A 144179-nucleotide genomic window follows, 5' to 3' on the forward strand; every position below is an offset into this window, starting at 1 on the left:
TGAAGAGGAGGAGCCAGGAGTGTTGGTGGGGCACCCCAGAAGAGGAGAATCGGGGATGCTCTGTGCAAAACCCCTTGCACAGAGCATGCAAGTATAACATGTCTGTTATTTGAAAAAAAATTTTGAGCCTTTACAATCATTTTTAAGAATTAAAACTGCTCTAAAATTTTAGGCCTTTGCTCTACTTTGCAACTTTTCAACTAAATTAGTAATTAAAGTAGAATTTTTGCAACCTGTAACATACTGGGGAGATTTCCTTTCACTTTCTGTCCCATAGCGAAAATTGGAGGAAATTCCTCCAAAATGAAAGAATTCATGGTTGTCACTAGGGTCACCAGAACCAGTGTCTCCATTGCAAGATATCCTCCCTGAAAACATGGCCTGTTTAGGGAACTTAAAGCAGTGGTGCACCCGAATAAATTTTTATTTTTAAAAGCTAGCAGCTACTAATAGTGCAGCTGCTGACTTTTAAAAAATGGACACTTACCTGTCCAGCGCGCCCGAGATGTCGGCACGCTGGACAGGTATATATACAGTGTGTGTGTGTATATATATATATATATATATATATATATATATATAGTGTACATCTCTGCATAATATGCACATTGTCCCATGATTTATCCCATTATACAGGTTGCAAATACAGATGTTGAAAACAATAATATACTGTATTCTTTCCTACGTCTTCTTTTGACATGGCAACACAGTGGGGTTGATTTACTAAAACTGAAAAGTGTCACATCTGGTGCAGCTGAGCATGGTAGCCAATTAGCATCTAACTTCAAAAAAAATTGTTTGGATCTAATGCGCTACTGTGAGTATACAAATGTGATAAATAAAATGAGCATAAGTGTAGTCCAAGGCAGCTGTATCTAAACGTGTTCACAATACACAACTAAAAATAGGAATAAAAAGTGATAAGCGCTTCAGATAACAATATGCAATGGGTGACCACAACAAAAATAAATTAATGAAAATGAAATTATTACATAACGAACAGTGGGGTGTCGAGACCACGTGATACCCGCACAAGCCGGAGGCCAGCAGACGTAAGACGGCGCTATACTCGCTGCGTCCTGTTACATTCATTTTTTGCACTTGTTTATTTTATTTATGTAAGAGTCCATTTTTTAATACAAAAAAGTACCCCCTTTTTATACGTACTTCACTATTGGAGGCATCCGCTCTCTCCATTCTACCACTTGCTCCTATGGTCCGTTGAGCACCTATTAGGTCCTATATATGCAGTTGGAATGGGAATCCGCAGCAACAAGGAACACCATTGGAAAGGAGTGAGGTCCACACCCTGGAGACGCAGGAACACATACTATATGCATATATATAGCACCTTTGCGGTAAGGGCACTATGAGACCGTTTTTGGATGCCATCACCAATATCAGTCATTAATGAGAAGATCCCACCCATTCATCATTACCTTCTCAACGCCCAACTATAGACATTTATTTATTTACTATTCACATTGCTCTTTAAAGGCATTTTTGTTCATTGGAGATATTGACACTTTGTCACTTTAGGTTTTGCACCCAGTTGCACTCCACGTTAGCAACTTTATGCCACTGTTCGTTATGTAATAATTTCATTTTCATAATTTTTTTTTGTTGTGGTCACCCATTGCATATTGTTATCTGAAGCGCTTATCACTTTTTATTCCTATTTTTAGCATCTAACTTCAGCTTGTTCACTTAAGCTTTGACAATAAAAGCTGGAAGCTGATAGGTTTCTATGCAGAGCTGAACCAGTAATACATCCCCAGTGTATTTATATGTCTGCATTTTAAAGCATGTACTGTCAGCCCTGCCTACTTAATTTCTGATGCATTACAGGGCCAGATCCACAAAAGGGATACGCAGGCGTATCTGCTGATACGCCGTCGTATCCCTGTTTCTATCTATGCGGCTGATTCATAGAATCAGTTACGCATAGATATCCCTAAGATTCGACATGTGTAATTGTTTTACACTGTCGGATCTTAGGATACAGTACCGCGCCCGCCGCTGGGGGCATTTCTCGTCGTAATCCAGCGTTGGGTATGCAAATTAGCACTTACGGAGATCCACAAAGGTTTTTCCCTTCGTGAAGTCGCCGTAAGTGTTAGTTTGCCGTCGCAAAGATAGGGCTGCTTTTACAAAGTGTAAAGTTAGTACACCATGTAAAATTATACCCGTCTTTCCCGCGTCGCTGTCAATTTTTTTTTTTTATTATTTTTTTCCCGCCGCATCTCTTTTTTACCCGTCGCGATTCACAAAACTCGGCGCAACGTAACGTAAGGCAAAGCACGTCGGGAAAATAGCGTCGGGAGCATGCGCAGTACTTCCGGCGCGGGAGCGCGCCTAATTTAAATGGGACTCGCCCCATTTGAATTTGCCCGCCTTGCGCCGGACTGATTTAGGATACACCGCCGCAAATTTCCAGGTAAGTGCTTTGTGGATCGGGCACTAACTTGTACAATTTGCGGCGGTGTAACTTAAATCACAAAAGTTGCGCTGCGCCCGCTGGTTGTGGATCTGGCCCACAGATCTCTGCTTATCTCCTTCCTCCTCCTCATCTCCATAACCCCTCCTTGTGCACAGGCTGAGAGCACAAGAAGTTATCAGCTCACAAGATTTCTGGCAAAATGAACAGGTATTTTCTTGCACTTATCAAACAGGAACACTTTCAATGCAGACCAAATAAGAGAAATTAATTGTTAGGGTATACATACAATTTAACTTCACTACTTCTGCAGGGTTTTGTTTCCTGAAGTTCTTTGAAGTGTCCTTATTTTACTACTGAAAGAAGTTAGTAGGTACACCTGTGTTTTATAGCCAAATATTCGTATCTCCCACTGAAACTGCTAATAGAAAAGTATGTCAGAACAAGAAATACTGTATCTGTTTACATACACAAATATATTTTTTAGATTCTGTCAATTCATTTTCCTATACACTCCATAAAACGTACACAATAGGTTTCAGTTACAGGGCACACCCCGACTGGGTGACACTCCTAACTACTCTACCAGCTCTGCATGCCGGTGTATTACCTACCACACCCAGCCCTGCCCATTGGAGCACCTTCCGGGCTTATTTCAAATGTAATTGAAATGCCATTTTGTTATTTTTAGGAAAGCAATTGGGTGAAAATCAGCTGCCTCCAGTTACTCCACACATCATCCAAGAAAAATAATCTTACATATGTAAATTCGATAGCCAATCATGACGGATTAAACAAGCACACCACAAAGTTTACAGCTTCAATGGCTAAGGCAAATCACATTTCTGCCAAAATTCCACTTTCACCTGATCAGAAACATGACCATACATGTTGCAATAATAGAACTACTGGATTGCAAGAAAAAAAAATCAAAGAGAATGGGAAATCTTACAAAAAAAAAAACTGTACAAAAAAATAATAATAATTGTAAAGCCTCGTACACACGACCGAGGAACTCGACGGGCGAAACACATCGTTTTCCTCATCGAGTTCCTTGTTAGGCTGTCGAGGAACTCGACAAGGCAAGTTTCTCCATTCCCGTAGAGGAAATAGAGAACTTGCTCTCTTTTTGGCTTCTCGAGTTTCTCGACAGTTTCCTGGACGAAAATGTACACACGACCGGTTTCCTCGGCAAAAAAATATCTCCCAGCAAGTTTCTTGCTGGTTTTTGCCGAGAAACTCGGTCGTGTGTCCGAGGCCTAACAGTTTTGGGTACTTTTAAGCCAATAGCCCTGTGCTGCCATCTGTACAATGCTGCTCTCAGTGCATTCCTTCCCCAAGTCAATCTGATTATATATATATACATGGGATTACGAGAAACTACAACCTGACAATTTTTTAAATATACAATTATTTATATCAGAACAAATGGGTAATTTTGGGTATGGGTACTTTTTGTTTATTCTTTGCCATTTTGAAGTACTAATTTTAAAATGTACACGTGGGAGTGTCTTACTTTAATAGTAAATGACTATTTTAGTATTGCACATGTACAAGAGCTTTCAGGTATTTTCCATGGTTGGTAAGTGCTTGTACTCTTCTCTGCACATTGGACACGTACCATTGCAAAAGTGGAAATTCCCTTAATTTATTGTGTTGTTTTTGGTTGTGTAAAGCTGATAAGGCACATCTAGAGAAGAATACACGTGTCCTCGTTGTTCCGTTGTACTCATCCTATTACAGTACTACACAGGTTATATCTGCAGACATAAACATGATGTAAACAAGCCAGTTTCTCAGCAGTGTTTGACCAGACTTCCCATCTGCTTACAGAAAGTCCTGATAGAGATAGTCCTTGCATCTTGTAAGATATGGTGCAGAGTCCTCCAGTGGTTCAACATCGGAACTGATTGCAATACGCTGATGAGTCTCACCTCATGATGATACCCCTGTTCCTGTCACGAGGTAACACCAAGTTGCGGAAGAAGATAAGGATCTGTAACCAAACTTGGTTTCCGTTTTGCTGAATCTGCAGTGAAATAAGACAATGATAACATTTAAAAATTGCAGAGGTTCAGTGCAGGTAAAAGCCAGCCTTTGTTAACCTGAACTACATAGTTGTTGGTAAAAGGAAATTGTACAGTTGTTTTGGTGTGTGGTCAGTTTGAAAAATATTCCCACCATGCAACTTCCAGCCAAACTGCAGTTTAAGAGACTTCCCCATGACTTTGCTGGACCTAAAACAAAGATTAATTTACTCCATAATGACAATGCAATGCCAGTTTGCACAAACATAAGATATACCTAAGAAAAGTGCACATAAGATAAACCTGGGAAAGATGAAGATGTCTGCATCAGCATTGTACGGTACTCTGGTTTAATGAACACCTTGGTTTGTGCAAGTTCGGGGTTCATGGCAAATCCCCAGGATTTGCAAAGAGGCGACTCATGAACATTTAGCTGAAAAGTCTGCAAGTTTGACTCCATTAAAAACGAAACAACCTGTAATGTAGCGCATAGCCTTTTCCCTGGTCAGAGGAGTCATGATAGATAAATATTTGAATGGATAACCCATTTCTATAAAGGAGTAGGCTCATAGCTGTCATATTTTCAGTATGTGTTGGAGTTGTTAAGAAGAGCTGACAATTCTGCGTTGGGAGAGATTGTTTTTTCAATTCTCTTTTAATCCTGGGATTGGTACATGTTTGCCATGGTAGTACCCAGCATCCCTCGTCTTCTGTTTGACAATAGTTTGCTTATTAGACCTACAAATGTCCAGAATTTAATAACATCATACACCCTCCCCTCATATAGCTAGATTCAGATAGACTGGCATATCTTTGCGGCGGCGTAGCGTATCGCATATACGCTACACCGCCGTAAGTCAGAGAGGCAAGTGCTGTATTCACAAAGCACTTGCCTCCTAAGTTACGGTGGTGTAGCGTAAATGGGCCGGCCTAAGCGCGCCTAATTCAAATGTGGAACAGGGGGGCGTGTTTTATGTTAATGACTGGTGACCCAACATGATTGACGGTTTTTACGAACGGCGCATGCGCCGTCCGTGGACATATCCCAGTGTGCATTGCTCCAAAGTACGCCGCAAGGACGTATTGGTTTCGACGTGGACGTAAATTACATCCAGCCCCATTCACAGACGACATACGCAAACAACGTAACATTTTCAAATTTCAACGCGGGAACGACGGCCATACTTAACATTGGCTAGGCCAGCTATTTGTTCGCCTAACTTTACGCTGGGAATCGCCTTACGTAAACGGCATATCTTTACTGCGACGGGCAAGCGTACGTTCGTGAATCGGCGTATCTCGCTGATTTACGCATTCTAGGCGTAAATCAGCGTTCACGCCCCTAGCGGCCGGCGGAACTAGACAGCTAAGATACGACGGCGCAGGCCGTCGTATCTTAGCTAGGTTTAAGTGTATCTCAGTTTGAGAATACACTTAAACATACGACGGCTTAGATTCCGAGTTACGATGGCATATCTACTGATACGCCGGTGTAACTCTTTGTGAATCTAGCTAATAGCCTTCAATAGGGTTCCCAAAGTTTGGGCAAGATTCACTGAACTGTTCTCGCAAACTGATCCCAGGCAGGTTTGCTCATTCCTAGTCCAGACTTGACAGTAGTCAAGTTAGTGACTCTCTGCTTCAGCTCTGGTTATGTTGGAGTGAGTACACCTGGACAGCTTGGCATGTCTGCCATGGTGGGAAAGAACACAATGACCCTTACATACCTGAGGGCACAAATGACCTCTGTGTGTGCATACTAGGAGAAGCAGCAGGAGGCAAGGGGACACAGGAACACAGAATAAAGCTGCAGAGACCCAAAAGAAGGATGCACTGCCTGAAACAACGAACCTGTGCCCAACAATCATGCCATGACAACCTAAGCTCGCCATAGTTGTCATGGTGGGGATGGGCACAAATGCAGCATAACTTAAACTGCTTTCCAATTAACTTACAGTGGAACTACAATCAAAATAAGATCCAATAATTCTGAACACCATGCTTCTTAAATATTAAATATCATCAATAGGTCAGTGCAGTACAGAAGTTATATGTTAGTTACAGGCATACCTTGGTGGGTAGTGTATGCAGAAAATACGCTAGGGTTCGGTTTAACCTCCCCTTTACACCACTCCTAACGTACACCATGGCAGGCTAAAAGCGCTACATAATTCCTTTACTCAGTGAGCTCAGGGTTGCCCCAGGTCCTCCCGCCACAATCCTAGCACCGCCGTGTACCATCAAGCCAAAATGATCACGTGGTCCCCGGCTACTACAAGCCTTACTAGATGCTTCGTGACATCAAGATTATTTATAGTTTCAGAGTTCTAGCTCAGAGACTTTAGAGGGCAGCTAGACCCGCAGGGAGATACAGGACCCTACAGAGGATTTTGTCGCTAATGCCAAGGGGGTGTTTGAAGGGTGTTGGAAAAGTGCACTTGTCCTTTAAAAAAGTAGATAGAGACAGACAAGAAACTACTCTTTGGGCCAGATTCACGTAGCGCAGCGGATCTATAGATCCGCTCGATCTATAGATCCGCTCAATCTACGTGAATTAAGATCCGCTCCCGCAAGTTTAGGAGGCAAGTGGCTAATTCACAAACCACTTACCTCCAAACTTGCGATGGCGGATCCTAAATCCCCCGGCGGAATTCAAATTCCGCGGCTAGGGGAGTGTACTATTTAAATCAGGCGCGTTCCCGCGCCGATTTAAATGCGCATGCGCCGTCCGGGGAATTTCCCGGCGTGCATTGCTCCCACTGACGTCACTAGGACGTCAGTGGTTTCGACGTGAGCGGGACTTGCGACGCGCGTGTTCGTGAATCGGCGTACGCAAACGACGTTGGAAAATTCAAATTCGACGCAGGAACGCCAGCTATACTTAACAATGGCTGCGCCTGATGAAAGCAGGGGTAAGTATACGACGGGAAAACCGCTACGGAAACGACGTAAGAACACTGCGACGGGTCCGCGTACGTTCGTGAACTTGCGTATCTCGCTGATTTACATGTTATTTATCGTAAATCAGCGGGAACGCCCCCGGCGCCATTTTTAAATTGAAAAAAAGATCCGACAGTGTAACACAGTGTAACACTGTCAGATCTTAGTCCTATCTATGCGTATCTGATTCTATGAATCAGGCGCATAGATAGGACCAGTGTAAGTCAGAGATACGATGGTGTATCTGTAGATACACCGTCGTATCTCTTTGTGAATCTGGCCCTTTGTGTCCTCACAGCATCAGAGACAAACGCATTAGCTCATGCCAGAAAGAAACAATAGACACGAAGACATATCATCAGTGGGTAGGATTAGCAGTCTTTAAAAATATATTTCTAATGACCACATGGGAGATTTTAGTGTACATAGTCAATGCATTACAGAGACAGTTTTACACAGTCAGCAGAATTATAGCATTTGTAATGTGGGGACTGATGGTAATTTATTAGATCACTATAGAATATGCTGTACACAGCTGCACTCTGGTCTGGGGAAACAGTAGTTAGTAAGTGGCCTAAACTCCCAAAAACATACTTAAAGCTGAACTTCCAACATGTATACAAATGTTATCATGTATTCATTTAAACCATATTATTTATGTTTACAAAATTATTGTAAGTACCTCAATCCGACTTGATATCAGCATTGTATAATTTGTGAAATTAGTTAGAATGCAAAATGCAATAAGGTCAACACTTTTAGAAAGTCAGGACTTTATTGTTAACAGTATTTGCATTTGGAGGAGGACTGAACCCCAGAATAGGCAAATTTAAAGTGGTTTTAAAGCCTGAATGTTTTTTACCTTCATGCAGTCTATTGTAAAAAACCTTCAGTGTGCAGATTCCCCTCCCTATACTCACCTGAGCCCAATACATATCCAGCAATATGCATGAGAGCAGAAGCTCCCCCAGGTCTCTGTCTCTTCATTGGATGAGACACAGCAGTGGGAGCCATTGGCTCTCGCTGTTGTCAATCACAGCCAGTGAGGAGGGAGCGGGTGGCAAGGCGGGGCCGAGCCGCGCTCTGTATGTTTCATAGACACACAAAGGTTGGCGTAGGAGCGTGCGTGCTGCTTGCTCTGAGGGCACTCAGCAGGGGGGAGGGTCCTGGAGCACCAGTGGGAGACCTCAGAAGTAGAAATTGGCTGCTCTGTGCAAAACAACTGCACAGAGCAGGTATGACACGTTTGTTATGAAAAAAAAAATCTGAAAAAAAAGCAGAAGATTTAATAGATGGAAAGTTAAAAAAAAACATTTGCAATTATTGGCCAGTATCTCTTTGAAATGAAAGTACTATAGGCAAACTATTTTTTCCTCAGGCTTTTTGTCTTTTGCCATCTGTGTCCATTAGGGACATAGTTACATAGTTAGTCAGGTTGAAAAAGACACAAGTCCATCCAGTTCAACCACAAAAAAATAAACAAACAAAATAAAAAACACAGTACAATCCCATACACCCAACTCCATACCCACAGTTGATCCAGAGGAAGGCAAAAATCCCCAGCAGAGCATGATCCAATTTGCTACAGCAGGGGAAAAAATTCCTTCCTGATCCCCCGAGAGGCAATCGGATTTACCCTGGATCAACTTTACCTACAAATCTTAGTACTCAGTTATATTATGTACATTTAGGAAAGTATCCAGGCCTTTCTTAAAGCAATCTACTGAGCTGGCCAGAACCACCTCTGGAGGGAGTCTGTTCCACATTTTTTACAGCTCTTACTGTGAAAAAACCTTTCCGTATTTGGAGGTGGAATCTCTTTTCCTCTAGACGTAAAGAGTGCCCCCTTGTCCTCAGGGTTGACCGTAAAGTGAATAACTCAACACCAAGTTCACTGTATGGACCTCTTATATATTTGTACATGTAGATCATATCCCCCCTTATTCTCCTCTTCTCAAGAGTGAAAAAATTCAGTTCCTCTAATCTTTCCTCATAGCTGAGCTCCTCCATGCCTCTTATCAGTTTGGTTGCCCTTCTCTGCACTTTCTCCAGTCTCCAGACATTTCACTTCCTATTCCATAGCCAACAGGAAGTGAGAAGAAATCCCTGCAAATTAAGGAATTCCCTCAGGTCACCATTTGAAGATTTCCCTTTTATTACTTTTATGGAGACAAGCCAAAATTTGGGATTTTCTTTTACTTTCAATGATAATGGTAAACAGGACAAATAGAGCAAATAGAGACTAATGGGGAAACTTGTTCTGATCCATCTCCACTCAAAACGAAATATAAAATTTTACCGGTAGTTATACTTTAATGCTAGCATTCCAGCTCTGAGGAAAGAGAGGGGGTGGACTAATTCAAGGTTTGGTGGCACAATCGTCCATCTTTTGCTTAGAGAGAACATGCAGGGCCGGCCTTAGGTGTTCAGGCGCCCTGTGCAAGCTAACCCTGTGGCGCCCCCCCCATCTTCACCCCTCACCCCCTGGTCACCTAAACATACACAAAGAGGAGAAAAAATATTTGTAACAAATAATTTGTTTTAATTTAACTTTACATTACACAGCACCCTGAATTTCTGGACCCCTTTACATTACACAGCCCCCTGCACCACTTTATATTACACAGCACCCTGCATCTCTGGACCCCTTTACATTACACAGCACCCTGCAGCCCTTTACATTACACAGCACCCTGTGCCTCTGGACCCCTTTACATTACACAGCACCCTCCCCCCTTTGGACCCCTTTACATTACACAGCACCCTGCATCTCTGGACCCCTTTACATTACACAGCTCCCTGCATCTCTGGACCCCTTTACATTACACAGCCCCCTGCACCCCTTTACATTACACAGAACCCTGCAGCTCTGGACCCCCTGCATGTTACACAGACCCCCCTTTAATGCAGACCCCCAATTCAGTGCAGCCCCCCCATTCAGTGTAGCCCCCTCGTTCAGTGTAGCCCCTCCTTCAGTGTAGCCCCCTTGTTCCGTGTAGCCCCCCCTGGTCAGTGCAGTCCCCCCTTCAGTACCTCAGATCAGCGCGGTGGCACATGCACAGCAGGTCCCCTCCCCCTGTTTACACATAAACAGAGAGGAGGGGGAGGCGGCTTCTTTCGGCTGTGCCTGATTGCACAGACAGGATCGCACAGACTGGCAGCCTGTGACCGCAAGAGGAGGGAATGGTAGGTGCAGCGGTGTCACCCTGGTCCCTGCACCCCTCCCGGACACCCCTATGCCTTGCCGTTGTAGCTAGCTCGCCTCTCCCTGCCTGTGCCAGTGTGCCGCTTCCTAAACCCGCGGCGCTGCCACCACGGGTGTAATACAATCGCAGAGGGGGATGCCGGTCTGACACCCCCCCAATGTGTGGTATCTGGGGGCGACACGCCCCCCTTTAGTACGCCTCTGGATGGCCGCATGGAACCCCTGTTGCCCACACAGCTCGCACACCCCAAAGGCCAGCCTTGAGAACATGCTTACAGGAAAGGGATAACACAGTGAAGATCTCATCCTTATAATGCTGCTTCTTCATTTTACAATCACAGACAGGAGTGGGTCCTAGGATCAGGTTACACTGCCTAAAGAGGAACTTTAAGGACAAAAGACTGTAATGCCATCAGAAATGTCTATGGTATTCCTTCCGCTTTAATGAATAACCAAGTCTTGTTTACTACTTTTTCTCTGTGTGGCGGTGGTCATCTTGGTAGAGGCAGAGCTTTGCTTCCAGGTAGGAAAACAATAAGAAAAACACTCATCCAGACATCCAGGGAACCACGCATTCATCTAAGGCTCGCCAGTTCTTAAATGTCCTGCCGGACAATTTTTATGGGTCAGATGGTAGATGCACCAACTAGAAATAAATCGTTACTGGATCTACTGATTACCAACACTACAGACCTGATCATGGATGTGATAATACGGGGCAATTTAGGTACTGTACCTGTTGCCGAGAATGCGTTTCCAGCACGACAGCATCGCGCTGATTTTCGGCGACAGGGTGCCGATATCTCGCACTCGCTGAAATAGACAAAGCTAGGGTATAAAAAAATATCCCAAGCTTTCTCACATGGCTGTCCACCTAAACTGACAGGCCGAGCAAGGAGAGCATTAATCAGAAAACAGGTCCATGGTAACTGGAGGAACTGCAGAGATCAACTGCAGAAGCCGGTATTGCCCTCTTTAGCAGAAACTGCTTCTTATATTTTGTACAACTCAGTAGCGGCCTGTAACGCAGGGCGCACAGGTGCCACCCCTCCTATCCATGTATCCTGCCCCCTCTACATGAAGCACGTGATTAAAACCAAAGGCTCTAATAAGCTTAAAAAAAGGGTAAGGGTAAGTTATCTAGGTCATTTGCATATTCGACACGTAAATCTACAGAAGCGCCCCTTGCGGCCAGCGTAAATATGCACCCAAGATACGACGGCGTAGGAGACTTACGTCGGTCGTATCTTGGCAAATTTCAGGCGTATCTAGTTTTAAGAATACGCGTATAGATACGACGGCGCACATTTGGACTTGTGACGGCGTATCTGGAGATACGTCGTCGTAAGTCCTTTCTGAATCCCGGCCCTAGTGTCTGGGGGTTCGGAATAATTTTCTAGCAAAAAAAATATGATTTTTGCATGTAGGAGAGGAGTGCCAGAATAGGACCGGTAAGGAAGTGGTTAAATAATGTAAATAAGTTGTGATTTTTTAAAGTCCCTATTAAATTTATAATGTATGTGACCATTCTTTGACAAGCGTCTTCTGCCTTGTTCCATGAACTTGTCTTATAAGGATTGAACTGGATCCATGAACCTATGTACATTTATGCTCGGTGATGAACCTTTTCTGTGTAAAACTCTGCTGTCTACACTGAAACACTTAATTAGATAAATCACTGAACTTGTCAGAGCCACAGCTGCATACACAACAAAACCATTTTCAGCACCGGTCTTTATCCCTCATTGCATAGTTCCAAACCGTCTTTATAATCCCAGGGCGAGGGGTTTCAGAGTGAGCAATGATCCATCTGTAAGTGATTTCACACTGAGCGGGTTGCAAGGTTAATCTTCAAATTAAACCGCACTGCTGAGACAGCAAAACATTTTTATACAGTACAAAACACGACTATCCTCCCTCTTCATTGCTATCGCCCTGATAATACAACTCCTTTTACATTTTGCTTTGGAATTAGAAACATAAATTATGATCTATGTGGGATTTCTCTAAATTCCAAATCTACGATTTCAAGACATAGAAAACAGTAAAAGCCTGTTACTAAATGATCGGTTACATCATTCTAACAGAATAATGTTTAATTGATGTTATTTTTCTTAGGGTCCCACTGCTAGTATACATCAGGAACTGTCCATTTCAGCTTTATGGCAGATCCTTCAGATTTTTTAAAGAAGGATTCCAGTTATGGTATATATTTACATTGGTCCGCAATTTCTCCGGGAGTAGAAAGACCTTTGCTTCCGAGGAGTCCAGAATCAACCCCAGATATTCCAAATGCTGAGTCGGAACCAGGACCGACTTCTGAACGTTCAACACCCACCCAAATTCTTGGAGGTTCTGGCTGGCTATAGACACATCCTCCTCTAATTCTGATTCAGAAGCTGCTCTCAGAAGAAGATCGTCTAAGTAGTCCACGATGGCAATGTGTAACAGTTGCTGTTACTCCGCCTGTCTTAGTGAAACAGGCGCCGTATTGCCAGCTCTCTTTTGTGAATAGGCGCTCTCTGCGCCGTATTGCGTTCCATGCTGGAACGCATACGGCGCATGCGCAATGACGTCATCGTCTGTCGCCGTGATGCGTTCCAGCCTGGAACGCGGAAGTGCGCCGCACGCAGCGCTTGTTTGAATCAGTGCTATGCACTGCACCTGTTTCTATGCCTATAAAGGCATACATTTGATAAAGGAACTTCGTTCTATTATTGCCAGCCTTATGCCAGCCGTATCCCAGCCATATCCAGCCGTAGAGCAGTGCTAGTTTGAGCTACAGCTTTTCAGCATGGAGGCCCTTTTATACCAGCATGGAGGCCCTTGTCAGCATGGAGGCCCTTTTTCCTCAGCTCCCTATGCTGCAACACCGTTCCTGGAATCCACTACTCCTTTGCTGCTGATGTCTTTTCTGCAATACAGCTCTCTGCAAGGCAACGACAGGGCTTTTGGCAACCATCCTCCTCCATGAGAACTTTGTCTCCAATCTATAGAAGCTACAAACGGATAAGTAACATTTGCTACATTTATAGTCCTATAGAAGATCTACTATTAATGTTTCAACTGCTACCATAATGTTACTACATATGCCGTCTGCTTATCAACATGTTATATGGGAGATACTACTTTGCTAAATCCTGCTTGCTAAATACTAACTAGAAGGCTCAGCAACCTACAACATACCAATGCTATGTCTTTCTAATATATGCAGCTATAAATACCTCATCTATGCATAATACATACCTGAGCTATACAACCTCTCTCATAAAACTAATAATGAGCTATACTGCCTCTCTCAAGCTTTACTAAATGTTCAATAGGAATTACTACAAGTATGCTACTGTAATTACCTAATCTACTTCCTTACGTATACGCAGGTGCTACTACGCTACTATAGTACGTGCAATATACAAGTACCCAGTTGTTACAACACTCAATATAGGATCTTGGCATAAGTACAAATGTCTTATAGGCTTCGGCCTAATAGTTCGAACTTGTTCTCTTTAAAACTTTTCTTGGCTAAGCGTCAATGCAATTTCCTGGCATCACCCTTAGTAATCTAATACATCCCTGCATGCTGCGGGTGATATGATGTAGTGAACCACCAAACTCCTGTTGCTGGGAGCGACGCCTGGGGTTCCCTACTGGTAATCACGCGCATAAAGAGGTGTATTTGAAATAATCCTTGAAGCTAAAATATGTTTAAATCTCTAAGGTCTGGTCGCATGTTGCAATGCTTCCATTCTTAGTAAATCAACGCCCTTCTATATGTGACAGGAAGATGATGTAGAGAACCCCCCAAACTCCTGTTGCTAGGAGTGACGCCTGGGGCTAATACTGAGTTGTCGCATACAGAAGCGTATTGAGGTCCTTGCATCTGCAGTTGTGATTCACTCCCGAGTCTCCAGTGCTGTTACACAATGCCTCGCTGTCTCAGCAAAGCTAGGATCGGTGCGAGCACCTTGGTGAAAACTCTTGGTGCTGACACCAGGCCAAAAGGGAGGGCCACAAACGGATAGTGGTCCTCCCCGATCGCAAAGCTCAGAAACCTCTGGTGACTTGCGCATATTGGGACATGCAAGTATGCGTCTTTGATGTCCAAGGATGCCCTAAAGTCCCCCAGGTGGAGCGCAGGGGACCACCGACCACCATGCGGAACTTCCTTACTTTCACAAAGGCATTTAGGGCCTTGAGGTCCAGGATTGAATTTGGACCCCGTCCTTCTTCGGGACCACAAACAGATTAGAATAAAATCCCTGAAACCTCTCGTCCTGCGGAACGGGTAAAATTACCCTGCAACTTAGCAAGTCCTGTACTTCCCCCCAACAGGGCAGCACGACGAGCCGGGAGGAGAGGGAGACTTGAGGGAAAGAATCTGTTTGGGGATAGGAAAGAAACTCTATCTTGTACCCTGAAGAGACCACCTCGCAGACCCATTGGTCGGAGAGCAGAGAGGTCCACCGAGTCGTGAACCTGCGAAGCCATCCCCCCACCCATGAGTCAGGCGGGGGTAGGCCTTCATGCAGTGGCGGGCTTGGGTGCCGGCTTGGTCTGCTTACGCACCCAGGGACGTTTCTGTCCCCCAGCTGAGCCTTTGTCGGCCTGAGAGGGTTTACCCACTGACCCTGACTGACGAAAATACCGCTTCTGTGCAAGAAAGACCCGGCTTACGTGCTCTTCCCTCCTTTGACATCCTTGATAATGTCGTCCAGCGAGGTCCCAAAAAGCCTCCACCTTTGAAGGGCAAATCAGCCAGGGCTTTTTTAGAGGCCTGGTCAGCAGACCAGCATTTCAACCAAAGAAGGTGGCGTAAAACTACCGCCGAAACAGAAGCCCTGGATATCAAGGGTGCTGCATCTAGTGTAGCATCACAGACATATATCAGGCCCTGGACCAGCTAGTCTGCCAGCCTAATAATTTCGGGCGGGAGTTGGTGCTCCTCCGCAGTCTGGCGCAACATTTTTGCCCATTCAGTGAGTGTCTGAGACACCAGGGTAGTGGTCACAATAGGCTGCAAGGCAGACCCCAGCATGGTAAACATGGAACGGGTCAATGCTTCGGATCTCCTATCAGTCTGATCCTTAAAAGCAGGGGTTCCCTCTATAGGGAGAGTGGTCACCTTATTTGAACCGGGCAACCGGAGGGTCCACCACTGGAGGAGAAGCCCACCTTTTTAAAAGGCTCTCCTCAAAGGGGTACCGAACCGCCAGGCGGTGAGGGACTACAAAATCCTTCTGCGGCTTTTCACATTCCGCATCAATGAATTTATCAAAGAAGGGCACATAAGGAAAAACCTTCACAGAACGGTCCGATTTGTGTGACCCAAAAAAGACAGAGCCCACAGCGGAAGCCTCTGCTGCACTATTTAGCTTAAGGGAGTTCCTTACAGCATTGATAAGCTCACTGACCAGTGCCTTGTCATGCACCGACCCATGTAAGGGGTCTTCCTCACAAGGAAGGTCCTGGTCCACATCTTCAGATAAAACAGAAATAGGAACCTGAGCCACAGCCAGGTCCTGGTCTGAATCAGAGCATTCCCCAGGGGATAGCAGTGGGGGGAGGGGGCGCTTTTTACCCCCCTTGCGTCCACACGCTGCTTCCACCCTGGCAACAAATGTTTCCAGGACTACCGACAAAGTGTCTATAGCAGGGGTCGGCAACCCGCGGCTCCGGAGCCGCATGCGGCTCTTTTAAACCTTTGCCGCGGCTCCGGGACACCTTTTGCGGCCAGCGGAGGACTTTACACAGCGATCCCGGAGTTAACAGTTCGGGCGCGCTGTGACAAATGTCCCGCCCTCCTCCTCCTAGAAGACTAGCTCGTGTGATAGAGCCAGTGTGCTGTCTGTCACACAAGCTGGTCTAGAGGAGGAGGGCGGGACATTTATCAGCGCGCCAGTGTGGGGGAGCATCGTGACAGCCGGACCGTGACACAGCACAGAACAGTAAGGCTGTGAGGGGCTTACAATGAGGGGGCAGGCTTGCGATGGTGACAGGAGCTAATTATTTTTTAATGATAATGATGGGGGGGGGGGCTGCCTTGCGATGGTGACGGGAGCTAATTTTTTTTAATGATGATGATGGTGAGGGGAGCTGATGATTTTTTAATGATGAATCATCATTAAGAAATCATCAGCTCCCCTCACCATCGCAAGCCAGCCCCCTCCCCCCCTCCCACCATCATCATTAAAAAGTCATCAGCTCCCGTCACCATCGCAAGCCAGCCCCCCCCCCCACCATCATCATTGATGATGATGGTGGGGGGGGGGGGGCGGGGGCTGGCCTGCGATGGTGAGGGGAGCTGATGATTTTTTAATGATGATGATGATGGTGGGGGCTGGCATGATTTTTTAATGATGATGATGATGGTGGGGGCTGGCATGATTTTTTAATGATGATGATGATGGTGGGGGCTGGCATGATTTTTTAATGATGATGATGATGGTGGGGGCTTGCATGATTTTTTTATGATGATGATGATGGTGGGGGCTGGCATGATTTTTTTATGATGATGATGATGGTGGGGGCTGGCATGATTTTTTAATGATGATGATGATGGTGGGGGCTGGCATGATTTTTTAATGATGATGGTGGGGGCTGGCATGATTTTTTTATGATGATGATGATGATGGTGGCGGCTGGCTTGCGATGGTGAGGGGAGCTGATGATTTTTTTATGATGATGGTGGGGGGGGGGGGCTGATGATGATGATGGTGAGGGGGGATGATGATTTTGTAATGATGATGGTGGGGGCTGATGATGATGATGGTGAGGGGGGGGGGCTGATGGTGATGTAATTAATGATGGTGGGGCTGATGATTTTGTAATGATGATGGTGGAGGGCTGATGATGGTGAGGGGGGGGGGGGTGATGATTTTGTAATGATGATGGTGAGGGGGGCTGATGATTTTGTAATGATGATGGTGGGGGGGGCTGATGATGATGATGGTGATGTAATTAATGATGGTGGGGCTGATGATTTTGTAATGATGATGGTGGAGGGCTGATGATGGTGGGGGGGGGGGTGATGATTTTGTAATGATGATGGTGAGGGGGGATGATGATTTTGTAATGATGATGGTGGGGGGGGGCTGATGATGATGATGGTGAGGGGGGGGGGGCTGATGGTGATGTAATTAATGATGGTGGGGCTGATGATTTTGTAATGATGATGGTGGAGGGCTGATGATGGTGAGGGGGGGGGGTGATGATTTTGTAATGATGATGGTGAGGGGGGCTGATGATTTTGTAATGATGATGGTGGGGGGGGGGCTGATGATGATGATGGTGATGTAATGAATGATGGTGGGGCTGATGATTTTGTAATGATGATGGTGGAGGGCTGATGATGGTGGGGGGGGGGGTGATGATTTTGTAATGATGATGGTGAGGGGGGATGATGATTTTGTAATGATGATGGTGGGGGGGGGGGGGGGCTGATGATGATGATGGTGAGGGGGGGGGGGTGATGGTGATGTAATTAATGATGGTGGGGCTGATGATTTTGTAATGATGATGATGATTGCATTTGCTGGGCATGTGGAGGTGGAATCTTGACAATATCAGATAAGATTCCACCTCCACATGCCCAGCAAATGCAATACTGTACAATATCAATTAGCAGTGTTATATTTGTTTTAAATGTCGCAATGGTTTTGCGGCTCCCAGTTTTTTTTTTCATTCGGAAACGGGTCCAAGTGGCTCTTTATGTCTTAAAGGTTGCAGACCCCTGGTCTATAGGAACCGCAGGTGCAGAAGCACCAGCTGCCACCTCTGTCATGTTTGGGGAAGAAGAACCAGGTACTGACTCCATTACATTAGCTCCCAGGGCCCTGTTCAGACTTGTACAAAAAAAAACACCCTCCTGCTGCGCTGACCGGAGGGTTTACCCAGGGGACTCACCACCACAGGAGGAGACTGCACAGCGCCGCTGCCCGCCCTCAGTACACAGCGTGTGTGGGAGGAAGAAAACCGTGAGGTAATTCGTGAGGAGACCTGTGCTGCGCGCCGTAGGAACCAGCACTGGAGGCCAAAGACTCAGCCAAGATGGTCGCCGAACGCTGCATATAGAGCCTAACGCGGCCACAGGAAAATGGCCGACCGCAATAGTAATCTGCGCCATAGCGCGACAAAATGGCCGCAGGGCCTACAGGGGCAGAAATTTACAATGGGATTTTCAATGGAAGTTGAAAATCACCCAAAAAATTGCGCCGGTGCTGCCAAAATGGCAGTGAAACGCAGCATTTTAAACAGTGAAAGCCTAAAGAGGCTAAACAGTGTCCAAACTCCTCTTTGAAAAAGCATTAAAAAACGCAGGCCAGACGTACCACAGTCCCCTCAGTAAGGCGCCCCCCCCTGTGAGACAGACGCTCCCGACAGCAGTAATATAATGCAGCAGAGGGAAAAGGAGCAGGGAAGGGAGGATAGGATAGGAGGGCCCCCAAACCCCAGGAATGCTCAGCCGTACCAACCCACCTACGCGGGAGGGACTGTACTTACCCGTCCACGCTAGGACTCACTGACGCATTCCAGACAGGCATACAACCACGTTAGAGGTAGCTGTCAGCCCGGTCCACTGTGAATGAGACAAAACCACAGCCCAGTCATATGTGAACCTCGGAGCGGAAAGCTCACCGGCCACCCCAGGAGTCATGGGGTACGTTGTGGCAGACCCAGCCTCTTTGCAAAGGTGTGCTCACGCTCGCTGGCCAAACTGAGAAGACTACAAGGATCTATAATATCCAGCCTGTCTCTCAGCCGACAGTTGATAGAAGATTCAAAAAAGCAAATAAATAAAAGAAAATAAAAGAAAATCTTTTCATCAGGGCACTGGGCCCAAAAGGGAGCCATTCGTCCTTCTCCTTTGCTAGGCAGAACGAAACTGAGGCTGCATTCTGCAGGTAGGTGGGTTATGTCCCTGGGCGGGGCTGTTCAACTCTGTTAAAATAACAAGTATCTGAATATCTAACATGTTTCTGCCTAGTGCTCTCCTGTAAACAGGAACATAACCCACTTGTCAAGACTTGAAGAGGCTGTGTCCGTCCAAGGACGATAAGAGAAAAGAAGTTTAAAACAAGTAAATAGAATATACCTTCCTATCTATTTACTAATGCTAAGAGCATAGGGATTAATTATATGTAATTTCCCTTGCTGATATGTAGATACTAGACATGACTAATATAGTCTAATGTAGTAATAGTACTGTATGTCTAATATCTACATACCAGTAGGGATATGGCGAACATTCCCCCGGTTCAGAGTTTTTTCAATTTTTTGGGTCCGTTTGGGCGGCGTGATTGAAAATGGATGGACATCGCGGGACACTTTTTTTTTCTTTTTTAATAAAGGAATTGTCAAAAACGGTGTCCCATGATGTCCATCCATCTTCAACGGACCCAAAAAATAGAAAAAACTCCACTTCCATGGGAGGCCTCCCAGCGACTGCAGTCTTCTCGTTTTGACAGCTCTTATATAGACAAGTGTGGGGCCACCCGCTGACATAACCGTATGGCCCGCCCCCTCTGACAACGCATGGCGTCACATGACATTAGAAGAAGGCGTGGTCACTCGGTTACATCATGGGGCGGCCCCACCCTTGCCTATATAATAGCTGTCAAAGCCAAGAGACAGCAGTCACCGGGAGGCCTCCCATTGCAGATGGATGGACATCACGGGCCACTTTTTTTTTTTTTTTTTTTTAATAAAGCAATTGTCAAAAACTGTCTGTTGTGGTTTTTATTTTTTGGACACTTTTTTTGGTGAATGGGTAGGGGTACAATTTACCCATACCCATTCACATAGGGGGAGGGCAGGATATGGGGGCCCTCTTGTTAAAGGGGGCTTCCAGATTCCAGTAAGCCCCTCTGCCCCCAGCAACCACCGTCCAGGGCTGTCGGTAAGAGGCTCTCCCATCAACATGGGGACAAGGTGCTTTGGTGGGGGAACCCAAAGCACCCTCCCCATGTTGGGGGCAAGTGACCTGGTATGGTTCAGGAGAGGGGGAGACGAGCGAGTGGCTTCTCAGGCTGTCTGCTTGGATAAGGGTCTGGTACGGATTTTGGGGCAGACCGTACGCCAATTTTCTTTTACATTTTGGCGTGGAGTTCCCCTTAAAATCCATACCAGGCCCAAAGGATATGGATTTTAAGGGGAACTCCTAATGTTTATATATTATTATTAATATTTAAGGGGAACTCTTGGTATTCTTAGTTCTGTCATAGGGTTCCCCTTAACCACTTCAATACACTGTATTATATACTCTGCACTGCACTATATACCCTGAACTGTATTATATATACTACACTGACAGCACTATATACTCTGCAATGTATTATATATACTACACCGATGGCACCATATAGGCATGTATATCCTTATAGATAACCACTATGGCAGTAGTTTGGAAAGGGTGAGAGTGGGTTTACATCCACTTTAGGCTTTGTTATAGGCTTACCGATAGGTAAAAGTGGTGTGTAAGGGTTTACAACCACTTTAAAGCCTAACTCCGTGTTTACTGTCACTTTAAATAATAGCTAGTTTGGGCCAAGCTGGCCCAAGCAAACTCTTTCCTTTACTAACTGATGTGGCTGCTGTATGCGCTGTATAAAATTTATGTAGCATCAGCTACATACAGTATGCAGCACTGTGCTATGGCAATGGTACGGGGCAGAGATTTATAGGTGTGCAGCTCAAAAACAGAGCAAAAGAGGCTATGGGGTATGCACATGCCACAGCTGTGATGCTATGCCATGGCAGACATTTTAGAGAGCAAAGCAATATTTTTTTGAATGTAGATTTATTTATTTTGGATTATTATTTATATTTTACATTTTGCCTTGTTGTTGTCTCACATTTAAGACTGAGCCTCACCTGCACATATGAATGATTAGGAAGCACTTACATGCTTCCCATTCATTCGCAAAGTGGAAGCATAGTAAACACTGTTTACTATGCTGCAGTAATTCAGAACAGTGTTCATTCAGAACAGGAAGAAATTACATATTTACCAGCCCCTTCCCCCCTGTAGCTCAGCTGGAGGGAGGAAGATGGGGAGATGCTAGCAGTGCTGCAGGGGGAGGAACAAGAGGATTGGTGTCTGCAATAAGGCAGTACAGCCGGTCCTCCTGCTCGGCAGGTTTCCGATCTCTCCTTTTAAACTGATAGGACCCAGGCCAGGCCAGGACAGGACAGGAGAGCCGGCTGTACTGCCGTTTCAGTGGTCCTGGCGCACGGGTTTATTAGGGTGTGCCTGCGTCACCCCTATGCAGAGATTTGATTGGTTGAAGTGGAAAGGCGGGCGGAAGACATCACGATCAGAGGAAGCCTTGTATTCATTGATAAACAACAAGGCTTTACTGTGAATAGCCTGACTCAATTTTGATCCGGTAACAGAAGGGATATCCTGATACTGGTGTTGGAACACAGAACTGTATACTGTATTTAGCTAATGCAAGTTAAAGTAAACCTGGAGTTCGGCTTTAAGAGACAGAGCACATTGGCCAACAGGGCTAAAATCCAGACAGTGACAGTTACTAATTAAAGCAATAATCGACTTACTGTAAAGCCAGAACTAGTTGTCCTAATTTTGGGTAGAGTATTGTATATTATTTTTTAAATTGTATCAAAGTTCAAAGCAAACCTGCTGTGTCACAGTTGTTCTAGACAGGAAGTTCATCCAGTTTCTTGGCAACCTGATTAAGCAAGACTAAAGGCCAGACACACAAACTTCTAGAACTTTTCTTATGCAACACCAGTTAGACACTACCTATTAATTATTATCTTACGGCAACAAGCTGTACCAAACACTATCCCGTGCTTTCCCCAGCCTGCTCCCCACATGATATTCAGACCTTCATTTCTCTTCCACAATGCTATTAGAGTCCTAACAGAGACATCATATTTAAATCAACATCAACACACTCATAGTGCTGGGGGTGCTTCTGCCGACGGCAAACTTTAAGAGCAACTAAAATGAAGCTGACCTGTTCTTATGCCGCGTACACACGACCGTTATTAATTTCATGAAAAAAATTACGTTTTTCTCGACGTGATTTGTCGCGATTCCTCTCAAGCCTGCCTTGCATACACACGTTCGTGAAAAAAAATGCTCGAGCAAAGCGCGGTACGTACAACATGTACGACGGCACTAGGCTAGGTTCACACTTCTGCAAATTCAAAATCGCGCTATTTTACCGCGATTTCGCCACGATATCGCACACGGATCAAACTCGCACAGGACCCTTTTTTCCCCGAAGCTTATATTCGCAATGCATTGATGTGAACGGCACTAATGTTAAACGATATTATTTAAATGACTTGCGAATTTGAGAAATCCCAAAGGCTCAAATTCGCAATAGAATTTGCAGCAGTGTGAACCTAGCCTTAGGAAGGGGAAGTTCCATTTGAATGGCGCCACCGTTTGGACTGCTTTTGCTAATTTCCCCGTCTCATAACTTGCTTCTGAGCATGTGCATTTTTTTCCCCTCATTAAAGCGTACACACGACCGTTTTTCACGACGTGAAAAACAACAACAATAAATAGAGCATGTTCTAAATTTTTAACGCCCATTTTTAACGACCAATGTAAAAAATTGAATTTTTCTTGTCATGAAAAACGCTTGTGTGTACGCAGCATAAGACGTTTCTAAACCTGGCCACAGATTGTTCAAAATTTGGACTCTCCTCCTGTCAGCTGCCACCTGTTCAACATCCCTTGATTGAAAAATGTAAGGCCAAACAGAGCCTCACCCTGCATCCAATCAGATGCAGATGCTGTTTGGGTATTCTGACAGTTGGCAGGACCAGCTCTCAAAATACAATATCCACAGTGGGAGATTTGCATATCCATGCTGGGTAGCATAAATGGAAGTTTCTGTTACAATCAGTATGGCCAGCTTTAGGCCCGCCTGTTGTCTTTTAACTGTCATATGCCTAAGGCCGGCCATACATGGTTCAAATCTCGGCCAGTTCAGCAGGACCAAGCCGAGATTCAAACCGTTAATGGGCAGGCTGAATGTACCAAGTTGATCGATCAGGTTGGGTACAACCAGTTTGCCGGATTCCCTCGTGATTATCAGTAGCGGCTGCTATAGTTGTGGGCAATAATCACTGGCTACTCTCGGCGGAAATCGTGAGAAATTTGCACTGTGTATGGCCAACCTTATGCCTCGTACACATGACCATTTTTCTCGACGTGATTCCTCTCCAGCCTGACTTGCATACACACGTTCATGCAAAAAAGGTCCGACCGAAGCACGGTGACGTACAACGGGACTATAAAGGGGAAGTTCCTTTCAAATGGCGCCACCCTTTGGGCTGCTTTTGGGCTGCATACTTGATTCTGAGCTTGCACATTTTTTTTTTTTCCCTCGGAAAAGCATAGACGCGACGTTTTCGCAACGAGAAAAAGACTGACGGGAAACACGATGAGAAAAAAGATAGCTGGTTTCAATTTTTCTGAGCCCAGTTTTTTCGCCGAGAAAACTGCTATGGAGCATACACAGCCCGGTTTTCACGACCAATATAAAAAATGGCAGTTTTCTCATCGTGAAAAACGGTTGTGTGTACAAGGCATTAGTCTCTACCACCCAGGGATTTGCCAGCATTTTATAGCCGCGTACACACGATCAATCCATCCGATGAGAACGGACCGATGGACCGTTTTCATTGGTTAACCGATGAAGCTGACTGATGGTCCGTCGCGCCTACACACCATTGGTTAAAAAAACGATCGTGTCAGAACGGGGTGACGTAAAACACAACGACGTGCTGAAAAAAACGAAGTTCAATGCTTCCAAACATGTGTCGACTTGATTCTGAGCATGCGTGGATTTTTAACCGATGGTCGTGCCTACTAACGATTGGTTTTGTCCTATCGGTTATGAATCCATCGGTTAAATTTAAAGCAAGTTGGCTTTTTTTTAACCGATGGCACCCACACACGATCGGTTTTGACAGATGAAAACGGTCCATCAGACCATTCTCATCGGTTTAACCGATCGTGTGTACGCGGCATTAGTGTTGGGAAAAGCAAAGCTCAAATTCAGCCTGTACAAAAGTCATGTATTTAATGGGCATTAGGAACACAGGGCTGCGTTATAAAGGTTTCGGGGCTGGTTGGTTTTATATTAAGAGGAGTCTCATAAGCAAAGAATTGGGCGTGGGCAAGTTCCCATGATGGACACGCTGTTGGCTGCTCTGGCATGCGCCTGTGTGTTCCTGTGCGTGCTGGTGTGTGGCTCCCTGTGTCCCTTGCTCTCGTATCTGCTCTGAACTTTGACCTCCTGACAACCTTGGATTCTCCTTAGTCTTCTGCCTGCACCTGACCTTGGCTTGCCTTGACCATGAACCTGCCTGTTCCTCTGTACCTCGTTGCCTGACCGTTGCCAACCCTGTCTGTGACCTGACCAATTTGCTCTGCTCCTGCTCAGCATCACTCACCGTTATACCTGTCTGCCTGCTGCCAAGTGGGTCATCATCCCCTCTGCACCCGGATCCATAGCCGCTTCCCCTGTAAATACAGGCTCTCTTACCACTCCACACTCCCATGCCTCCTGTCTACCCTACCAGGGGCTGCGATTCGGACACGTACAGGAAACCTTCCTCTGCTCCATTGGGCTCGTCGGTCAGGTACGTGCAAGTCTGACACTAAGGCTGGGTTCACACTCGCTGCGGCCTCGGCTCACAGCAGGGGGTCCGATGCCTCCCTGTACACTAATTCAGGTGCGAATCAGGTCTGAATTTCTGCCTGAACTCAAACCCGAAATGGAGCCAAAGATGCACAGGACCATTTCTTTCAGTCAAGGTGGCTCATCATCACCAGATGTGGGCCTTACCACAGATTCCTGTTTTTGGAAAGCTATGTATGGCACCCTGCTGGCCCCTCCCACCAGCCTGCACTGCATAGAGAAGCATGGGTTTAATTTAACATTTTATTAGCATGTTGATGGGGGGGGGGGGGACTAGGGAAGACTAAATATAGTACAGGCAGAATAAACCTCAGCTTTAAATAATTGGTAGGGCATATGAATATGCTAGTGCCGTTCTGTGTAGAATTGCATGCATATTTCTAAGCACTCTACAGGCTTTGAATATGTTGAGAATGTTGAGAACAGACAATTCTAGCAAAAAGAAGACAAAAAAAATCAGCTAAAATCAGTCTACACTGGACAATAGGTTTTACAAGATGTATAGAATAACTAAAATGCTGTATCTACAAGTCACTGAATCTTCATGAAGTTAAATGCTTCTGAGCATGCGTCGACTTGATTCTGAGCATGCGTGTTTTTTTCTTCCACACAGACGATCAGAATTTCCATCGGAAAAAAACAAAACATGTTCTATTTCTAAACTCAGACAGAAAAAAGGCAGATGGGGCCCACACACGGTCGAAATATCCGATGAAAAAATTCCGTTTAACTTTTTTCATCGGAAATTCAGATCGTGTGTACAAGGCATAAGATATTTGCTGGCTTGTGTACAGCTGCTCCTGTCATCTGATTTTTCTTTAGTAAGACTATACTTTAAGATAAGGAAGCAAGTTACCCCACTGGGCTTCAGATTATGTAACAATGTTACCAAGTCGAGCTGGAAAGTAAGAGGAAGCAAATTGTGATAAACAAGAATGAACAGTTAAAGAAGTGAAGTACACCACCTCCCATTTTTATAGGTTTAAAAGGCAAAACGTACCTCTATTTTAAAATTATACAAAGACCCACCCTACTTTGTCACATTACTGATTGTGAAAGAGTTGCCTCAAGGATGGATTTGTGATCATAACATTATCTGGTAATAGAGCTTTCTATCTTGAAAAACATAGAATGTTAATGGAGTGGATTTAATTAAAGGTAAATAGACTGTGCACTTTATAAGTGTAATTGCAATCATTTTCCCCAGAGCTTAGTGAATGTAGGATGCACCCTCTGTGGTCTCCATTTTTTCCCCCTGGTGACTAGTTGTTGATGCTCCTACTGCATGATCTCCATTGCAAGTGTCTGTAGTATAGTCTAGTAAGCTGGGAGGTACTACAGCCGGTGCTTCAGCTTAATATTGCAACAAAGGTAAGACACGTGGCAAATGGTAAAGCTTTTAAGGAGGGGGAGAAGATGAGGGCAGTGGGGGGAGGGGTTGTATGCAGAGGTAAGAGCTACTATTTGATGCCATTTGATGCCATTTGGCAGGTATGTGTGTGTGGCAGGCATGGTTGATTTCCTGTACCTATTCTCTCAGAAAAAAAGCCCTGGCCATTAGTAAATCCACCCCACAGACGCCGGCCCTTGCCGGAAAGAGGTCTTTCGTACGCGTTCACGGGAATCGCGGCTCCAGCCACTTAAAGCTTAGACGTAACTCGCATTCGGCGCTCTATAAGTATTTATTCCAATCCAATCCAATCCAAAAGCAGGGTTCTGGGCACCATTTTTTTTTGCAAGCTAAAATTAATCACATTAAATAGTCCCTAAAACATATTAACCACTTCCAGACCGCCACATGTATATGTACGTCGGCAGAATGGCACGTACAGGCACATTGGCGTACCTGTACGTCCCTGCCTAGACGTGGGTCGGGGGTCCGATCGGGACCCCCCCCGCTACATGCGGCGGTCGGATTCCCGCGGGGAGCGATCCGGGGTGACAGCGTGGCTATTCGTTTATAGCCGCCCCATCGCGATCGCTCCCCGGAACTGAAGAACGGGGAGAGCCGTATGTAAACACGGCTTCCCCGTGCTTCACTGTGGCGGCTGCATCGATCGAGTGATCCCTTTTATAGGGAGACTCGATCGATGACGTCACTCCTACAGCCACACCCCCCTACAGTTGTAAACACACACTAGGTGAACCCTAACTCCTACAGCGCCCCCTGTGGTTAACTCCCAAACTGCAACTGTCATTTTCACAATAAACAATGCAATTTAAATGCATTTTTTGCTGTGAAAATGACAATGGTCCCAAAAATGTGTCAAAATTGTCCGAAGTGTCCGCCATAATGTCGCAGTCACGAAAAAAATCACTGATCGCCGCCATTAGTAGTAAAAAATAAATAAATAATAAAACTATCCCCTATTTTGTAAACGCTATAAATGTTGCGCAAACTAATCGATAAAGGCTTATTGCGATTTTTTTTACCAAAAATAGGTAGAAGAATACGTATCGGCCTAAACTGAGGAAAAACATTTTTTTATATATGTTTTTGGGGGATATTTATTATAACAAAAAGTAAAAAATATTGATTTTTTTTCAAAATTGACGCTTTATTTTTGTTTATAGCGCAAAAAATAAAAACCGCAGAGGTGATCAAATACCACCAAAAGAAAGCTCTATTTGTGGGGGAAAAAGGACGCCAATTTTGTTTGGGAGCCACGTCGCACGACCGCGCAATTGTCTGTTAAAGCGACGCAGTGCCGAATTGTAAAAACCCCTTGGGTCATTTAGCAGCATATTGGTACGGTCCTTAAGTGGTTAATAGCTCCCCAATCATTCCAGAAATCATTGCAAACACTTGCCTTATATCCTCCATTCATGTTGTGGCCGTACCCATCATATGTTTGGGCATTTGAAGCCCAGTTCCTTTTTCTTCCTGGTTTTCAGGGAGAGGTGCATGCTGGGCGATTTTTAGGCACAGTAATGCCCAGGGACTCCTGGGAAATGAGTGTCATCATTTCCCACAGGAGGCAATGGGGTCTTAGGACAGGAAGTTGAACCACCTAGGACCAGGAACCAGGCAGATTACGGAGGTAGAAGTGAGTTAAAAAAAATAAAATAATTTAATTTCTTTACATTAAAGGCAAGTTGTTAATAGAAAGCTAATTTTTAGGGTGGAACTCCGCTTTAATTTGAAGACCACATTATAGTGTATGGTCCCCCTACACATGAAAATGGCCTTAATCATACTGTATAAAGTAATGCCGCGTACACACCATCACTTTATTTGATGAAAAAAAAAAGACATTTTCTGTGAAGTAAAAAACAACGTTTTTGAAACTTCAATTTTCAAAAACGACGTTGCCTACACACCATCGTTTTTCTCACAATGCTCTAGCAAAGCGAGGTTACGTTCACCACTTTTTTCCATTGAAGCTCGCTTCATAACTAGCTTCTGGGCATGCACGGGTTTAAAAACGTCGTTTTAAACGTCGTTTTTTGCTACACACGGTCAATTTCTGTGAAGTAAAAAACGATGTTTTGAAAAACGACACATAAAATTGAAGCATGCTTCAATTTTTTTTTTGTCGTTTTTCACAAGACATAAAAACAACGTTTTCCCCCACACACGGTCATTTAAATTGACGTTTTTAAAAACGTCATCACATAAAGTGATGGTGTGTACGCGGCATAATAGTTGCAGTCATAGACACTTTCGTAAATACTATGCTTGGCCCTTAAGAGATTTGTTTCAGAGTTTAGAATTGTTATTCATAGAGATACTGTGTTTACTTCTCATAGCGTTAGAAAGACTTAGCTCATAAAATTACTATGAAACCAATTCAGTATCCTCAGGGTAATCTTTAAACTCAGTTTGCTGGGAAGATGAAAAAAAAGCAGTAGTCAGGTGCTGGTAGTGCATTGTGGGTAGTAAAATATCTTCTGACTCAGAAGCTAAATATAGAAAGCGATATAAACAGGGAGGAGACTCCAACCACAAAACACACACACGGCCATGCTGTCCCTTGTTTCACTCACGCGATGCCTCCCCCTTCCTCCCCTCACTTTCCACAACCATGCTTATTTTCTCTCACCCTGTTCAACCCTTACAGCTTTTTAAAAAGGAAAAGCTGCAAAACGGTTATGCTTGTGGTGACTGCTCAGGCAAAACGCCTCACTAACTGCTCAAAGTTCACCAAGTCTTCCGTAGACATTAGATATAGTGTTCAGGCTTGTAAGCAACACAATCATTCCATTAACATTAATGCTTGTTTTTGCCGGCTGGGCTTGTTTATTGGTAAGGGTAGCAGGAAAGAAGCCAGACAACCCTGTCATCTGTCTAATCTCAGGGGAGACAACAGGGACAGGTCAAAGATCTAATGCAGAGAAATGCTTCTCCTCATAATGAGGATCAGCTGGGACTGTCTGCTACAACCCACAGACAAGGCTGTAATCACCCAGTATAAACATTATCAACTAGATCGGGGCACAATGTTCTAATATCTAACACCTGCTTTGCCTATGTTTGTTTTAAGACCATTAAACTGAAATAGGTAGGACGCAGGGGCTGTCAGGATGCAATTCTGAAACTACAACCTCTGCGGCGTCTGACCGTGGCTCTTCTCGTTGTGCCACCGGTGATGCTGGACAGCTCCCTGCCTGATTCTGTGGACAACCTTGCTTTGCGTCTTGTCTCTAGAGAACTTTGAATTCTTTGCTCCTCCCATGAACTTCCTGGTTTAAAACGTGTCTCTACATTTCTTGTTTGCCAGATTATTGTGCTCTCTCCAGTTGATACCTTGCTCCTTGCAAACCTGCTGCTGCCCTTGTCTTTGCTACCACTCGTTATCGGCCCTTGGCTTGTTAATTGACTACACTTTTGTCTGATCTCATCCAGCTACTACTTGTTACTGACTTTTGGCTTTGTTTATAGACTGCACTTCTGCTTGATCCCTACCTGCTACATTTGTTACATGACCCCAACTTTCTCACCTCTTGGTGGGGTGATCGTGAGGACCGTGACCTTGTACTAACACAGAGCAAAACCCATCTCCAACATCAGGAGCCCTGGAGAATACCGGCTAGTACCTACACCAGTGTTTCTCAACCTTTTTTCAGTCAAGACACTTTAAAATGATGCATATACTCAAGGTACCCCATTCTAAAATGTAAAAACATAAACTAATGCCCCGTACACATGGTCAGAATTTCCAACAACAAATGTTCGATGTGAGCTTGTTGTCGGAAAATTCGACCGTGTGTAGGCTCCATCAGACATTTGATGTCAGAGTTTTCAACAACAAAAATTGGAGCGCTGGTTCTCAATTTTTCCGACAACAAAAGTTCTTGTCGGAAATTCCGACCGTGTGTACACAAATCAACGCACAAAAATCCTACGCATGCTCAGAATCAATTTGATGCATGCTCGGAATCATTGAACTTCATTTTTCTCGGCTCGTTGTAGAGTTGTACGTCACTGCGTTCTTGATGTTCTGAATTTCCGACAACATTTGTGTGACCGTGTGTATGCAAGACAAGTTTGAGACACCTGTCTCTATAAGGTCCCACATAGAGCTGCAAGATTAATCGTTAAGAATCGAGATTCTTAACGATTACTCCATTCTTTCCCCTTCGCGATCTTAACCCTCCTAGCGGTATTCCCGAGTCTGACTCAGGGTGAGATTTTTATACCAAAAGCGGTAACCCCGAGTCACACTCGGGCTTGCCTCGCTGCAGCAGCAGACAAAGTTACTTACCTTGTCCCTGGATGCCACCGCGCTGTGTGAGCGAGCGGGACCTCGCTCGATTCACACAGTGTCCTCCTGTGTCGCCGATCTCCGTTCCCTGCGACGTTATGACGCACGGGAGCAGAGAACGGCGCCAAATTCAAAAACGTAAACAAACACATTACATACAGTATACTGTAATCTTATAGATTACAGTACTGTATGTAAAAAATACACCCCCCCCTGTGTCCCTAGTGGTCTGCCCAGTGTCCTACATGTCCTTTTATATAATAAAAACTGTTCTTTCTGCCTGCAAACTGTAGATTGTACATAGCAACCAAAAGTGTCCCTTTATGTCAAAAATGGTTTTAGAGCAGCTAGAAAACAGCGATAATAAATTATAATCACTTGCAGAATTGTGCGATAGCGATTTGTTGGGAAATTCGTCATAAAAAAATAAAAGTAATGACAGCGACAATTCTGCTACTGAGCAAATTTCAGTGATTTTGAGTTGATTACATTATTGAATAATTTTTATCATAATTATATTATTACTTGTTATAATTATTTATAATTATTTATTATATTATAATTTATAATTTTGTTTTTAAAAAAATGTCATACCCGGGATGCCTACTAAGTCTATTGTTTGGTCAGATTTAAGTGAGTTATTCCTAAGAATTACAGGCCTACAGTATAAAACGCCAAATTTCCTTGCAAATAATGGTACCGCTTTCAGCATCTTTTTTTCTGAAATAATCAGACCGCCAGAGAGGTTAACAAAGCATTTTCCAGATTCTATGCAGAGTTCTCTGCTCAAGCCAAAAAGCTGTCAAACAAAACAAACAGGCAGTCTGCCAAGTATCACAACATTTCTAATGAGGGGAGGTGGAACCATAGCACTGGGGTCTTTGAGACCTGCTGCACATCCAAAGCAGCAAGGGAGTAAAGCTCCCACTATACTTCCTCTAGTATTTAAACTAAGTGATTTGTAGAAGACAGAAGTATGCTTGCATGACAGCAAGGGCCTCCTGAGGAACAATGTTTGTGAAATCTGTAAAGGTAATTGTGCTTGAAGATGGGCTTCAATAGCCACTTCCTGTCTACATGCACACCTTCCAGTGAGAGCTGCACATCATTTCTCAGGGTGGGTTTGCATAGGTGCAGAGGCGGCTCTTTAATTAGAGCCTAAGGCCTCACACTCACAGGGGCCTCGTGGCCGCCTAAGGCCTCACACTCACAGGGGCTTAGCAGCCACTTAATTTGCCTGTGATTAATCACCAGGATGGCGTGCCACCACCTCCAGTGCTGCCCTGTGTTTTTTGTTCCCTACTGTCACCTTGCTAGGTCCCAGATGTTATATTGGCTGCATATGTCTGATGGGTGAGGAGGGTGCCCTAGAAGTGGTGCTGATCACCTGTGTGCTAGATCCGTGCATCTTTCTGCGGCCATTTTTCTTGCTTGAATTTTTTTACATTTTGGGGATGCGAGTGGGGCCTTGTGTCTAAATTTTACCTAAGGCCTCACAAAGCCTAGAGCTGCCTTTGCATAGGTGACACCAGTAGCCCATGCCTAGGCAAGTAAATATGACAAGTTTTTTATTTTAGGAAAAAAAATATAACTTTACATCCGCTTTAACTTTCTTTTTGCTAACTTGAACCAGATTAAAACAAAATCTTGTATGAAAGCAGCAACTGTTCTGCAAAGTCCTTTTACATCACATGAGAAGGACGGAGCCAACTGGTACACATTCATTGGTGCTCTACCCTCCCCCCATATCACTCCATTACATACAATATATCACGCAGCTTTGCTTGTTCTGCTCAAAAGGCAGAATTTAAAGAAATCTGTTTATTTTTCAGCACACACAAGGTTCCTCTTAAATTTTATAAAACGGGAAGAAACATATTGAAAGAGGAAGTTCACTCAGTTTTGTCTGGATGTGTCTTAATTATGACAATGTTTTCATTTCTGGGTACACAGCTAAAGGCAAAGTCCGTAAATTGTGTTGTAAGATTCACATGCCTGCTGAGTATATTATAAGCACCTTTCTTCATCACCCTGCTGGAGTTTTTCCTTTTTTTTATTGCACATCATGGAAATTGCTACAGAAATAGTAAATGGGATTCCTTGGTGAAGGAGACAGCGGATTTAGCAACTCCGCCTGGGGGATCTTATTATGGGAGTCTCCAAGGTATATGGGAAGTTAGGTTGGGTTCATAGTGTTGTGTGGAGCGGCTCGCAGCAGGGGGTCCGATGCGTCTCTGTTCTCAGTTTCAGGGGTGGATTCGGTCTGAATTTTTGCCTGAATTTGGACCTGAAACCGAGCCAAAGACGTACAGGACCCTTCTGTTGTGCGCTCCATAGCTGCCCCGGAGATGTGTGAACCAGCTCCATTGACAGGCAGTCTTACTCCCCTGTAATGCGAATTGGATGCAGCGAAACAACTGCCTCTCATTCTCTCTCATCAGGAGTAGGTTGGGACTAGGACAAAAAACAATCTGGTTTATGTATGTACATTCAAAAACATAGTGGAACAATTGTGTTCCCAGCAGAAGTTCATTCCGCTGCCCACAACTTCCAGCTGTGTAGCCATAAGGAGTCATATTCGGCTTCCCATAGTAAACATGGAGACTCAGGGAACCCGCACACCGGCAAAGAACTGGCCCAGGTGAGGATAGTGCTGGACCCCCGGACAGGTAATTGTCTTTTTTTTTAAAAAGTCAGCAGCTACAGTTCGTGTATTTTTTTAGACTGAAGAACCTCTTTAAAGATAGCTAAAAAGATCATTGCTGATTGATGTAAACAATTACCGTATTTTTCGCCGTATAAGACGCACTTTTTCCCCCCAGAAATATGGGGGAAAAGTCCCTGCGTCGGTATGACACTGCCCCACGCCGCCGCTGGCTCCGCCCCCTGTCACCGCTCGCATCTCCTCCCGCCGGAACCTCTGGAAGAGAGGCAGGAGAGCTGGGACAGACTTTCCAAACCCCCTGTTCGCCGGGCGATCTCCTGGCTGGCTGGCTCGGGCTGCTCTGTCTTCTGCTAGGTGGTATGACACTGCCCCACGCCGCCGCTGGCTCCACCCCTGCCACCGATCGCATCTCCTCCCGCCGCAACCTCTGGAAAAGAGGCAAGAGAGCGGGGGACAAACTTTCCAAACCCCCCTGTTCGCCGGGCGATCTTCCGGCTGGCTGGCTCGGGCTGCTCTGTCTTCTGCTAGGTGGAAGAGCAACGTAAGGTAAGGCTGCATTTGTGGCATCTCTCACTCTGCATTCACTATGGTCACTCTGCATTCACTATGGTCACTCTGCATTCACTATGGGCAATGGTCACTCTGCATGTACTATGGGCAATGGTCACTCTGCATGTACTATGGGCAATGGTCACTCTGCATTTACTATGGGCAATGGTCACTCTGCATTTACTATGGGCAATGGTCACTCTGCATTTACTATGGTCAATGGTCACTCTGCATTTACTATGGTCAATGGTCACTATGCATGTACTATGGGCAATGGTCAGACTGCATTCCATGGGCACTGGAAAATATTTGACTACAGTATTTGGTTCAGAATCTTTTTTTTCTAGATTTTACTCCTTTAAAATTGGGTGCGTCTTATACGGCGGAAAATACGGTACATATCTGACACGCAGAAATTGTTCATTTGTCAGGGAACGCCTTGCAACCACTGGAGGAACCCTAAGGTTCCACGCAACTATGATTGAGTAAGGCTACTCTAAAGTTAAGCTGTGCTTTTACAGACACCTATAGGCAGATTCAAATCCAATTAGCATTAATGCTGGCCAAATTCAGGGTCAATGCTAAGTAACTGCAACCATTTTCAACAAGCTATACATTATAGAAATGACTGAACAACTCCACAAAACCTCAGATCAACAGTTTCTTTTTTCAAGTTATGCACTTGGGGGCTAGAAACATGCACCAATCATACATACTAGGAGGAGTACAACTGTACAAATTATTAGTAAGACCTCATATGGAACATGCAGTTCAGTTTTGGGCACCAGTTCTCAAAAAGGATATCAGGAAACTGGAGAAAGTGCAGAGAAGGGCAACCAAACTGCTAAGAGGCATGGAGGAGCTCAGTTATGAGGAAAGATTAGAGGAACTGAATGTATTCACTCTTGAGAAGAGGAGATTAAGGGGGGATATGATCAACATGTATAAATAAATAAGTGGTCAATATAGTGAACTTTGTGTTGAGTTTAAGGTCATTACAGAGGACAAGGCACGCTTTACGTCTGGAGGAAACAGATTTCATCTCCAAATATGGAAAGGCTTCTTCACAGTTATGCCGCGTACACATGCTCAGAATTTCAGACAACAAATGTTCGATGGGAGCTTGTTGTCGAAAATTCTGACTGTGTGTAGTCCTCATTGGACATTTTCTGTCGGAATTTCAGACAACAAAAATTTGAGAGCTTGTTCTCAAATTTTCCGACAACAAAATCTGTTCTCGTAAATTCCGATCGTGTGTAGACAATCCTGACGCACAAAATTCCACCCATCCTCTGAATCAAGTACAAGACGGAAGCGCTCGGTCTGGTAAAACTAGCGTTCGTAATGGAGATAGCACATTCGTCACGCTGTAACGGACTGAAAAGCACAAGGCTGAAAAGCGCGAATCGTCGCTCAACAAACTTCTGCTAATACGACTGGTATCGAACTTCCCTTTAATAGTGCCGTAGTATGCGTTGTACGTGACCGCGTTCTTGGCGATCTGAATTTCCTACAACATTTGTGGGGGGGTTTTGCCTTCCTCTAGATCAGGGGTCTCCAAACTGCGGCCCGAGGGCCAGATATGGCCCTTCGCTAGCCTTCAACTGGCCCTTGGGGCACAATTCCTCCCACTGACACAAACAATAAGACACTACATCTTCCACCGATACCAATGATGGGATACTATTCCTCCTACTAATAAGGGGAATACACCTCCTATTGACCACCAACCCTGAGGCCATATTCATTCTCAAGCCTCGTACACACGCTCGGTTTTCTCGGCAAGAACCAGCAAGAAAACTGCTGGCAGAGCTTTCTTGCCGAGTAAACCGAGTATGTGTACGAGGCTTTCAGGTTTCCCGTCTGGAAATCTGGCCAAAATCTCAACGAGAAAAATAGAGATCATGCTCTCTATTTTCTCGTCAAGATTTTTGTCGGCCTGTTTCCCGACGAGAAACCCGAGAGTGTGTATACTTACCTGTCGCCGTGGAAACCCACGCATGCGCGAAATGACTTTGACGCATGCGCGGTAGCTTCCACGGCATAGGTAGGGTGAAGCAAGATGGCAGCGACGGCATCAAATGTGACAAACGCATGCTCGTCGTACACAGTGACGTCACTGCGTTCTTGCCTTTCAAGAGAACCCCGGTTCTTTTGAAAGGTCTGTGTGTACACTCGGGCGGCAAGAGAATCTTGCCAAGAATCTCGTCGGGAAAAACAACGTTTTTTTCCTGACGAGATTCTTGTCCGTGTGTACGAGGCCTAACTGATGCTGGGGCCCGTGACATTTCTGCCCCTGCTGGCCACAATCCGGCCCTTTCTAAAGTCTGAAGGACAATAACGTGGTCCTTTGTTTGAAAAGTTTGGAGACCCCTGCTCTAGATCAACTTTGATTATAGGATTGTGTATATAGGATTGTATCATTTTTTTCCGCTTCTATTGGTTGAACTGGATGGACTTGTGTCTTTTTTCAACCAGAATATGTAACTTTGAAAAAATTTGAACTGATAGTAAAGGTTGGTTCGCACCACAATTTCTGCATTTTGGATGCGTTTCTGCATGTGCGTCCCAGAGTGTTTTTCTCCTCTTTTTTTTCATTATCTCAATTAAGGAAATGTGTGTTCCAGTCTGTTTTTGATGCGTTTTGTGCCATGTTTCAAATGTGTCCTAGAGGGGAAAAAATGCAACATGTCCTACCCGTGTTGACTGCACTGGAGTGCACTTCACTGATGTGAACTAGGGGCGTTGGAATCCTTGTTAAACACCGTCCAATGCGTTTCTGATGCAGAATAAAAACGTAATTCTGCAATTTTGTTCATTTTGCAATCAACACCTAGGGCCAGATTCTCGTACATCCGCGCAATTTTGTGCGGGCGTAACGTATCTGATTTAAGTTACGCCTCCGCAACTTATACGGGCAAGTGCTGTATTCTCAAAGCACTTGCTCCGTAAGTTGCGGCGGCGTAGCGTAAATCGTCCGGCGTAAGCCCACCTAATTCAAATTTGGATCAGGGGGGCGTGTTTTATGTAAATCTACTGTGACCCGACGTGATTGACGTTTTTCACGAACAACGCGGGAACAACGGCCATACTTAACATTGATGCGCCGCCTCATATAGCAGGGGCAACTATACGCCGGGAAAAGCCTAACGTAAACGTTGTAACTTTACTGAGTCGGTCGGGCGTACGTTCGTGAATTTGCGTATCTAGCTGATTTACATATTTCGACGCATAAATCAGCTTACACGCCCCTATCAGTCAGTGGAAAAATGCAGTTACGATCCGACGGCGTAAGAGACTTACGCCTGTCGGATCTAATGGATATCTATGCGTAACTGATTCTGATGCCGCGTACACACCATCACTTTATGTGATGAAAAAAAACTATGTTTTGAAAAACGTCAATTAAAATGACCGTGTGTGGGGGAAAACGTTGTTTTTTGTGTCAATTAAAATGATAGTGTGTGGGCAAAACAATGTTTAAAACAACGTTTTTAAACCCACGCATGCTCAGAAGCAAGTTATGAAGCTAGCTTCAATGGAAAAGAGTGCTGAACGTAACCGCGCTTTGAGAGAGCATTTTGAAAAAACGATGGTGTGTAGGAAACGTCGTTTTTGAAAATGAAGTTTCAAAAACGTTGTTTTATTTCATGATTTAAAACGTCGGTTTTTTTCATCACATAAAGTGATGGCGTGTACGCGGCATAAGAATCAGGCACATAGATACGACGGCTCTGATTAGGACTTACCACGGCGTACATGGCGCTGCGCCGTCGTAAGTCCTTTCAGAATCTGGCCCTATGTTGCTAAAATTGCCTGAAAACTGCTATGTGTATGGCCAATGTACAAGTAACGTGAGGCTATCTGTGAACATTTATTTCTGGAATCTCCAGTCAATCACAGGTTAGATCAGTAAAGTAAATATAGGAGTTTAATGTTCAGTTATAAAGCAAGGTCATGGTTTTCCTTGTCAGTTGGTAACAGAGTCACACAGCTAGCTACATCAACATGCCCTCCAGTTACATTTACTCACAGAGAGCAAGCTTTAACCCCAGCCAGAATATACAGAACAAGGAGTGCATTTCATTTTACCTTCCCTGTGTGTTTTTTTATTGTTAAAACATTGGACGTGCTCCATTATTTATAACCCCCTCCCTCTCCCCCTCCCAGCCCTTTTCTTTCCTAACAAAAAGTGACAGGTATAAAACATTGCGTAATGACAGAAAAGAGTCAGATTTCTGTAAAACCGGTTCTGCAGCTGCCGGGTTTTTGAGTAGAGTAAAGAAAAGTACCATTCTGCAGCCGACAAAAAAGGAGTGTGAAGCTATAACTTTACATTTGCAATTTACCTACTATATAAAAACATGTCATTCACTGTATACTCTACTATGCCGGGGTGAGGAAAACTTCTGAATCTCAACACAGTGGCCCAGATTCAGAAAGGAGTTACGTCGGCGTATCTATTCATACGCCGCGTAAATTCTAATCTGCGCCGGCGTATCTTTTTTCTGTATTCAGAAAACAAGATACGCCGGAATTTGGCTAAGAACCGACTGGCGCAAGTCTCTTACCCCGTCGTATATTAGTTGCATATTTACGCTGGCCGCTAGGTGGCGCTTCCGTAGATTTACGCGAGGAATATGTAAATTAGGTAGATATGCCGATTCAGAAACGTACGTCGTTTACGTTAGGCTTTTTCCGGCGTAAAGTTACCCCTGCTATATGAGGGATATCCTATGTTAAGTATGGACGTTGTTCCCGCGTCGAATTTTGAAAATTTTACGTCGTTTGCATAAGTCGTTCGCGAATAGGGCTGTACGTAAGTTACGTTCACGTCTAAAGCAATGACGGTTTGCGGCATAATTTCGAACATGCGCACTGGGATTCTTTCACGAACGGCACATGCGCCATTCGAAAAAAACGTCAAATACGCGGGGTCACATGTAATTTAAATAAAACACGCCCACATCATCCACATTTGAATTAGGAGCGGCTTACGCCGGACAACATACGTTACGCCACCGTAACTTAGGGCGTAAGTTCTTTCAGAATACGGAACTTGCGCCCTAAATGCGCCCTAATTTACGGCGGCGTAACATATCTGAGATACGTTACGCCCGCCAAAGGATACACGATTGTATCTGAATCCGGCCCAGTATATTTAGTGGAGGGTCAGCATTACACTTGTTGCCGGAAATAGTTTACACTGTATTACAGTCAACATATTTCACAAAGTTGTTGGTTTATTGTAATTTTTTTTATTATTTATGTATTCAGCCAATCTGTTCTTACATTTAAACAAGCCTAAAGTAATGTGTGAAACACTGTCCCACTGCCAGTACTAAAGGTTATTCACAAACATTAAACTCTGTCCCTCTCAAGCGCCTTATACCTAGGGTATACACAAGTAGATTGTAGAGTTTGCATTGAATGCTGGTTCCCCAGAATACACAGAAACATCGAACAAATAAGGAGCAATAGAACACACTGTCCCATGCCCTTTAAGAGGGGGCCATCTGAGAAAAGTCTCATGCCTCGTATACACGACCGATTTTTCTGGCAGGAAAACTGCCATGAGAGCTTTTGGCAAGGAATCCCGACCGCGTGTATGCTTCATCGCAGTTTTCCTGTTGGGAATCCCGGCGGGAAAAAAGAGAACCCAGCATTTTTTAAGCCGTCAGTTTCCCTATGGGGAAAACCTGCGTTGGAGCATACACACGGCCGGGTTTCCCGACCAAAGCACTCATGGCAGTTTTCCTGTGGGGAAACCCGGCCGTGTGTAGGGGGGAAAAGCTACCGAGCAGGTTCTCGGTTTTCCCGGCTGACTTTTTACCGCCGGGAAAACCGATTGTGTGTACAAGGCATAAGCCAAAATGGTTCTGACTTTCCCCCACTCTAGTCCTTTAAATAAGGCACCACCAAAGTCACTGCAAAAGCTCTAATAATTTCTTACATTGGTGACAGTAACTCAGGGGGTCTCCAAAATTTCTAAACAAAGGGCCAGTTTACTGTCCTTCAGACTTTAGGGGGGCTGGACCATGGTCAGTGGGAGTAGGATCCTGGCATCAATGGGAGTAAACAATGTCCCTTCTTTGGTATTGGGAGAATTATTAGTGCCCCATCATTAATATCAGTGGAAGGAATAGTGCCCCATCGTTGGTGTCAGTGGCAGGAATAGTGCCCCATAATTGGTATCAGCGGGGGGAATAGCGCCCCATCATTGGTGTCAGTGGTAGATCAAGTCTTTGGTATCAGTGGTAAGAATAGTCCCCCATCATTGGTATTAGTGGGAGGAATAGTCCCCCGTCATTGGAATCAGTGGGAGGAATCATGCCCCATTGTTGGTGTCAGTACAGAAATGACTGCCTCATCGTTGGTATCAGTGGGATTCCATCTTCACTCTCAGTCTTCCCTTAGGGTTAACAGGCTCCGGCCATTTGAATGGCTGAGCCACAATGACATCACTCCCGCTCATGCACGCTGAAGTCTCCATCTGGCCACAGCACTCTCAATACAAGGCACACTAGAGTGTGCCCTCCATTCAGAGTGCAGTGCCCATGCTCCGGTGACATCACCGACTGCTATACATTTGACTATTTCCCAAACGGTGCACATGTAGATATTAACTTGGCTTACCTGTAGGTAGAAGTTAAAAATCAGACTTTACCACTGCCTAGATTTCTAAAATGTGAATCTCCAGCTGCAGGCATCATTCAGATATCACCGCACAAATTCAAGGACGTAATTTGACGTTGGGCGGTTGTAAAGTAGTAGTAAAGTAGTTAAAGGGAAGCAAAATCCTCCTGCCTCTTATCTGCCAAGGATGGTGCCATCGTAGCCTCTATGCACTTCCCATGGTGCTGTACATGTAACCAAGCGTTGACACCCGCCATCTAAGCACTTCAACATAACATATGCACGGTTAAAACCAGAGCAATGCTTTGATTTTTAGCATATACTGCACATGGACAAGTAGATAGAATGTAAATGAAAACACCGTAGAAAACAACATTGGTATGCTTGATTAAACATTTAGAATATTTGCTGAACATTTCTAATTCAAGCTTTCTTTTGAGAAACCGTTAAACAGTGGATTTAGCTCAACTTTAAAATAGTAGAACATTAAAAATCTAAGAAAATGTAAACAGTTTAAAACAGAGATGCATATGGCTAGTAAAACAATCATAAAAAGGAAAAATGTACCCTTTGTAAGTGAAGTCTATGGAACTGATCTCCAATACACTGTAACTTCCGAGCAATTCGCCTTTCAGCACTCTGCTCCAGTCTCCGGTGTTGTGTCTCCTCTCCTATTTGCATAGCTAAGTCTATCGGCTGATGTAAAAGGTAACCGGCATTTCCTGCAACACACATAGAAGTAATTATTATTGCTTCTATATTTATATATATATATATATATATATATATATATATATATATATATATATATATATATATATATACACACACACACACACACACACAGTATCACACAAAGTGTACTCCTCTCACATTTTTGTAAATATTTTATTCTATTTTTTCATGCGCCAACACTAAAGAAATTACACTTTGCTACAATGTAAAGTAGTGAGTGTACAGTACAAATTAGCTGTCCCCTCAAAATAGCTCACAGCCATTAATGTATAAACCACTGGCAACAAAAGTGAGTTCACCCCTAAGTGAAAATGTCCAAATTGGGCTCAATTAGCCATTTTCCCCTCAGTGGTGTTATGTGACTCATTAGCGATACAAGGTCTCAGGTGTGTTAAATTTGGTCTCAGGTGTGTTACATTTGGTGTTAATAAGTAGAGAATACTAATGCGCAAACCAGAGGGTAAAAATATATGAACCTAGCCGAGTAGCTGCCAACATACAGTAAAAGATGTTCTCACACCAAAAATAATTCACAATAAAGGGAATGTGACGCTTACTACAAAATCCAAATAAATAGAGAAAATTAAAAAAATTCATAAAATATTAAATAATCAACATTAAATTGCATAACATGAATAGAATAAATACCGCCAATAATCCTCCAAAAAAAAATGCAGGTGCTTACTACAAAATCCAAATAGAGAAAATGTAAAAAATTCATAAAATATTAAATCTACATTAAATTGCATAACATGTCTAGAATAAATACCACCAATAATCCTTCCAAAAAAGTGCAGAGAATATGGAGTAATGTGCAAATAAGCTGAAATAAATCACAATAGCAGCAATAAATTCTTTTCAAAAATGTGCAAACATTAACATAAAACTTGCAAAAAGGCAATCCAAAAGATCCACAAAAAGTGAAAAAAAAGTGCAAAAAAAGTAGTCCCATGAAAGTGCAAATAAGGTCTAAAATAACGATAGACCATGTAAACAAATCCAATCATGTAGCAAAGTTAATCAATATTAAAGTCCACGGCAGATGTCTACGGCAGGAACCCAATCACAGGATCATAAGGCTCAATTTAATGAAAAAGAATGCTCTATTGTGCAGTGGAGTGGAGAGTCGTGCTTGCCCTCTCCCTTGGACTACAGGAGAGTCAGGACACCCACTAACACACAGCTCCTTTCTCTATCTGCAATGTAGAGAGCGTCCTGACTCTCCTGTAGTCCAAGGGAGGGGGCAAGCATGACACTCCACAGCAGGGAGAAAGCCTTGCATTACTGTGTGTAGTTACAGACAGAAGAACAGGAAGTGAGGATTTCTCAGAAGAAATAAGGACATTTAAAAGCAAAATCGAAGGATGATGTACATGAAGGAGGACTGCACTAAGGTAAAGGAAGCTATTTAGGAAAATAAAAAATTGTACCTTTACAACCCCTTTAAGGACGCCTGTTACAACAGGTATCGGATCAAGCAACGGAGCATTTGCACGAGTACAGATACTCGTGCAAATGGTAGGTATCGGCACAGATACTAGTATCAGTGAATCCCTAGTGAAAACATGCGGTAAATAAGGGCCTGGCGGTAGTCGGCATATTCATTCAGTAAATACCATGAAGTTAAGGACTGCTATGTCCTTAAAAACAGAGTCAGCTGAAAGCAAAAAAAAAAAAATCTGGCAATTAAAAAAATTGAAAAAAAACTGCGTGGGGTCTCCCCCCCCCCCCAAACCATACAAGGTTAGGAAAGGGAAGGGCGAGTACGTGCCCATCCCCCCTACTGAACCATACTAGGCCACATGCCCTCAACATGCCCCCAAAGCACCTTGTTCCTATGGTGATGGGGACAAGGGCCTCTGCCCCACAACCTTGGCCGGTGGTTGTGGGGGTCTGCGGGCAGGGGGCTTATCGGAATCTGGAAGCCTTGATTAACAAGGGGGCCCCCAGATCCTGGCCTACACTGTATAAATGAGTATGGGGTACACAGTACCCCTATTCATTCACCCCAAACAAATGTGTATTGTAAAAAAAGACATTAGACAGTTTTTGACAAGTCCTTTATTCAAAAAATAAAATTAAATGTCCCAGATGTAGATCTATCGTCAATCACAATGCCTACCGCCACCACCGAACCGAAAAAAAAAGGTCTGCTTGCGCCAAAGGCTCCTGCTGTATGCAAGCTCCGTCATCTGACAGTTTTTAAATAACTAAGAAGCGGGGATCACCTGGTGACCCTGCCCTTGTGACGTCATTGGCCCAGAGTGCCCTTACCATCCACCCTGTCCCTTAGTTATTTAAGAACTGTCAGACAGCAGAGCTGACAGATGGCATGCAGGAGCCTTTTTTGGGTCGGGGGTGGTGGTGGGCCTTTTTATTGACAAATAATGTACACCGGGGGGGACATTTGTATTTATTTTTTTAACTAAAAGGACTTGTCAAAAACTGTCTAATGTCTTTTTTTTACATTACCATGTCGTTTACTGGTTGTTACATCTGTCCTTGCTCCGAAATCATAAGGGGCTTTTGGACAATGTTCGAGCCTCAGTGCCCATGTGAATGAGCCCTAAATTACTGAAATGTATAAAATCTTTATCAGTCTGTTCCCAGGGACAGTATTACCTATACCAAACACTGAAATAAGAATTAATGAGTAATACGTCTTTGCAGTAAACAATCTTCTAACTGGTGAAGGGCATTGTAAACCTAAACTGTCAAATCTTATCTATAAAAACAAATGTTAATCTTCAAAAAATATTACAGACATCTATTTATACCCATTTCAGTATTTGTTGTTAGGTATTAGCTATATTATACTGGAGAATCCCATGGAATCCTTTAACTGCATGAACAGCAGTCTGTGTTCTAAGAGTCTGTAAGATTATGGCATTCAGCCACTATCCATAATTAGAACCACATTATTTTCCATCTTCAGGTTGTATCAGCTGTGCCGTGCCAAAGATAATTTTAGAGACATGTATCTGTATTCCTAAGCAATTTGTGCATTAAGTTTGATGGGAACTTAGTTGTGAATTGTGATGGACTGCATAGCCTTCTACTGGGTCTAGGAAGGTTGCTGACTTTTTGTATGAAGAGTTAGGCCCCGTACACACGACAGAGTTTCTCGGCAGAATTCACCGAGAAACTCGGTAAAAACCCGGATTCTGCCGAGAAACTCTGTCGTCTGTACAGTTTTGGCTCGATGGAGCCGCCGAGGAGCTCGACGAGAAAATAGAGAACATGTTCTCTATTTTCTCGTTGTTCTATGGGAGAAGGCGGCCCGCCGAGCTCCTCGGCGGCTTCATCCCAAAACTCGACGAGGAACTCGACGTGCTTTGCACGTCGAGTTCCTCGGCCGTGTGTACGGGGCCTGAGGCTGCGTACACACGATCGTTTTTCGGCATTAAAAAAACGCCGTTTTTTAAAACGTCATTTAAAATGATTGTGTGTGGGCTTCACATCGTTTTTCGGCTTCTGAAAAATGACAAAAAAAAATAATTCTAACATGCTGCATTTTTTAACGTCGTAAAAAATTATCGTGTGTGGGCTAAAATGACGTTTTAAACCCGCGCATGCCCAGAAGCAAGTTATGAGACGGGAGTGCTCGTTCTGGTAAAACTACCATTCATAATGGAGTAAGCACATTCATCACACTGTAACAGACAAAAAAGCGCGAATCGTCTTTTACTAACAAGGAATCAGCTAAAAGCAGCCCAAAGGCAAATAGAACATTTTGTACGTCACCGCGCTTTGTTCATCATTTTTCAAAAACGATGGTGTGTGGGCAACATAGTTTTTAATGATGAAGTTGGAAAAACGTCGTTTTTTGAACATGCTGAAAAACTTCTTTTTTTTTATGCCGAAAAACGATCATGTGTACGTGGCATAAGTTGTAATGTTGGTTCCAGTATCATTGACCTGTGTTTTCAACATTACACAAAGGGGGTTATTTACTAAAACTGGAGAGTGCAAAATCTGGTACACTTCTGCATAGAAACCAGTCGGCTTCCAGGTTTTATTGCCAAAGCTTAATTAAACAGGCTGAATTTAGACGCTGATTGGCTACCATGCACAGATGCACCAGATTCTGAGTGCTCCAGTTTTAGTAAATCAACCCCAAAGTGTGTTTTTACATCTTCAAAAGACTATTCTGCATACTATGTTATAGCATACAGTTCTCAAACGGTTTCATTTATAGTATACCTCTAACCATACTGTGGGAATATAATGGAATCTTCAAAAGACTCACTATGCCTCCTAAAAATACCATGGGGTGTTTACTCTCCAAAATGTGGTTATTGTGTGAGTGTTTCCACTGTCCTGGTGCTCCAGGGCCTCCCAAAAAAGTGAAAGGTAGTCAGAAAATTAGATGCATAATTTAGGCCCATAGAAAGCCTGAAGGTGCTCCTTGGTTTTTGGACCTCTATGTGGATAGGCTGCGAAAAGTCTCACACATGTGACATTGCCACACCTGGCAGGAGTCGCAGAATGTGTTTTGGGGTGTTTTTCTAAGTATGCCTAACCTGCGTGTTATGTATATACTGTATCTTATTAATTGAAAACATTGCGTAAAAAAAAAAGAAAAAAACAGTCATTGCATTTTACAAAAACATGTAAAAATTGTTGGCAAAAAAAGTCTTCAAGACTCACCCTGCCTCTTAGATTATACCTTGGGGTGTTTGCTTTCCAAAAGGTAGTCATTTTGTAGGTGTTTCTCCTGTCCTGGCACTTCAGGAACTCAAGAAATATAATATGTAGTCAGGAAATTAAATGCGTAATTTATGCTTCTTGAAAGCCCAAAGGTCTTCCTTGTATCTTGGGTCCCACTATGCTTTTAGGCTGTGAAAACGTCTCACAAATGTGGTATCCCCATACTCGGGAGGAGTAGCAGAATGTGGTTTGAAGTGTGATTGTAAGCCTATGCCGTGTGTCAGAAAAAACTTGTCAAAAATACAACTTCAAAAAACGTACCATGCCTTTTACTAAATATCTTGGACTGTCTACTTTCCAATAAGGGACATAGGTGCACAGGAGTGATGTCATCCCGCACTGGTTAATGAAGACGGCCGATGACTGGCACACAGGAGAAGATGTTGGTGTCAGAGAGGGAACAATGGAAAGGTATCACTCCTTTATTTCTGCTTCAATTTTATTGTTTTACTTGTAGGCAAATTGAGCCCCTTTAGAAGCCCGGCTATAAAAAACTCCTACTTAGTAGCCTTCATGTACTGCTAGGATGTGAAAACCATTAGATAGAAAAACAATATCCCAGATGTACCAGTAGATAAATATCAATTGATGTGTCGCAGAACAAATGAGGTAAATGTTCAATGGAGGGACATCAGTGGAATAGCCATATAAATATGAGTATATTACTGCTCCGTATACTATATTTTTATGCTAAAAAAAAACATTCTACTGCCCTGGAAGGGTGCACAGACCTCTTTGAAAGCCCTTTGGTTGAAACGTATCAATGACTCCATTCCGCTATATAAGCTTACTTTTGAAATCCGGAATTGGACCAAAACATTTTATAAAATTTGGGGTAGGTGACTGGCTAGCCCACTTACTCTCTCTTAGCACTAACGGAAGTACACTTGTTTGACCAGTGTTAGACCGTGCCCTAAGGATCGCTAACATCTAGACTCCCACCTTTGCTGTGCCCGGCTTTGGTCTACATGCACCTTTTCCCGGAGTGCCTACTGCCTTTGTGTTGATATCTCTTTATTTGTCTATGTCTGAACATATTGCCCATCGTTTCAGACCAGCCTATCTGGTACGGTGATTGTATTTTTTTTTCTGTGTGTGTATTGTTTTTTTTTTCTGTTTGTTAGTTTGTTGGAAAACTTCAATAAAAATATCTTTAAAAAACAAAAAAATATAAGTATATCACCATTTGACCTTGTGCAATAAGACATGACAATACATAGCAGACAGGATGCATAGCTCTTAAAACAGATGGAAGGAATGGTCGACTCAGTCGTCCATGGGCTTAAGGCTGGCTGGTGTGAAAAAAAACCCACAGAGGCCCATATACAATTGACATTTGATTATTAGTCCATTTTGAATATCATTCCTTCTATCATAAATATCAAATATCATCATGGAGGCATTACTCATTGACTATATTTACATGCATATCACTGTTTCAATATGCTCTATATCTATATGGAACTGAGCCTCTACAATTGGCCACTGTTTGCTTATATGGATGCATTGTCATACTGAAAGAACCTTACTTCATCAACAATCCTCCTGGCGTTTGATCATTGTTGTATATTAATACTTATATGGAGCTGAACTTTTCACCATTTCCGCATACATGTATGCAAGTCTAATACTTATGAGCATGTGATTTTGTGCTTTATGCATTCTCTACATACTGGAAAAAAGTTTCTTTCACTGCAAACACCTTCTGGATTAAGACAGTGGTCTGACCATGGAACAGCATGTGATGATGAAGTTTCTTGTGAATGAAGGCATACAGAAGACTTCAAGCACAATACGTGGTGAGATGCTCAGCCGCAGTAAGACATTTGAATGGTGTAAACGTAGGGCTATGACCCCCCGTGTGGACCCCAAGTCAATCACAGCATGGAGGTATAAATCCATCTCTTCCCCCCTGCCGGGGGTTGCCCGAGCACAACACGTCCCGAAACATGTTGAAGGCCAGCACAAACTCGGTGATCGACAGTTTGCGATTGAGCCTGGGGTCTTGGGCCTTCAAAACCCATGTCCCCCTAAGCGTAGGTCTTATTCTCGGCCAGATAGAGGACCGAGATGAGCAGGGAGGCCAGGTTAACATCTTTTTCCTCCAGGATGTCCTTCCTGATACCGGCAGGGATGAGGTGTGTAGGAAAAATAGTGGAACTAGTCTCCAACGTACCTGTGGGTAGTAGTGCCAAGACGGGTGCTGCGACCGTGTCTAAGGGGGGTCACCGCTGGGCACAGCTCTAGGACTCCTACTCTTGCCTGCACATCGGAGACTGCTGCAGTCAGCATGCCGATCATGGTGTGCACCTGGGTGAGAGCCGAGGAGATGGACTGCAGGGATGCCTGCTGGGTGTGGGTGCAGCTGCTGCTGGTTTTGGAAACAGTAGCCTAGATAATTCGGCTTTCTTGGCCGAGCGGGGTAGGGAATGGCCCTATGCCGCAGCTCTGCCGTGAGTTTGAGGATTGTCCATCCCCTTAGGGACTGAGTGCTGCCTGGCTCTGAACCCGCATTGGGTGAGAGGGGCGGAGGCAAGGTCCTCACTTCTGGACCGTGACATGACTCCAGCTATAATGAGAAAAGAGGGGAGAGGGGGGGTGTATGTTTAAGAAGAGTTTTTGCAAAATAAGAACAGCGGAGGAGAGACAGAGTACGTAAGAATAAGTAAGAAGCAAGGGGGAGGAAGAACAGAAAAAGGAACGACAGGCGTAGTGAAGATCACGATGCATTCCGGCGAATGTTAAAGAGTGGAAATTTAGAAAACTCGAAGAGTGCAGGGCATCTGAGGCTAGCCAGGAGGTGACTGGCCAAATAACCGATAGCTCAGTTGCCTGGTCTGTGTCATGCACGGACCTGTGAACTAGAGCCCCAGTACGCGTACTGGGGTGGGAAGCTGCAGTTTGGTTGTGGCCTAGTAGGAATGTTGCGTTCTGTAGTAGATGATGTATGGTTGGTATGCTAAGGCCTGCACAGTCAGCAAGCAACTGTTTAGCAACCGTGTCTGCGTAGTTTGAAGGTGATGTCCTTCAGAAAATATATAAACTAGAAAATGTGACAGTAGCCAAGTGCCAGACCGGCATCCCAATTTGTGTTTGTGAGGTATCAAGATGAATAAAGGGTGCTGCACGTTGATGTGGGAGAGTGTCCCGTGTACTACCCATCTGACTCGTGCCCTGATAGAATGGAGGTACTCAAAGGGAGGCGAAAATGAACAGTAGAAAAAAGTGGAACATGTATGGGGATAACCAAGGCCATGCTGACTGACTGAGTGACGTAAATAAATGAGCTGACACTGAAAAGAGGTGCTGAAGCATGTCAGGGTTTGCGACCTAAGAAGTCGCATGAATTTTAATTGTGAACGGGCAAATGAGTGGTATAAGTGGTGACTGAGAGCTTGTGACAGGAACCTCAAGGGGGAGGCTGTACTGCAGAGGCTTGTGGTGCCTGTGAATGAGTAATGAGTGGTATGAGTGGCGACTGAGAGCTTGTGGCGGGGACCTCGTGGGGGAGGCCGTTTTGCGGAAGCTCCTGGAGACAATGACGTACCACAGGAGACGTGCTTGAAACAATTGCAAGAACGTAGCCTCATTAGGGAGGCGAAAACAAGGACAAATCGTGCCGACTCGGGTCGGAGTTATGAAGCTGGAGTATCATATGTGTTTCAGCAAGTGCGATCGTATGAATGGTCTGAGTAATGACTGGTTTCTTGTGGCAGCAGCCTCACAAGAGAGACTGTGCTGCGTGAAGCTTGTGATGTGTGTGACAACTGGAATCTACTTGTGTCTTGCCGAGGATGCGAAACACAATGTCGCCAACGCAACCGGGATTCGAATGGGGCCATTGTAGAGTGTTAGGGCGCCACCCCGTCCTTCAAAACCGAACACATACCAACCACCCAGCCCCTGAGGCTAATCAAAGTGCAAACAAGGCACCAAGTGGGCCACAGAAACTGTGCAATTAATACATTCTAATCTCCAAATGGATGAGGCGGCAACCCCATAGACAGTGAATCCTATAACCAGTAAAGCCTGTGTCGAGTGATATCGGAAAACTACCCACAGCGGCTCGCAAGCTTGGATCTACGAACAAATCGTATGTTTGTGGATGGGATGACAAACAAGGCAGAGGGAACTTACAAATCTACTACGGCTGTGCCGAATGATGTCGGGACAGGACCGACAACAACTCGGAGGCAGCCAAGTACAAAATGGATGCAGGATAGGAAACATAACGAATCGTAATTTTGTGTATTAAACAAAAAAGGTTTGAATCCTACCTGCAACAGCGAGTAAGATCCGCCGACGAAGACCACGAACTGAGAAGCCGCAACACACTTGTAATCGAACGCACAGACTCACGAACACGAAGTGAGTTGGGAAGAGTCTGCCTAGTGACGTGTAGTATTGCGCACTGGAACCGACAAGGAACACAGGTGAGTCGGCTGCTTAAATACCCCCCAGGCTCCTCCCATAAATCTAGGTGACCATACTGGCCTTCTAATGTATCTATTTAGTACTGATGACTATAAGCCTTTCAAAAATGTGTCCCTTGTACATTGCAATAAAAACATGACAGAGGGTCAAACCATTTCCCACCCTATTCAAAACGAATAAAGAAAAGGTTTTGCCTAGACGTACACTTCAAGGGAAAAGGAAAACCAGAATGATTTTGGTTAGTAAATGGTGAGAAGACAAGTTCAGCTGCTCTACAACAAGAAATAATAGAGCATTAAAGGTGTGAGTCGCTTACCATAAAAAAGTCTCTGAGGGGATTCTGCAACACCACAAGGTAACATGATATCACGATTATAGGATGATGGCTCTAAGGTCTGGGTGGCCTTATCCTCACAGTCTGTGATCCTGCACCCAGGGCCACAGCAATGAGAAAGGGGGAACAGCTGGAAACGCCCCAACATACAAGTGTAAGACGGGCTATGGGTGAACATAGCTGAAGGTGTCAGAGGCTGAACAGGAAACCCAAAGTCATCAGGATAAAATACATCATCGTCCAATTCATCTGAGCTCAGAAAAATATCCTGTTCCATCCTGCAGGAGAAATAGAAACTACATATTAAAATGTAATTCAACACAGACCAATTAAAATATCCTATTGTATAACTTTAATTTACAATACATGCAAAATACTTTATTGAAAATAATACTGAACTCTGATATGAGTGATAGTAAAGAATATTTGGACCAACGAAAGCATATTTGGGATTTGCCAGGGATATACCGGTAATTGTTGGTCTTTTTACTCAGTTGGAGAAGAACTTCTTCTCCAAAATTGACATTTCAAATTCCTTATAAAGTTTGTTCATACTCCAGTGCTCCAGATCATCACAAAAGAAGGACTGTAATCCTAGTACTTTCCAGGTGCGTCTTCAAAGGCATACACTTCGTCAATACTGACCTCTTCAAACTTGGAAATCTTAACAGAAAACTGAAAAATAGACAGAAGGGCACAAGGGCCTAGCCCTAGTGCATTAACAAACAACACTTTATGGAAATAATAAACAACAAAAACATACTTACTAAAATACTGATATAACAGTGTTGTCAACAATTCACAACAAAAAAAGGTCCAACTGTGGGGCAATATCACAGAAGAAGGCTCAAACATGGGGCAATGTCACCCAGGAAGGTCCAACTGTGGGGAAATGTCACCCAAGAAGGTCCAACTGTGGGGCAATGTCACCCAAGAAGGTTCAACTGTGGGGCAATATCACCCAAGAAGGTTCAACTGTGGGACGAGTGCATAAGCTTGACTTTTGACTTTTGAAGTGAGAACTTGGGGACCCACAGTTGGACCTTCTTTGGTGTGATTTGTTGGCAACGCTATTATATCAGTATTTTTGTGAGTATGTTTTTTATTGTTTATAGTTTCAATAAGGTGTAGTTTGGTAATGCACTAGGCCTTGACGCCCTCCAGTTTTTTTTAGATTTCCAATTCCATGGCTGGTTAATGAACAGGCTTGCTTGTGGACTCCAGGGAGATAGTCATATGAGCACTCAATTGAATTCTAAGTCCGCGTACACACGGTCGGCCCAAACCGATGAAAACGGACTGAAGTTCAGTTTCATCGGTCCAAACCGACCGTGTGTACGGCCCATCAGTCTTTTGTCCTTCGGAGAAAAGTTAGAGAACTTGCTTTAAAATAGAACCGATGGACCGCTGACCGATAGGTCAAAACCGATGGTTAGTACACAAAAGCATCGGTCCAAAACCCTCGCATGCTCAGAATCAGTAATCAGTCTGTCTTTTCACTGAAATGAATGAAGGCCGCGACACACATGCACTAATATAGCGTGGATGATTTCTGATGGTTTCAGTTGCAGCCTCAGACGCATAGTGAAGGAGTGGGGACAGTGATGTTGGTAGGTATATCAAAAGCTCAATGATCAAGGAGAAGAGAAGAGTATAAAAGCACAGGTATGCTACACACTAAATACGGTTACAAAAAAAATCGTATTTTTAATAAACTTGGGTATTAGCAAATGTAGTCACTTTTTTTTGGGGGGGGGGGGGCGCAAACAAACTGAAAAATTCAGAAAAAAAACATCAATTGCAGATTCACTGTGCCCATCAATTGCAGCCACTATGCCATCAAACGCAACAACTGTGCCCATCAAACGCAGCCATTGTGTCCATCAAATGCAGCCACTGTGCCCAAAAGGGTGGATAAAAATCAATAATTTAAAAAATAAAAATATAATTTTTTTTTATTTTTTAGATTTAAATCTGTCGGTGAGTCAACAGCTGGTCAGAGAAAGAGCACCTGCAGGACAGAGATGACAGTTGCCCTTTACAAATTATGATTTAAATCGTGATTTAAATCAACTTGATTTAAATCAAATCCCACCATGGTGCCCATCAAACGCAGCCACTGTGCCCATCAAACACAGGCACTGTGCCCATAATTTGCCGCCGCTGTGCCCATCAATTGCAGCCACTGTGCCCACCAATTGCAGCCATTGTGGCATCAAATGCCACCACTGTGCCCATCTAATGCTGCCCCTGCAAATGCTGCCACTGTGCCCATCAAATTCCACCACTGTGCCCATCAAAAGTTGCCACTGTGACCCCCCCCGCCGGTTTATCCATCTGCCCGGCACTTACCCTATATCGATGATGGGTCAGGCAGTGGGTGACGGTGGCGAGCTGTGGGACCTTGCAGCATGTCAGACAGCAGTGAGCTGTGTCCTCCATGCCTCTCCTCCCCTCCTCCTGATAGGCGTTTAATCGCAGTGCCTGTCCTTTCAGGTGACGGGTAACGCTTTCTGATTGGCGGAGAAGCGGTTCAGTGTTAGAAAAGCAAATATTCATTCGCTTTTCTAACACACTGTGCTTTGCGCTCTGAGTTCACCTTTTTTGAAGCCTATGGCTCTAATCAGGTGCTTCAAAAATACATCTCCGTCGCTGTAATTCAGACGCCCGGTGTCCGAAAAGGGGCCGGACGCCCAAATAGGGGGTGGTGGTGGCGGCCATGGATAGATTCATGCAATTCATGAATCCATACATTAGTCATAGGGGGCGAGCCCTTAATGGACGCACTGCCATTGTTCTCAGCCCTCTCAGCCTCCCATACCTTCCTCCCCTCTTTTCATTCTTGCTTGCAATATTCTCCTCTGTCCTTTCCTTTTCTCCCCCCCCCCCCCCATACATTTTATTTTTTATTCTTCCAACATTACCTTTGGGTAGTGTACTATATACTGTATGTCGAATATGCACTTTAGAAACAAGGCAGCCCCCCTACAATTCATGTTTTAATAGGGCCTATTGAGAAAAGGTAAACATCTTTCATTTTGGGCTAGTCCATGGTTGGGACTGAGCTGGGACATTGGACATTGGATGTTCTATTTGGTTATATAGCAAATGGTCAGAAACTTTATTTTTTTTTGTGCTTTATTGTGGATCTTGACTTGAAATTGCACTGTTAAAGGAGTTGTAAAGGAAACATTTTTTGGGCTAAAATTAATGTCTGCAAGGTAGACAGACAGAATAGTGTAACGATTATGTTAAAAAACTAGTAAATACCTATTAAATTCCTTCATCTATATGACCTCCGGCGTTCTAGTTTCTGTTATCTCATTCACTTCCTGGTTTGCGGTGCTCGTTCATGTAAGAACTACATTTCCCAGTATGCATTGCGGCACGCCCAGTAATTCACACCTCCTTGAAGTCTCTAACACGTAGAGAGCGTCCTGCCGCACAGATGTAGTTCCCAGGAGGGGGTAAGCACGTCACTGACCACCGAAGTAAAGCCTTCCATCACGGTGGTCAGTAACAATCAGACAAGCAGGAAGTGAACAGAACAGAGAAGAAATAGAGCAACTTCTGAGCAAAACGAACAATGAGGAAGTGAAAAGAGGAATGTCTGCAGGTAAAGGATGCTTATTATGAAAAAAAAAAATTCCTTTACAACCCCTTTAAGCTAATGTGTACTTATCTGCATTACTTCATTTCTATTGGTCTCTACTACATCTTCAATTATTAACAATAGTTAAAGTACCTTTTTCCCACAAGTCTAACTTATATGCAATCTATGCATATTCAATGTATAAATGCAAAGTATACTTTAAATGTCACTGGTGCTGAGAGGCCAACCTCCTGTGTTCAGAATGCAGCAAGGAAGTCGTTGCAAGTGGAGATCACAGGACTGTAGTGGTGATTTCCACTTTCCACGAGGTCAGTGAGGTTTGGTATATACACATAGTTACATTAGTCCAAGCTGCACAATATATAATCGTTTATATGATGTAAATAAAACTGTAGCTGTTGATAAGATTTTCATCTTTTGTGCCAGATACAATTTTAAGCTGGCCATACATGGTTCAGTTTTTTTCCATTCAGCCAGAGGGCAAAACAAAAAAAAAAACTAAACCGATTCCCACATCCACACATTGAAGGTGGATGTGGACTCCTTTGCTGTACGAATATACTGATCAGCACCGCAGCCATTGGCTACAGCTCTGATCAAACTGCTTTTATCCGACTAGGCAATTTAACGGTGGATCGATTTCTGCTTCAAGAGGAACTGCAGTCTGCTCACATCTGTAATAAAAACATCTTTGCCATTCTGAAGCTGCCCTCCGACCACTTTGCACATTATTTTATATATACTGTACTTGCCAAATATGATGCAGAAATCTCCCTCCACTAAGCTGAAGCTGCTGCCTGTTCACTTCCTGGATTTACACAGACACACACCTCCAGCTCTGCAGCTCTCATTGGTCCTCTTATGACTCACCCCCCTCCCTTCCTGGCAAACTCTCACGAGAGTGAGAGAGAGAGCTGTGCATAATGTCATATACCTAGGCTAATGACCAGACAAGAAACAGGAAGTGGGCTGTATAAGGTATTTACTTTAAAACAACAAGAGCAGAAGATTTAATAGATGCAAAGATGAAAAAATGACCGAAGTTCCGCTTTAACTGCAGTGGGCACACATGGATCAAAATTAAGCTGGTCCTTGCCAAACTAGCCAAAATTCGATCCATCTATGGCCACTTTAAATGTACCTGAAAAGTCCCATTCAAGTTATATGGCTCAATAACTGAGTAGGAGGGACGCGGGTACATATATAATGCTGGACATATCATGGTGCCCATTTAGGAATAAGGGACATTTTTTTTACAAACTGACAACGACCAGACCAAACACACACACCTGTTTCTCTGCCCTATGATTTGTATTTTATCTTCATTAGTCCCCATCTGTCCCCTTTGTCTCTTGCATCATGCTCTCCTATCTATTTCCATCTGTCTCCCGGCTTACCTAATTGTTTACATTTTTTTATAATGTTGCTTTTTTGCCTATCTTTGTGCTGTCATTTTTTTTATTTTATTCTCGTTATTAGCCTTTATTTATCATCCCAGGATTTTACCTCAAAACTACTTTTTCAATTTTAACCACTAGAGAGCCGCGCTATAGACGAAAGACTTCCACAGCGCGGCTCTCAAGGGACGACCTTTTATGTGCATTCCCCGCGCGCGCCGCTGGGGGTGCGCAGCGGGGAAACACTGTGCCCGGCGAATCGCTGAGATGCCGATGCGTGTGCCTGCCGGCCGCGATGTCCACCAGGTACCCGCGATTGGCGGTGACAGAGCACGTCCCTGCTCTGTCACCGCCGATCGCGGGTACCTGGCGGACATCACGGCCGCCAGGCACGCGCATCGGCATTGTAGCGATGCGCCGGGCACAGTGTTTCCCTGCATCGGTCTCCTCTCTCCCTGACAGGACGTGGATCTGTGTCCCTTGTACATAGGGACACAGCATCGGTCACCTCCCCCAGTCAGTCCCCCTCCACACACAGTTAGAACACACCCAGGGAATACATTTAACCCCTTCCTCACCCCCTAGTGTTAACCCCTTCCCTGCCAGTCACATTTATACAGTAATTAGTGCATTTTTATAGCACTGATCGCTGTATAAATGTGAATGGTCCCAGAATTGTGTCAAAAGTGTCCGATATGTCCGCCGCAATATCGCAGGCCTGAAAAGAAAAAAAAAACGCAGATCGCCGCCATTACTATTAAAAAATTAAAAATAAATCATAAATCTATCCCCTATTTTGTAGGCGCTATAACTTTTGCGCAAACCAATCAATATACGCTTATTGCGATTTTTTTTAACAAAAATATGTAGAATACATATCAGCCTAAACCAAGGAAAACATTTTTTTGGGGATATTATTATAACAAAAAGTAAAAAATATTGTGTTTTTTTTCAAAATGTTCTGTCTTTTTTTGTTTATAGCGCAAAAAATAAAAATCGCAGAGATGATCAAATACCACCAAAAGAAAGCTCTATTTGTGGGGAAAAAAATGATAAAAATATAATTTGGGTACAGTGTTGTATGACCGCGCAATTGTCATTCAAAATGCGTCAGCGCTGAAAGCTGAAAATTGGTCTGGGCACGAAGGGGGCTTAAGTGCCCAGTAATGAAGTGGTTAACATGCCTTTTGTTGTACACATAGTACTGTATCACTAGTAATGAAGCATTTTCCTGGAAAACCCCCTCTACACTCAGTAACCTAAAAAAATTGCAAAATCATTTTAGCTTTACAAAAAGCTCATGCAATAAACATCAACCTCTCCTACATTTTCTAATAAACATCACCCTCTCCTACATTTTTTAATAAACGTCAATTGCTCTAAAACACACTGATTGTAAGTTACCTAAATCAAATGACATGGCATATTGATAGAAATAGGTACATACCTACAGCTGAGAGCAATGTCTGACCCAGCGACACGTCTTGCAGCAGACCTAAGTGACACACTCTCGGTATTGCTGTCTCCTCACATGACTGCCCCTCTATATTTACATTGGTGACAAGGGAGGAAGTAAAGCTGCAGATTGCTATCTGGCCTAGTCTGTACCACACTTCATTTGTGTCACTGATGAGTTTCTGGAAAGACGGTTTCAGTTTTCACCTCATTATACAAAACCTCAAACACGAGACAAAAAAACTGCAGGCAACTATTTTTACGATATGTTTACGATATAAGGCCAGGACTGCTGTGGCTATAGACTTTAGGGCAGACTTCAAGAATTCTAATTGTAGTCATTGTCATACCAGATATGGCTACAATGTTAATTAGGAATAAGAAAATCCCTGAAAAACTTTCCTGTGTGTATGGGCAACAGACCAGCAAGGTCTACATCCAATGCCAATAAACAGAATGTTCATCATGACCAACCATATTTAGCTTTAGATCCCTTTCAGATGGGGCGGGTCCGCTATGTAGAGACACCGACACAGCCGCCTTTTCTCTACTGCTGGTCCATTTCCATCCAACTGTCATCTCATCCCATCCATCTGTTTTTAGCAGACCTACTCCATAAAGAACAATGGGTGGTCCGATCAGGTCCACCTGAAATAACGCACAGGTGGCCCTCATCGGCCCGCTTGTGTGAAAGGGGCCTTAGGCCTCGTACACAAACCGAGGAACTCGTCGGAAAAGACACATCGTTTTCCTCGACAACTTCCTTGTTAGGCTTGTCGAGAAACTCGACAAGCTTTCTTTGCGTACACACGGTCAAGACAAAATCTCCTCGTTCTCAAACGCGGTGACGTAGAACACATACAACGGCAGGGGAAGTTCGATTCCACTGGTACAACCCTTCGGGCTGCTTTTGCTAATCTCATGTTACTGCGTGTTAAGTAAAAGTTTGGTAAGAGACAATTTGTACTTTTCAGTCTGTTACAGCGTGACGAATGTGCACTCCACTACAAACACTACTTTTACCGAAGGTGCGCTCCCGTCTCATACTTTATTCTGAGCATGCGCGGGTTTCTTAGCATACACACGAACGTGTTTCTCGTCGAAAACCAGCCCGACGAGGAACACGACAAGGAAATTGAGACTCCCTTCGAGGAAAAAGAGAACTTGTTTTTTTCTCGCCGAGTTCCTCGACAGTTTTCTCGATGAAAAACATACACACGACCGTTTTCCTCAGCAAAAAAGCTCTGCCACCAAGTTTCTTGATGGATTCTGTCGAGGAAAACGGTCGTGTGTATGTTTTTCATCGAGAAAACTGTCGAGGAACACTGGCTAAAATTCGGGAAGCCGTCAATAGACGTCCTCCCCTTTGCACGCGCCCCCTGCAGGACTGTTGTATGACTGTTGATCCGACTTTGAAAAAGGAAAAATGGAGGATCCCCCAAGTTGGGGCTTTTAAGGCAACAGTGATTCAAGTAGTCATGGTAGATACAAAAATATATAGTAGTTTAATAGTAACAGAGAATATGATAAACATATATAGTACAATAGTTTAAAAACAACACATATTGGGGTATGATTTGAAAAGAGTAGAGAGTCCACAATATAAATACAGGGCCCAACGCGTTTCGGGTTTCCTTCTTCAGGGACCGAAGTATGTGTGGAGTCAAAGAGTGTAATAAACAACTTTTCTAGAAAAAAAACAAATAAATAGCAATGTGTTGAAAATAATAACATACAATGGAAAAATGCATATTAAACTGGTACAGATAAGAAAACATCATACCACCCAAGACGTTTCAACGGCTCAGCACACCCCTGGGTGGGACATCGCGGTCAGGACGCATAGGAAACCTCAGATGGTGAAGAGAGGAATGAGGACTAGCATCCTATATCAGTCACAATGTAGCAAGACCTTTGGCCCGAAGTGTCACAGCGTAAAAAGGTTAGTTTAATATATTTTTACCTGTCCCAAAAATAAAAGGACAAGATAATATCAAAGGTACCAAGCAGAAAAAAACGCAAGAGAAAGCTGAACCAAAAATGTATACAAGGTGAATAACATACCTGTAATGTCAAATAGTAGCCAAAGAGGTCAATAGAGAGCTCAGAAGCTGGAAATGTGAAAATAATAAAAAAAGGGAATTTAGAGATATAAAAAAAAAAGTATGGGGAATAGACATGTAAAATAATGAAAACAGACTGGGAGTCTAGCTGGGAGACATTACTCACATGGGGGAATTCACAGTCAGTGTAGAGTATGTACTGACGCTGCAGCCGTCCAGCAATGTCTGACATTGTGGGGCTGCTTGGCTTTAAGTAGGAGAGAGGAGGGAAGGGCGAGTGGGGTGGGAGGCGTCTGTCATCGACAGTATAGATTGCTATAGGTCGATGTGAGAAAGGGGCGGGACTCGAACATCGTGACGTAATGCGCTCTGAGTGAGGAGGGGGAGGACGGGTGTGCCTCGCTGTCCTCACAGGGAAGCCCGCACTAATAACGTAGGTGTGGCAGGGCTAGCATGGAGACAAAACTGCGTCATGTGTATAATGGGTAGGACGGAGAGAGAGGGCGGAAGATACGTCCTGCTCTCTCACCGCTGCCCACAATCGCCACCTCACAGCGCGAATGGCGTCAGTACGCCAAAGCACCGTAGGAGCGCAGCAGCATGTGACCAGGGAGATCACATGACAAGGGGGCTGGAGATATGCAAATGAATAGCTAGTTGGACAGAATAAGCCAAAACAGTGTGATGCAACAGCATCATCGACGCAGGCATAGGGAGATTGTGTACATGGAAAAGGATTAATAGATTACTTATGGAGCACCAGCTAAGGAAGGAACAGTGATAGAAAGGGAATACCATATTGAAAAATGCTGAGTGCATATAAAGGTGTCTATGGAAATTGTTTATAAAAAAAGGTATGATCGAACCTAACATTAAAGGGACAGCAACATAAAAAATTAATTAATTATGTAAGGGATTATAATTATACAAAAATATGGACACAGGGGCCAATAGGTCCAGGGGCAATAAGGAAGGACAGGGGCATGGGAGATGTCCACTGTGTAATCCCTGCCCCTGTTATAGGCGCAAGTATCGACCCACGGTCAGGAACACCAAGAGGTGCAGGGAGACCAGGTCTAAAAAAGCCGTCTCCCATATGAGGAGGAGAGACGACTTACGTGCGCCTAGCTAGAAAGTGACAATAAAAGGAATGCCAATCGAGCCTGTCTGCGCCTGAATAGCGAAGTCCCCGGGGGTATGCAGAGGGGTACAAGAACATAAAGATAATGCAGGGAACATTCAGTGTATGACACTGACATGGGAGTTGACAGAATAAAAGAGGTAGCGGATGAAGACAGTAGGTGACATGAGGTCCCCATAGTACAGATTAGTCTTTGTCAGTCTTTTTCACATCCCCCGGAAGAGAAACCTTCCAAAAAGGGCCTAAAGCTAATCTGCTCATTGAGGCCAGGTGGAAGATTGGCCTCTAATTCGGCAATCCAACGAGTTTCATGTTGTAGCAGGATCTTATTCCAATCCCCACCTCTGGGGCTTGGATGGATCCTATCAAGGATTAAAAATTTAACCCCTGAGAAATGTCCATTGTGTTGAGACAAGATGTGGCGCCCTAGTGGTAAGTCTGGGTTAGCCGAACGCATGGCATGTAGGTGCCGGGAAGCTCGCTTAAAAAATGGTAATTTAGTTTTTCCCACGTAGAACCTGTTACATTGACACGTGAGTAAATATATTACACCAAAGGTCTTGCAATTAGCGAAGTGTCTCGGTCTGTAAGGCCGACCATTGGGTAATACAATGTCTCGCTCTGTATTGATGTATCGACAAATAGAGCAGCCCCCGCAGGTGAAGGTACCCTTTCTTTTGCAAGGATCTTTCCTGAAGCTGTCCTTGAACTCACTGGCCACAAGGTGGTCTTTAAGTGAGCAGGCCCGTCGATAAGTTATCGCTGGCTCTTTAGGTACAAAAGAACCGAGTTGAGGGTCAAAGGAGAGTAGGTGCCAGAATTGTTTGAAGATCCCTCTCGTTTGTTGATGTTGGGTGTGGTACTTCGTGATTAGTCTGGTAACATCACTGCCATCAGGAGACTTATGGCCTGATTGAACCAATAGGTGTGACCTAATTTGTCCGTTGGCCCGTTGAAATGATCTTTTGAGGATTTTTTTGGAGTACCCTCTGTGTAGTAATCTATCACGTAATCCAGCTGCCTCCTGTAGAAAGGATTCCTGGGTAGAACAGTTACGTCTGAGGCGTAGATATTGACTATAGGGTATTGATCCTATCAAAGATGTAGGGTGTGCACTGGTGGCGTGCAGTATTGTATTACCCGCCGTGGGTTTTCTGTAGAGCCCTGTTGATAGGTACCCATCGGGGCTTTTAAACAGGGTAACATCAAGAAAGGCGATTTGGGAGTTGCTAGAGGATACTGTGAACTTTAGGTTCAGCTCATTGCAATTCATGATGGACATGAATGACTCGAGCTCCTCAGTCGATCCCTCCCAGATCATGAGGACATCATCGATATATCTGAACCATCCAGATACGAGGTGTATGAATGGTTCTACCGGGGTACTAGTCAGAAATAGTTTTTCCCACTCCCCCAGGTACAGGTTGGCATACGATGGGGCACAGGAGGTCCCCATCGCAACCCCCTGCACCTGGAGGAAGTGGGAGCCGTCAAACGAAAAGACACCGTGGTAGAGTATGAACTCCAAGGCCATGATGAGGAATTCCCCAAGCTTCCGATCAGCCCGGAAGATGGGAAGTAAAACATCCCTTATAGCAGCCAAACCCAAAGGGTGTGGGATGGAGCTATAAAGGGCCTCTACGTCGATGGCTACCAGTAAAGCTCCTGGAGATACTTTAAGGTGCTCAACTTTGTTTATGAGATGGATGGTGTCCTTAATATAGGATGAGAGGTGCGTTACAAAGGGTTTCAAGTGTGAATCGACAAAGATACTCAAATTTTCCGTTAGGGCGCCACTGCCAGATACAATGGGTCGCCCCGGTGGATTTGTGAGATCCTTGTGGATTTTGGGTAAGCAGTAGAAAGTTGGAATTTTGGGGTATTTGGTACGGATAAACTCCCAAACATCATGGTTCACTGCGCCCTGAGAAAAAGCTCCATCCACCAGAGCATAAAATTCAGTTTCGATTTTTATAATGGTAGATGTGGGAATGGAAACATACCAATCCCTATTAGAAAGAATTTTTACACACATGGCCTTGTATTGATCATTGGTTTGGATCACAATGTTGCCCCCCTTATCGGAGGGCTTGATGGTAAGTGAGTGGCAGTCTTTAAGTTTCTCCAGTGCCTCGTTTGATTGGTAGGCAACTTGTCTGATGTTGCGTGGTTTTCGTAGTTTCTTAATCTCTGCTGTCGTGAGTGCTACAAAGGCAGCCAAGTTCGAATTGGTTGATCCGACTTTGGTCCTACTTCCATCTGACTTGAATGAACAGGTTTTGATTTTGCTCTGATTTCGAGATAGTCTGACTTGTCCTTTTACCGATCAAAACCAGTGTGACATAAATTCCTTTTTCCTGCTGCTGTAATCACCATGTCGGATGTCACAAGTCGGATGGTTAGGAAGAGGATCCGACTTTGATTCAACTTCAGTGATATTGAATGAGCTGAAAATGGACCAAAGTTAGACCAAAGTAGTGCAGGAAGCCTTTTGAAAGTCGAACCGACTTGTGTCGGACCAGTTAAGACGGCTCTCATAGGGAACCATTGATTTGTACACGTCATTGCGACGTGTGCTCCAAAAGTCGTGAACCCAGCCTTACTCAGGATATTCCTGCCTGCAAGATTCTGCTTGTAAGCATCAGTAAATTATCACATCCCTGTGCAAGAGGCATTGAAGGAGTTGTAAAGGCAGAAGGTTTGTTATCTTAATGCAGTCAATGCATTAAAATAAAAAGCCTTCTGTGTATAGCAGCCGCCCCAGCACCCCCAAATACTTACCTGAGCCCCATCTCTGTCCGGCGATGTCCAAGAGTCCCTCGGCCATCTGGGACTCTCCTCCCTGATTGCCTGAGACACAGCAGTGGCACCACTGGTGCTCACGGTTGTCAATCAAAGTCAGTTAGCCAATCAGGGGAGAGATGGAGCGGGCCGAATGGCAGCTCCATGTCTGAATAGACACACTGAGCTGAAACTCGGCTCGGAGGAGGGAGGGCCCAGGAGCAGCGAAGAGGGACACGAGAAGAGGAGGATCTGGGCTGCTCTGTGCAAAACCACTTCAACAGGGCAGGTAAATATAACATGTTTGTCCTTTAAAAAAACAAGACTTTACAATCACTTTAATCTACAGTAGTTTTCCCCCCATTTTACTTGGATGACAGAAAAGAGTCAATATATAAATCTTTACAAAGGACATAAAGTTTTTTTTATGTATATGTAGCGGCCTGCTATTTTCTAGCCGGCGCTGCTTTAAATTTACAGGGTAGTCTGAGAGTTAGTTGACTCAGACTGTATGATTTTTCACTAAATTTGGGCCTATGTTCCAGCCATGGCTTTACTGTGAGTGACCACTATTGTTGTCTGGGGTGTTGTTATCATCCTAGGCCGAGGGTGGCAGCAGTCAGGTCAAGGTGTTTTGGGTGTTCCCCTTAGGCAGCCAATCAGAGGGAGTTAATCGTCCCGCTGTGCATGCTGGGGAGGAGTACTTAAGGGACAGACGTCATTAGTTTGGGGTCGTCGTCATTCCTGTGCTGTCATCCCACCACCCCCCGTGTGTGGCCCTCATGGCCGGGGTGCGTGTTCAAGTGCTCCGGGACCATGTTGGTCCGGAGTTGTGATCTACCAAGTAGGCCCAGTAGTCAGACTGGGTCTACGCTTGCAGAGTGGTCCTGTGCTGTCCATCCTGTGGGAGGAAGCCACTCGATGAAGAACCTATCTTGGAGAGCACCGAGCAAGAGGGTGGTATCTCAGGAGAAGCCTTGAACTTCATCGAAGGACGCACTATTACTGAGAGGCTGAGTGATGGTCGCTTGTCGGTTCTGAGTTCACAAGAATTTATTCAAGAGAGATCCGGGTGCTTAATCCTGTGCTGAGAGGATTCTGGACCGAATATATCTCCATCTTTGGGAAGGTCTGTGGCAGAGACTTTACCAAGTTTCCGTGTGACATCCTGGCTGCTAGGTTAGTGAGAGAGGCCTATCCAGGTGCACAATACCCGCTCTGGCTAGAGTGGCGACGAAAGCTACGTTGCTGGAAGCAGGAGTGTTTCCGACCAAAAGTTGTACCTATTACCTGTTACCCTTCCACCTCTTCAACTACTCCTTATATTCGTCTACCATGTTTGGTAAATAAAGCAAAGAAAAGTGTGGACAAAAGAGTTTTTCTCTACTCTCATCTGATACCCTAGACCAGCCCTCAAAATTTCCACTCGCCTACTAGCATTTGGCGAGTGGATTTAAGCTGGGGGCGAGTGATGACAGGGCTGCATGACCAATCTCCCTCCAATCTGTGCCTACACTTGAGTCCCGATGAGATTGGCGGCCGAAGAGGAAAGGTGCATGCTCGGGAAAAGTAGTCTGGTGAGCCGTGAGCTGCGCACAGGCAGAGCAGTACACAGGTGCTCTACTTACAATTCTCATTAAGCCATGGGACCCAACAGTATGACCTCTCTGAGCCTGCTCCCCTCCCCCGGGCCCCGACCAATGTAGCTGGAGAGCAGAAAGTAATGAGTGAGGTGGAGGATTGCAAAAATGACCACTCCGGTGCAGCGCTCACTGAAAGTTGCCCTGACATGAGAGCGGCAGCCTTCTAGTTTGTGCAGTTTTCTTCTCCTTGTGCTCTATGTAAGTGTCCAACAGTTTAGCCTGAGCACTGTGAACAGACTGGTCTCAATGTGTGCTGTGCGCTGTCAGTGTGCGCTGTGCTATGGTGTCAATGGCTGTGCAGTTGTGTGGATCTCAGCGCTGGATTGTACTCCCTCCCGCTGTGCTGCAGCTCCTCTCCTCTCTGACAGCCTGAATAAAAGGGGGAAGTGGGGACATGCAAGCGTGGAGCCGCACACACAGGCTCCTGATGATGAGATGAATGGGAGAGAGAGAGGATGGATGGGAGTTGCAGAGGAGACAGGAAGAGAATGGGAAGAGACCCAGTTCTAGTGCCCTGTCCCTCTGGTCTGCCCCCAGTGCCCTGTCCCTCTGGTCTGCCCCCAGTGCCCTGTCCCTCTGGTCTGCCCCCAGTGCCCTGTCCCTCTGGTCTGCCCACAGTGCCCTGTCCCATTTTGTTAAAGTTGTTGTTGGTAATATTTAATTTTGTAACTTGATTCTGCATAAAACATTGTCATTCCATGAGATAATCTACGAGGGCGTGTTTACGGGTGCAATTAGGCGCAGGGCAGTGTATGAATTAGGTGGGGCAACTGGTGGCGAGTAACTCTTGAGGCCTGGCTAGTAGCTCAGGACTTGAAATTTTGAGCCCTGCCCTAGACGGCGAGGAAATAGAGGTAACATGTCGCCCAAAACAATCCAGCAGCTCTTTCGGGGGTAGTGCTTCATAAACAAACATTTTTTTTGCAATCAATACAACAAAAGAGCATTCTGTACCACATGCCAAGCCTAGTACTGAAGTGGTTGACGGACAACAACAAATTGCCTTGCGTGCAGGACAAGCTAAGGACACCATATTAGCCCGTACCTCAGACATAACAATAGTCAGACTCACTCCTGCTGAGGAGACCGTGTAATCTATAAATGTGTGGCCACTTGAGCAACTCTCCACCAATGAGTCACTATGTGTGGTGGAGTCTGGTGGGTACAGATGCTCACCACATATGTATGCAAAATATGCTGCCACCACTACTTCTTTATTGTATTTTATAACGCTGAATATGCTGATTCTGGAAAATTATTTTTAGGGTTAGGCTAATTACTGTTTATAAACGGAGCAAAAAAGTCAAACACAGAACATCATATGTATCGCATGATCATCAGATAAATTTTTCTGTATATAAAAGGTAGCTGTTTTACTCAGAATGAATAACCCCCCCACTGCTGTTTAACCCCAAGGCAGGTCCTCTGTATTTAGATGTTAAAGGGAATCTGTGGTAACGGCTATCACTTGACATAGCTGTGACTAATCTACAGCGCTGGTAGCCTCAGCTAGGCCAACTGTTTTGCGATGTTCTCTTTAATTTTCCCAGCCAGCAATGTCTTGATTCTGTCAAAACTCAGGTAACACTTCCCTGGATTCACATTTTGAAGGGCAGGAATTCAGAGTGTAGGACTGGACATAGGGGAGCCTTACATAAGGCAAGCACTTTCTATTTCTCTATGCTAAAACAGTAAGGGCAGAATCACTTGTGCGTTACACTAACATGTGTTACATACATCGGTGTGATGTGGTCTAGAGCTGCACAAGTAATCGTTAAAAAATCGTGATCTCGATTCAACCCCCCTGACGATCTCCAATGCAGAGTTTGCTGATTCTTTCACATAACAAGTGGAGAGACTTTATCTGCTCACTCAGCTGTCAAAAGAAAATATCCAGGCAGTCTGCCAAGTTCTTCACAGGAAACATTGTAACTAATAGGGGTGCAACGGATCGTCACCGATCCGTGATCCGAACAGGCCACCCCGTTCGGAACGGCACACCCCGCGATCCGCGGAGCGCTCCGGAGCCTAGGCCTAGGAAAGTCCCCGGCTTTGGCCTAGCTCCGGAGCGGCGGCCATCTTGCTCCACCCAGTCTGCTTGCCAGAGCCCAGCGTGACACGCCCCCCCGGGGAGGCGTGTCACGCTGTGCACTGGGCTCTGGCAAGCAGACTTGGAGAGGGAATGTTGGCAGTGAAGCACTGGTGTGAGAGGAGGGGGGGGGGGAGCACAATTCAGGGGTGGATTAAAGAGGAAGCAGGTGAGGCTGTTTGGGACTTGTTAAAAGTACTATCCTGATGTTTTTACCAGTGGCGGAACTTTCATGGTCGCAACAGTCGCAGTTGCGACTGGGCCCTGTCAGTCCGAGGGGCCCGTCACCAGGTGGGGGGGGGGGGGGGCGCAAAAAAAAAATCCAACCGGTCCTCCTACGGCTGCGCCCGCCTCCCGTCCCATTGTCCAGGCGGCGGCACGGCACTTCACTTCGGCTCCTGCGCCGTTATCTGTTTTTTTCAGCCCTTCCGCCTGGTTGGCTGGTTAAACTGTCTGTCTGTCTCCCTCGATGCGCGATTGGCCGGCGGTATAGTGGGAGGCGCTGTGCCTCTGTGGTGCGTGCGCTGATTGGCCGTATGGGACATGATGACGACGTGTACTCTGTTTACAGCGCGGTCAGCGCCAAGTTTGATTTTCGCCATCAGGAGCATCCAGCATCCAGCAGGGTAAGCAAAACACTGTACCGCAGGGGAGCGAGAGGCAGTGCCGAGTAGAGAGCTGCTGAAGCTGACGTAAGAAAACCAGCAGGTGATTGCCCTCTGTTCAGCGCTGCTCACTGTCTCTCCATCTGCATGATTAATGTAGGAAGGGACAGAACTGGGGGGTGTCTGTGTAAATCTAAAGGGGTCTAGTGGTGCAGAGTGTTGCTGTGTAATGTAAAAGGGGTCTAGTGGTGCAGAGTGTTGCTGTGTAATGTAAAAGGGGTCCAGAGGTGCAGTGCTGTGTAATGTAAAAGGGGTCCAGACGTTCAATGCTGTGTAATGTAAAAGGGGTCCAGAGGCACGGTGCTGTGTAATGTAAAAGGGGTCCAAAGGTGCGGTGATGTGTAATGTAAAAGGGGTCCAGATGTTCAGTGCTGTGTAATGTAAAAGGGGTCCAGAGGTGCGGTGCTGTGTAATGTAAAAGGGGTCCAGAGGCACGGTGCTGTGTAATGTAAAAGGGGTCCAGAGGTGTGGTGCTGTGTAATGTAAAAGGGGTCCAGACGTTCAGTGCTGTGTAATGTAAAAGGGGTCCAAAGGTGCTGTGTAATGTAAAAGGGGTCCAAAGGTGCTGTGTAATGTAAAAGGGGTCCAGAGGCACGGTGCTGTGTAATGTAAAAGGGGTCCAGAGGCACGGTGCTGTGTAATGTAAAAGGGGTCCAGAGGTGCGGTGCTGTGTAATGTAAAAGGGGTCCAGAGGCACGGTGCTGTGTAATGTAAAAGGGGTCCAGAGGTGCGGTGCTGTGTAATGTAAAAGGGGTCCAGACGTTCAGTGCTGTGTGATGTAAAAGGGGTCCAAAGGTGCGGTGCTGTGTAATGTAAAAGGGGTCCAGAGGCACGGTGCTGTGTAATGTAAAGGGGTCCAGAGGCACAGTGCTGTTTAATGTAAAAGGGGTCCAGATGTTCAGTGCTGTGTAATGTAAAAGGGGTCCAGATGTTCAGTGCTGTGTAATGTAAAAGGGGTCCAGAGGTGCAGGGTGCTGTGCAATGTAAAAGGGGTCCAGAGGTGCAGGGTGCTGTGTAATGTAAAAGGGGTCGAGGTGCAGGGTGCTGTGTAATGTAAAAGGGGTCCAGAGGTGCAGGGTGCTGTGTAATGTAAAATGAGGTCAGGTTTCTGTGGAGGACAAGACAAAGAGGAGATTTGCAATTAGAGGAACCCCAAACCAGGCAGCGCAGTAGCACACTGCAGCAGGTGAGGCCAGGTACCGTCCGTACTGTACTATAGTGAAGTCACAACGTACCTAACCTATCATCATGTGTATGTTGTTGTATGAGATGTGTGCCAGGTTCCAACTGCCAGTGCCAAGCAGCCAAATGTATAGTGCTTGCTCAATATGGATTAAATAAATGATAATTATGCATAGCCATAGATATCATAAATAAAGTGATTTGTGCAAGTAGTACCTGCTGTTGCACAAACCACTTTATTTATATCTATGGCTATGCATGATTCTAATTTATTTAATCCATATTGAGGCGTTGCGCCGGCGGCAGTAAAGCGCCGCTATTTTAGCAGCACTTTACTGTCGTTTTTGCGGTGCTGTGCGTGCTGGGGGGGGGGGTGGGCGCCAAAATGCACCTTCGCCTGAGTTGGCAAAAATCCTTGCACCGGCCCTGCCCGTCACCTGTCCGTGTATGAGGAGCTGTGAATGGCCAACCTGATACTTGTCGTTACTACTTTGTGCAGTGCGCACTGCCTGGCGTGCTTTTCGTTTGGCCGCAGGACACACATACAGAGACATTGCAGAGGGCAGGGCAGCTGAGACAGCACTCACTGACTGACTGAGATTGTGGACTGCCCCGGCTCTCCGCCTATCCAGAGACGCAGACATGTAGGGAGGCGGGGAGGACTCAGGCTCACCAAATGAGCGAAGGACGGGGGAGGGGCGCTCCAGGCTGCGGGAGAAGGCGCACAGTGAAGCGTGGACTGGAGTACCTATCCTGCGTCTACCGAGTCCCAGGGCACATGAGGCAAAGCATCCTGGCGGGAGAAGGTCTGGCACAGTGAAGGTGACTCAGTCAGAGTGAGTGACCCACAGGACAACAGCAGATCGACGGTAAGTCAATCAAGTGACAGAGCTGCTCAGCAATTGATGCCAACCTCCACCACCTGTGCCTCTTACTAATCCCATTCCCCCACCACTGATCTCATCATCCCTATCACCCCATTACTTTTACAACAGAGGTGATGGGGGGGATAGGGATGAGATCAGTGGTGGGGGGGTGGGATCAGTAAGAGACACAGGTGGTGGTTGGAGCGGATGGCACCACCACTGCCGCTGCAGCCCCCCCCCCTCTTTTACTTTGTTGTACAGTGTAGAAAAATTAAGTATCAAAATCAGGCTTTTCGGGGGGGGGGGGGGGGGCCTTCACGATATCTTGCACCAGGGCCCTGAAGTCTCTAGTTACGCCACTGGTTTTTACAGCAATATATATATATATGTGTGTGTGTGTGTGTGTGTGTGTGTGTGTGTGTGTGTGTGTGTGTGTGTGTGTATATATATATATATATATATATATATATATATATATATATATGTGTATGTATATGTGTATATATATATATATATATATATATATATATATATGTGTATGTATATGTGTATATATATATATATATATATATATATATATATATTTATTTTTATTTATTTTTGACCAATGAAAACAGACCTTTTTTTTTTTTTGCTGATCCGAAAATGATCCGATCCGTGACTCCTGATCCGAGGATCGATCCGATCCGTGAGTTTTTTGATCCGTTGCACCCCTAGTAACTAATGCTTCCTTCTTAGATCAAAGGGATAAACTTCTGTGTGTGTGTTAGGGTCCTTTCACACGTGCGGACCGTTCAGATCCGCCTGTCAGTTTTTTAAGGCGGACCTGAACGGACGCTCCATATGGAGCGTCAGATGTCAGCGGTGACATGTCCGCTGACATCCGATCAGCCCCGATCTGATCCTCTCCGCTAAAGTGTGAGGCCTCGTACACACCACCGGATCTATCCGCTGGAATTGATCCGCGGATCAGTTCCAGCGGATAAATCCGGTCGTCTGTACGGCCTAGCAGATATTTATCCGCGGACATTTCTCGGCCCGATCGATTTCAAGCAGATATAAATTTCTTAGCATGCTAAGAAATTTATCCGCTTGAATTGGGTCCAGCGGATTGATCCGGTGGTCTGTACAGACTCACCGGATCAATCCGTCCACTCCCCTCCCTCGCATGCGTCGTCATGATTCGACGCATGCGTGGAGGTACTTACATTCCAGCGTCGCACACGTCGCTGCGTCATCATCGCGGCGACGGCGCGACACGTCACCGCGGATGAATTCCGTTTCCAGCGGAGATCCCCTCGTGTGTACGGGGCCTGACGGATGCAAACCCTATTTTGCATCCATCTGGCGGATCGGTACGGATGAAAACGAACAGACGGTTAGTTTTCATCTGATCCCCCATAGAGGAGAGCGGAGATCTGACTGGTCCGTTTCTGTACAGTGTGCAGAGACGGATTAGTCATCCACCGGCTCAGCGGGGATCAACGGAGCAACGGGCAGTCTGCCAAGTTTGTAAACTGAAGACCTGAAGGGTCTGATATGGATTTGGGGGAGACCCCACACCTTTTTTTCCACAAATGCTTTTGCCGGCAATTGTTCTTCTTCTGGGGGGGGGGGCTGGGGGCGGGACCTCCAAACTTTTTTTTCACAATTTGTTTGCTTTTTTTTTTTTTTATCGGTTGTTCAGGATGCGGCAGCCAAGCTCACAGCCTGCTCCTTAGCAACCAGTAATATGCATGAAAACTAGATCCACTGTTACCTGAAATTTGGTCATGCAGAGTACAGTATTTGGCCTATTAGAGCATTTCAGATAAAGTCCAGAAAATTTTTCTAGAGTTCAAAAATGTTTATTCGATCGAAGATACTCAAGATTGCAGGAGATAATCAGAAAGATGGAGTAAAAGATATTTTCATTGTTACATCATTCCATGCCACGGATCACAATGTAATGGCGCCAAACAGAAGGATAAGTCCATCTCGAGAAATAGATCCATTTGTAACCCCAAAACATGAGTTTGTTTAGGGACTTCTGCGCTGCCTGGGTCTGTATTCAAGTCCATCACAATAATCCTTCCTAGGTCGTTAAAGCGGGGGTTCACCCTTAGAGGGCACTTTTCCCCCTTAGATTCCTGCTCGTTTTTACTAGGGGAATCGGCTATTTATTTTAAAATATGTGCAGTACTTACCCGTTTACGAGATGCATCCTCTCCGTCGCTTCCGGGTATGGGCTTCGGGAATGGGCGTTCCTTCTTGATTGACAGTCTTCCGAGAGGCTTCCGACGGTCGCATCCATCGCGTCACGATTTTCCGAAAGAAGCCGAACGTCGGTGCGCAGGCGCAGTATAGAGCCGCACCGACGTTCGGCTTCTTTCGGCTACGAGTGACGCGATGGATGCGACCGTCGGAAGCCTCTCGGAAGGCTGTCAATCAAGAAGGAACGCCCGCTCCCGAAGACCCATACCCGGAAGCGACGGAAGAAGATGCAGCTCGAAAACGGGTAAGTACTGCTCATATTTTAATATAAATAGCCGATTCCCCTAGACCGAACGAGCAGGAACCTTATGGGAGAAAAAAAAAATTTCATAAATGGGTGAACTCCCGCTTTAAACTTTATTGTATACAGCAGATCATTATGGGAGAGTTCATATGTGACCTTATGCTGTCACTAATTGGCTCATTATATACTGTATTTGTATAATATTTTATCTAAGAAGTGCTCTTATGTCTCTGTGTATACTTTTTCCACAAATTACTTTTGGGATTGATTCATGATTATTAACGAATTGCAAAGTTAGTGTGCTTAAAATCTCCCAAACAAAGCATGGTGAACAATGTGGTAGTACTGAACTCCAATCAAATCTTTTTTTTTTTTTTTATGTATTGAACCAACTGGGGATTGGACAGATCCTCTGTAATGTATTTAGTTGCAATCTGTGACCCTGCTATTGAGATTTCCCATCACATACTGTTGGGAGTTTTGGCTGGAACTGAGCTCTGACACCATCCAGATGTTACCTTGCTCAGAAGACAGCGCTAGAGAGATAATAATAGGCAAAGAAGAAGCTGCACTCCACAGGCTACTGGAAGCATACCATCCCACAGGACATGTGACTACAGAAGAGTACAGAAAACTCATATTAAAGTGGTTGTAAACCCTTTACAGCCACTTTAACCTACAGGTAAGCCTAAACTAAAGGCTTACCTGTAGGTGCTTGAAATATCTCCCAGACCTGCACGGTCTAGGAGATATTTGCAAATTGCCGTACGGCGATTTCCTCTGCGCATGCGCCGGAGTTATAAAGGGCCCTTTCTAACTCTGGTCATGCTGTGAGTGCCGGTGACTTGTCCTTAAGGTTCCCCTAACGGGAAAGTTCCTTCAAGGACTGCGCAGGCGCAAACTTGCCAACGGAAATCTCTGAACCTCGCCCGGCGTCCAGGTTCATTCTTTAACATCCCTGCGGATTGGAGGATGTTAAAAAAAGAGCCAGGAGGCCGAGCAAGCGGAGCGAGCCGTCCGAGCGAAGCGAGGACGCGAGTCTGACTGGCCACTTTCCTCGAAATCCACGTCGCCCTGGATGCCGGCCGAGGTTCGGAGATTTCCATCGGCAAGTTTGCGCCTGCGCAGTCCTTAAAGGAACTTTCTCGTTAGCCGTAAAAATATCGGCAGATCAGATTGCGCCTGCGCAGGAACTTTCACGATAGCCGGAACCATATCGGCAGATCACCGGCTCCCGCACGCGCATGTGCAGGAGTGACGTCACGCGACCCCGGCCACTCACAGAACCAGAGTTTGCGGGCTTCTTCTGCAGGTAAGCGTCACATAATGGGCTACTATGCGATGCATAGTAGCCCGTTATGCTTTACCTTTGCAGGGAAACAAAGAGGAAGTAACACCCATCAGGGTTTACTTCCCCTTTAAAGTAAACCAAGTAGACCTTCACGTTATCTCAAACTTGACAATCAAGGTACCCTAAAAAATGATATATACGCTAGATAAATATACACACACACATCTACATACTGTACATAAACACACACACACATCCACGGATAATAAAACTCCATCACAAAATGTTAATTTAGCCTAAACTATATGTATATATTAAACAATCTATTCTAACCATCATGAGATTATTTAGTAGAGTTACTGTGTTGCCCAGCAAAGAGTCCTGATGCTGGTAACACAAATGATGTACTGTATCTGTGTTGATCACCCAACTGTCTCAGGTCAATGCACTGTAACTAAAGCATTTGTCAACTAAGGGTTAAACAATAAAGGTAACAAAAGATTTAACAACCTTAATCTAATGGTAACTGAGCAAGACCACAAAAATCTTTAGATTCCATACACGCAGGCTGGAAAAGGGTCATCTAGAAGATCACACTGCTAACACCATGGAGTTTCCAGCGGAAATATGCAGCCTAAGATACGACGGCGTAAGAGACTTACGCCAGTCGGATCTTAGGGAAATCTATGCGTAACTGATTCTATGAATCCGTCGCATAGATACGACGGCCCGCACTCAGAGATACAACAGTGTATCCGGAGATACGCCGTTGTATCTCCTTTCTGAATCTAGCCCTTCATGTTTAAAATAGGTATAGGGAGCTGTATCTGTCCCCAGCCGTCTTTAAGACTGAGAACAGAGCAATCAAACACCACAGATCACTCAGTTCCCAGGGCTCCCTAAGCAGAGAGCTGGTGACTGTGAGTCACTGCTGCCTGCTCTGCTCGACCCCAACCCCACCCCCTGCTCACTAGAGCATGGGGCTGTGGAGAAGGCATGAGCAGCCAGCTCAGGCTTAGCGGCTCGCTGAGAGACTGAGCCAGATGCCAGTTAAGGCATGTGGGCGGATCCTCACTTTATTGTCGTGATCTTGCCCCAGTCTGGATTTGCTCTGTGACGTCAGCCGACAGCGGGTTTCAGCCCACTCTCTGCTAAAAAAAGGGGTCACAGGAGTGCAGAACATATTTTGTGCAGTCAACCGAGCTGTGTGGCTACTCTTTCTCTAGATGTTGCTACATTTCCTCCTTAGCATGGTCAGCCTTGTGTAGGGACAAAAAAAAACTCTACACTCCCAGAAACCAATAGGAGCTCTTGTTCCTAAGATTCTTTGGTCAGCTGTGATGATCCATGGGAGGGTGGACACAGCAAGGCTTCCACTTGTCCAGTAATGTTGAAACGACACTGTCCCCAGCCTATTTAGGATGAAGTGACAGTGCCTGTTCATATCCCCTCCCCATCAAACCCCAGCAAGGCGTGCTCACCAATAACCCACCAAGCCCACTCTTATCTTACTAGAGCTTACCTGGGTGGGTGACAGCACTGCCCCTTCCTAGAGACATTATTCAGGCATTGCAAATAACTGCTGAGGCTGGACCACTGTCACAAAGAAGAGGTCACATGCTCTCCCATACCTGGAAGCCCTGCTCTGTTATGGATCAAAAGCTCAGACAGAGCCATAACGTGCATTGGTGAATACACCTTGCTGTGGTATTAGGTCCTCTGAAGGCCTGACCATAGGTGACAGTGGGCTAGATTCGGGTAGGGCGACGTAAATTTGTGCGGGCGTAGCGTATGTTATTTACGCTACGCCGCCGCAATTAAGAGAGGCAAGTGCAGGATTCACAAAGCACTTGCTCCGTAAGTTGCGGCTGCGTAGCGTAAATCTGCCGGCGTAAGCGCGCCAAATTCAAATTGTCAAGAGGTGGGCGTGTTTTATGTAAATAAAACATGACCCCACGTAAATGACACCATCCGTGAACATATCCCAGTGCGCATGCTCCTAATCACGTTGCAAATAGTCAATGATTTTGACGTGAACGTAATTTACGCAAAGCCCTATTCGCGAACGACTTACGCAAACGACGCAAAATTCGACGCTGGCCCGACGTCCATACTAAACATTGGCTATGCCTCATATAGCAGGAGTAACGTTACGCCGGAAAAAGCCTTCCGCAAACGACGTAAAAAAATCCGCCGGGTGCACGTACGTTTCTGAATCGGCGTATCCAGCTCATTTGCATATTCTATGCTGAAATCGAAGGAAGCGCCACCTAGCGGCCAGCGTAAATATGCACCCTAAAATAAGACGGCGTAGGAGACTTACGCCGCTCGTATCTTAGACTAATTTAAGCGTATCTGGTTTCCAGAATACGCTTAAATTTACGACGGCGTAGATTCAGAGTTACGACGGCGTATCTACTGATACGCCGGCGTAACTGTCTCTGGATCTAGCCCAGTGTCTCTTTAGAGGAGAAGCGTGGGAGAGGAAAAAAATAAACACACATACTCACCTACAGTATATAGCTCTAGTATTGGCCCGATGCTGCAGCTGTCCCCGCCAGCTAGAAGCCCGAGAACTGAGCGATCGCCAGCTCTTTGCTCTGCCCCACCAGCGTTCACTGGGGTACGGGGCTGTGGAATGGGTGGGAAAGGCTGGTTCATGTGCTCAACAGCTGAGCCAGCTGACTGTCAGGCATCTAAGCGGACACCAACATTATTGTCGGGATCCGTGCAGAGCGTGGACTGGCTATGCGATGTCAGCGAACTTTAGCTCACTGTTGGCTTAATCTGGGTCACAGGAGAGCAGAACAAAGTGCACTCATGTGACCCAGAAGTATGACCAAAAAAAGTGCTGGCCATACTTTTCTTTTAAAGCAGAATGGGCATGTTCAACAAATTATTCTGAGATTGGAGATTAGCTAATCTCTATTTTAGCAGCATATTTTCAGCACTGTCATATTGGCCATTCAGGCCTTCTGAGACCTGACCCCCCAGCAATACCCACCAATCTATGTTACCTCTTCACCCCCAATTAAGGCTAATTTTCTTCTTCATATGGTCCCCAGGTGCTGATTCACTCAACCTAGAAGACTGAGGAGAGTACTGTGAATGCAGGGTGTCATTGGCCCTATGGGGTGTCACCATGAAGCCTTTATTCCCAGTGTACTGATGAGGACGGTGGTACTGACGTTAATGTATCCATCTTTAATCTATGGCCCGGATTCACAAAGCACTTACGCCGACGTATCCCGAGATATGCCGCGTAAGTGTAAATATGCGCCGTCGTATCTGTGCGCCGTGCCCACAAAACTAGATACGCCTGAAAATAGGCTTCCTACGACCGACGTAACTTGCCTACGCCGTCGTATCGTGGGCGCATATTTACGCCGGGCGCATTTGCCGCTCCAATAGATTTTCTATGCACATATGCAAATGAGGGAGATACGCCGATTCACAAACGTAGTTGCGCCGGCGCATAATATATGCGGTTTGCGCAAGTCATACGTCCGGCGTAAAGTTATTCTCCATATAGGAGGCGCAACTCATGCAAAAGGTATGGACCAGGGAACACAAGCCGTCGTATCTTTTGTGGTTTACGTTGTACGTGAATATGACTAGGCGTATGACTAGCCATAACCCCAATCGCATTCTGCGATCCACCAATCAAAACCTCCTCCAGATACCCAAAGCCAGATACAAGTCCAAAGGAGATCGAAGATTTGCAGTCCAGGGACCTCGACTGTGGAATGCACTACCAACCACCATCCGACTGGAGTCACACCACTTGGCCTTCAGGAGAAGGATTAAAACCCATCTCTTCTGAGGTCAAAGGGGTTCCTTACCCATGAAATGGATACAGCGCCCAGAGGCGATTCAGTTCGCATGTGTTGCGCTTTACAAGTCTCTCTCTCTCTCTCTCTCGGTTACGTTCACGTCGTAGGCAGTGATCCGTCGTATCTTAGGCAGTTGTTTCGACGTGATTCTGAGCATGCGCACTGGGATGCAGCCACGGGACGGCGCAGGCGCCGTTCATTTTAAGTACTTCTATGGCGCTTGGCCCATCATTTGCATGGGGTCACGCCTCATTAGCATGGCTCACGCCCACTTCCACCTACACTGGCTTACGCCGAGGAAACCCAGCGTATCTTTAAGAGCGAGTGGGAGCAAGTGCTATGTGAATCCAGTGCTTGCCTCTGTGCGCTGCGCCGGCGTAGCTTAGGCGGCATAAATATGCGCCGATGTACGTGAATCCGGGCTTATGTGTCTAGGGGACAAAGCCCTGCTGAAAGGACTCAACATATCACATGACTGACCTCTAAAAAAGGTATAAGAAATAAGAATGAAAATGTACAGCATGGGAATACCAGGCGGACGGGGGGGTTGATTATCTTCCTTTACATTACACAGAACCCAACAGAGTGCGTGTGACTTCCCTTGTTGGCAATGCCAGTGGTCAGGGACTCTGACAAGGAACCTTCTTGCTGAAGTACTTGGGAAATAAAACATGGCAGTTTAATGACTCCAATGGAAGAATGGCTTTGTGTAGTTATCTTTTATTTTCTCGTTTACAAATACTGCTATGTTAGATAATAATTACCTAGCCTATCATTTCATTCCAAACCAGTAGCATGCTGTGAGCCAACGCAGGAAATCTAGGACAGTTTCTGGGAAATATTTTATAGGGTACTAATGAGCACCTAATATCAACATCCCGCTAGTGATAATTGTTGGCCGATAACCGTGGCTCCATCACACCTCATTTATCAACCAGGATTCGCAGTAAAAACAGCTATCACATGTTTTATGACGTAACCTTGTGAACTAAGCAGATGTTTTTGTGTGCACGCTCGCGCACGCTCGCACACACATACTGATGTATAGAAGATTCTTCTTATCAGGAACACTGGACACAAATATACTGCATACAAGATATACCCAACAAAAACAACACATTCAATACTAAACAATAGGTTTGTCCCGATACCACTTTTTTAGGACTGAGTACGAGTACCAATACTTTTTTTCAAGTACTCGCCGATACCGAATACCGATACTTTTTTTTAAATGTGTCCCCAAATGCAGCCATGTCCCCCCACAAATGCAGCCATGTCCCCCCACAAATGCAGCCATGTCCCCCCCATATATGCAGCCATGTCCCCCCACAGATGCAGCCATGTCCCCCCCATATCCAGCCATGTCCCCCCATATCCAGCCATGTCCCCCCCATATCCAGCCATGTCCCCCCCATATCCAGCCATGTCCCCCCCCATATCCAGCCATGTCCCCCCAATATCCAGCCATGTCCCCCCCATATCCAGCCATGTCCCCCCCATATCCAGCCATGTCCCCCCTATATGCAGCCATGTCCCCCCCCATATCCAGCCATGTCCCCCCCATATGCAGCCATGTCCCCCCCTATATGCAGCCATGTCCCCCCCATATCCAGCCATGTCCCCCCCATATGCAGCCATGTCCCCCCCCATATCCAGCCATGTCCCCCCCCATATATGCAGCCATGTCCCCCTCACCGTACATGCTGCCGCGCCGTGCCGCCGCTTAGTTAATACGGGCGGGGAACATTACAGCTTTCATTTGAATAGCTGCAGTCTTTCGCGCTGCGTATAGACACTCCCCCTTGCTCGGGATTGGACAGTTCACCCGAGCAAGGGGGAGTATCTATACGTGGCGGGAAACACTACAGCTATTCAAATGAAAGCTGTAATGTTCCCCGCCCGTATTAACCAAGCGGGGATGCGGCTGGATGCGTCGTAGCAGCGGGATGCGACGGCGGCGGCGGGGGGGGAGTATTCTATTTCAGTATCGGGGGTATTTGCGGGAGTACAAGTACTCCCGCAAATACTCGGAATCGGTCCCGATACCGATACTAGTATCGGTATCGGGACAACCCTACTAAACAATGATCAGGTTATATATTTTTTTACAGCAGGATAAAATATATATGTTAAATAAAAGTAAAATTTCTTATTTCCAGTCTTCAGTTTACCCATAGAGTACAGTTGAACCTCGGATTACGAGCATAATCCGTTCCAGGAGAATGCTTGTAATCCAAAGTACTCTCATATCAAAGGGAGTTTTCCCATTGAAGTCAATGGAAACGAAAATAATTTCAATGGGATGCAATACCGAATGCGGCCAGAGGTGGGGAGGGGCGCCAGAGAGCGCCAAAAAGGCCCGAGGACACTTCGGGTTGTTTCCTGCTCCCCCGTACCTCAGGCCAAATGAGGTATTGCAGGCCAATGTTCGGCTTTTCTCAGCTCCTGCGCCCCCGTACCTCAGGCCAAATGAGGTACTGCAGGCCTATTTTCGGCTCTGCTCGGCTTCTGCGCCCCCCCGTACCTCAGGCCAAATGAGGAACTGCAGGCCTATGTAGCTTGAATTTTGCTTGTCTTGCGAGTCGCAAACCGAGTCAGAATTTAAAAAAAAGTTGCTCGCAAATCAAAACGCTCTCAAACCGAGGTTCCACTGTACATAGATCTACAGACAATATTTTTTATATTCACTGATTATTATTATTATTATTATTATACAGGATTTATATAGCGCCAACAGTTTGCGCAGCGCTTTACATCACTGATGGCATTAAATGCATTTTGACTGATGAAGGCAATACAATGGAAGTCCGTGCAATACACAGTTCTCATGTTTAATTTACAAACAGGAAGACTGCCATGAGTAACCTTCCGAAAAACTAGATCTCTGGCTGTTAACCCAATCCTTTGGGTTCCATACTTTAAACAGAAGTATACAGATCAGGTCTTTTGACTTTACTTGCTGCATGCTTGTTCCAGGCCTTTAACTCACAATGTACTTGGCCAGAACAAAACAGGCAGTTAGCATTTTCAAAAAGAATGTTAGTAATAGCTGATTTTTATTAATCTCATGAAATGTTCTCTTTATAGGAAATTACTACTTTAGAACTAAGTGAACTTCTTTCCATCTACTACTGTACTATGGCATTTGATGAAAGACTGACACCTGATCTCACACTACTGCAGGTTATCCATGCCTACAGTTTACAATGGCATTTATGTGAGTTTAATTACATTAGTATAGAAGTAATCAAATTGAAGCAAATAATGGCAAGGCTTGTGACCTACCTGCAGAAAGCGAGGAGGGTGAATGGCAAATGTATGCTTGTGCCACATCCAGTATATATGAGAAAAGAAAAAGGGGGTTCCCCTGGGTGGACTTTTAAGGCACTAATATTATTCCAAAATATACAGGATATTGCGAGTAAAAAAAAGGTTTTATTCACAATTTTACATATTTATCAAAAAAAAAAATATTGACTTAAAATATACAGATCCAATGATTGTCACTAGGGTTGTCCCGATACCACTTTTTTAGGACCGAGGAGGAGTACCGATACTTTTTTTCAAGTACTCGCCGATACCGATTACCGATACTTTTTTTTAATTGTGTCCCCAAATGCAGCCATGTCCCCCCACAAATGCAGCCACGTCCCCAACATATATGCAGCCATGTCCCCCCCCATATCCAGCCATGTCCCCCCCCATATCCAGCCATGTCCCCCCCATATCCAGCCATGTCCCCCCCCATATCCAGCCATGTCCCCCCCCATATGCAGCCATGTCCCTCCCATATCCAGCCATGTCCCCCCCATATCCAGCCATGTCCCCCCCATATCCAGCCATGTCCCCCCCCATATCCAGCCATGTCCTCCCATATGCAGCCATGTCTCCCCCCATATCCAGCCATGTCTCCCCCCATATCCAGCCATGTCTCCCCCATATCCAGCCATGTCCCCCATATGCAGCCATGTCTCCCCCCATATCCAGCCGTGTCTCCCCCCCATGCAGCCATGTCCCTCCATATGCAGCCATGTCTCCCCCCATATCCAGCCATGTCCCCCATTTGCAGCCATGTCTCCCCCCCATATCCAGCCATGTCTCCCATATCCAGCGATGTCCCCCATATGCAGCCATGTCCCCCATATGCAGCCATGTCCCCCATATGCAGCCATGTCCCCCATATGCAGCCATGTCCCCCTTACCTGCATCCCCGCTGCCGCCGACTGGTTAATACGCGCGGGGAACATCACAGCTTTCATTTGAATACCTGTAATGATTTGCGCCGCGCTGCGTACAGACACTCCCCCTTGCTCGGGATTGGACAGTTCACCCGAGCAAGGGGGAGTGTCTATAGGCGGCGCGGCGGGAAAGACTACAGCTATTCAAATGAATGCTGTAATGTTCCCCGCCCGTATTAACCAAGTGGCAGCGGGGATGCGGCGTAGCGACGGGGGCGTTGGCGGCGACGGCGGTGGGGGGGGGCGTATTCTATTTCGGTATAGGGGGTATTTGCGGGAGTACGAGTACTCCCGCAAATACTCGGAATCGGTCCCGATACCGATACTAGTATCGTATGGGGACAACCCTAATTGTCACCATATAGGTAAATACATGAGGAACCTTCTTTACATCCAACGCGTTTCGGGATAACCTTCTTCAGGGGTGCGTAGAGAAGGACAATTAGTTCATGTATTATAAGGGATGATGAATATTTCATTGGATACGTTTTTTTTTAAAGAATTGAAAATATAAACAGGACGCTGGGTTCAATCAATGAGGTTGCCAGTGAAAGAAGAGATGGGTATCAGGATATATAAAAATTATTCCAAAGATCGAGAAGCCGGTGGATCAGCCAGAAGAGATATACTGGGACTGGGATGGAGGTCCCTAATTATATGAGATCCGCAACAGACCTAATAATGTCCGCTGTCAAACAGTACACTGTATTATTGACAGGATCAACCTCACAGCTTGACAACCCAGCAAAGATTCTACAAAGTATTGACTGAGGGGGGCTGAATACAAATGCCCGCCACACTTTTCACATATTTGTAAAAATATTTTGAAAACAATTTATCATTTATATTTGGAACCAACGGATGTGCAGCCATCTCTTCGTTACCTTGAATAGAACCACGGAGGCGGGTCCGGGCTAGCGCTCGATTGGAGGCTCCATCAGGCATATTTAACTCAACTGGAGCAGCAAGTCCTTTATTTCTATTGAATAATGTTGGAAAATTCTCATTTGATCAGCAGCTGCAATCAATTGGCTGCAGAGCTCATCAGTGTAATCTAAAGCCTTGTACACACGACCGAGGAACTCGACGGGCGAAACACATTGTTTTCCTGGTCGAGTTCCTTGTTAGGCTGTCGAGGAACTCGACAAGGCAAGTTTCTCCATTCCCGTCGAGGAAATAGAGAACTTGCTCTCTTTTTGGCTCGTCGAGTTTCTCGACAGTTTCCTCGAGAAAATGTACACACGACCGGTTTCCTCAGCAAAAAAATATCTCCCAGCAAGTTTCTTGCTGGTTTTTGCCGAGAGACTCGGTCGTGTGTACGAGACCTGACAGTGGAGGAGTCCTTGCTGCCAGAATACAATAGCAAAGCGATTCTTCACTCCACCTTGCTTGTGTGAATGGGGAAATCTGTTTTTTTTTTTTACCTGCCTGCTCACTGATCGAAATAAAAAAAACATCTATGGGCAGCCCTAGGGCTCTTTTACACGGGCGGCACGTTCAGGCCCGCCTGCCAGTTTTTAGGCGGACCTGAACGGGCGCTCCGTGCTCCTCTATGGAGCCACGGATGTCAGCGGTGACATGCCCGCTGACATCCGACCCACTCCGATCCGCCAACGTGTGACGGAGGAAAAACCTACTTTTCCATCCGTCTGGCGGATCGGATCGGGTGAACAGGGACAGGCGGTCCGTGTTCATCCGATCCCCCCATAGGGGAGAGCGGAGAAAAGACAGGGCGGTCCCTGCACAGTGTCAATGGAGCGATCCCCGCTAAGCGAGCGGAGGTTCACAGGGCGGATCATTACTCATCCGCCCCGTGTGAAAGGGGCCTTACACGTATGGTAATACACATTGGCTCCCTTTCACACAGGCTTTCTGATGAGCTCTGCCTTTTCAGGTGGAGCAGATAGGAAGTTCCATGCAGCTCTATGGGCCACTGGTTGTAAACTGACTTGTTTCCATTTACATCTATCTCCAAATTTGTCTAGGTCCGGGAAAAAAAAAAAAAAAACAGAAAAAGACTACTCCTACCCCCCTCAGTGTAGCCTGCATACTAAAATACCTTCAGCCTGTGACTGAGCTCTTCACTGCAAGGTGCTGGGCCAGTCTTGTGCCTAGTGCACATGAGCACCACTCACCCAGCCATTCAAAGTATTGACAATCCATAAATGCAGCCATAGCACACAAATGCTGTGGAGCGCTGGACGGGGCCAGTCCTGTGCCCAGTGTGCACCCGGATCGCCTATTCATTTATTCCTATGGCAAATCTGTACTCATGGCAGCCGTTTAGAAGAGCATGGATAAGCAATAGGAATAAACCAATTCGTCGAATGCCAAAGGCTATGAAGAGCTGTGCAGGGCTACAGAATGAAGAACTTGATGGTAGGGCTATAGCCCCATTCAGACCAGGTGCATTGGGCTGCACTGGGCGATTTTGCCCAACACTGTCCCAATGCATAGACAAGGCTATTTACGGGGCCAGTTCAGACCAACATGCTTTAATGGCGGTGTCTAGGGTTGCCAACTCATCCCTTTAAAACTGAATACATATTAATGCCAATTCGGTTGGTAATTAAAGGAACACTAAAGGTTTGTTTTTTATTAGATCAATTGATTGCTGTAAGCTAGAGCATTTAAATATCACTTACCTCGTTTTTCCTTTTGACCTCCAAAATACAGTAATTCAGGTTTGAAAATGCCATTTCCTGTCACTCCTCTTCTTGCTTTCCACCAGCATCTGAGCCGTTTTGCATGGTGGAAAGCAGAATGTGCTCACCCCCTCCCTATGACTACAGCCCTGCGTGAAGATGCTCTCTTATCCCTCACAGGCATGGAGGCTAAGCCTAATAGGAACTGTAGTTCCCATTAGGCCATGATGTAGCAAGAATGAATGCGCACCGCAAACCAGGAAGTCAGTGAGAATCACGATTCAGGAGTGACGGAGGTGAATAAAACAGCTCCATTTCAACAGGTATCAAACTAGTTATAATGCAAAACATTACTTTTTACTTTATCAGCTACTGTCAGACTTTAATCTAAGAGGAAATTTTTTTTGTCTTTACAACCCCTTTAAACTCACTTGGTGCCTTATCTGCATTAAATTAGCTTCACAACCTGTGTACTTCATATGTGTTCGGGTTTAAAGGGATGAGGTGACAGCCCTAGTGGTGTCATGCTGCATTACACTGCAACGCAACATGCTACAGTGAATGGAACTCAATGTGAGATTTCAATAAGATTCAACCAATCAGCATTTAAAGGACAACTTTGACCACAGTGACGCTGTCCTTTATATAATCTCTCAAACTTCCCACAGATGACCTTGTTGTTTTGCATTGCACTGTTGACTTACATTGTGTTGTTTTCTTATGCATCCCTCCAGCTCAGCTCTGTATTGTTCTTGGAAGCAAAAACAATAAAGTTGAATGAAGTGCAAGAGGGCATTGTGCGAGTGAACACGTATGCTAGTGTTAGCGGGTAAGCGCTGAGTCATGTTTGGAAGCTGAGAGCGGAGCGCACACGCTTGTGGGAGCAGCTGATCACTTAGAACAACATATAAAACAGACGAACAATTCCAGCTGTCAGTACAGACAGAAGAAGCCTGAACAGCTCCCCCTGCAGGCAGTTACAAACAATGAAAGCTTGTCTGGCAATAACGTGAAACAAGAATCAGGAGGTTTTATGTGTGTACACATTTTATCCCCAACTTCTTCCCGGCCTGATAGAACACATTAGGAAGAAGACTTGTCTGCTCTAGACACTCACTAAGGTTGGAACAGTCCTGACCAGTGCAGAATAGGTTTGTTAGATGTAAACTATTTTAAGTTAATAAAGAAATATTAAACAGTGGGGGAAATTATTATTTGATCCCCTGCAGATTTTGTAAGTTTGCCCACTTACAAAGAAATGAAGGGTCTATCATTTTTATCATAGGTGTATTTTAAATTAGGGATGTCCCGATACCGATACTCGTATCGGTACCGATACCAAGCATTTCCCCGAGTACTTGTACTCGGGGGAAATTCTCCGATGCCTCAGCCGATACCTGGGCAGGCAGGGGAGTTGCAAGTCTTCTCCCACCATGCTGTCTTTCCCCCGTGCTATCTTTACCCTGTGCTGTGCTCTCTTTCCCCCGTGTTCCGTGCTGTGCTCTTTCCCCCGTGTTCCGTGCTGTCCTCTTTCCCCCCCCGTGTTCCGCGCTGTGCTCTCTTTCCCCCGTGTTCCGCGCTGTGCTCTCTTTCCCCCGTGTTCCGCGCTGTGCTCTCTTTCCCCCGTGTTCCGCGCTGTGCTCTCTTTCCCCCGTGTTCCGCGCTGTGCTCTCTTTCCCCCGTGTTCCGTGCTGTCCTCTTTCCCCCCGTGTTCCGTGCTGTGCTCTCTTTCCCCCCGTGTTCCGTGCTGTACTCTCTTTCCCCCCGTGTTCCGTGCTGTGCTCTCTTTCCCCCGTGTTCCGTGCTGTGCTCTCTTCCCCCCCCCCCGTGTTCAGCGCTGTACTCTCTTTCCCCCGTGTTCCGTGCTGTGCTCTCTTTCCCCCGTGTTCCGTGCTGTGCTCTCTTTCCCCCGTGTTCCGTGCTGTGCTCTCTTTCCCCCGTGTTCCGTGCTGTCCTCTTCCCCCCCCCCCCGTGTTCCGCGCTGTGCTCTCTTTCCCCCGTGTTCCGCGCTGTGCTCTCTTTCCCCCGTGTTCCGTGCTGTCCTCTTTCCCCCGTGTTCCGTGCTGTCCTCTTTCCCCCCGTGTTCCGTGCTGTGCTCTCTTTCCCCCGTGTTCCGTGCTGTGCTCTCTTTTCCCCATGTTCCGTGCTGTCCTCTTTCCCCCCTGTGTTCTGCGCTGTGCTCTCTTTCCCCTGTGTTCCGTGCTGTCCTCTCTTTCCCCCCGTGTTCCGTGCTGTCCTCTCTTTCCCCCCGTGTTCTGTGCTGTGCTCTCTTTCCCCCGTGTTCCGTGCTGTCCTCTCTCCCCCCGTGTTCCGTGCCGTCCTCCCTCCCCCCTCAATTTGTCAGGATGGAGAGCGGAGGTAGGAGCCGCTAAATCCGGCTCCTACCTTTTCAGAATGAACAGAGACAGTGATCACTGACTCTGTCCATTCATATAACTGAGCATACTAACCTGTGTTTACGATGCTTCAGTTTATGAATGGAGAGGAGCTTCTCTCCATTCATTTCAGCTGAGGCTGCAGAGAAAGGGACTGGGGGATCTGTGTCCTTAGTCCCTTTGTCTGTCTTAAAGGGGAGATGTCAGAGGTCTGTTAAGACCCCTGATATCTCTCCAAAGACCCCCAACAGGGCTGCAATAAATATATAATATAAATTGCAATAAATATATATTTTTTAAAAATAAAATGTAAATAAAAAAAAATAAAAAAAACACACTGACAATCCACCTCCCCTAAAAAAAAAAAAAAAAAAAAAAATCGTAAAAAGAAACAAAAAATACTGTCACATGACATTAAAAAAAAGTATTGGTAATCGATATCGGCGAGTACTTGAAAAAAAGTATCGGTACTTGAAAAAAAGTATCGGTACTTGTACTCGGTCTCAAAAAAGTGGTATCGGGACACCCCTATTTTAAATGATAGAGACAAAATATCAACCAAAAAAAAACACATAAAACAAGTACTATTAAATTATTTGCGAGAGCGGGCTGAAGTCTGCTCTCTGCTGACGTCACAAAAGTTAGACCAGGTGCCACGTCATCATGACAATAAAGTCTGGATACGCCAGGTGCGTGGACTGACACCCGGCTCAGCCTCTCAGCGAGCCGCTGAGAGGCTGAGCCGGTAGTCCCTGCCCCTTCCACAGCCCAGCACTCCAAGGAGCGAGGAGGGGGAAGAGCAGAGAGCTGTAACATGACATGTGACATGGAGCTCTGAAAACCAAGCGATCAGCGGCGTTCAATCATTTGGTTCTCAATACAGAGGCGCCGGGGGACAGATGCAGTATCGGACCGACGCTGAAACCACCGAGGTAAGTATGATTCCTAAAAAAACAAAAATACACCTTTACTTATCGTTTAATGTGCTTTTTTTTTTAGCCATTTCTTTGTTGCCTTGGAGGTATGTTTTGGGTCACTATCATGCTGGAAGACCCATCCGTGACCCAATTTCAGTGTTCTGGCTGGGGGGAGAAGGTTCTCATCCAAGGTTTTACAATACAAGGCCCTGTCCATTGGCCCCTCAATGCGGCAAAGTCGGCCTGTATCTTTAGCAGAGAAACGGCCCCAAAGCATCATTTTTCCACCCAAGGCGTTAGACCAGGGGTGGGCAAACTTTTTGACTCGAGGGCCGCAAAGGGTTCATATATTGGACCCGGGGGCCGGACCAAGAGTAGATGGACGGTGTGTATGTGTGAATTATTATAAATTAAATTTAAATTTGTAACATTAAATGTTTAGATTAATTTAAGGTAGAAAAGCATAAAAAGAGTTATTTTACAAAACTTTTATGTAATATATTTCCATAACTGATGGGTATCAGGGTACATTACACAGGGGTAATATAACTGAGGAAGGCTATCGGAGACATAATACAGGAGTGAGGGGTAATATATAAGTTATATTACCCCCGTATATTGTCTGCTAGTAGCTTAGCCCTCCTCAGTTACATTACCCGGCCTACATTTGATGGCATGGCACAGTGGCTGCGTTTGATGGCATGGCACAGTGGTGACAATTGATGGAACAGTGGCTGCGTTTAATGGTATGGCACAGTGGCTGCGTTTGATGGCATGGCACAGTGGCTGCGTTTGATGGCATGGCACAGTGGTGACAATTGATGGCACAGTGGCTGCATTTGATGGCATGGCAGAGTGGCTGCATTTGGCATGGCACAGTGGTGACAATTGATGGCACAGTGATTGCTTTTTATGGCATGGCACAGTGGTGACAATTGATGGGCACGGTGGCTGCATTTGATGGGCACAGTGAGGCTGCATTTTTTTTTCCGTTTGCGCCCCCCCCCCCCCCAAATTTGAGCATCATCCCCGACCCCGCACAGCTGACGGCACGATGAGAGTGGTGGGGGGGATGCGCAGCTGACGCTCACAGGCTACCCCCAGCTCTGCTGCCCTGTTAGCTATCGCTCCGCGGGCCAGATTAAAAGGTCCGCCGGGCCGTAGTTTGCCCATTCCTGCGTTAGACTGTAGGGATGTGTTTTTAGGGTCATAGTCAGCATTTTTCTTCATCCAAACACATACCAAAGAGCTCAATTTTGGTCTCATCTGACCACAGCACTTTCTCCCAATCCCAATTTCGATGTTATTGGTATGACTGTACATGTTGTTCCGTGTTTTCTCCTGGGATGCATGTTTCATTTAAAGTCCCACCCTTGTCTTTTTTGTTCAAATTGCCGGGGATGGAGGTGCTCGGCTGATGCCTGGCGCCTCTGGTAAAGTCCCAACCTTTTTAGTTTTCCATATTCATGACTGTACATGTGCCTTCTTGAGGAGGGGGAGTTGCTGTGTTTGGAGGAAGAAAAATGCTGACTATGACCCAAATGCCGCGTACACACGACCGTTTTTAAAGTCATGGAAAAAAAACGACGTTTTTCTCAACGTGATTCTTGTCAAGCCTGCCTTGCATACACACGATCGTGAATAAAAATGCTCGAGCAAAGCGCGTGACGTACAACACGTACAACTGCACCATAAAGGGGAAGTTTCATTTGGATGGTGCCACCCTTTGGGCTGCTTTTGCTAGTTTCGTGTTAGTAGAAGTTTGGTGAGAGACGATTCGCGCTTTTCAGTCTTCGAGCTTTTCAGTCTGTTACAGCGTGACAAATGTGTTATCTCCATTACGAACGCTAGTTTTACCAGAACGAGCGCTCCCGTCTCATAACTTGCTTCTGAGCATGCGCATTTTTTTTCGTCGTTAAAGCCTACACACGACCGTTTTTTTGCGACGTGAAAAACGACGACGTGAAAAATTGGAGCATGTTCTAAATTTTTAATGGCCATTTTTACTCACTGGGGAAGGGGTTAATCCTTTACATTGTGTAAAAAGGCTGTTTCATCCTGTCCCCTTCTTCTACTGTCCCCAATCCACCTCCTAATAGTACAGAGCCTTTGGAGTCACTCGGCACATGCTCAGTTTGGTGTGTATTGCTGTTTTTTTTTTCTCTTGGGAGGGTGCATGTGATCAGCACAGGGCCAATCAGCGCTTTCTTGACAGAGAGTCAGGGGGCCTGCATCCTGTGATAGGTCAGCCAGTGCAGTAGTATGAAAACTCCTCCTACAAGCTTTAACCAGGTACTGATATAAGTCACAAGACTGCTATATACTGCTGACGAGAAAAGTATTTAGCAGTTTATATTTACTAAAATGATTGTTCTGTGGGAGAGCAGATATAGCGAATGCAGGGTCCTGGGTTTAGTAACACTTTAAGGCCTGCCGCCAGATGCAGATTTACAATGGAATTAAGATGCTCACTTGCCACAATAAGGCCTGCCACCAGATACAGCTTGTCACTTGCCACTCACTGATAGGGTGTCTTTGCAGTCAAACCTTGCAGCTAATGATCTGTATTTGCATCACTTTCTCGGCTCCACCCCCGCCTCAGATAATAAGGCATTACATTCTCATAAGAGCGCACAACCTAGATCCCACGCATGCGCGGTTTACAGTAGGGTTTCGCGCTCCTATGAAAATCTAATGCTGCCACTGACTTGCCAGGAGGCGGAGCTCAGGCAGTAATGCGTTAGGCTGTAAGTATAGATCAAGCCTTTGCTCGCCCACCGCTCACCTCCTGCGTTGCGGCCTGGTTGCTTACAGGCCATGGACTGGTCCTCCGATATAGTACATTGTAACAAAGTTACTAAAGTCTTCAGAATGGCTACTTTTCTTAGACACCTGAAATAACACATGGCTAAAGTGATCAGAGGATATTGTACACAGTTGAGGAACCCAGCCCTGTCCCAATGGCACCCTCGGTATCCATAGAGCAAACGTTTTGTCCATTTCATTCTATAGAGAAGAGAGGCAAAAACTCTCCTCTATTGAAGGCGACATTCAGCACCGCAGACAGGTCCACGTTTCTCTATAAAGGACACACAGGAGAAGTCTTGCTGATTCATTCTGTTGGGTCTTTATATTTAGATGAAATGTTCTGTCATTACTGACTAATGTGGTTATCTGTCCAACTGCTGACTTGTACAGTATTGTGTGCACCTACCTCTGGTTGTGGCTGGCCTGGGGATCATGCAGGCTGCACCTACCTCTGGTTGTGGCTGGCCTGGGGATCATGTAGGCTGCACCTACCTCTGGTCGTGGCTGGCCTGGGGATCATGTAGGCTGCACCTACCTCTGGTCGTGGCTGGCCTGGGGATCATGTAGGCTGCACCTACCTCTGGTTGTGGCTGGCCTGGGGATCATGTAGGCTGCACCTACCTCTGGTTGTGGCTGGCCTGGGGATCATGTAGGCTGCACCTACCTCTGGTTGTGGCTGGCCTGGGGATCATGTAGGCTGCACCTACCCCTGGTTGTGGCTGGCCTGGGGATCATGTAGGCTGCACCTACCTGTGGTTGTGGCTGGCCTGGGCATCATGTAGGCTGCACCTACCTCTGTTTGTGGCTGGCCTGGGGATCATGTAGGCTGCACCTACCTCTGGTTGTGGCTGGCCTGGGGATCATGTAGGCTGCACCTACCTCTGGTTGTGGCTGGCCTGGGGATCATGTAGGCTGCACCTACCTCTGGTTGTGGCTGGCCTGGGGATCATGTAGGCTGCACCTACCCCTGGTTGTGGCTGGCCTGGGGATCATGTAGGCTGCACCTACCTCTGGTTGTGGCTGGCCTGGGGATCATGTAGGCTGCACCTACCCCTGGTTGTGGCTGGCCTGGGGATCATGTAGGCTGCACCTACCTCTGGTTGTGGCTGGCCAGGGGATCATGTAGGCTGCACCTACCTCTGGGTTGTGGCCGGCCTGGGGATCATGTAGGCTGCACCTACCTCTGGTTGTGGCTGGCCTGGGGATCATGTAGGCTGCACCTACCTCTGGTTGTGGCTGGCCTGGGGATCATGTAGGCTGCACCTACCCCTGGTTGTGGCTGGCCTGGGGATCATGTAGGCTGCACCTACCTGTGGTTGTGGCTGGCCTGGGCATCATGTAGGCTGCACCTACCTCTGGTTGTGGCTGGCCTGGGGATCATGTAGGCTGCACCTACCTCTGGTTGTGGCTGGCCTGGGGATCATGTAGGCTGCACCTACCTCTGGTTGTGGCTGGCCTGGGGATCATGTAGGCTGCACCTACCTCTGGAGAGCTCCAGCCCTCCTCTGGTCCTACTCCAGACCCCTTACTTTCTAGTTTCAAGCAATGCATCCAGCTTCTCCCCAGCAGCAGCATAAGGACAGGGGGTGCACTGTGATGTAAGGGAGAGTGGGGACACAACTTCCGATGGTGGGGTGGCTCTTGACATCTAATGTAAAGGGAGGGGATGCGCTGGACATCTAATCTTACAGATACAACCGGCCCTTATGAGGGCAATCATAATGCTGATGTGGCCCTTGATTAAATGGAGTTTGACACCCCTGTTCTAGATTCTCTATTTATTTGATATCATGTCGAACAGAGTAGGAGCCAGGAACCCACAGCGTGGACATACCATGTCCACCCCCCCCCCCCCCCCGCATTCTTCTTTGCCCATTGTTACATACAGTAATACACAGCTATACACTTCTACATCAATAACTGCCCCAGTCTTCAGCGTTCAACATTTTGCATGCGCTTGCCACTGTGGCTCCATCCACCATCCCCTATGTCACTGTTGTGCCCTGTAGTGTTGTAGGGTCAGAGGATGGAAAGATGGTGTGCAGCAGGGAACACAGCCAACTGACACTCCAGGAAGTGTCAAATGCTGAAGAGACTGGTGGAGGCTGCAGTCTTGAATACTAAAGAAGTAGGGATTGAGGGCTGCCAGAAAGTTCAGTTTACCAAACTCTTCACTTGCAGGAACCCTTGAGCAAATTTTTTTTTCTCATGACAGGGCCACTTTAAATAATGCCTATAGCTTCTCTTTATTTAAAGTGGTAGTAAACTCTTACGACACACTTTTACCTACAGGTAGCCTATATTAAGGCTTACCTGTAGGTGCATTAAATATGTCCTAAACCTACATGGTTTATTTACAATTCCCCTTACAAGGATTTCTTCTGCGCATGTGCCGACGTATTTGGCGCATGCGCACTTTAGAAATCTCACGCTGTGCCGTTCCAAGCAAAGGTCATGCCGTGACTGGGCGGCTCCCGCGCGCAACTGCGGGAGTGACGTCCCGCGACTCCCGAGTCACAGAGCAGGAGTCCGCGACCCCGGAAGATGGACGCTTCCAGCCGGCGAGGAAATCGGGGACATCGCAGGCTTCGGTTTCAGGTCAGTGACACATAATGGGCTACTATGCGATGCATAGAAGCCCATTATGCTTTACCTTTGCAGGGAAACAAAAAGGAAGTAAACCCATCAGTGCTGACACTTTTCTTGCAGAGCTTCAGGCAAAGATTCAACCCTGATTCGTCCCTGAAACAGAGACGCACCACGTTCCTGTGCGATCCGTAGCCGGTTCAGGTGTGAGACTTACGGAGAATTCAGCCATTCACACCGGCCAATTACTACAAGTATGTTTATGAATTGTGGAAGAAAGCCCAACACAAACACATGGAGGACATAGAAGCTCCAGGTATATGGTGTCCCTGGTGGGAACTGGGTCCAGAACCCTAAGGCCCCTTTCACACTGCCGGATTGTTCAGGTCTACCTGTCAGTTTTGAACGGCCGTTTCTCTATGGAACTTTGGATGTCAGCAGTGACATGTCTGCTGACACCAGACCCGATCCGCTAAAATCAGACGGATGGCGATACGTCGCCATCCATCCATGGCGGATCGGATGAGATCTGATGAAAACAAACATGCTGTCTGTTTTCATCCGATCTCTCCATAGGACAAGGTTTGACAAATTTGCTTGGAATCTAGGAGCCGGCTAAAAAAGTTAGGAGCAAGAAAACGCACCCCGTCCCGATGAGCTTGCGCGCAGAAGCGAACACATACGTGAGCAGCGCCCGCATATGTAAACGGTGTTTAAACCACACAGGTATTGCCGCGATTGGTAGAGCGAGAGCAATAATTCTAGCCCTAGACCTCCTCTGTAACTCAAAACATGCAACCTGTAGATTTTTTTAAACGTCGCCTATAAAGATTTTAAAGGGTAAAAGTTTGTCGGCATTCCACGAGCGGACGCAATTTTGAAGCGTGACATGTTGGGTATGAATTTACTTGGCGTAACATTATCTTTCATAATATTAAAAAAAATGGGGATAACTTTACTGTTGTCTTATTTTTTAATTTAAAAAAAAAAGAAATTTTTTCCCAAAAAAGTGCCCTTGTAAGATCGCTGCGCAAATACGGCGTGACAGAAAGTATTGCAACAATCGCCATTTTATTCTCTAGGGTGTTAGGATAAGAAATATATATAATGTTTGGGGGTTCTAATTAGAGGGAAGAAGATGGCAGTGAAAATAGTGAAAAATGACATTAGAATTGCTGTTTAACTTGTAATGCTTAACTTGTAATACCAACGGCCACCACCAGATGGCGCCAGCTTACACATCTGGTGGTAATAACTTGTAATACCAACGGCTCACCACCAGATGGCGCCATAGGAGACAGTGGCGCTGGACAAGCTCCTCCCCACTTAGTGAGCAGAAAGGGACTTGTCATCTGCCGACTCACCGGAGAGATCTCCCGCTGAGCTGGCGGACCGCTGCAAGCGGATCCGTCCCCGTGTGGAAGGTCCCTAATGCTAAATGGCAAGAATGCAAGCCAAATCAAGTACAAAAATGTTTGTGGAAGGGACCCAAGATTTTACCTGAGTCATCAACCAAAAAGGAGAAACAGAGAAAAAAACACCAAAAACGAAGTGGTCTAGGATCCAAACCACTTAGTCAATGGATGTACCATGTACAGTATATACATCCCATATATAAAGTCACTAAAAATGTATATTCCTGCAGTTGTAGATAAAGCAAAAAAAAAAACATTTCACATTTGTACCAATATTAAGAAATAGAAAGACCATTCTTCCAATGGACCACCAACTTAAGGGGTGTTTTCCCTCTGACTACCAATAAAAGGGAGAGTTTCTTCCCACTGACCACCAATGTAAGAATCATTCTTCCCACTGACCACCAATGTAAGGATCATTCTTCCCACTGACCACCAATGTAAGAATCATTCTTCCCACTGACCACCAATGTAAGGGACATCCTTTCCACTGACCACCAATGTAAGGATCATTCTTCCCACTGACCACCAATGTAAGGATCATTCTTCCCACTGACCACCAATGTAAGGATCATTCTTCCCACTGACCACCAATGTAAGGATCATTCTTCCCACTGACCACCAATGTAAGGATCATTCTTCCCACTGACCACCAATGTAAGGATCATTCTTCCCACTGACCACCAATGTAAGGATCATTCTTCCCACTGACCACCAATGTAAGGATCATTCTTCCCACTGACCACCAATGTAAGGATCATTCTTCCCACTGACCACCAATGTAAGGATCATTCTTCCCACTGACCACCAATGTGGTCCAAAGTTGCTCCAGTCCGCTCATATGGCCGGGTATCAGCGCCAGCTCCAGGGTAGAAGAGGGACAGGGGACAACAGCTTCCCCATAGTAAGTAAATGGGTGATGTCATCGCTCAGGCTCTGCAGCAGTTGTCACTGCCCCTCCTCTACACTGAAGCCAGTGGTGGGACCCGATCATGTGACCGGACAGGAGCGCCCCCGAGAATAAGTATATAGAGACATCTTTCTTTTACAGGGTAGACAGAAGAGTCTCAGAATGGGGGCGGGCGCAGGTTTAGGCTTAGTTAGGGTATAACTGGAGTAAGGGACGTCTTAATCCAGGGGCCCCAGGTGCATGGGGGCCCCATGATGATCTTGCATTATAACATACTTTGCAACTGTGCCGATTTTGCCGGGACTGTCACACTTTTTACTAAACTATCCTGGGATGGCAACGTCCCGAAACCTGTACTGTACCACCCTTATCTCAGTGTTGTGCCCTCCTTATCCCAGTACTGTGCCCTCCTTATCCCAGTACTGTGCCCTCCTTAATCCAGTACTGTGCCCTCCTTAATCCAGTACTGTGCCCTCCTTAATCCAGTACTGTGCCCTCCTTAATCCAGTACTGTGCCCTCCTTAAACCAGTATTGTGCCCCCCAATCCCAGTACTGTGCCATCCTTATACCAGTACTGTCCCCTCCTTAACCCAGTATTGTACCCTCCTTATCCCAGCATTGTGCCCTTCTTATCCCAGCATTGTGCCCTTCTTATCCCAGCATTGTGCCCTCCTTATCCCAGTACTGTGCCCTCCTTATCCCAGTACTGTGCCCTCCTTATCCCAGTACTGTGCCCTCCTTATCTTAGCACTGTACCCTCCTTATCCCAGTATTGTGCCCTCCTTATCCTAGTATTGTGCCCTCCTTATCCTAGCATTGTGCCCTCCTTATCCCAGTACTGTGCTCTCCTTATCCCAGCATTGTGCCCTCCTTATCCCAGCATTGTGCCCTCCTTATCCCAGTATTGTGCCCTCCTTATCCCAGTACTGTGTTCTCCTTATCCCAGCACTGTGCCCTCCTTATCCCAGTATTGTGTCCTCCTTATCCCAGCATTGTGCCCTCCTCATCCCAGCACTGTGCCCTCCTCATCCCAGCACTGTGCCCTCCTCATCCCAGCACTGTGCCCTCCTCATCCCAGTATTGTATTCTCCTTATCTCAGCACTGTGCCCTCCTCATCCCAGTACTGCAACCCTCCTCATCCCAGTACTGCACCCTCCTTATCCCAGTATTGTATCCTCCTTATCCCAGCACTGTGCCCTTCTCATCCCAGCACTGTGCCCTCCTCATCCCAGTACTGTGCCCTCCTTATCCCAGCACTGTGCCCTCCTTATCCCAGCACTGTGCCCTCCTTATCCCAGTATTGTATTCTCCTTATCTCAGCACTGTACCCTCCTTATCCCAGCACTGTACCTTTCTCATCCCAGCACTGTGCCCTCCTCATCCCAGCACTGTGCCCTCCTCATCCCAGCACTGTGCCCTCCTCATCCCAGCACTGTGCCCTCCTCATCCCAGCACTGTGCCCTCCTAAACCCCTCTGTACTCTGCCCTTTCTGTTGATTAGTCTTTGATTATGGCATGTTTTCTTATTGTTTCCAATTAATATTAATAAAAGTACTAATAAATAAATGTTTAATTCTATCATCTATTTATACTTTAATTCATGAGAGTAGATGGGTAACTTAGGGAAGGCTAGTAGCCCCCCCCCCCCAGTGCATTACTTTGCCCCGGGGCCCATGGTGCTATGAAGACGGCCCTTACTGGAGTTCCACTTTAATTGGAGTTCCTGAAAAGTCTCCCTGTGGGGGGTGAAGGTAGGTAGGTTCGGTAGGTAGGTGACACATGAGATCTCCGGCACAGATGTTGTGTACACAGAGCTCCTCCTCACATCTCTTCTCTGTTTATCCCGCTGATCCTGGCGGGGGTCACCCGGTGCCACCCATGGGCACCACACTGGGTGGAAGGTGACGGGCACCCCCTGGCATAGCGGAGATCTCCTATATACACTGAGCCCCTCCATACACTCCTCCCCCGAGGAACGGCGATCGCTGTGCCCAAACATCACCCACCTCTGTACGGTACAAACCGCAGCCGGTCCGGGCACCGGGCGGAGGGAGATGAGCGGAGACTTCTATATGTACAGCATTATATAGTCAGCATTGTATACGATGACCCCCGACACACACACACCCCGCTCACCTGGTCCCCGCACTCCGCGAGCCGCCTCTCACCTGCCAAACGAGCTGCTCCCGGTAGCCGGGATCACTGAAGTCCATGGAGGAAATAGGGGGCGGAGTGCCGGGGACAGAGCGGAGGTGATTGGCTGGAGGAGCGCTTCTCTGTCCCCGACACGCCCCTCCACTCATCATTATCCAATGACAAGGCTCCCTTCTACCCCTTATCTGCATGGATGTCCTGGCCCCTCCCCCCTCTCCCTATTGTTTGTGGTGCCCGCTGTGTGTCAGTCTGTCTGTCAGTGGAGAAAGTTGTATTTCCATCACACATCGCACACTCCTTGTGTTCTCTTATTGTAGATCCCCCCTCCCCCTCCGTGCTTTCCATGACTGGACAGCTCATTGGAGAACACGGAGTTTTCCAGCAGATTCACTATTGTTCTCAAGATGTCAGCGACCTGCACCCCCAATGTTGTCACTTTAAAGGCTTCCATTCTAGATGACCCCCTTGCCACCCCTTGCCACCCAGCCCCGGAATGGCTTTAGAATCGCAAGCGTCTTTAAGCATTTGTTCAGTGTTTTTTGGCACGAGTTGCAAAGTTTTCCATTAGCCAATAGAGCGATTCTGCTGCATCGTTTGTTGCTTTTCCATTCATTTTTATTTATTTTTTTATTAATATTATTTATTTATTTATTTATTAATTTTCATTAGTGTAAGGGGTTAGGATTAGGAGTTGGGGTTATTTATGAAAAACATTGTTAGGGTTACTAATAATAATAATAATAATAGTAATAAATAAACACCCAAACCTGAACAAAAATTAAATAATAATAATGTGTTTATTTTGTGTTAGGGTGTTTTAGTTATTTATTATTATTATTATTATTATTATTATTATTATTATTATTTTTTTTTTTTAAGGGTTATGTGTAGGGGTTAATTATTTATTTAGTATTACTTAGTATTTATATTATTTATTATTTATTTAATAATATTTTTAATAACTTGTGTATTTATTTTACAGTTATTTATTTTCTTGTTGTTATTATTATTATTATTATTAGTAGTAGTAGTAGTAACCCTAACAAGAAAATAAATAACTGTAAAATAAATACACAAGTTATTAAAAATATTATTAAATACATAATAAATAATATAAATACTAAGTAATACTAAATAAATAATTAACCCCTACACATAACCCTTAAATAATAATAATAATAATAATAATAATAATAATAAATAACTAAAACACCCTAACACAAAATAAACACATTATTATTATTTAATTTTTGTTCAGGTTTGGGTGTTTATTTATTACTATTATTATAATTATTATTATTATTAGTAACCCTAACAATGTTTTTCATAAATAACCCCAACTCCTAATCCTAACCCCTTACACTAATGAAAATTAATAAATAAATAAATAAATAATATTAATAAAAAAATAAATAAAAATGAATCCAACAAAATGCACGAAAAACTGCAAATGGCGCATTGCCCTTCCTGCCCAGGACAATTTTCAGCTTTCAGCGCTGTCACATTTTGATTGACAATTGCGTGGTCATGCTACACTGTGCCCAAACAACATTTTTATCATTTTCTTCCCACAAATACAGCTTTCTTTTGGTGGTATTTGATCACCACTGGGGTTTTTATTTTTTGCTAAACAAACTAAAAAAGACCAAAATGTTTGTTAAACAAAAAGCTTTTCCTAGATTCTGTCATAACATTTTGTTTTCCCCTTCACTGACGGGCACTAATGAGGCAGCAGTGATGCGCACTGATGAGTTTGCACTGATAAGGTGGCACTGATGGGCACTGGTGAGGAGGCACTGATATGTAGAATTGATGGGCACTAATAAGCGGCACTGATGGACACCAATAGGCGGCACTGATGGGCACCAATAGGCGGCACTGATGGGCACTGACAGGTGACACTGATGATAAGGTACTGATTAGTTACTGACAGGTGTTACTGCTGGGCACTGATTGGTCACTGAGGTGGGCTCTGATTGGTCACTGAGGTGGGCTCTGATTGGCACTGTGGTGGGCACTGTCAGTATTTATTATTGGGGCACAGCTGGGCACTGATTGCTAGCTGATTGTCAAATCTGAGGGGGCTGTGATGATAATCAATGTGCTGATTATCAGCACAGACCCCCCCCCCCCCTCTACAGGGAGAGCCGCCGATCGAGTCTCCCTGTCAGCGCGAACCAAGGAATGACGTTTACCAGCACTTCCTGGTTCACGCGGTAAGAAGCCTCTGGCAGAGGCTCCTTATCACGATTGGAGATGCGGCATGCCAGACTGACACGCCTCACTCGCGATCGCCACGCTGTACGCCCCCACGGGCGCACGCCGGCATGTTATCCTGCTATGACGCCCAGTCAGGATAACAGAACCACTTCCCAGATGTCATTCTGCATACGGCGGGCGGGAAGTGGTTAATTACTATGAAAATTAAAACATGCCAAAAACACTCAAATCTGCCCAGGTCGAGCTACAAATAAAGCTCCAGAACTTTTCTGAGCTCCAGGCGTTAGGCTTTAGGCGACTTGGAGTGGACATGTGAACCATCTCCATAGAGAATAATTGATTTTTTTCTCCTCCAACATTTTGGAGCTTTGAGCTTCAAGCTACAAAACACTGAGGTGTGAATGGGGCCTAATAGGTTCTGTGCGCCTGGAGGGTAGAAAGGATCAGCAATCATGTGACCACTGTGATTGGCTGCCTTAGTGGTCACATTATCAGAATCCAGTCCCACAAGCTACTATTCTAGTGGGGAGTTGAGAGCTCAGTCTCTGTGCTAGGAACGCACAGCGAGATCACTCTCAGCACAGGAACATCATGGGCCCGGCGATGCACACTGTATGTGTCATTTGCCCATTTTATTTTAAATTAAAGTGAATTTAAACCCTCAGTTTTTAAGCACTTTGTGGGTGGCTCCTTTCCCCTGCAGCATCCTATGGAGCCACCCTTGCATGCAGGGACTAGAGCAGGCATCCCTAAATAGCGGACCACGGTCCAGAGCCACTGTTCTATCTGGACCTGTGTTCACGCCAATTAGGAGCCACTTCTTTGCCCCCGTCTCCATCGCAATTCGCAATAGCGTGAACCCAGCCTCAAAAATATAAGATAAGGAAATTTTGGGCCAGATTCAGGTAGAAGTGCGGCGGCGTAACGTATCGTAGATACGTTACACCGCCGCAAGTTTTCATCGCAAGTGCCTGATTCACAGAGCACTTGCAATGAAAACCTACGCTGGTGGCCTCCGGCGTAAGCCCGTGTAATTTAAAGGGGCGTGTGCCATTTAAATTAGGCGCGCTCCCGCGCCGGACCTACTGCGCATGCTCAGTTTCGAAATTCCCGCTGTGCTTTGCGCGAACTGACGTCATTTTTTCGATCGGCGACGTGCGTAGCGTACTTCCGTATTCCCGGACGTGAAATTTTAAAATTCGACGCGGGAACGACGGCCATACTTTATACAGCACATACGTGTGCTGCGTAAAGTTAAGGCACCAAAAACGACGACTAACTTTGCAACGGGAAACTAGACTAGCGGCGACGTAGCGAACGCGAAAATCCGTCGTGGATCGCCGTAACTCCTAATTTGCATACCCGACGCTGGTTTACGATGCAAACTCCCCCCAGCGGCGGCCACGGTACTGCATCCTAAGATCCGACAGTGTAAAACAATTACACCTGTCGGATCTTAGGGATATGTATGCGTAACTGATTCTATGAATCAGCCGCATAGATACTCTGAGAGATACGACGGAGTATCTCCGCTGTGAATCTGGCCCTTAATTCCTAGAAATATGCAAAATCAGATGACAACAATAAAGTGCATTTTAGAGAGAGAATATTAATGATAACACAATTTATTTTCTTTCACTCATGGTTAGTGGTTGGCTGAAGCCATTTATTATCAATTAACTGTGTTTACTTTTTTTAAATCCTAATGACAACAGAAACTACCCAAATAATCCTGATCAAACGTTTACATTTTGGCCTGATAACATGCACACAATTTGACAAGAAAAGGTTTGAATGGCTATTAAAGGTAACCATCCTCACCTGTGATCTGTTTGCTTGTAATTAGTGTGTGTGTATAAAAGGTCAATGAGTTTCTGGACTCCTGACAGACCCTTGCATCTTTCATCCAGTGCGGCACTGACGTTTCTGGATTCTGAGTCATGGGGAAAGCAAAATAATTGTCGAAGGATCTAAGGGAAATAATAGTTGAACTGTATAAAACAAGAACGGGATATACAGTAAAAAGATATCCAAGGAATTGAGAAATCAGTAGTGTTCAAACTCTAATCAAGAAGTGGAAAATGAGCAGTTCTGTTGAAACCAAACCACGGTCAGGTAGACCAACTAACATTTCAGCCACAACTTCCAGGAAAATTGTTCGGGATGCAAAGAAAAACCCACAAATAACTTCAGGTGAAATACAGGACTCTCTGAAAACATGTGGTGTGGCTGTTACAAGATGCACAATAAGGCTCCATGCACACTGAAGCTGATAAACTGCAGTTTTGGCTTTTTTTTTTTTTTAGCCCATAAACTGAACTCTATGTTAGCCTATGAGCCCATGCACACCTGGGCGTTTTTTAATGTTACTGAGCTTTGGAGTTTATTGGCTTTTTTCTGAACGCTCGAAATTTGAGTTCAAAGTGACGTTTTTGGCGGGAAAAAATGCTGAAAAATGCAAAATGCTGAAAAACGCTGGTGCCAGCGTTTTTTTGCGTTTTTGAATCCATTGAAAAAAAAAAGCAAAAAAAAAAAAAGCTACACTGAAAAACGCTGATTAAAGCTATTGCAAAAACGCTAAAAAACGTTCAAAGGCTCCCTGCAAAGCTACTGGCGTTTTTTTATAGCTTTTATCAGCTTCAGTGTGCATGGATAGTAAGGCTCCATGCACACTGAAGCTGATAAACTGCAAATTTGCGTTCAAAGTGCAGTTTTTCATCGGGAAAAAACGCTAAAAACCGCAAAATGCAGAAAAAAAATATATATATAAAAGCTACACTCAATAACGCTGATTAAAGCTATTGCAAAAACGCAAAAAAACGTTGAAAGGCTCCCTGCAAAGCTACTGGCGTTTTTTTATAGCTTTAATCAGCTTCAGTGTACATGGAGCCTTAAGGAGGCATTTGAAGAAAGATGGGCAAATGTTACAAAGTATGCCTCTTACAATACACCAAACAGCACAGAGACAAAGTCATTTTGAGTGATGAGACCAAAATTTAGCTTTTTTGCCACAATCATAAACGCTACATTTGGAGAGTCAACAAGGCCTATGATGAAAGGTCCACCATTCCTACTGTGAAACACGGAGGTGGATCGCTGATGTTTTGGGGATGTGTGAGCTACAAAGGCACATGAAATTTGGCCTGGCATGGGATGCACTTGGACATTCCAACATGACAATGATCCAAAACACAGGGCCAAGTCGACCTGTCATTGGCTACAACAGAATAAAGTGAAGGTTCTGGAGTGGCCATCTCAGTCTCCTGACCTCAATATCATTGAGCCACTCTGGGGAGATCTCAAACATGCAGTTCATACAAGACAGCCCAAGAATTTACAGGAACTGGGGGCTTTTTGCCAGGAGGAATGGGCAGCTTTACCCTCTGAGAAGATAAAGAGCCTCATCCACAAATACCACAAAAGACTTCAAGCTGTCATTGATGTTAAAGGGGGCAATACATGGTATTAAGTACTGGGGTATGTAAACTTTTGATCAGGGTCATTTGGGTTGTTTCTGTTGTGATTATGATTTAAAAAGAGTAAACACAGTTGATTGATAATAAATGGCTTCAGCCAAACACTAACCATGAGTGAAAGAAAAGTTTTTGTGTTATCATTCATATTCTCTGAAAAATGGCCAATAAATCATAAATTCTGCCAGGGTATGTAAACTTATGAGCATAACTGTATATATGACAAAAACCTTGAGAAAAGTCAAGGATTGCACCAAACTGAAAGGCTAATGGGATTTAAAATCTGTGCCTAAAAATTTGCTGTGTGAATATTTCATTCATTCGACTCGACTCGACTTTTTTTATACGATCGTAGGTGCATCTAGTTGCAATAATGAAGTATTTTTCCCTGAAATGCCTCAAATAGGAAAAGAACTGCATTATTGCCATTAGATAGATCTGACGATCCTAGGAAATGAACCTATTTGGAAAATTACAGTGAAGAGTGCCTAATCTTTGCACCGATATCTACATACATTGAAACTTTGGATTACAAGCATAATCCGTTCCAGGAGAATGCTCGTAATCCAAAGCACTCGCATATCAAAGAGTTCCCATAGAAGTCAATGGAAACGAAAATAATTTGTCCCGAATTGACTTCTATAGCATGCAATACTGCATGTGGCCAGAGGTGGGGGGCGCCGTAGAGCCTTGAAAATACTCGGGACAGCTCGGCTGAACTCAGAGACCCTCGGAAAGGCTTGGGAACAGAGTATTCTTTTGGGGGTATTTCCAAACAGCAACGGCTTGACTCAGCTCCGATCGGCTCCGGCGCCCCTGCACCTCTGGCTAAATGTGGTACTGCCCACCACTGTGGCTTGAATTCTGCTCGTTTTGCAAGACAACATGTACAAACCGAGTCAGGATTACAAAAAAAAATGCTCGTAGTGCGAAACGCTCGTTAACCGCGTTACTGGCAATCCGAGGTTTCACTGTACTAGATAGAACCTAATTGTATGCCGCTGTTCCATCAGATTAGGCAACCTGTCAAATTTTGTAACGGAAGTGACGTTCCGTTACGGCCATCTTTGTACACCCCGCAGTCGCCCATAGTAAGGAAGTAAGGATACAGTCAGAAGGCGGCAAGCAGACATCTTGTTACACCCACCATTTTACCAGTAAACTGTGCTTATATAGTGAAATACAGTATTTTGCAATCGGTCTGAATCTTTTGATTTTGAATTTTAAAAGCAGCAGTGTTCTGTCAGATTTGCAAACCTGTGAGATCAGCAGGCTTGCCGCTGCATTTAAAATTCAACATCAAAAGAGTCAGACGGATTTCTAAATACTGCATTTCACTATATAAACTCAGTTTACTGGAAAAACTAAGTGTGAAATGCAAGACTCTGGTGGGTGTAAAAAGATGTCCACTTGCCACCTTCTCACTGTGTCCCTACTGTGGGCGACTGTGGGGTGTACCGTGTTTCCCTGAAAATAAGTCCGGGTCTTATATTAATTTTGGCAACAAAAGACACAGTAGGGCTTATTTTCGGGGTAGGTCTTACCATGTAATGTCTTTTCTCCCCCTCTCTCTCCCTGCCTAACAGGAATCCCCAGTGTAAATGGAGTTAAAATGTTTGTAAAATCCTATAATCCATTCTATTACAGTAGTATATAATGTATAATGTGTGTGTTTCTGTAATATAATTGTGCCAAATACCTTCGTTCAGCGCTTCTGTGACCCGCTCTCTTCCCCGCAATTATATTACAGAAACACACACATTGTACATTATATACTACTGTAATAGTATGGATTATAGGATGTTACAAACATTTAAAACTAGGGCTATTTTTCGGGGTAGGGCTTATATTGCAGCCCTCCTGGAAAATAACGATAATTGCAGGTAAAACCTGACATGCTGGTTGTACCAAAACTGATTGATCAATCAACTTGGTACATTCGTCCTGCCCATACACGGCTCGAATCTGGCCGAGATTCGAACCGTGTATGGCCTACCTAAGTAGTGTTTCATGCACTTGGAATATTATAGGCATTTTGTATGCCTAGCTACATTTAATGGCGCTTTATCGCGCCAGAGAAGCTGCAGATGCTGCGCACAGCCTGCCATTACAGTGAATGGCTGTACACGCCTGTACTCTTATAAATGCCAAAATAAAGAGGTAGAGAAATGTTCACCCTCAGGAAAAATGTTGGACGTGCATTGTGAGTAAATATCAATGTATAGAAGCATCTGCATTTACAAGAGTACACATGCTCACCACCATTTACTTGAATGGCAGGCCGTATAAGACACGTGTGGCTCCTGGGCACAGGAAAGCTTCAGGAGATTTATGCTGGGCAATAAAATGCCTATATTAATCCTAGTGCGTAAACCTTATCACTTTTGTTGATATATAAAGTATTGTCTGGCCCCATCTCATTCTGGTTCCAAGGCACAGCTGAGGCTACAGTAATGAAGAGGACATAGCCAGATCAAATATAGTCAAGGACCAGTCAGAACTGTCATTAAACAAGTATACATCTAGTAAAGTCGTAATCCCAACCTGCATTCTAGTTCTGAGTCCTTGGCCCACAATGGAGCAAAGTTCAACTTCACAGCCAGTTAATCAGCAATTTCAAAAGGGGGTTGGGAATGATATAGTACAAGTTTATCTCCAATGACAGTTTACAGATGGTGTTATTAATGCTCTTTCGTGTTAAAACACTTTCTGTAGCCAAAATGGCTTGGAGCAAGGCCTTCCGATTTTGCATAATTTTTCTAAATACAGTCGAAACTCGGATTACGAGCATAATCCGTTCCAGGAGTATGCTCGTAATCCAAAGTACTCGCATATCAAAGCGAGTTTTCCCATTAAAGTCAATAGAAACTAAAATAATTCATTCAGCATTGACTTCATTGGGATGCAATACCGAATGTGGCCAGAGGTGGGTGGGGGGCACCAGAGAGCACCGAAAACGGGCAAAAAGGCCCGAGGACACTTTGGCTCGTTTCCTGCGTCCCCGTACCTCAGGCAAAATGAGGTACTGCAGGCCAATATTCGGCTTTTCTCGGCTCCTGCGCCCCTGTACCTCAGGCCAAATGAGGTACTGCAGGCCTATTTTCGGCTCTGCTCGGCTTTTGCGCCCCCGTACCTCAGGCCAAATGAGGTACTGCAGGCCTATTTTCGGCTCTGCTCGGCTTTTGCGCCCCCGTACCTCAGGCCAAATGAGGTACTGCAGGCCTACTTAGCTTGAATTCTGCTTGTCTTGCGAGTCAACATTCGCAAATCGAGTTGGAATATAAAAAAAAGTTGCTCGCAAATCAAAACACTTTTAAACCAAGTTACGCTTAAACCGAGGTTCCACTGTAATAATTAAATAATAGTGATGGAGTACTGAGCCCTAGTTTGGGGGAGTATCTGAATATTTACATACAGATCTGTTTGTGTTGGTATAATACACACATTTAGGAACTGAGGCAATCACAAATCATGAACTGTATATTTAACTACAGACTAGACAACCTGCTTATATATAATAAATATAAATATAAATATATATATATATATATATATATATATATATATATATATATATATATATACATATATATATATACTGTATACTCAAGTATAAGCCAAGTTTTTCAGTACATTTTTTGGTGCTGAAAAGCCCCCTCAGCTTATACTCGAGTGAGGGTCTCCTCTCCCGCCGTGTCAGTCTTGATGAGAAGGGAAGGAGACCTGATTATGCTGTACATTGTCCCCTGTATGTATAGGAAGTCCATGCCGTCCGCGCTGTCCACTGTAACAAAGCCCCGCTTCCTCCTCGTCCCTCTCAGATGATTCACAGCAGGGCTGTATGTATAGGAAGTCTGCACCGTCTGCACCATCCACTGTAACAAAGCCCCGCCTCCCCCTCATCTGTCTGTGATGAGGAGGAGGCAGGGCTTTGTTACAGTGGACGGCGCGGACGGCGCAGACTTCCTATACATACAGCCCTGCTGTGAATCATCTGGGAGGGGACAATGTACAGCATAATCAGGTGCAAATTCCTTCCCTCCTCATCAATACTGACACAGCGGATCAAAGGTACATGGGCTCAGTGAGGCTGCAAATGGGCACAGTGAGGCTGAAAATGGGCACAGTAAGGCTGCAGATGGGCACAGTGAGGCTGCAGATGGGCACAGTGAGGCTGCAGATGGCCATTGTTGACCCTCTTTTCCACTTACAGTAGCTGCTGCATTTCCCACCCTAGGCTTATACTCGAATCAATACGTTTTCCCATTTTTTTTTTGTGGTAAAATTAGGTGCCTCGGCTTAAATTCAGGTCGGCTTGTACTCGAGTATATACGATATATATATTCAGATAAATGTAAAAAAAAAGGAGAATTATACAAAAGAATTAGTTAAACCCACAAGTGCTTTTTTTTGTACCACTACTATTCCTTTATACTGGCTTTTGAAATTTACAAATGCAGAAATTTAGAAATTGTATGAAAGGTTTAGCACTGAGAAACACCTTTTGAAAGATAAATAGTGCATTTTATATACAACTATATAGATCAGACCAAAATGAGGGAGAAATGAGGAGGGACAGAGGGACATTGTTCCAAATCAGGGATAGTCCCTTGTAATTAGGGACAGGTGGACCCTTATGGAACCTGAGAATCACTGTAGCAGTGGCTGTAGTCTTCCAGGGCCTGTGCTGTGCAGCTGCCCCAATGCATACCTCCCAACCTGCCCGGATTCTGCGGGAACTTCACGCACAGACTTCATCCTCCCGCAGTCCCGCAAAGTGGTTAACTTTCCCGCACAGGAAGGAGAAAAAAACGTTCTGAGGGGAGACATTCGAGGAGAACTGACATGCTGTGCAGTGGTAAGTAGCAACAACTTCACATCCATCCACGGCAACCCCCCACCCGCTCCCCCGCGATCGTCCCCCCCCACGATCGTCGACCCCCCCCCGTGATTTCCCCCCCCCCCCCCAACCTTGATTGGCCGCCCCCCCGCTCAACAACTTTGATTGCCCCCCCCCGCTCAACAACATCGATTGGCCGACCCCCCCCCCCGGCTCAACAAAAATGTCCCGCAGTGGATCTTTAAAATGTTGGGAGGTATGCCAATGCATAGTAAACACAGGGGGTTGCTTGCTCATTTGCAGCTGCCATTCATAGAACACATTAGGGGGATTTGCTAAAAACTGGAACTAAAATAGAACTAGAATAATGAAACAATGTGCTGAGAATAGAAGGAAGAGTGAATGAAAACAATTTCTGCATATTTGATCTTTACTACCCAGCCAACAGGAACAGAACTGGGGAATTATATTTGAAAGAATCAAAGTCAAATGAGAGAAAAAAGTTGACTTTGGTTTGTTCGTTACATAGCAGAATTTAAAAGAGATTAAAGACTAAAGTAAAATATGTCTGTACCCACATACTCTAATTAGAAGTATTTCCTGTTGGGAAACCTGCCATGGAGCATACACACGGCCAGTTTTTCTGGCCAAAAGTTATCATGGCAGTTTTCCTGACGGGAAAACTGGTCGTGCGTACGAGGCATTATAGTCACAATAGTGGGCCATGCCTGTTTAATTTGTTGAAATGACCAGTTGCTGTCTTCATTAGAAACCTGTGTGACAGGGTGACAATGCAGTCCTTAATGATGCAGAAAAATATGATGATGTCAGTGCCAATCTCTGTATCAATGTATGTGAGTGTTGAAGTGACACCCCTATCAAAGCAATGTGTCCATAAAGTCCTGCACTCACAGAGGGCATTCAACCCAGAGGACTGAGGACATCTAGTGGTAGAAAGTACTACTGCAAGGAACAGGAGGTGAGTATTGCAGCTAGACCTGTTTTTATTTTGCAGTTCGTAGGGGACCATTAAAAAAATGTCTTTAAAAATGGGCTTTAAAAAAAAATCATAAATTAAAGCATATATGAGATTTTAATGATCAGATTTATATATACTTAAAAAAAAGACAATGTCCACTAGTGTAATATAAAATCTAGACGCTAGGCAGAGGTTGAAAAGCGTGCGCACACCATGAGCATGCTTATGTATTCACTTTTTATCATTTATACACAGAACAAAAGTGATTCAAAGACACAAAGAAACAAAACAATTCTATATACACATTGCTATGAAAAAGTATTTGCCCCTTCTGATTTTTAATTTTTTTGCATATTTGTCACACTTAAATGACTCAGATCATCAAACTAATTTTATTATTCCACAAAGATAACCAGAGCAAATACAAAATTACGTTTTTAAATGATGTTTCATTCATTAAAGAGGAAGTAAACCCCCCCCCCCCCCCCCCACGAAAAACAGGGGGAAAAAAATCTGCAAGAGAAAGTCATAATGAGCTACTAGCATACTAGCTCATTATGTGGCACTTACCTGATATCGAAGCCCCCCGAAGCCCTCCTCGTTCATCGCCGCCGCCATGTCCCCTCGCAAATACTTCCTGTTTTCGTCGCTCCGGCGCTGTGATTGGCCGGAGCGGCGTTGACGTCACTCCCGTGCATATGGCATTAACCCTGGTTATGCCATTAACTGTATTTTCAGTGTGCCTGCGCCATGGACATCGGCGTCTGTAATTAGTATAAATATCCCCTAAACCGTGTAGGTTTAGGAGATATTTCTTGCACCTACAGGTAAGCCTTAATCTAGGCTTACCTGTAGGTGCAAGATGTGTGGTTGGGTTTACAACCACTTTAAGGCAAAAAGCTGTCCAAACCTGCCTGGCTTTATGTGAAAAAGTAATTGCCCCCTAAACCTTATAACTGGTTGTGCCACCCTTGGCGGCAACACCTGCAATCAAGCGTTTCCGATAACTGGCAATGAGTCTTTCACATTGCTGTGGAGAAATTTTGCCCACTCTTCTTTGCAGAATTGTCTTAATTCAGCCACATTGGAGGGTTTTCCAGCATGAACAGCCTGTCTACGTTTATGATACAGCATCTCAATTGGATTTAAGTCCGGGCCTTGACTAGGCCACGCAAAAACCTACATTTTTCTTTCTTTGAACCATTTGGAGGTGGACTTGCTGTTGTGTTTCGGATCATTGTCCTGCTGCATAACCCAAGTTCACTTGAGCTTGAGGTCTGATGGCCGGACATTCTCCTTTAGGATTTTCTGGGAGAGCTCAGAATTCATGGTTCCATCAATTTTGGTAAGTCGTCCTGGTCCTGAAGCAGTCAAAGCAGCCCCAGACCATCACGCTACCCCCACCATGTCTGACTGTTGGTATGATCTTGTTATGAAATGCTGTATTCGTTTTTTGCTAGATGTAACACCTTCCAAAAAGTAACAATTTTTTTGTCTTTTCAGTCCACAGAATATTTGCCTAAAAGCCTTGGGGATAATCAAGATGTTTTTGGTAAATGTGAGATAAACCTTTGCGTTCTTCTTGGTCAGCAGTGGCCTTGGAACTCTCCCATGGAGGCCATTTTGGCCCAGTCTCTTTCTTATTGTTGAATCATGAACACTGATCTTACCTGAGGCAAGTGAGACCTGCAGTTCTTTAGATGTTGTTCTGGGTTCTTTTATGACCTCCTGGATGAGTTGTCGTCATGCTCTTGGAGTAATTTTTGTAGGCCGGCCACTCCTGGAAAGGTTCACCATTGTTCCAAGTTATCTCCATTTGTGGATAATGGCTCTCCCCGTGTTTGACTGGAGATGTGGTTAATCACAGTTCATTCATGATTCAGCATGGGAGGGGGCAATTACTTTTTCACATAGGGCCAGGCAGGTTTGAACAGTTATTTTCCTTTAATAAATGAAATACTAATTTAAAAACTGCATCTTGGATTTACTCAGGTTATCTTTGTGTAATATTAAAATGTGTTTGATGATCTGAATCATGATGAAGGTACAACATTTAGCAACTCACATGGTTGATGATAAAAGCAGACACATCTAAGTATGCAGGCATCCGGGGTAAAGTTATCCACATAGACCAGGGGTCTCCAAACTTTTCAAGCAAAGGGCCAGTTTACTGTCCTTCAGACTTCAGGGGGACCGGATCCCGACCAGTGGGGGTAGAAAATGCGTTGGGCCGAGCATCAGTGAGACTAAACACGGCCTCAGTGTTGGTGGTCTGTAGGAGCAGGAACAGTGCTCCATCATTGGTGTTAGTGGAAGAAATGGTGCCCCATTGTCGGTGTCATTTGGAGGAATAGTGCCTCATATCATTGGGAGCAATAGTGCCCAAGGGCCAGATGAAGGCTAGCAAAGGGCCACATTCGGCCCTCGGGCCGCAGTTTGGAGACCCCTGACATAGACCATCCTCCACACCGCCTGCTCTTACCACTGTCAGTCTGCAATCATCATCGGGAAGACTACACTGCAGTAGAGCGATCTGAAAACGAGGCTTGAAGTGCTCATGGAGCACATCGTAGAAGGGATGGTGGTGAGGAGGATGGTCTATGTGCCTGTTTTAATCATCAACCATGTGAGTTGCTAAATGTTGTACCTTCATTAAATGTAACCATATTGCTACACTTATAGAGGCACCTCTCTTCTCTTTTATACTCAGTTGTGACATGACGCTACTCTTATATCAAGAAATTGCTTGTATATCAAGTCAAAATCTATCTATCTATAGCTATTAAAATATTGAGTCGAAAAAATGTTGCTCGTCTTCAAAAATGCTCTCAAACCGCTCTCTAACCAAGTTACTCTCAAACCAAGGTTTTACTGTATTAGATATTATGTTATTCTGACTAAATGTTTTGTTGTCCCAACAGCTTTTTGTTGTTAAGCAGTCCTTGAATATTTTAATGATGTTCTTCATTAAAGGGGTTGTAAAGGTAAAAAAAAATTCCCCTAAATAGCTTCCTTTACCTAAGGTACCTGCAGTCCTCCTTCACTTACCTCATCCTTCGATTTTGCTTTTAAATGTCCTTATTCCTTCTGAGAAATCCTCACTTCCTGTTCTTCTGTCTGTAACTCCACACAGTAATGCAACACTTTCTCCCTGGTGTGGAGAAAGCCTCTTGAGGGGGGAGGGGGCGAGCAGGAGTGTCAGGACGCCAACTAACCCACAGCTCCTTTCTCTATCTGCAAAGTAGAGAGTGTCCTGACCCTCCTGCTTGCCCCCTCCCCCTCAAGAGGCTTTCTCCACACCAGGGAGAAAGCCTTGCATTACGGTGTGTAGTTTCAGACAGAAGAACAGGAAGTGAGGATTTCTCAGAAGAAATAAGGACATTTAAAAGCAAAATCGAAGGATGAGGTAAGTGAAGGAGGACTGCACTAAGGTAAAGGAAGCTATTTAGGGATTTTTTTTTTTACATTTACAACACCTTTAAGGTAAACTCAGACAAAAGTGTTAGCTCTCTGCATATTTTTAGGGTAGACATAAGCATATCTAATAGAAGTGTTTTTTTGTTTTTACTGATCATGCTGAGGTTTATTTACAGTGGAACCTCGGTTTACAAGTAACGCGGTTAACGAGCATTTTTAAAGACGAGCAACTTTTAAAAAAAAAAAAATGACTTGGTTTGCGATTGTTGTCTCACAATACGAGCAGAATTCAAGCTAATGAAGCCTGCGGTACCGCATTTGACCTGAGGTGCGGGGGGTGCAAGAGCCAATCGGAGCAGTTCGGGGCCATTCGTAAATACTCCGTTCCTGAGTGTTTCCGAGGTCAGCCGAGCTGTCCCCGGACCTTTCAGGGTGTTCCCGAGGCTCTCGGTATTGAAGTCAATGCAGAACTAATTATTTTCGTTTCCATTGACTTCTAAGGGGAAACTCGCTTTTATATGCGAGTACTTTGGATTACGAGTATTCTCATGGAATGGATTATGCTCGTAATCCGAGGTTCCACTATATGTCTGTGAATCTCGCTTGTGGCACAGCAGCTAAAGCATGAAAGCCGCTAAAACATGAAAATAGTTGCTCACAAATCTAGATTCTGCTGAAAACTGATGACATGAATAAGGGGTGATTGTGAAGAGTGGAATACTTTTATTTGGAAAGATACAACTTATAAAAGTCTAGTAAATAGACACTGTCAAATTTTTCTTTGAGCGCATGTGTTCGATAAATTTAAATTAGTAAATATAGAGTAGAGGGCGCTGGGCCCATACAATTAAGTGTAAAGTGCCGTGAATCAATCACCTATGATTGACAATCAATGACGCCCCCCTGATGACGTTACTATAACGAAACGTACGTCGGAGGCAGCCTGGTCACGTGACGTACCCCCCACGCTGCGGAGTGTCGGCGAGGATCTATCCAATGGTGTGTCAGCGGCGGCTTTCATCCCCTCGCAGAGTCCTACTAATTTGAAACCGCAACTGAGCGGTGACAAGTCCGCAGCCTCAGTGCCGGGTGGGCACCCCCAAATGTAAGGAGCCATTTGGCTGTTTTATGTATTTTTAAGATTTTTTAATTAAACGGTATCACGCTATTGGGCTTCCTGGCTTTTCTTCTTTTGCATAATATCCCGTTTGGAGTTCCTGGATCTGCAAAGCGGTCTGTCCATATCCTCATGTGTGCAGGCACAATCCTGCATAAGCTCGTTTGACCATCTTTTTCATTAAAGGGGTCAACGAGCTCTGGTAAGAGCAATTCATTTTTCAAACACCTTGGGTGGAATTGAAAATTATTCAGAGCGGTGGTGGCACTTTCTCTTTTCACAGGACAACTGATAATAACGAAGTGGATTGCAATATCGTCTTCTCATATTATTTGGGACTTTTCCTGCATATTATTTTATGATCACATTTGAATTCACTTTGTGTGTGTTTTCCAAAGTGCAGCGCTGACTGCAATATGATGGGACTTTATTTTGTTATTTTTGATAAATTTAAATGCATTTTTACAAAACAATTCTAAACAATTTGTGTTGGGCTGTATTCATAGCCGTCTTGGGCTGCATGTGGTCCTTGGGCCACAGGTTGGACACCCCTGCTGTATCATATTATATATTATTATATTTTATCTCATAGGATAGTTTTTAATCTTGTTAATTATGTTTACCTGTTTCAATTGTTTTTTTTATAAACTTTTTCAAATAAGAAGTACAAAGGTAGAAAGAAGTAGCAAGCAAACATAGTTTGACCCTGTAGATTAACAAGAGTAGGGGTACATAGTTACATATATACATAGTAGGTGAGGTTGAAAAAAGACACAAGTCCATCAAGTCCAACATGAAAATCACCACATGGGGAAATAAAACAAAATACCATATTTATTTATTTATAACACGCACCTTTATTTTAACTACTTACCGACCAGCCGCCGCAGTTATACGGCGGCAGGTCGGCTCCCCTGCGCGAGAGCACGTAGCTCTACGTCACCTCGCGAAGCGGCCACTAGGGGCGCGTGCCCCCCCACTCGTCCCTGATCCCGACGTGCGTGCCCGGCGGGTGCGATCACCGACGGGCACCGGCGATCGCTCGTTACAGAGCGAGGACCGGGAGCTGTGTGTGTAAACACACAGCTCCCGGTCCTGTCAGAGGGGGGAAATGCCTGACCGTCTGTTCATACAATGTATGAACAGCGATCAGTCATTTCCCCTAGTGAGGCCACCCCCCACCCCCTACAGTTAGCACACACCCAGGGAACATACTTAACTCCTTCCCTGCCCCCTAGTGTTAACCTCTTCCCTACCAGTGGCATTTTTAAAGTAATCCAATGCATTTTTATAGCACTGGTCGCTATAAAAATGCCAATGGTCCCAAAAATGTGTCAAAAGTGTCCGAAGTGTTCCGCCATAATGTCGCAGTACCGAAAAAAGAATCGATGATCGCCGCCATTACTAGTAAAACATTTTTTTATAAAAATGCCATAAAAATACCCCCTATTTAGTAAACGCTATAACTTTTGCGCAAACCAATCAATAAACGTTTATTGCGATTTTTTTAACGAAAAATATGTAGAAGAATACGTATCGGCCTAAACTGAGGAAAAAATAGTTTTTTTATATATTTTTGGGGGATATTTATTATAGCAAAAAGTAAAAAATATAATTTTTTTTCAAAATTGTCGTTCTATTTTTGTTTAACCCCTTCCCGACCGCCGCATGTACATATACGTCGGCAGAATGGCACGTACAGGCACATTGGCGTACCTGTACGTCCCTGCCTAGACGTGGGTGGGGGGTCCGATCGGGACCCCCCCCCGCGACTTGCGGCGGTCGGGTCCCCTCGGGGAGCGATCCGGGACGACGGCGCGGCTATTTGTTTTTAGCCGCTCCGTCGCAATCGCTCCCCGGAGCTGAAGAACGGGGAGAGCCGTGTGTAAACACGGCTTCCCCGTGCTTCACTGTGGCGGCGCATCGATCGGGTGATTCCCTTTATAGGGAAGCCCCGATCGATGATGTCATTCCTACAGCCACACCCCCCTACACTAGTAAACACACACTAGGTGATCCCTAAATGTTACAGCGCCCCCTGTGTTTAACTCCCAAACTGCAACTGTCATTTTCACAATAAAGAATGCAATTTAAATGCATTTTTTGCTGTGAAAATGACAATGGTCCCAAAAATGTGTCAAAATTGTCCGAAGTGTCCGCCATAATGTCGCAGTCACGAAAAAAAATCGCTGATCGCCGCCATTAGTAGTAAAAAAAATAAAAAAAATAAAAATGCAAAAAAACTATCCCCTATTTTGTAAACGCTATAAATTTTGCGCAAACCAACCGATAAACGATTATTGCGATTTTTTTTACCAAAAATAGGTAGAAGAATACGTATCGGCCTAAACTGAGGAAAAAAAAATGTTTTTTATGTTTTTGGGGGATATTTATTACAGCAAAAAGTAAAAAATATTGCATTTTTTTCAAAATTGTCGCTCTATTTTTGTTTATAGCGCAAAAAATAAAAACCGCCGAGGTGATCAAATACCACCAAAATAAAGCTCTATTTGTGGGGAAAAAAGGACGCCAATTTTGTTTGGGAGCCACGTCGCACGACCGCGCAATTGTCTGTTAAAGCGACGCAGTCCTGAACTGTAAAAACCCCTTGGGTCTTTGGGCAGCAATATGGTCCGGGGCTTAAGTGGTTAATAGCGCAAAAACTTAAAACCGCAGAGGTGATCAAATACCACCAAAAGAAAGCTCTATTTGTGGGAAAAAAACAACGCCAATTTCATTTGGGAGCCACGTCGCACGACCGCGCAATTGTCAGTTAAAGCGACGCAGTGTCGAATCGCAAAAAGTGCTCTGGTCTTTGACCAGCAATATGGTCCGGGGTTAAGTGGTTAAGAGGGAAGTTTCAGGAAACCTTTTTTAATTTTAAATAAATAACTTTGAAGCAAAATAAGGGTCAGTACCTATCAATGCAGCCTGATCAATGCCCATCTGCAGCCTCAAAATTGCCCATCAATGTAGCTTGATCAATGCCCATCCGTAGCCTCTCAATTGCTCATCAAAGCAGCTTGATTTATTCCCATCTGTAGCCTCTCAATTGCTCATCAATGCAGCTCAATCAATGCCCATCCGTAGCCTCTCAATTGCTCATTAAAGCAGCTTGATCAATGCCCATCAGTAGCCTCACAATTGCCCATCAATGCAGCTTGATTAATGCTTTTCTGCAGCCTCACCATTGCCCATCAATGCAGCTCAATCAATGCCCATCCGTAGCCTCACAATTGCCCATCAATGCAGCTTGATTAATGCAACCTCCCCATTGCTATGAATGCAGGATGATCAATGCCCATCTCAGGGAGGGGGCGGGATGAGCGCCATCAGATTACATACAGCGAGAATCTCCTGTTTACTCGGTGGCCTCTTTAATACAAAGTTCCTCCTCCTGGACTGGCTTCTATGATAGACAGGACACTGATCCAATGCCGGCCCAGGAGCTGGGACTTCATATTACAGAGGCGCTGAGTAAACAGGAGATTCTTGCTGTATGTAATCTGATGGCGCTCGTCCTGACCCCCTCTCCGTTCTCTCCGAGGCAGCCCAAATCGCAGTATCGGCGTATAACACGCACACACTATTTGGAGCCGATTTGCAGGGTGAAATGTACAGTATACAGTATGTCTAGTCATTGGTGCTTTCGGGGGAATAGCAATGGAATGGTACGTACTAAACTTTTTGATGAAGAGGATTTTAAACACCCACTTTTCAGCCTCCATTATCTTTTTTACTTTAGTCTAAAATGGTTGGGCATTTTTCTGGTTTCCAACATCTAGGTATGAGATATTTGGCTGCATTTAGGAGGTGTAGAGTTTTTATTACCTTTATTGCCGTGTACACACGGTTGGAATTTCCGACAACAAATGTTCGATGTGAGCTTGTTGTCGGAAAATCCGACCATGTGTAGGCTCCATCGGACATGTCCGACAACAAATGTCTGAGAGCTGGTTCTCAATTTTTCCTTCAACCAAAGTTCTTGTCGGAAATTCAGATCGTCTGTGGCCAATTTTGACGCACAATAATCCTACGCATGCTCGGAATCAATTTGACGCACAATAATCCTACGCATGCTCGGAATCAATTTGACGCACAATAATCCTACGCATGCTCGGAATCATTGCACTTAATTTTTCTCGGCTCGTTGTAGTGTTGTACGTGACCACGTTCTTGACGTTCTGAATTTCCAACAACATTTGTGTGACCGTGTGTATGCAAGACAAGTTTGAGCAAACAATCCGTCAGAAAAAATGTCGGAATGTCTGATCGTGTGTACGCGGCATAATGGACAGTTTTATTTTACTTTTCACTTTAAGCTTTACATCTTTCTGAATGGTCACTTTATATCTGTGTTTTACCATCTACTGTATGTAAAATGAATGTTTTACAAATTAACAATAAATGAGTGATAAATAATCCCAACAGCACTGTGAGTTATCTAAAGAGACCACACGGCAGTACAGTAGTGCCTACTTGACTTTGTCTGACCAAAGTTGTGGACTAAGCTGTTAGATGCAGAATGAGTCACTGCCAATGGGACATTCACTTTGTGTCTACATTTGCCAGCTTTCGGGCCTATACAAAATAAAACAAAGCAAGCATTTAACCACTTAAGGACCCCTTCATGCCGATATACGTCGGCAGAATGGCACATCAATGTACAGTACCTGTATGTTACCCTTTAAGCCCAGCCGCGGGGTTGCGCAGGCGCATGCATGTGACCCGGTCCAAAGCTCCATGACTGCGGATGCGGGACCCGCGGACCCGATCGACGCTGGAGTTCCGCGATCGGTCCCCGGAGCTGAAGAACGGGGAGAGCTGTGTGTAAACACAGCTTCCCCGTTCTTCACTGTGGCGCCGTCATCGATCGTGTGTTCCCTTATATAGGGAATCACAATCGATGACGTCACACCCCCCTACAGTTAGAAACACAGATGAGGTCATACATAACCCCATCAGCGCCCCCTTGTGGTTAACTCCCAAACTGCAATTGTAATTTTCACAATAAACAATGCATTTTAAATGCATTTTTTGCTGTAAAAAATGACAATGGTCCCAAAAATGTGTCAAAATTGTCCGTTGTTTCCGCCATAATGTCGCAGTCATAAAAAAAATCGCTGATCGCCGCCATTAGTAGTAAAAAAAAAAATTAATAAAAATGCAATAAAACTATCCCCCGCTATACATTTTGCGCAAACCAACCGATAAACGCTTATTGCGATTTTTTTTACCAAAAATATGTAGAAGAATACGTATCGGCCTAAACTGAGGACATTTTTTTAAATATATTTTTGGGGGATATTTATTATAGCAAAAAGTAAAAAATATTGCATTTTTTTCAAAATATACGCTATATTTTCGTTTATAGCGCAAAAACGAAAAACCGCAGAGGTGATTAAATACCACCAAAAGAAAGCTTTATTTGTGGGAAAAAAAGGACGCCAATTATGTCTGGGAGCCACGTCGCACGACCGCGCAATTGTCAGTTAAAGGGACGCAGTGCCGAATCGCAAAAACTGGCTGGGTCCTTTAGTTGCCTAAAGGTCCGGGTCTTAAGTGGTTAATAAACTATAACTACCAGATACCAGTGTTCTACTAATGTAAGGCTGTGCTTTGAAGAGCTAACTATCACATTGAGATAACTCGTATGTCAGGCTACACAGGGCATGCTGACAGCCCCAAAGCTTTTAATAAGGGCAGTAAAACTGTTATTTTTGCTCGAAAACTATTTCTTCTCACCTCCTTCTCTCCTTTCCAGATGATGTTACAAGGTAGAGAGAGACTGAGACAGATTTTCATTTTTAATAACTGTTGGTTCAGGTTCCACAGTGGGAAAGAGCACAAGCATGTCACCCAAGGGAGTTTACTTATTCAACAGACTAGTGAGATCTATTTACTTCAGAAATCCTGTTAGGAAATAGGAGAATGGCGGCAAATGTGCAGATAATGTAAGCAAATGGATGTTCATCTTAAAATTGCGTCTGACAGCATCAAATAACATATTTCAAATGCAGCTCCACATAAAAGAGTTTTGGCTTAGTGAAGTTCCACCCAAAAGTGGACTTCCGCTTATCTTATCCCCCCCCTTCCAGTGCCACATTTGACACCTTTTGGGGGAGGAGGATGCGGCTACCTGTTTTGACGCTGTTTTCTGTCCCCACTTCTCTCGTACCTCGCCGCGGCACGATCCTTCAGAAGTTCGTCCCACTACTCCTCCCTTCTCCTCCTCCTGCTGCCAGGCCAGTAAGAGAGCGCAGCGCGGTTTTCGAATGCGCAGTAGGGACCCGGCGGTGAAGCCGCAAAGCTTTACTGCTGGGTTTACTTTAACGGCAATGGCGGCATCATCGGTGGAAGCTTTGGTGCCTACATCACTGAAATCCAGGACAGGTAAGTGTCCTAATATTAAAAGTCAGCAGCTACAGTATTTGTAGCTGCTGAATTTTGGAAGGGGGGGGGGGTGGAACACTGCTTTAATGAACAGACTTTGAAATAAAGGTAAATTTAACTGCCAGTCCTACTTCACAAATACAGCCTGAGAAACAAGAAAGAAGAACTTGTTAAAGGGGTTGTAAAGGTAAAAAAAAAAATCCCTAAATAGCTTCCTTTACCTTAGTGCAGTCCTCCTTCACTTACCTCATCCTTCGATGTCCTTATTTCTTCTGAGAAATCCTCACTTCCTGTTCTTCTGTCTGTAACTACACACAGTAATGCAAGGCTTTCTTCCTGGTGTGGAGTGTCATGCTTGCCCCCTCCCTTAAGGGGGCGAGCAGGAGAGTCAGGATGCCCACTAACACACAGCTCCTTTCTCTATCTGCAACGTAGAGAGCGTCCTGACTCTCCTGCTAGCCCCCTTCCCCCTCAAGGGAGGGGGCGAGCACGACACTCCACACCAAGCTTCGAGCTTCAAGCTTCGGAGATCAATAAACTATATTGATTGGAAAATGTGGTTAATTTTCTCAGGATATCTGATCCAATTTGATTGATTAAACTTTTCATAGAAAAATCTATTTCAAGGCAAAAATATGAAACAATCAAATACAGTGATCTAATATCTATTATTATGTTTTGTTACATGTATGCCTAGGATAAGGCTGGTCAAACATTACAATATGATTGTACAATTTGTGCACTTTGTGATAATGGACTGGGCACCCCAAAAAGCTACGTGGGAGGGCCAGGGCAGCCATATTGTTCAGGATTCACAGGTGAGCTATGACATTTTTTAAAGCTAGAGACATAAGAGCTGTGACCTCCTTTTTAGAACTAGCTATAATCCGAAGAGTGCACAGTCTTTTACCATGAGTGGACAGTTTGCTATGGACCTGGACACTTCAAAGGGACTTCAGAATAGCAGAAACAGTTCTGCTATGCAATTGCTTAGCAGATAACTAATAAACAGGGATTTTTTAAAGCCATAAATATCTAATTGTTGCCTTAAAGCCGAGTTCCGGCCACAATTTCACGTTTTAAATATAAATACCCCTGTAATACACAAGCTTAATGTATTCTAGTAAAGTTAGTCTGTAAACTAAGGTCTGTTTTGTTAGGTTGTTACAGCATTTAGACACTTTATAAAATAGAAATTGACTGGGGCCATCTTAAGTGTGGGCATCATAAAGCCAGACTGTATGACTTCCTGGATTTCAGCCTTGCAGATCTCGCACATACTCAGTGCTGCACAAGCAGTGTAATAGGTTTCAGATCAGGTTTCAGCACCTGTACTGTCCAAGTCACATGATTCTTCGAGACTGGGGAGTGCACAGACTCCTGGAAAGTTACACCCACTACATTCCCAGGAGTCTGTGCGGTGTAGGTTAGGAAGCTTAAGCACCTAGGTGCAGAAAGAGGGAAGATTAACTATTCTGCCTAGCAACAACACTTTGAAGGCATCTAAAAAAAAAAAAAATTCTTAAAGGACTAATGACATTTTTTTAAAACTACTGATTCAATGTTATATTTATGGGTGGAACTCCACTTTAATAGGAGGTCTGGACAGAACACTGCAGTATGCCAGGGTTTGCTTATCATCTCCATGTCTGCTAACAATAATCTAGAAGGTTATTACTTTCCTCTGAGGGAATTGGGATTAGCCCATCATAAACCTGTAACAAATCTTTCAGTTCTGTCACACATGGTCTTCTGGTTAATTAAACCCCTGGGGAGTACATGGCGATCAATAAAATGTCTTACCCAGGGCTAATTGATATCGTAAAAGCATTTAGGGCTGATCTCTGCTGACAGGTAACCTATTTGACTGGAAGAAGACTCTCTAATTCACAGTTTCAAAATATATGCATAATTCATAAAATCACACATGATAAACCCACATAAATATTGATTATATATGTGAATGTGGAAGAAAGTACTGAATGTATCAAGATCACATGTGACTAAGCTAATGTATACAGAAGGCGAGCTGTCTCCTCCCCTCTTGGGTGACAGGCCAATATGAGGCATATTATGTTTAGTATCTCTACTGGACAATAATATATAAGTTAACAGAATGGAACCTGTAGGTATTGAAAAATATTATTACCTGTATAAAACTCTAATTTAAGGAGTTTTTTAAACATGGTCATAAACATTGTGACACCCCACTCCTCAGACCTTTTTATTGGTCAGATCATTTCCCTCCTCAAAGCGGTTGTACAGTCCCCAACGTTTAGGTGTCCGTTTATGAAGCAGTGAAATCTATACACTGCTTTGTTCTCCGGCATTCACGGTGAAGATTTTTCTCCTCTGTGTGTCAGTTTATGAAGCGGAGAAGATCACTTCACCCTTGGAGGAGTGAAGTGATCTTCCAATGCTTCAAACAGTGGAGAACGGACCAGAAATTCACAGAAATACGGAGATGTCAGTTTATTGAGCAGTGATAAATTATCACCGCTCAGTTCACTGAAAGACACGTGGTTAATGTAATTAAAATAATGAGTCTCCCTGCATAATATATATATATGTATACACACACACACACATTGTATATACATGTATATACACACACATCATATATATGTACATGTATACATTATATATATATTTATGTATATATATGTATACACATAAAAATTACAGGGGGACATGGTTACAGTGTTGGCGGGTCTGAACGAGGTAGAAGGAAGTTAAAAATCTTCCTCCTTTCTCCTCAGAACCCCCGGGATTTCCTCTTCACTCCCCGCTTCACCACCTCTGAGATGGTGAATCGGGGAGTGTGAATTCTGACACAGATCACCAGTGAAGAGCTCAGATCACAGCTTCATAAACTGGCCGTTTCTGTGTCAGTCTATGAGACTTCACTGTGTGAAGAGATAATGGGCGGGAGAACAAGTTCAAACACTTCTCCCCCCGATTATCTCTGTTTCATAAACTGTTTATGGGCTGTGATCACTGGTGATACCTGGGATCACCGCTCTTCACTGCTTCATAAACGGACACCTTAGGACTGCAACCATACACAGTGAAGAGAACTTGCAGCTTACGCATGCATTTGCAAATGCGTGCTAACTAAACCCCTGTTTTTAACGCAGACTGTTGGACAGGCTAATTTGGTTGGTCGGCAGACTGGTTTGTGAGTTGAGCTTTAGAAAGTTCTGTTTTTGTCTTTAATGAAGCATCTCTTTACCATACCCAATGGTGATCGCTAGTTGCCTGGCACTTAGATTGCGGTCCCGCAAGCTGGAAAACCTTTGTGCAGTGTGAGGCTGAGAGTGCCATCGTTGCATTTCAGTGATAGCACGGTGTGAGTTTGACCAACTATTTGTCACAAGTTGGTGAAGGTGGCCAGGGTCTGACACCAGGTCTGTCACACACTCTTTCACAAAATGATGACATGCAAGCACCTACCTATACAATCCATTAAATTAATATCCCTCCATATCAGGTAAACCCTTGCATTGCAATTATTCATTGTTCAAAAGAGATTGTGCAATGAAACCATAAAATTGTGTGGCCAGCTTAAAAATGTATTTAGACTTAAAGTGGGTGTGATGAATATATATTTTTTTGTTATTATTATTAAAAAAACAAAAATGGTATTACACAGAGCAGCCCTGAACCTCCTCTTCTGGAGTCCCCCTCAGAGTGCTCCCTGCTCCTTATCAGCTGTGTCTGCCAACCATAGCAAGCCACTAAAGGGTCCATAGACACACACAGCATGAAATAAGTCAGCTGTGAAAACTTACAATATACTTGCTGCAGCTGCTCTTTTGCCTAAAAATTGTTCCACAGTGCTTTCTGGTTGACATTCAGTGGAGGTGCAGGCCATCACTGGGCATCTGTTTCTGCTTCTAGACCCTATCCCCTGATGACAGCATGAATGCCAGTCATCAGAAGCAGAAGTGGGCAAGATTCCTTATTAGGGCCCTTTCACACCAGCCGACCGTATTTCATCCATCCGTTTTTCGGATGAAATACGGACATACATGTATCTCTATGGGATAGCGGGTGTCAGTGGATGGATCTGATCTCATCGGTCCCCGCTATGGCCTGATTCTGCAGATGAAGGAAAATCCTATTTTTCCATCCATCTGCGGATCGAATCGAGTGAACATGGACAGACGGTTCGTGTTCATCCGATCCCCCCATAGAGGAGAGCGGAGATCTGACAGACGGTCCGTCCCTGCAGGGACCGCTCTCTCATCTGCCGGCTCAGCGGGGATCAACGGAGCGATCCCCGCTGAGCAAGCGGATATTTTAAGGAACGAATCCTCACAGGATCCGTAAGTGTGAAAGGGCACTTAAAGTCCTAAAAGGCTCCTGTAAGACTACAAGAATGAAGGGTGCCTAGGCATAAACATGTGTAATAATCTGCTGCTCCAACAGGAATTAAATGATAAAGATACAATTTTTACTGATTATTTTGTTACATTAAACAGCGACAGTGATTCCCCGTTAAGTGCACACATTTTTTGATTTTCAGTATTTTTCATAGTCAAAATCTTGTTTTAAAATGTTGATGAAAGTCCAATTGACTGGTCTTTACCCTATGCTTAATATTTCTTAAGGCCTCTCTTCTATTTTTTGTGACCCTCTATGTTTTGTGGTTCGGTGCATTAGGAAAAATAGTGCAAGACTATTAAAACCTAAAGATGACCATAAAATTCTCTCATTAAGCCTGTGTGTAAAACAAAAGAACGCTAAAAGATTCCTCTAATCCAGTGGTTTTCAACCTTCGTAGTGCCGTGACCCCTTGGTAAACTTTCTTATGTTGTGGGGACCCCTAACAGTAAAATAATTGTCCTAGCGTGGGTTGTCAGCACCCAAGGCAAGACAAGTAATTTGCGCCCCTAATACACAGACATTTAGCGCTCCCTGAGTCCCTTCCACTCGTACAGTATTAAAACCCCTTATGGTACATTTTGGGATGCACCACTCTCTCTTTGTTCTCCTTTCTTTCCCTTTTATCCCCATCCTAACGTCTTGATTTTTTCCCCCATCCCTCTCTCTAGCTGTCTAACTTGTTATTCCTCTTATTCTTTCCCTCCCTTTTTCTTTGCCCCCCCCTCTTTTCATCTCCATTCCATGTATTCTCTATTTTTATTCATTCTCTTACTCCTTGGTGGGGGTGTGGGGGGAATGGGATGAGTGGCAGTGCTGGCGAGAAGTTGGGATGAGTGGCAGTGCTGGGATCAGTGGCAGTTCTGATCAGCCAACTTGGGTGCTCTTGATCAAGGTCATCTACTGATTTGAGAACTGTACTGGGGACTTTTAATGGCAACTCTAATCACAGGTAATGTTACTCACTGTGTCACTGGCTTCACTGCGTCTCCAGCTCTGTAGTGTCTCGCAGCAGTGACACCTATGCCGAAATCAGGAGATAGGGTCTCCTCCTGGCACTCCCACTTCACATTTCTCACCAGTCAGCTGACCTCTATGCTGTAAACTGAATGGGCAGCTGCAAAGCGGCTGAGTGGGTGGCCGTGGGCTTCAGGAACAGCCCAAGATTTGGTGACCCCTGGAAAATCGTCATTCGACCCCCCTTGGGGGTCCCGACCCCCAGGTTGAGAACCACTGCTCTAATCTATACAAATAGCTTGGCTAGACAAACATTCCCTGCAGGTCTATTATATTTTGACAGCCGGTGATGCCAGCTGTCAGAATACCCAAACAGTGTCTGCAACTACTTGGTTGCAAGTTCTATTTGGGCAACAATTATCGGCTCTTTGCCAAAAGTTGATAGGGTAATTAACATTTTTCAAGCTGGCAGGGCTGCCAACTTCTAGGCCCTGTACACACGACCGGTTCATCCGATGAGAATGGTCCGACAGACTGTTTTCATCGGTCCACCGCTGAAGTGGTCTGATGTGTGTACACACCATCAGTTCAAAATCCGATCGGGTCAGAATGCGGTGACGTAAAACACAACGACGTGCTGAAAAAAACGAACTTCGGTGCTTCCAAGCATGCGTCGACTTGATTCTGAGCATGCGCGGGTTTTGAAACGATGCTTTTGTGTACTAACCATCGGTTTGGACCGATCAGTCAGCGGTCCATCGTTTCGATTTTAAAGCAAGTTTTAAAATTTTGGTCCGAAGGACAACAGACCGATGGGCCGTACACACGGACGGTTTGGACCAATAAAATTGAACCTTGGTCTGTTTTCATCGGTTTGGTCCGATGGTGTGTACGCGGCCTTAGAATTTTGGCCAATTATGAATTAGCCAAAAATGCCGACAGCTCAATACTGTATGTGGTGCATTGGCAGCCCATTCAGAATGCATTGGTTTTCTGCCAACAATGCATGAAATCATGTTTTTACCGTGTGTGTGGGAAAGCACTACAAATGTGGGGATCTGGTCGTAGCATTTTGGACTTCTTTATACAAGGCCACTTGTACAGCGACTTTTTTATGTTTTTTTTTGTGTTAGAACGCCATTTCATTTGTTTCCCTAAATAATTGAAAATAATCCATGTAATGTCGTTAGGTACCTTTCCTAGGGGCTTCACAATATGTATAACTTTATTTTTTAAGGCTAAATTGCTAGGAGAAACCTGCTTACTGAGTCTAATGAGCAGCCTTTGCAGCTGTTGTATTAGATCTCTAAAGACACAGTTCTGGTCAGGATACTACTAAATATCCTGACCTCAAGCAGGAAAGATACACGACAGGATGTACTCACCTCTCAGCTAAAGCGAACAAGAGGGAACAACAACACAGTTAATTAATTGAATAAGGTCAAAGCCAGCCTCAGGTTATATGGCACTTTGTTTAAAATTGCAGTTTGGTGTCTTCCAGTTACAAAAAGTGAAACGTATTTACTTTTGTAACTATTGTCAATGAAGATGACATCAAGTAGAGTAGCCTTAAAAATGGACTGATGTAATGTAATGTTACCAGTGTGATGTACTGTACTGTAAGTAGAGCTCTAGATTCTTGAAGGAGTGTTTCCTTTACACTAAATATGCTATGCAGCACAGCAAGGAAACATTTCAAGGCCCCTTCCAAACCTCTTCAATGTAGCTTCCAATTATTCTTGGTGTCCATATGGATCTGGCTAGAAGAAATAAGGGTGAAGGTTGCTTTACTATGAAAAAGTGTAAGCCAGAAATTGTGGCTGTGGCATAAGAGTTCCAAAACTATTGACATGAGCTGCATAAAATTCTTAATCCCAGTCATAGGGACAGCATAGGGCCTAAAGCCTCCTTTTTGCCCTTGTTGTATAGCGGGGGAGGCATGAGTGCAAGTTTTGTTGTCAAGTCAAATGAGTGACAAATAGCTAGATTCACATAGATGGCCGCAACTTTAAGGCAACGTAGCTTAAGGCATTTAAGCTACGCCGCCGTAAGTTAGCGAGGCATATACATGATTCACAATGTACTTGCCTGCTAAGTTACGGCGGCGTAGCCTAAAGCAGGCGGGCGTAAGGGCGCCTAATTCAAATTTGTCTGAGGGGGCGTGTTTTATGATAATGAGGCTTGACCCAACATGATTGACGTTTTTTTGAACTGCGTATGCGCCGGGCGCCTACATTTCCCAGTGTGCATTGCGGCTAAGTCCGCCGCACGGGCCTATTGATTTCGACCTGGACATAAACGACGTAAATCCCTATTCGCGGACGACTTACGCAAACGACGTAAACATTTAGAATTTTGCAGCGGGAACGACGGCCATACTTAACATTGACTACACCTCCTAGGGGCAGCTTTATCTTTAGGCGGCCTATCTCTTACGGAAACTACGTAAAATTTACTGGGTCGGCCGGGCGTACGTTCGTGAATATGCGTATCTACTGATTTACATATTCTACGCCGACCACAATGGAAGCACCACCTAGCGGCCAGCCTAAATATTGCAACCTAAGATAGGACGGTGCAAGCGTATCTTAGATATGTTTAAGCGTATCTCTGTTTGAGAATACACTTAAACATAAGTCGGCACAGATTCTGAGTTAGGTCGGTGTATCTACTGATACGCCAACCTAACTCTACCTGAATCTAGCTAAGTGTGCGTATTGCTAAGTGGTTTAGGATGCTTGTGATTTTTATGCTCTATCCTACTGCTTCTAAACTTGTTCCTTTAATAAACAAGTGATATACAGGGAAAATAATTAGTTTGATCCCCTGCAGATTTTGTAAGTGTGCCCACTTACAGAGAAATGAAGGGTCTACAATTTTTATCATAGGTGTATTTTAAATGATAGAGACAGAATATTAACCAAAAATCCAGACAAAAAAGACATGGTACAACTGTTATAAATTGAGTTGCAGTTCTGTGTGTAAAATAAGCATTTGATCCCCTACCAACCAAATATAATTCTGGCTCTCACAGACTGGCTGCATTAGATTAGTCCTGTCAATTTAAGAATGTGCTCCTAACGACAACTCGTTATTTGTATAAAAGACACCTGTCCACAGAATCTTTCTTCCATTCACACCTCGCCATCATGGGCAAGACCAAAGAGCTGTCAAACGACGTCAGGGACAAGATTGTAGACCTGTACAAGGCTGAAATGGGCTACAAGACCATCCGCAAGAAGCTTGGTGAGAAGGAGACAACTGTTGGAGCGATTATTCGCAAAGGGAAGAAATACAAAATAACCATCAATCGCCCTCGGTCTGGAGCTCCATGCAAAATTTCACCTCATGGAGTAAGGATGATCATGAGTTTTGCGGATAGTATTGTTTTATGCTAAGAAGGTTATTGGCTCACTACCATTAACCATGCTATACCGCTATACAAGCTGACATATGAGGCTAGGGGGTGCCCAAAAAAATTCTTAAAGGTTTCGGGCTCTTGGGTTAACTCCGAGAGCACCATACCACCTGCTCCTTGAAATCTGACTGAAGCCCCAGCACACTGAATGGTCATAATTGGACAAAATGACATAGGATTTTTGGGTTGCTATATATGTATAAAATGTTTACCAGCTACCAGATCTTTGTAATGGAATTGGCGATGTTCGCTCAATATATGTGTTTGTTGTCTGTTGTATGTTGTGTACTGAAAATAAATAAAAACTTACCTTTAAAAAAAAAAAAAAGGATGATCATGAGAAAAGTGAGGGATCAGCCCAGAACTACATGGGAGGAGTTTGTGAATGATCTCAAGGCAGTTGGGACCACAATCACCAAACAGACCATTGGTAACACAATACGTCACAGTGGATTAAAATCATGCAGCGCCCACAAGGCAGTGTTGCCAACCGTCCGTATTTTTACGGACAGTTCGTAAAAATGGGCACTTTTTCCCCCTTTCGTGAATGTCCGTGGTTGCGGGAATGTGCCAGTAAAAATAGCCAAGATCGGTTCGACTTGAAACTGTGCATGGAGATTGGAGGCAGGGGGTGATGGTGGCTGCGGTGGCACCGCAGAGGAGGATGGAGACAGGGGGTGTTAGTGGCAGGGGGTGATTGGAGGCAGGGGGTGTTAGTGGCACCGCAGAGGGGGGGGGGTGGAGACAGGGGTTGTTGGTGCCACTGCAGAGAGGGATGGAGGCAGGGGACGGTGGAGGCAGGGGGCCTGGGGGAGATTGGAGGCAGGGGGAGATTGTGGTACCGCAGAGGGGGGTGAAGGCAGGGGGTGTTGGTGGCAGAGGGGGGTGGAGGCAGGGGGTGATGTGACTAAATAATTTGCCATTATTAAATCGAAAATAACAAAAACATTTTTTTACCTTTAATATCTACCTTAAATCACATTGCTATTTGCCTAGCGTACTTGTTTGTAGCCTAAATACTGAAATTTGCACCTAAACATGTAGTTTAGTAACTTTTGTGAAATGCCAGTAAAAATATGGCTGCGCCAGTAAATTTCGGGTGTTGTGCCAGTAAATTTCAATCTGGTAGGTTGGCAACACTGCCACAAGGTCCCCCTCCTCAGGAAGGCACATGTACAGGCCCATCTGAAGTTTTGATAGGTAAGGTGTTGGGGCGCTTACTAATGGTGAATATTGTATATAATCCAGTGATGACCAACAAATCAATATTCAGTGATAAATAATGAAATAATCTATAACTCACAAAATAAATTACAATGAAAATAAAATTAATTAACTATTCCGTGCAATTCGTGCATAGCATTTCCTGTCATAAACAGCATAGAATGTGTGCAGCAATTAACAAATACATACAAAGTGCATAATATAGTGCATCAAAAAGTATTAGTGATGATAATTGCAAAGACAGCACTACAAATGAAAAGGCAAATAAGTCCAATATTAATGAAAATAAAGTGAACAAAAGTCTTCATGCAATGTGCAATATTAAACGTTTTAGTGCAAAAAAATAGCAATCCAGGTCAGACTCCAAAACATGCAGCCCAAAAAAAATAGATGTCCACAGGATTTTTTCAAAGTGCAGTGCTACAAGCTGAATCGGAAAGTGCTCCACTGCAAGTGCCCAGTCCCCCCAGCCTCTCACCTGCAAGAGGCTTAACCACTTCCAGACCTGCGCACGACGATGTACGTCCTATTTTTAAAGACGGATATCTCGGTAACGGCAGCAGCTGCTGTCACAACCGAGGTATCCATCTTTAGTGTGCGCGGTCTGGAATCCGATAATGGCGGTCTCCGCGGCGGATTCACCGCGAGATCGCCGTTATCGGTGGCGGGAGAGGGGCCCCCCCCTCCCGCCGCTCTCCCGCGCCCTCCGCCACTTACCGGAGCCGTCGGTAGCGGCGGAGGCGATCGGATGCTGTCGGCTGGTGAGCGGGGACGAGACTGAAGGAAAAATCTCCTTCGCCCGTCCCCATAGCTCGGCTGGGCGGAAGTGACGTCAAAACGTCAGTCCCGCCCAGCCTCTTAAAGAGACAAATTTTTTTTTTGGTCATTTGAAAAAATGACATTTTTTATTTTTTTTCTATTTTTTGCATTTAAGCCCAAATATGAGATCTGAGGTCTTTTTGACCCCAGATCTCATATTTAAGAGGACCTGTCATGCTTTTTTCTATTACAAGGGATGTTTACATTCCTTGTAATAGGAATAAAAGTGATAATTTTTTTTTTTTTTTTTTTTCAGTATTAAAAATTCTAAAATAAATAAAAATAAATGCGAAAAGCAAAAAAAATTTTTTTAAAGCGCCCCGTCCCGACGAGCTCGCGCGTGGAAGCGAACGCATACGCCAGTAGCGCCGACATATGAAAACGGTATTCAAACCACACAAGTGAGGTATCGCCGCGATCGTTAGAGCGAGAGCAATAATTTTAGCCTTAGGCCTACTCTGTAACTCAAAAAATGCAACCTGTAGAATTTTTTAAACGTCGCCTATCAAGATTTTTAAGGGTAAAAGTTTGACGCCATGCCACGAGCGGGCGCAATTTTTAAGCGTGACATGTTGGGCATCATTTTACTCGGTGTAACATTATCTTTCAAAATATATAAAACAATTGGGCCAAATTTATTGTTGTCTTATTTTTTAATTCAAAAAAGTGAATTTTTTCCAAAAAAAGTGCGCTTGTAAGACCGCTGCGCAAATACGGTGTGACAAAAAGTATTGGAATGACCACTATTTTATTCTCTAGGGTGTTAGAAAAAAAAATATATAATGTTTGGGGGTTTTAAGTAATTTTCTAGCAGAAAAAAATGTTTTAGTCTTGCAAACACCGAATCTGAAAAACACCTAAGGTCTGGAAGTGGTTAAAATAAGCCTTACATGTAATCCCACTGGCAGCAGCTTCTCCTTCACAATGCGTGTAACACCGTTGCAGATCACTTTCACTCCACAAAAGTAGCGTTTAAGCAATATTCAAGCCCCTCTTCCCTTGGACCAATGGCTCCCCGCAGGGTATATATAAGAAGGAATACGCTCACAATAGTGTGAAATCGTAGGTACACTTTTAATAAAAAACGTAATAAACACTCACATTTCAGATTACGAGTAAAAACATCAGACACAATAGCTTCTCCACTCCCGGCCGAGAGCGGAGACGACGTCACCGACGGCTCACTTCCCTAACATCTGAAGTTTGCCAATGAACATCTAAATGATCCAGATGAGACCAAAATTTAGCTCTTTAGCATCAACTTGACTCATCGTGTTTGGAGGAAGAAAAATGCTGACTATGACCCTAAGAACACCAACCATACAGTCAAGCACGGAGGTGGAAACATTATGTTTTGGAAATGTTTCCCTGCTAAAGACACAGGCCGACTTTGCCGCATTGAGGGGCCAATGGACAGGGCCATGTATTGTAAATTCTTGAATAAGAACCTTTTTCCCTCAACCAAAAAATGGGTCATGGATGGGTCTTCCAGCATAACAATGACCCAAACAAGGCAACAAAGAAGTTGCTCAAGAAGAAGCACATTAACATTGGAGTGGCCTAGCCAGTCAACAGACTTCAATCCTATAGAAAATTTATGGCGGGAACGGAAACTTCAAGTTACCAAGCGACAGCCAAGAAACCTTAAGGATTTAGAGAGGATCTGTAAAGAAGAGTGAACTAAAATCCCTCCTGAGATGTGTGCAAACTTGGTAACCAACTACAAGAAACATCTTACCTCTGTGCGGGGGAGGCGTGAGTGCAAGTTTTGTTGTCAAGTCAAATGAGTGACAAAGTGCGTATTGCTAAGTGGTTTATGATGTTTGTGATTTTTGTGCTCTATCCTACTGCTTCTAAACTTGTTCCTTTAATAAACCAACAAGGGTTTCTCCACCAAGTACAGTCATATTTTGCTTAGGGATCAAATACATACTACTGTTACAACTCAATTTATAACATTTGTATCATGTTTTTTCTGGACTTTTGGTTGAAAGTCTGTCTCTATCATTTATAATACACCTAAGATAAACATTATAGACCCTTAATTTCTTTGAAGGTGGGCAAACTTATTATATCTGCAGGGGATAAAATTATTATGTTCCCTACTGTACACTGTTAATTAAATATATATATATTTTATTAATTCTTTAAGACTCTCAAAATACATAAAAACATACATTTTGGTTATATGTATAAAAATGTCATACAACATACAACATCATGTCATACAACATCACAGATAATGTGTTCAGATTTGAGTCTAGACTATTGTCTGCTTCAACACCCTGATCAGCACATTTTGCTGTATGTTATTGCTTTACCAAGTATGGGTACTTAATATTGAATACACTAGATAGATTTAATAGAAGAGTCTGCACATAAATACGAACAGTAAGATAAATGATCTCCAAAAATCTCCACAAATATATTGATACATAGTCCATATCAGTGTAGCACCCCTAGCTAGTGTGCTAGTGTATATAGTTTAGTTGTTAGTGTAGGTAAATTGGCTTGGCTGAGAGCCAGGCCTGGGCTGAATCTGGGTTAGGGTTGAGTGACTCAGGGGGGCTGGATGACTCATCTGACAGCTCTTCTGGTGCCTCCCCCTGGAGAAGCTTTCAGATGTAGTGGGTGGAAGCAAGGAGGGGCCCGTCATGTATATTTATGAGGGCCTAGGCCAATCCCCAGCAAATGGGATGACAGGGGGCAGACTTACAGTACCTCATAAATAGACATGAATCATGTCAGCAGGGGCAGTCGGGTGAAAGATGGAGACGGAGTGTTGAGGAGGCTGTCGAAGGCCCTTGTAGGGTGCCCCCCTAGTCTAGGGGGGAGGCCTTGAGTGCTGGTAGATTTCCCCACAACACATGGAGGAAAGCCTTCCTGGAGGCACAGGAGCAAGTGACAGGACAGCAGGAACAGGTCAGTACCTTCTGAGAAGTCAGCCGGGTGGGCTGGTGAGTGTTCAGTCTGGGAGGACTGCGGAGAGAGTGTCAGTCTGGGAGAACTGTGGAGAAGTTAGCCAGGAAGGTTAGTGAAAGGGGCAGCTGCATGCAGACAGGTTGGCAGTGCCTGAAGAGGTGCTGCTGGCTGTGCAGGGTGGGGAATCCCCATTCATCTGCCGCCCTTAAGGGTAACGAGTAATGAAGTTTGTCATTGTTTCACCGATGCACACAATTTTAACCACTTACAGACTGGAAGATTTTCCTTCTTAATGACCAGGCCATTTTTTGCGAAACTGCATTTCTGGCGCTTTAACTGATAATTGCACATTTGTGGGATGCTTTACCCAAACAAAATTGATGTCCTTTTTTTCCCCCACAAATAGAGCTTTCTTTTGGTGGTATTTGATCACCTCTGAATTTTTTTTCCCATATAAACAAAAAAAGAGCGTAAATTTTGAAAAAAACACACAATAATATTTACTTTTTGCTATAATAAATATCCCCAAAAATGTTTTTAATAAACAAATTTCTTCATCAGTTTAGGCCAATATATATTCTTCCACATATTTTTGGTAAAAAATTAGCAGTAAGCGTATATTGATTGGTTTGCACAAAAGTTACAAACTATGTGAAAGATTTATGGCATTTTAATGCCATTTTTATTATTATTATTATCATTATTATTATTGTTTTTACTATTAATGGCCATGATCTGCGATTTTTAGTGGTACTACGACATTCTGGCAGACAGATTGAACACATTTGACAAGTTTTTGGGAACATTGACATTTATACAGCAATCAGTGCAATAAAAATGCACTTATTACTGTGTAAATGTCACTGGCAGGGAAAGGGTTAACACTAGGGGGCGATCAAGGAGTTAAATGTGTTCCCTTGTGAGTGTTTCTTACTATGGGGGCATGGGACTAACTGGGGAGGAGACATATCGCTGTTCCTACTTACTAGGAACAAACGATCTGTCTCCTCTCCCCTGACAGAACAGGGATTTGTGTGTTCTGGCTCTCGTGCCCACAATCACAGGTGGCCGGCGGCAATCACGCCTGCCGGCCACATGCATCAGGTCCACCACCGTGCAGCGGGCACTCGCCACCGGCTGCTCTAAAGAGGGACAACGTACCCATATGTCATTTTGTGGGAACGTGCCACTTTGCCAAAGTATATCGGCGTGAGCCGGTCGGCAAGAGTTAGGTTTAACACGTTGGGCATCAATTTACTTGCGCCGCTTAATCTTTTATATTTTACCAAAATTGTGCCTTAAAATGAACATACAGAATGTGTGCTCATTGCTGAAATTTTGCACATTAATACCGCTGCACTAATATCATGTGACATAAAAACCTTTTTGCTACCACTACTTTATTCCCTATGGTTACTGCTTTTGGAAAATGTATACTGTAATGTGGTAGGCCTCTTTCACACGGAGCGGACCGTTTTTGTGTCCGCTCCGTGTGTGCCCGTCGGCTCAGCGGGGATCCTCCGTAATCCCCGCTGAGCAGTCGGCGGACAGGGCGGTCCCTGCACACTGTGCAGAGACCGCCCTGTCTTTCCTCCGCTCTCCCCTATGGGGAATCGGATGAAGACGGACCGTCTGTCCGTCTTCATCCGTTCCGTTCCGCCGGACGGAAGAAAAATAGGGTTTTCTTCCGTCCGAAAAACCGGATCCTGACGGACGCGGATGGTTGCGGACGTTAGCGGATGCTCCATCCGCTAACGGGCGCGATCCCATAGGGATGCATTACAAGTCCGTAAACGGACTTGTAATAAACGGACGAACGGTCCGTCAATGTGAAAGGGGCCTTAGGGGTTTTAAGTTAAGGCCTCTACTTTATTTTAAATATGTGTGCAAAAAAAAAATATGCAAAAACCTCTGGCAGCAAAAGGGTCAAAGGAACCAGATGAGAAAACGTATTTATACATTTTCTATGTTATGTAATAAATAATAAACAGTAATAACAGTTTCATATTAAGGCAGTTTAAGTAGTCAGGCTTACATGCAGCCATTTGCTCAAGGATTGCTACTTCAAACAGGTCCCCTACTCTTTAAATGGGCCTCTCAGATAGGGTCCTGTGTTGACAACATAGGGTGCAAAAATACTCCATTTCAGATGCAGGATGGTGAAAGGTCCTTCCCCAAACCATGTAGTTTCCAGGGATTATAGAATCAAACCTAGGCTGTCCTTCCTCCACAGGCACCTTTTCTAATGCTTCAGTTATTTCTAGCCTACTCCTATTAAAGTGGAGGTTCACCCGGAAATGTAAATTTTTAACCTTGTTACAGGATAAATGAGGAGCAAGCCCACTCGAGTGCCCCCTTGGAAATTGGGTCTCCGAGGGGGCACTCGATGTGGGGGGGAGCCAGGAGCGCCGCTGGAGGACCGCCAAAAAAGGAGGATCGGGGCCACTCTGTGCAAAACCCTTGCACAAAGGAGGTAAGTATACCATGTTTGTTATTTAAAAAAACAAACCTTTACAACCTCTTTAAAGCGGGAGTTCACCCGAATTTTTTTTTTTAACCTTAGATTCCTGCTCATTTTGTCAGGGGGAATCGGGTAGTTTTTTTAAAATCGAAGCTGTACTTACCGCTTTAGAGAGCGATCTTCTCCACCGCTTCCGGGTATGGGCTGCGGGACTGGGGGTTCCTATTTGATTGACAGTCTTCCGACAGGCTTCCGACGGTCGCATTCATCACGTCACGATTTTCCGAAAGTAGCCGAACGTCGGTGCGCAGGCGCCGTATAGAGCCGCACCGACGTTCGGCTTCTTTCGGCTACTCGTGACGCGATGGATGCGACCGTCGGAAGCCTGTCGGAAGACTGTCAATCAAATAGGAATGCCCAGTCCCGAAGACCATACCCGGAAGCGGCGGAGAAGATCGCTCTCTAAAACGGTAAGTACAGCTTCGATTTTAAAAAAAACTAGCCGATTCCAATTGACAAAATGAGCATCAATCTAAGGTTAAAAAAAAAAATTTGGGTGAACTCCCGCTTTAAAGAGGTTGTAAAGGTTCGTTTTTTTAAATAACAAACATGGTATACTTACCTCCTTTGTGCAAGGGTTTTGCACAGAGTGGCCCCGATCCTCCTTTTTTGGCGGTCCTCCAGCGGTGCTCCTGGCTCCCCCCCACATCGAGTGCCCCCCTCGGAGACCCAATTTCCAAGGGGGCACTCGAGTGGGCTTGCTCCTCATTTATTCTGTAACATGTATTCATTATGTCCTGTGATTAGGCACTGTTGTGTCACACATTTCACAGAGCCTGTCTACTGAGCTACAGAAGTGCTGAGAAGAAGAATCTTTGGTGGAGTCAGTACAAGAATCACTGCATGCAAGCAGCAAGGTACCATGGGATATATAGTTACTAGAAATTGAAAGTAAACAGCAGAGGAGAGGCATGCAGGGAATCTGGGAAATTGTGGAAATAAATGGCCAACAGACAAGCAGCTCACATAAAAAGAGATATTTCAAGTACGTTTTTGTTGGAATGTCTAAAATAACCTATAAATTTAATATAGTTGCAATGATAATAGGTATAAAATGAAAGTGTGTGCTGTGACCATCGATTACTTTAAAATAAACTAAGAAACATAAATTACACAAGAAAATAGGGAAGACAAAACACAAAACAATTAACAATTAACATTAACAATTAACACAATGGTAAACTTTAATAAAATGTATGTCCCGTGTATCTGGAGATTATATATGCAAATTTAAACAAAATCTAGAACATCCCTTAACATAACATTATGCCCAAGTAACAATCTGTAAAGTACAAACACTTTTGGATCCAGAGGGAATTCCTCCCCATGTTAAGGTTTAATAAATTTCTTATTGATTTTCAAAAGGAAATAAAGAGGGGGCACAGAATGAAGAAAAAAAGGGGGAGGGGGGTAGTGGTATACATATACCACACAACATACCAAACATTTTAAACAGTTGCATAAGTGCTTGAAACAATTCTTAATAACACAATGTGATATCCATATTACTTTGGTTACAGGCAGAGGCGTTGCTAGGGGGTGCGGTCCGCACCAGGTGACACCCACTAGAGGGGTGACACCATCCCGTTTTTTTTTTTAGCTTACATGCCCAGCCTGCCCTGTGCAATCCCAGCCTGCCCTGTACCACCCCAGCCTGCTCTGTACCACCCCAGCCTGCCCTGTACCACCCCAGCCTGCCCTGTATCACCCAGCCTGCCCTGTACCACCCCAGCCTGCCCTGTACCACCCCAGCCTGCCCTGTACCACCCCAGCCTGCCCTGTACCACCCCAAACAGCCCTATACCACACCAGCCTGCCCTGTACCACCCCAGCCTGCCCTGTACCACCCAGCCTGCCCTGTGCCACCACAGCCTGCCCTGTACCACCCCATCCTGCCCTGTACCACCCCAGCCTGCCCTGTACCACCCCAACTTTCCCATGCCACCCCAACTTGCCCTGTGCCACCCTAACTTGCCCTGTACCACCCCAATCTGCCCTATGCCACCATAACTTGCCCTATACCACCCCAACCTGCCCAATACCACCGTAACTTGCCCTGTACCACCCCAATCTTTCCCATGCCATCCCAACTTGCCCTATGCCACCCTAACTTGCACTATACCACCCCAACCTGCCCTGTACCACCCTAACTTGCCCTATACCACCCCAACCTGCCCTATGCAACCCTAACTTGCCCTATACCACCCCAAACTACCCTATATCACCCCAACATGCCCTATACCACCTTAACCTGTCCTATACCACCCCACTACACCAACCTGCCACTATACCACTCTATACTACCCTAACCTGCCACTATACTGCCCTATACTATCATTTACAGGGGCTGGTTTGGGGTGCGCCCCGTGCCTGTGCGCTGCATGCTTGGTGCTGGGCAGCCTAGACAGAGGGGGGTGACACCATGTTTTACCGCACCGGGTGACACCAACCCTAGTGACGCCACTGGTTACAGGTAATAATATACAACTCATGAGCTAACAGTCGAGGGGGAGAATAGAAGAAGCAAAAGAAGGGGGTAAGATGGGGGAAGGAGGGGGAGGAAATCCCAGCAGTATATGTAAGGTGAATTCCAGATATCCTGTATCCTGAACCTCGAGAAGGTAGCGTAGTCCTCAGAGTTAGGGGCCCGAGTGCATCGGACGGTCTTAGCGGGGAGTAACCATTATTATAGATAGAACATGCATCTGTATGAAATCAGACCTGCTCCCTATGTAGAAATACTGTTAAGGAGAGGGTCAGAGGATGAGTGGTGAAGCCAGATGTGCCATAATTTTGTGTGTTTATCCCATCTTTGCATGCAGCTCCTCCATAAGCACGGTGTCATTGATGATGTCTATTTATCTGCCGATGAGGGGGGGGGGTGTGACTTCTACTTTCCAAAACTGCGTTATGACATGGCGAGCTGCGAATAGAAAGAATCTGAGAAGGCACTTTTTATGGGAGTTGATTGGATCCGGTAGGATGAATAGGAGGGCCACCTTAGGGGAGGGAACAAGAGAGTCATCATACATGTCATTGTATATGTCAAAAATCCGGTTCCAGAAAGGGCAAACTCGATTGCAATCCCACCATGCATGGAGCTAGGAGCTCTTCCTCTGTGACAGCGCCAGCAAACGTCCGAAACATTGGGATACATTCTGTGTACCGTAACTGGATCCCTGTACCACCGAGATAGAAGTTTATAGTTCTTCTCTTGTGTAAACCCGGAGATAGATGTTTTGTGCGTGAGTGTGAATGAGGTGTGCCATTGTTCCGGGCATATTTCCGTGCCTAGATCCCTGGACCACCGTTGTGTGAAGTTAGGAAGTGCATTGTAAGTATGGAACTGAATTTCTTTGTAAATTAGAGAGATGGGATGTCTGGGGGTCTGAGAGAGACTACACATTCCTCCCCAGGTTAGTCCCAAATCATGAGCAGATATTATAGTTCAAGTTCAAGCATATATTAAAATTTTCCACCCATGGAAACTTGAGGAAGAACATAAACAAGTATACCAGCTACATTTCAATAGCGAAAGTGAAAATGAATCCAGTCCTTTTTCTATGTACATGTGCCCTGTGAAGGAGTGTTCTGCTGAATTGGTACTGTCAGGAAGTGCAGGACAAGTAGGTACCCAGTAAAGTAACTTTCAATGGGAAAGTCTTAACCCCTTTGGTATGTGTGAAAGTACATCGGTATGACCAAATGTAGCATAAACTGTGACTGATAATGCAAATTTTGTGAATTCTGATGTTAGATTCAGCTGCATTTGTATCACATGTTCAACAGATAAAAAACATGTTGGTTATCAAGTGGGAAAGGGAACTAGACTGACAGTTCAGCGCTAAAAAAAATAAACCATATCCTCATGCCTTGTACACACGATTGGAATTTCCGTTGGGATAAACTCAGATGGATTTTTCCAATGGAATTCCGTTCAAGCTGTCTTGCATACACACTGTCACACCAAATTCCGACTGTCAAGAACGCGGTGACGTACAACACTACGACGAGCCGCGAAAAATTAAGTTCAATGCTTCCGAGCATGCGTCGACTTGATTCTGAGCATACATGTTTTTTTCTCCGGAATCAGAGATGGCCGCTTCAGGTGGAAACCCTGATAGTGATCCACCCCACAGCGATCTCAGGTGCAGACAATGCAATCAGCAAGGCAGGAATAGCAAAGATGTATTTCTGGACAGCCGTACTCTTGAACAATAGTTAATTTAAAATAGGAACAGCACTACAAGCCACAGCAATCAAAAACTCAGACAGCTGACGCGTTTCACACTATATCTAGTGTTTAGTCATAGCTGACTAGCACAATACCACATCACAAATTTATATTGCTCTCATAAAATCACATGATGATAAACAGGGGTGGTGTAATGTTTTTTTCTCCGTCGGAGTTCCATACAGATGAACGGAATTTCCGATATAATTTTTTTTGCATCGGAAAAAAAGAGAACATGTTCTCTTTCCAAGTCCGAAGGAAAAACTCAGATGGGGCACACACACGGTCGGAATACCTTTTTTCATCGGAAATTCCGATCGTGTGTACGCGGCATAAGATTCACACACAAATCTTCCATTTGCACCAAAATTCAGGAAACCAACTACAACATTTTATCACAAAGGTATAGAACCCCAACACTACTACACAAATTTTTCCCAACAACATCTGACCTCTGTTGGCGTTGCCAGACAGAAAAAGGAACCCTGTTACACATTTTCTGGTCGTTCCCCAGGATAACGAATTTCTGGAAGGTAGTTCGCAGGATAGTACAAAAATTCACAGACCGATACATTCAAGCGACCCCGCATTTTTTCTCCTGCATGCATCAGACATCCCCGAACTAATCTACAAGAAATCCGTGATACGCTACCTTCTTGATGCAGCCAAAGCCTGCATTCCACTCCACTGGAAATCCCCACACCCACCAACCATTGAGTTATGGCTCAAAAAAGTAGAGGAAATAAAAAGAATGGAAGACCTCACTCTCACAGTTTAAAATAGACAGGAAACATTTTCCAAAACATGGCAGCTGTGGAACATGTTTATATACTCAGATGGAGGTTAGGCCTTGAGAGGGAATACCTCTGACCACTAATAATAAGCAGCAAATTAACCTTAAGCTATACTTTAATAAGTAATACGTGACATCTGTATATAAGCTAGGCGAGAAACCCCAGAAATCCATGTTTGTGAGACCCCCTCACCTCCTAAATACCCTTACCCTTCCTACTCCCCCTCCACTATCCCTTCTACTTTTCACTTACTTTCTAACTACCCTCTTTCTATACAATACCCCTATCTCCTTCTACTCTTAAATCCCTATACAGAGAAAAAAAAGAGGAATCGAAACCCATGGGGCTGCAAAACCCCCCAATCTACACCCATAGAATGCATATAATTCCCTCCAGGACAGAGGAGTATATGACAGAACTACGAGCACTATATAGCTGGGAACCTCTATCTACAACGAGACGTGAATAGTAATGTTCTCGCATACAATACGTTCTCTATACCTGGCATAATCTGAACTGCAATCAGAAGTCCCGCTAAACATGTCATAGTTATGTATCTCCAGTTATGTGGTTGTATTCTAGTTTCTGTAATGTATTGTAATATTGCGGTCCATATGGGCAAATTTTCCAGAATACATAAACAATAATAATAAAAAAAAAAACATGTTGGCAGGTGTTAGTGCCATTAATTGCCACCCTTCTGTAGTGATGTAATACGCGGGGATAATGCTCCTTTATATGTCAGATGTGGGTGGGACTAAGTGCAGTGTGCACATGGGGTATGGGAGCAGGACATCCCTGATCATCAGAGATGTAGTGCTGAGCTGGAGCTGAGATAAATAGCCATCTGAAGGGCTGAACTGCCAGGATGGTGAGAGAAGACACTAAGGAGCAGACAGAGAAACTTTGACCCAGTTGACCCATGCCTAGTGGTTCCCATGGCTCAGTTTATAGTGGACCCTGGGATCTCCTTTGTGTGAATAAGGACACTTTGAGTGAGTATCCACCTTTGTAAATAGACAGTGATATCAGGGGAAGATGGCTTTACTCTTTGGAAGACCTTTAATTGTGCTGCAAATCTGCACTTGAGTGACCACTGCATAGCAAGTGATAAGAAAGAGGAGAGTGCTTTGCCCTGTGAACTGTTATCAATGAGTCTGAACTGTCAATGTGCTGAAATGTACCTGTAACCTAAGAATTGTGCTGGAGTGGTACTGGAGCAGTAAAGAACTGAAAATTAAACTTGTCTGGACATTTATTTATTCTGGGTAACAGGCCTGCTTCTGGGGAAAGGGGTTAGCAGCGAGTGCTTAAGAGGTGAAGCTGCTAGGTGACCAACCCTATGATTCCAATCAGTAATATACAAAAAGGGCAGCTCTAAAATAGTCTAACAGCAAAGTGACATAAATAAACATATACAAAAATTTTGTCACACAAACTCATAAATCACAAAAAAGTCCATTAAAGTGGTAGTATACACTGTACTACCACTTTAACCTACAGGTAAGCCTATAATAAGGCTTACCTGTAGGTATAAAGAATATCTCCTAAACCTATAAGGTTTAGGAGATATTCCCCCTGCAATGCGCCGCTGACAGCACCGGCGCATGCGCAGGGGAGATCCTCGGCTAAAGGCCCGGCAGCCGCCGGACCTTGCCGGGGAGTGACGACATCGCTGCTCCAGCCAATCACAGTGCTGGAGCGGCGATACCCGGAAGACACGCCGAGGAAAGATGACATCTCCCTCGGCGTGGACCAGGTAAGTTCCTCTCACCTCGTTCCGAGGTAAGTATTTCATAATGAGCTAGTATGCGGTGTATACTAGCTCATTATGGCTTTTGCTTTTCAGGTTTAAAAAAAAAGAAGAAAGACAGCGGGTTTACTACCGCTTTAAGTGCAAACTGTGCTAAAGGTGGATGAGAATCATCCAATAATGTTTTTTTCCCATGTGATAAAAAAACATATAAAGTGACATCAGTGCTTCTCTGCATAAAGTGTCCAATGTTTTTCCTTCACATATATGCACTCACCAGAATGCCATTGGTAAACAGCAATCCATCTAATCAACCTTGGGGAGTTCACGGCAATCATCCAGCTGCTTTTTGCGCAAAATCCTGACCAAAAAGATGCTCGCTACACAGAGCCTGAGTGTCAGGAAGGGCACGCCAGCAATCAAGATGGCGGCTTTGGTCGTTCCTCTGTCCCGCCCCAATAGGCTATTTAAACTGGCTTACTTCCTTGAATCAGTGCTGTCTGGTCTACAGCGTTACCTGAGACCTCTGATTGTGGTTTACCTGCACTCGGCTCCAGCTGACTTTACCTGGCTTTCTCTGACTACCCTGTTTATCCGCCTGCATCTGACCTTGGCCTGTGTTGACGACGTCCCTGCCTGTTCCTCCTGCTACCTTGCTGCCAGCCTGTTGCCGCACCTGCTTGTATCTGACCCTGCTCCAGTGTTCACCTGCTTTGGACTTATGTGTTTTCTGCTTCAGTCCATCCGTCTGCACCTGCCTGAGCTCCTAGTTCCAGTCCAGCTGAATAGCTCCAGTCCAGTCTGCTGAACGATCCCTGTGTGTCCTGGTTCCAGTCCAAGCTGTTCCAGTCCGCTGAGTTGAGCCCATTGTTCCTGGTTCTGGTCCAGCTCGTCTACCAGCAAGTTTGCTAGGCTCTCGTGCAACTCTGCACTCCTGCGCCTTCTGTCTTCACTATCAGGGGCCTTGAGTCAGAGGTGTAAGGGAGGCCTCCCTCTGCATACCAGACTCTTCCACCAGGTACGTGACAGTACCAGACAGCCATGCCAGAGTCTGTGCAGGGAGCCTCTTCCATGGAGGGATT

The 144179-nt window shown here is 44.9% G+C and overlaps 1 protein-coding gene across 2 annotated transcripts; it reads right to left on the minus strand.

Moving 5' to 3' along the window:
* Nucleotides 1-3870: 3870 nt before the first annotated feature.
* Nucleotides 3871-97714, minus strand: BMF (Bcl2 modifying factor). Of its 2 annotated transcripts, none has more exons than XM_040332115.1 (4): nucleotides 97613-97714; nucleotides 51047-51342; nucleotides 41419-41573; nucleotides 3871-4466 (listed from the first exon to the last, which is right to left on the minus strand). In XM_040332115.1, the coding sequence occupies exons 1-4, from the start codon at nucleotides 97687-97689 to the stop codon at nucleotides 4368-4370; spliced, it is 627 nt and encodes a 208-aa protein (XP_040188049.1). In that variant the 5' UTR covers nucleotides 97690-97714; the 3' UTR covers nucleotides 3871-4367. The 2 variants fall into 2 exon arrangements, with proteins under 2 accessions (XP_040188049.1, XP_040188050.1); XM_040332116.1 differs by lacking the exon at nucleotides 97613-97714 and adding an exon at nucleotides 57522-57622.
* Between the last annotated feature and the right edge of the window lie 46465 nt (nucleotides 97715-144179).

This window comes from Rana temporaria, chromosome 13 (assembly GCF_905171775.1).
Source record: "Rana temporaria chromosome 13, aRanTem1.1, whole genome shotgun sequence".
Classification (NCBI taxonomy): Eukaryota; Metazoa; Chordata; class Amphibia; order Anura; family Ranidae; genus Rana; species Rana temporaria.

What these genes read in the sequence shown, in the direction of transcription:
- BMF (XM_040332115.1), bottom strand. Translation starts at nt 97,689, where the DNA reads ATGGACTTCAGTGATCCCGGCTACCGGGAGCAGCTCGTTTGGCAGGTG. An exon ending in CCCTCAGAGACTTTTTTATG is followed by an intron (nt 41,574 to 51,046) that starts GTAAGCGACTCA and finishes TGTGTGTTGCAG; the next exon opens with GAAATGCCGGTTACCTTTTA. An exon ending in ATAGACTTCACTTACAAAGG is followed by an intron (nt 4,467 to 41,418) that starts GTACATTTTTCC and finishes ATTTCACTGCAG; the next exon opens with ATTCAGCAAAACGGAAACCA.